Source organism: Pagrus major, chromosome 12, assembly GCF_040436345.1.
Source record: "Pagrus major chromosome 12, Pma_NU_1.0".
Taxonomy (NCBI): domain Eukaryota; kingdom Metazoa; phylum Chordata; class Actinopteri; order Spariformes; family Sparidae; genus Pagrus; species Pagrus major.
Window position 1 is genome coordinate 1017772 of NC_133226.1, and position 144179 is coordinate 1161950.

Consider the following 144179-nt stretch of genomic DNA (forward strand, 5'->3'; position numbering starts at 1 on the left):
TCCCAGCATGCAGGGCTTTGGTTTGGTTATGTTTGGTTAGATTTATTTGCTAAACTGCACTACACTTACACACCCATACACTTCAAACACCCTTGGTAATACTGACCTACATACTTTATTTTATTTTTGTATGTAGTTGTTCAATTAATACAATAAACTGTTTTGTTAAATAATCTCGGTGTGGTCTCCCATATTTTTCTGAACCCAGAGCTGGTTCATGACAATAGTCTTCATGGATGTGAGCGCTGTGTTGCAGCAGCACAAAAGGTTGAAGGAAGGGTCGTATTTAGAGCCCCAGTCAACAAAGAATTGGTGAAGCAATCAGCCAAGTTAGATACACTGACCATAAAAAAGACATCGCCTCTTGTTAGGGCATGTATTTTGTGTGTGACAGTTTCCTTGGACTTCATGCACCTAGTCTGTCTTGGAGCAATGAACAAGCCGATGGAAAGCAACAGAGCTACGCCAGTTCATGCTGTACACAGGGCCGGTGCTGCTGAAGGACGTGCTTCCTGATGAGCTGTACCAGCATTTTCTGTGTCTCACTGTTGCCATGACTATTCTTTTGGATGACTAAGATGTGAAGAGGCAGACCTACCTTGCATATGCGCACAACATCCTGGAACACTTTGTGATAATGCAGTGGATTTCTATGGACCCACTTTTCCTACAAGCAACATTCATTCACTGAAACACTTGCAAGATGATGCTGTAAACTACAGGTGCTCTTTAAACAACACCTTGTGCTTTCCACTTGAGAACCATTTGCAAGTTATAAGTGGAAGAGGAAAAGGACCTCTGGTGCAAGTCACAAAAAGACTTGCAGAAAAATGACCTGCTGAAACACCTGGCAGATCCCCACGAAGTACATACAAAATCAGTGGAAAAAAAGCCAAATAACTGTGTTCTTGAGGAGGACAATTCAGTAGGATTCATTCAGGAAAAAAGAAGGGAGGGAACTCTCTTGATTGATGTGGTTAATGAAAACCACTGCGAGGATCTGTTTGAAAAGCCCTGCAATTCCAAGCTCCTCAACATCATGTTAGTCAGCAGTGACTTGACAATGGCAAAACAAAGGCTAATACAAAGAGGGGCCATTTACAGAAAGGCCGTGTGTCTGTCTTACAGACAGGGATTTGCCATTTTCCCTCAGCTGCACAAACTGAAATGAGTAGAAATGCTAATGATTTCATATGTCATTTTGTTTGCATGTCCCCCACATAAACTTGAAATATGCTGGTGAAGGTGCTCCTAACTACAGCTTTTTTGACACCTGACCACTAAAGCTTTCAAAAACTCATTGCATGAAATGCACTAATCCCTTGCATGATTTGATTTCCTTTCCATCTTTGCTATTGCACAACATCTCAGCATGCACTACAACTGTACTTTGATAAATTAAAGATACATTCTGATGCCATATTAACACAAACCTTTTAATCTCTAAAATGTGTTCTCCTGTGAGATCCAGACCTGTGAGACAAAGTCCTCCATCTCCTGTGAGATCCAGACCTGCCCAAAGACGTCAGGCTCTTCAATTTTAATTTGAAGAAAATACATTTAACATTTTGGATTTTGTTTTTCAAGGATGCACTTTGTTGATTTTTATATGGAAATGTACTTGTAACAGTTAAAGATTTCATCATCCTATCATAGACCAACACAGACCCATTACAAATGATTTTCTACAACATTAATAGAGAAACTTCATTCACACCTGAAAGATCTGCACCAGCCATTAAAGGCAAGTGCTGATGTGTTCCAGATTTGGAAATCAAACATTTTATATATACAGTCCTACACTTTTATATACTTAGCATTGTAATGTTAAATTCCAATTTCAAATATTCCGTTAAGTTTATTTTGATGTTTCACATGTCCACACAGGTGATGTGAGACACAGCACTAATAATTGGCGACACAAAAGGAGCATCACCGACTCCTCACTGAGACCAAATGTGCACTCAAGAGGTAAGTCCTCATTGATTAATTAAACTACCAGTGCAAATAGTAGATTTTTGGGAGAGGGTGCAGGGGTCTCCAAGTAAAGTAAGTTATGAAGTGAAGGAGACGTTTTTTTGAAACAACTGATACTGAATTAGCCATCAGCTTTTGTTTGTACTAGGTTAGTTGTAGGACCCAAAAGTGGACACCAAGACAGGGAGTAGGTAAAAGCAATTTATTATAGATGCTCTGGTAGAAGGCAGTGAAAACGGCTCAGGCTTGGGCTCAGGCAGGTGGTTCAGCAGGTGGTTGGACAGGTGGCTCAGCTGGTGTGGTGGTGGAGACTCAGAGGTGCTGGAGGCTGGGTGACAGTGTGGCAATGGAGCTGGGACTTGAAGGTAGTGTTACGCTCGACCTAGGGAGCCAAGCCTAACATAAATAACCAACACCCAACACGGTGCAAGTTAAGTGACACAAAACAATTTATTTATAACACGAGTAATAAGTGCAATTATGTACAGTGAAATAGGTGCTCTATATACAAGTGGTGAAGCGTGGCTTCAGGGTGAGCTCAGGCCTAAAACAACAAACAAAACACAGATCTAAACTCCGGGGTCCGAATCTATCTAAGCCCTATAAAAAAGAAAAGAATTGCCGGCATTGCCGGCTCTTATAGTCCCCGCTTCCTGGAGCAGCCAATCCCTCGCTGCCACAGCAGGGATGCGGAACCAATGAGGTGCGGGAGCCACACAATCCTCTGGGGAGACAGGAGCTCTTACTCTGTGTACAAAAAGAAAATACACACACACACACACACACACACACACACACACACACTAACGAATAATGGCGCGAGCCGTAACAGTAGGTTGATCACTGGAAAGGTTGAGGAGAAACAAGGTTAGCAGGGTAGCAAACACAATGACTCAAGAAACGAGAATCACAGGAAGTAGAGCTAGCTTAGAGACCATGTACCACATCAGGGAGGCGAAATAATCTGGCACTGGAGTGGTAAAGTGACCTGGGTCATGTAGAGGTAGTTGAGGAGTCTGATGCTTAACAGGTGTGTCTCTCTGCTGCAGCAGGAACCAGTAAGCCACTCCCACAAGCACAGACACAGAGGCTGTGTCCAAATTCAGGGGCTGCAGCCTTCAAGGCCGCGGCCTTAGCGGTCCACGAAGGCCGCGGCCTTCGGAGAGACCTTGAAGGCTACATCCACCGTTGTTAAATGGGACGGTCTAGCCTTCGGAGTATTTCCTGGTTGCGTCACCAGGTGTTCATGCATTAAAGTCTGTTTTGGTTCAAATCTATCAAACGTGTACATTTATTTGTGTGTGTACAATGTGTCAAATCTGAATTGAATTATCAACATTACAAAATAAACATGAACCCATTGGTGAATAACAACTATGTTTACCATAGCATTACCAGCTTCACGTATTTTAACTGAAAGTTAAACTTTGGAGGTTTTATAGTCTCTTGAAGTTTAACATATCTGGCGTTGGATGTTCAAATGAGTAAAAACCGAGTATAAACCCATTACTTAAATTTAAATGTCATGTCTGCGCCACTTGATGTCGCCATTTTCTCTTGCTTCCTCTTCTGTTTCGGGACTGAGCAGCGGTGCGCAAAGGATCTTGGGATATATGAGGCCGCGAAGGATAGTAGCGGTGCGTCCTCCTAAACGAGGGTGGGGAAGGCTGCATTTGTGGGCTGCATGCATGGATCTAATAGATCCATGGCTGCATGTGGCGCAGCCTTCGAATTTGGACAGCCTTCGCGCAGCGTTGTGACGTAATTGGCCTTCAAATGCGCCCTTCCTGGGCTGCAGCCCCTGAATTTGGACACGGCCACACACAAGGAAGGAGCAAGTGTGGGAAAAGGAGGGGGAAACAGGTAGGGGGAAAATAACTGGAAAAACAAGAACAAAACAAGCTGCCACGGCCCACACTGTGACACGATATATGCTACTGCAAATTTGATTATCGCAGTGTATTGATTTGAAACCCCTAAGTATATGGGTGCACTATAAACACACAATCACCATGTTACTTTGTGAGCAGTTCACATGTGATAGGAGGAACGACAGAGACACAGTTGGATCAGTCAGCGGCAGTACTGCATGAAACCCTACATATCAAGTAAACATGAAACTGAACTTGTGAACAGTGAATAAATGTAAAAATACTTTCCACTAACATTTAATTGGCCATATCTGTGCAGTTGAAGTAACAAGCGCAAATGAGCAGCTTTCTGGAAGGGGAGTCCTTGACTCCTTCCGTCCAGTATCGGCAACAACATTTTCATGCCTACACTGGTTAAACCAGACAGTCCTGGCAAACAATGCAAGAACATTAAACAACACTTGTTGAGGCAATTGGCACAGAGTTATATTGGGCATCAAACGTCCAAATTACTGTACTAAATCAGAATCAGAATCAGAATTCCTTTATTTGTCCTGCAAATGGGGACATTTCTGTGTTACAGCAGTCAAGGTAAGGAATATTACAATAAACAGTAATAAAAGTAAAAAATAAACAATATAATAAAAAAATAAGAAATAGAATAGACTCGTATATACATAATATTTACAATATGAACAGTGTAATTATACACAGTGTGGGCAGTATTTTTATTTACAAATAATAAATATGGGTAATAAAAATTGTCCGGTTAGTGCAAACCAAAGTGAGAATGAGACTGGGATATGTGTAGAGTTTGAGTGCACATGTGAGGGCTACTGGAAGCAGTGCTGGTTGTACAGTCTAACAGCAGCAGGAAGGAAGGACCTGCAATACCTCTCCTCCACACACTTGGACCTGTGATACCTCTTCTTCACACACTTGGACCTGTGATACCTCTCTTTCACACACTTGGGGTGTATCAGTCTATTGCTGAAGGAGCTGCCCAGTGCTGTGATAGTGTCCTGCAGGGGGTGGGACTCCTTCACCAGCAGCGATGACAGCTTATCCATCATCCTGCTCTCTCCCACCACCTGCACTGGGTCAAGAGGGCATCCCAGGATGGAGCTGGCCTTCTTGATAAGTTTATCAAGTCTCTTCCTACCTGCTGCCGAGATTCTGCTGCTCAAGTAGACTACTCCATAGAAAATGGCTGATGCCACAGAGTCATAGAAAGTTGTCAGGAGTGCCCCCTGCACTCCAAAGGACCTGAGCTTTCTCAGCAGATGGAGTCTGCTCTGACCTTTTTTATACACCGCGTTCCAAATTATTATGCAAATGATATTTTTCTCTGATTTTCCTAAATAGTCGATGCAAATGACAGTCAGTATAATTTTCAAGTCATCAACCGTTAGGGTATAATTCAAATTTTATTGAACAAACCTCCCAATGATAACAGTATTTTTTTCAAAAATAAAAAACTCAAAATGCACTGTTCCAAATTATTATGCACAACAGTTTCAAAACATTTTATAGGTTGTAAAGAAATGAAAAAGGTCATTTTTTGAATTTGCAGCATTAGGAGGTCATATTTACTGAAATCATTACATATTAACATAGGACCCCTTCTTTGATATCACCTTCACAATTCTTGCATCCATTGAACTTGTGAGTTTTTGGAGAGTTTCTGCTTGAATTTCTTTGCAGGATGTCAGAATAGCCTCCCAGAGCTGCTGTTTTGATGCGAACTGCCTCCCCGATCATAGATCTTTTGCTTGAGGATGCTCCAGAGGTTCTCATAGGGTTGAGGTCAGGGGAGGATGGGGGCCACACCATGAGTTTCCCTCCTTTTATGCCCATAGCAGCCAATGACACAGAGGTATTCTTTGCAGCATGAGATGGTGCATTGGTCATGCATAAAGATGATTTTGCTATGGAAGGCACGGTTCTTCTTTTTGTACCATGGAAGAAAGTGGTCAGTCAGAAACTCTATATACTTTGCCGAGGTCATTTTCACACCTTCAGGGACCCTAAGGGGGCCTACCAGCTCTCTCCCCATGATTCTGGCCCAAAACATGACTCCGCCACCTCCTTGCTGACGTCGCAGCCTTGTTGGGACTTGGTGGCCATCCACCAACCATCCACTACTCCATCTTTCTGGACCATCCAGGGTTGCACGGCACTCATCAGTAAATAAGACTGTTTGAAAATTAGTCTTCATGTATTTCTGGGCCCACTGCAACTGTTTCTGTTTGTGAGCATTGGTTTGGGGTGGCTGAATAGTAGGTTTATGCACAACTGCAAGCCTCTGGAGGATCCTACACCTTGAGGTTCGCGGGACTCCAGAGGCACCAGCAGCTTCAAATACCTGTTTGCTGCTTTGTAGTGGCATTTTAGCAGCTGCTCTCTTAATCTGATGAATTTGTCTGGCAGAAACCTTCCTCATTATGCCTTTATCTGCACAAACCCATCTGTGCTCTGAATCAGCCACAAATCTCTTCACAGTACGAAGATCACGCTGAAGTTTTCGTGAAATATCTAATGTTTTCATACCTTGTCCAAGGCATTGCACTATTTGATGCTTTTTGGCAGCAGAGAGATCCTTTTTCTTTCCCATATTGCTTGAAACCTGTGGCCTGCTTAATAATGTGGAACGTCCTTCTTAAGTAGTTTTCCTTTAATTGGGCTCAACTGGCAAACTAATTATCACAGGTGTCTGAGATTGATTTCAGTGATCCAAAGAGCCCTGAGACACAATACCATCCATAAACCAAAAACAAAAAATGAAATGTTAATGACACTTAAATCCAATTTGCATAATAATTTGGAACGCGGTGTATGTTGCTGCAGTGTGATCAGTCCAGTCCAGTTTATTGTTCAGGTGAACTACTTGTAAGATGGCACCATCTCAATGTCCGTTCCCTGGACGTTCACCTGTGTGCAGGGTTGTCTGTGTCTGCGGAAATCCACCATCAGCTCTTTGGTCTTCCCCAGCGTTGAGCTGGAGGTGGTTCCACTGGCACCAGTCTACGAAGTCCTTAATAAGTTCTCTGTAGGCTCTGTCGTCCCCGTCCCTGATGAGACCGACGATAGCAGAGTCGTCAGAGAACTTTTGTAGATGGCGGTGGGGTGATTGGTGGGAGAAGTCTGCAGTGTACAGGGTGAACAAGAAAGGGGCCAGGACTGTTCCCTGTGGGGCCCCCGTACTGCAGACAACCGTGTCCGACACACAGTCCCAAGTCCTCACATACTGTGGCCGGTTGGTGAGGTAGTCGAGAATCCAGGACGTGAGGTGTTGGTCCACCCCCGTGAGGTCCAGCTTGTCCCCCAAAAGTGCAGGCTGTATGGTGTTAAAAGCACTGGAGAAATCATAGAACATGATCCTCACAGTGCATCCAGGCTTTTCCAGGTGAGACAGTGATCTGTCCAGGAGGAAGATGATGGCGTCGTCCACTCTGATGCCAGGCTGGTAGGCAAACTGGAGTGGGTCAATAAAAGGACCCACCAGAGGGCGGAGATGAACAAGGACCAGCTGCTCCAGGGTCTTCATCAGGTGTGAAATGAGAGCAACTGGTCTGTAGCTGGTGAAGTCCTTTGGGGGAGGGGCCTTTGGTACTGGTACCACGCAGGAGGTTTTCCACAGCAGTGGCACTTTTCCCAGCTTCAGGCTCATGTTGAAGAGGTACTCCACAATCCTGTACAGCTGGTCTGCACAGGACTTGAGGAGCCTGGAGCTGATCCCGTCTGGACCCGTAGCCAGAGGAGGATTAAGGTAGTCATGGGCCCCTAGGCTATTTTTTATGTGGGCCCCCCCTTATGCATCATGCTCTCCCAGAAAAAATTTAATTTTGCACCATGTGTAACAGTGCAGGAGAATATTTGGCAAACATGATCCACACACACTCCAGTTAGCACACAGGTAGGTCAAATCGAATCGATGAGCTTGATTAGATGAGGTGACCCGTGTCTGCCCAATCAGTGCTGTTTTGTTTGTTTATTACCCCATGGACCAATAGAGGTCAATGAATTTTTCCATTATTGTACAAGTACCATAATTATACAAGTGTATTTAAATTTCTAAAAAATAATCTTACCAATTCAAGGACCCCTCCACAGGGGTGGAGCAGCAATTTTAAATGTGGGGGGGTTCTGGGGTAGCACATGAGCACCACAACCACCTTTGGCCCCTGTTTCAGTCTCCAAAACTAATGCGATGCATTTCTAGATTTTCTTAACTAGGATATGCCAATAATATTGCATTCAAAATGTACATTATAGCACAACGCTCTTTAACCTAAGATATTATATATTCACAAGCAATCACATACCATGGTATTAAGAAATTAATGTATATGTCTTATTAAAGAACAAGTGTGAGTGAGTGAAACTGGCAAGAACACTGTGTTCCTCCCTCTTCTCTTGTGTTATCTCCCTCTCCTTCTCTCATGTTCTCCCCTTCTCCTTCTTTTGTGTTCTCCCTCTCTTCTCCTGTGTTCTCCCCCTCTTGTCTTCTCTCCAACTTCTCTCCTGTTCTCTCCCTCATCTTCTCCATGCTCTCCTTTGTCCTGACTCCTGAACTTCCCTTCCTCAGAAACATCCTACATAAAGAACTCAGTGTTAATATTCCTGAACATGGAAGTGTTGAAATATTTTATGTAAACTTAGAACAAACAGCCTTGATTTTGATTAGGAAACATTCAATTCTTTTGTTGTTCTTTTATCTGCTTTTTATTAATTATTTTACATATATTTTCTTGTTCTAATCTGTTTTAACTAATCTTTCATCCTAGCCTTTATTGTACTCTATATTATTTTATTCCTCTTATTATTTAAGATTTTAATAGTTTTATTGCATTTCATTGTCTTCATTTCTATTCTTTTCTAGTTTCTGAGAGCAGTAACAGGGATGAGTTGATGTAGGAGATTTTCTTCATTGAAAAGAAGGTTTTAAACTCCAACAAATAGCTTTAAGTTACGTAAATGAACACCTACATGGCATTAATGCAAGAATATGAATGTACTACCATAAAATTGAACTAGTGCATTTATGGATTGAAAGCTAGCTTTCTGTTTCCCTCCTGTCACATAACTCCAATTAAATGACAACTTGACTTGAAAAAGAAGTCAATCTTCTGCTGCCTCTTCCTGTTTGGCATTCCTAACAAAAAGAATAATGATAATGTTGAATAATATCAAAATCAGTGGATGTCTGTAGAAAACTATCTGTCAGTTACCATTAACTTTACCTGGCTTGCATTAACTTTGTTTGCCACCTGGCTTGCTTAATATTAGTGGACATGCCACAAAGCAAGACATAGTTTAGTTATTTACAGACAAAATTCTACATTATTAACTAGTTAAATAACCGTTTCATACCTCTGCTCTGTTCGCTGTCTGCGGCAGCGAGTGACGGCAGCTCCGTGTTACATGTAAGTGTTTACTTTCCCGGGGGGCTGGGACTAGTGGGTTTGGTCAAATGGCTGTGATTGGCTTGATGGCTGTCAATCAATCTAACTTGGCCAATGGGTTTTCATGTATGGGGGACTGAGGTGCGCTCCATTTTAGTACGCTGGTACACCGCGAGGGCGGGCAAGCGGTTTAATACCTTAGGAGAAAGTCGGGGGGATGAAATCACCTTGTTTTAAAAGTCCCCCACGGCTGTGACGCCACGGCCCCTCCACACGTGGGGCCCCTAGGCTGCAGCCTAGGGAAGCCTGTGCATTAATCCGCGTCTGCTTGCCTCCACTGTGCTCGGCTGTGAGACGTTTTTTCTCTCCTCCATGATATGTTCTACTGCCCTACTGACTGCATCTCTTTTAACAACAATAATAAAAGTGTGGTATATTTGGTTACATGATTTCACTCTTATATTTGTGGTTATATTTCACTCCAAGTTAACACAATTCAGTAGTTTAATCATCAATTCAATCAATAGGTGCATGTTCAATCAACTAGTGAGAGAGCAGAGCAAAACCATTCATTTATGATTCATTCACATTTTGATTAGATTCTCAGTACTTGTTACCAGTTGTCATTACCCACTAACTACTTACTTATGATTATATGGTTATATTACACTACAATACTTTAACAGAAGATGATGCACAGCAATAAAATATTTAAAAAGATTAGATATCCTTAATATTTATAATATGAATATTACATTAATATTTGATTAATATTATAGTATTTATTTACAAAACAGATGTCAGATCAGAAAGTCTAAAACAAAACAGCGTCATCGAGTTGCTATGGTACCAGGGTAAACAAAGTGCAGGTATGTCTCAGCTTTGGGCTCAGTTACCATGGTCACAAGTAAACAGGAAGCTCAGAGGCAGAGAAGAGAAGAGAAAATGTCAGCAAGGAGAAAAGAAAGAGCAGAGGGGGGAAACAAGGAGTTTTTCTCAGAGGAGGAGGGGAGGAGTATTGAGGAGGAAGACTTTGAGGAGGCAATGAGGGAGGCTGCCTCCTCTACTGCAACCAGAAGAAAACCTGGACCATCCAAACAACAAATCATCCTCATAATCCCAGAGGCAGTAGACGACTTCCTGAGGAACTTCCTCCGGAGAATTAGCCTGAGCCACACTCTGAACAGCTTTCAGGCAGAGTGGTACAGTTCAGCTCAGAAACTCCTGTCAGAGAGTCTGACAATGGCAGCAACAGGCATCTTCTTCATCCCTGACGCTCTCACACACAGGCAGCTCCTCCAGAATGAGCTCCAAACTGTCCACAGAGAGACAGAGCTGATCAGACCTGAGGTGCTGGTGACAGGGAACAGCTTGTTGAGGATGCAGAGGGAGAGGGATTTCCACCGGCTACAGTACAGACAAGTTGCTGAGGAGAAAAACAGGCTGATCGAGGACTTCAAACGACTGAAGATACACCTGCAGTCCTATGAGCCAGCGCTGAAGCAGCTGAAAGACGAATATCAAGCAGCTCTGAGGCAGAAAATGCTCATCAGTCTGAAAAAGGACAAAGTTAAAAACACCACAGAAGCTAGTCTGAATCAGGAAAAACCCCAACTCAAGAAAGAGAGAAGCATCAAAAGGAGCGACAGCACAGATAAATCATCAGAAAAAAGAACCACAACCAGACACCCAAAGGACACAGAGTTCTCCGTCTGCAGCAGACTGATGAACTCTCAACTGGCTCAGGTGAATTTTGAAAAATGGAAAAACCCCAATTCTTTAAGTTTGTCCTGCTCCATCAGGGCCCACAAGCTACCTATCAGTTGCATCGACCTCCATCCACGAAAACAGTTCCTCGCCTCCGCCAGTGACGACTGCAGCTGGAGGCTATGGGCACTGCCAGCCAATGAAGAAAAGGTAAGAGGAAGGTGTTCTTGTATGTGAATCCATGAGATGATATTAAATATGTGATGAAATTCTGTCTAAGTGGTTGAGATGACACAAGACAAACCAATGAATAAAAAGATGCAGTAGTTTTTGTTATAAGATGACATGATGTGTAATAAAATGGCCAGTGAAATGAGATATATGAGACAAAAGAATTTAATTTAAAGAAGATGAGATATTTTTAGTGGTGATACAAGACAAACTGAGAAGAGAAAAAATTGGATAGCTTACACATCACAGGCAAAATGAGATGAAATAAGACTGAGATGAAGCGGGACCACATATATGATACAACAAAAGAACGTTTAATGATTGAGGCCAGACACAACTCAATGTTAGAAAATGAGAAATAAACAGGCAAGTCATTAAAATAATATCATTTTTATTAAAGATGAGGTAAAGGAAAGACACACTCTGATTGGTTGATGTCATGTAATGTGTGTTGCCAGGTTAGTCAGATGATTCTGACAGGTGTGGGTCACTCTGATTGGCTGTCTGGCTGCAGTTTTCACCCTGATGGATCAAAACTGGCAACAACCAGTGGAGACACCATGGTAAGTTCATCCCATACTATAGAAAATGAGATGTATGTGTCTTTTTTATTCTAAAGCAGGTGCTTAGTGTCAAAACACTCAACCCATGGAGGTCCATCCTCATTTTCTTCCGGGTTTTTAAAATGGACATTCCAGCTGCTAGTAAAGGCAGTGACATAGGTTACAGCGCAGATGCCCTCCCCTCCCATTCCCACACACACACAAGTTCACTGACTGTGAAATCATGAAGAGTGACCAAAGGTAGCATTGCAGATATGAGCATGGTTATGCCTTTTTTAAAATTATCATTAAACCTTAAGTCGGAGGCAAACTGTTCAGAATTTGTGATTTGCCACTTGTTAAAACACTATTCAAAGTCAAAACTTTTCCCCAGCTCAAGGAGGGAGATTGCAAGAGACAGTGGTCGAGCGAGCAGTGGTAATACGAACAAATAAAAATAAAACTGTATTTTCTGATCGTGTCACAGTGGTTACATTCTTAAATCACAAAAAATATCCTGTGGGAAGCTGCTTTATTGCTGGATTTAGTGTGAATTTGGCCAAAGCATACACTTCATCATGTCTACTGTGGTTGGCGACTGACCATGCACCTAACTCTGTACATGCAGTTCAGCAACACCCCCACCATGTTCAAACAGACACAGACCTGCACCTCTCAGTAATGGAGGACAGGATTGTTATGGAGTGGTGTAGTGATGAGTACCCAGTGTCTCCCCTAGAAGGAAGTTGTAGCAGTGGAGGGGTCACACGCGTTTGCAGTGCGCTGTCTGGGGGTTTCTATGTGTCTTTTGGCAGTAAGTACATAAAATACATATGAGGTGTGATGAGCCAGTCTTTTAAACTCGTCTGAAAACTTCACAGGGGCGAAAATTAAATATCACCTTTGGAGGGGACAATTACATGAAATTTTCTCAAGAGCGACTTGAAGAGGACATCAAATGTAGTGGTCCAACTCAAACACTGCAACACCCTGCCAGATAAGAAAAACTACATTAATACTGCAAACACTGCTAGTCAGAGGAGGATTAAGGTAGTCATGGGCCCCTAGGCTATTTTTTATGTGGGCCCCCCCTTATGCATCATGCTCTCCCAGAAAAAATTTAATTTTGCACCATGTGTAACAGTGCAGGAGAATATTTGGCAAACATGATCCACACACACTCCAGTTAGCACACAGGTAGGTCAAATCGAATCGATGAGCTTGATTGGATGAGGTGACCCGTGTCTGCCCAATCAGTGCTGTTTTGTTTGTTTATTACCCCATGGACCAATAGAGGTCAATGAATTTTTCCATTATTGTACAAGTACCATAATTATACAAGTGTATTTAAATTTCTAAAAAATAATCTGACCAATTCAAGGACCCCTCCACAGGGGTGGAGCAGCAATTTTAAATGTGGGGGGGGTTCTGGGGTAGCACATGAGCACCACAACCACCTTTGGCCCCTGTTTCAGTCTCCAAAACTAATGCGATGCATTTCTAGATTTTCTTCACTAGGATATGCCAATAATATTGCATTCAAAATGTACATTATAGCACAACGCTCTTTAACCTAAGATATTATATATTCACAAGCAATCACATACCATGGTATTAAGAAATTAATGTATATGTCTTATTAAAGAACAAGTGTGAGTGAGTGAAATTGGCAAGAACACTGTGTTCCTCCCTCTTCTCTTGTGTTATCTCCCTCTCCTTCTCTCATGTTCTCCCCTTCTCCTTCTTTTGTGTTCTCCCCCTCTTGTCTTCTCTCCAACTTCTCTCCTGTTCTCTCCCTCATCTTCTCCATGCTCTCCTTTGTCCTGACTCCTGAACTTCCCTTCCTCAGAAACATCCTACATAAAGAACTCAGTGTTAATATTCCTGAACATGGAAGTGTTGAAATATTTTATGTAAACTTAGAACAAACAGCCTTGATTTTGATTAGGAAACATTCAATTCTTTTGTTGTTCTTTTATCTGCTTTTTATTAATTATTTTACATATATTTTCTTGTTCTAATCTGTTTTAACTAATCTTTCATCCTAGCCTTTATTGTACTCTATATTATTTTATTCCTCTTATTATTTAAGATTTTAATAGTTTTATTGCATTTCATTGTCTTCATTTCTATTCTTTTCTAGTTTCTGAGAGCAGTAACAGGGATGAGTTGATGTAGGAGATTTTCTTCATTGAAAAGAAGGTTTTAAACTCCAACAAATAGCTTTAAGTTACGTAAATGAACACCTACATGGCATTAATGCAAGAATATGAATGTACTACCATAAAATTGAACTAGTGCATTTATGGATTGAAAGCTAGCTTTCTGTTTCCCTCCTGTCACATAACTCCAATTAAATGACAACTTGACTTGAAAAAGAAGTCAATCTTCTGCTGCCTCTTCCTGTTTGGCATTCCTAACAAAAAGAATAATGATAATGTTGAATAATATCAAAATCAGTGGATGTCTGTAGAAAACTATCTGTCAGTTACCATTAACTTTACCTGGCTTGCATTAACTTTGTTTGCCACCTGGCTTGCTTAATATTAGCGGACATGCCACAAAGCAAGACATAGTTTAGTTATTTACAGACAAAATTCTACATGATTAACTAGTTAAATAACCGTTTCATACCTCTGCTCTGTTCGCTGTCTGCGGCAGCGAGTGACGGCAGCTCCGTGTTACATGTAAGTGTTTACTTTCCTGGGGGGCTGGGACTAGTGGGTTTGGTCAAATGGCTGTGATTGGCTTGATGGCTGTCAATCAATCTAACTTGGCCAATGGGTTTTCATGTATGGGGGACTGAGGTGCGCTCCATTTTAGTACGCTGGTACACCGCGAGGGCGGGCAAGCGGTTTAATACCTTAGGAGAAAGTCGGGGGGATGAAATCACCTTGTTTTAAAAGTCCCCCACGGCTGTGACGCCACGGCCCCTCCACACGTGGGGCCCCTAGGCTGCAGCCTAATTATGCTCCCAATTATGAATTCTTAACGCTCCTTTTTTCAAAAATGTATTTGCATCATCAAAGAGTGATAATTACTTACATTTACTGATATTTCAGTGATAAAATAACTTCAATTCATGGTTAACTTTTATGAATCCTGTCTAAATAATCGTTAATATCTCTGAGGGAATCTGTAGACTGTCTTTGATTGTGACGGTGGCCCTCGTGCACAGTAAGGCCTGGAGCCAGGATGAAGAAAACAGTCAGATCATGTGGAATACATACTGTAAGGAGGGCTGACCGCCGTGGTGACTTTTTCTCATTAAATTTGGTGATTTTTGTCTATAGAAGTTGCCAAAGACAGTAACTACAACAACACAATAGTGAAAGGTGTCGAAGGCAATGTTTTTTTGCGAGAAATCATGTCACACAATCATTGCTAGTCAACCGTGGGAGCTGCCTGGCTCTCGCTGCCGGAGACAGATGCTTTTTTCAGGTGGAAGTGTGACAAATACCCCTTTTCCACTGGTCAAAAATCCCACTCAAACCCACTAAGATCGGGCTTTTGTGTGCAATGGGAATGTGAAGACTCTGCATTTACACCTGGGTCAGTTGACTCTGCAGTAGACTCTGGTTTTTATCACCTAGGCTCAGCTTTGATCTAAACGTAAGTTTAAATAAAGAAGGAATGTGGGATGCAGGTCTATTAAGGATGTTTTATTACTGGACACAGTGTTGCAGGCAGAGCCCCGTTCATTCCTATGAAAGCTGCTCAGTGGTGTTTTAAAACCAAAAAAGCTCGACTTCCTGGCTATGAAAATACCGGGATCGCCGACTGAGCCAGCTAACTTCCGGTTTAGCGCCCAGCTAACTTCAAGGGGGATAAAATAATTTCATCATGCTGCTCTTCTAGACTTTCCAAATGTTATTGGACCAAATATTATAGAGTCATTTCAAGGGGGTTGTGACGCTCAAAAGAATTTATCCACTGCTTACAGACGCTTCTTTCACAATGGGTCCATTGTTGTTTTCTGTTCTGTTACAACTGTTTCCGGTACATTTGTGACATGACCATCAGTGACGTAGAACATAACGCTCCAGATGTTGATGAAGGTTCTCAGTCATCCAGGTTATGGTAAATCTAAGTGCTGTATCATAGGCAACTGGACTTGTTTCAGTTTCTTGAAGACGTTTCACCTCTCGTCCAAGAGGTTTCTTCAGTTCTAACTAACTGGAGGAGTTGCAGGCTTTTAAACTCTGTGTGGGAGTGTCCTTACAGAATCGTTAAGGACACGTGTGAGCTCTGAGTTTCAGTCGTTAGGGCCACTTGTGGGTCGTTGGTCAAACCGACCTTCATGTGAGTTGTTAGGGCTAGGTGAGCCCAGGTGTGAATGGTTGTTAGCTGTCTGGGGAGAGAACTCAGTATTACATTGTAGGTGGGTGATAAGAAATGTCTTAGACCACCTCCTCTGTTCAAAGACGGTCGTTCCACTTTGACATAGATGGATTCCTTTACTCCTCTTTCAAACCATCTGTCTTCTCTGGACAAGATGTTTACATTGTTGTCCTCAAAGGAATGATTTTTCTCCTTCAGATGTAAGTGGACAGCAGAGTCTTGACCTGAGGAGTTGGCCCTCCTGTGTTGTGCCATTCGTTTATGGAGAGGTGGTTTTGTCTCCCTAATGTGAAAATCTGTGAAGTCCTGGCTGCACTGAACAGCATAAACTACACTACATTACAATTCTGTTAATTCCTGGGTGTTTTGTCCTTAGGATGGACAAGTTTCTGCCTCAGTGTGTTGGAAAGTTCAAAGTGAACCGGGATATGATGTTTATTAAAGATCCTCCTGAGTTTCTCAGATGTTCCCGCGACATAGGGAATGACAATGTTGTTACGTTTCTCGTCTCCTCCTCTCTGTCTGCTCTGGATCTTTTAGAGGTTTTGATGAAGGTCCAGTTTGGGTAACCACAGGTTTAAAGTGCTCCCCTGATGTGCTTCTGTTTCTTCTCCTTCCCCTCTGACTTGACCCCCAGCTTGTACTCCAGAGGGTGATGAGAGTCAAACAGCAAATACTGATCTGTGTGTAGGTTTTCTGTACACCTCAATGTTGAGGCTTCTGTCTTCTTCAATGTGTACTGCGCAGTCCAAGAAGTGGTAGTCAGTTAAGTGCCTGAATTAAGGTCTGTGGTTGTCATGCTTAAGATATTTACACATTTTGTTCTATGACAGAAAATACATCATTAAAGGTCCCACAACTGAATTCTGAAGCGCTTACGTGCCTTAAAATCAGCAGTTGCAAAGAAGTGGCTTATTTAGACCACAGAGGTTGTCGGGGACATTAAATGTCATTATGCCAAACCTGAGATTCATCTACTCACTTTACAGACTGACTTTAGTTGCAAACTATTCCAACTATAACTTTACAATGTGTAGATTGATCAATTTATGAGAAACGCATATAGTAATTGTGTAGCGAGATGCTTAGTGGTGACGTTTTAAGTCATGCAATCACAATGTAGTCTGTTTATAGCCTAACACTAGCTGTTTACTTATAGCTATTTAATTTATACTCCAAAAACGACAAAAGTAGTGTTCATCTGCAAAGATTATCTTACTGATGTAACGTGTAAGGATCATAAACTTGTGTTTGTCACAGAGTTTATTTTTGGTGATAATCCAACATCCAATTCAAAAATCCTATAGGCTTTTTGATGAGGGAACCAGGACAATACTAACATCCAGGTTAGTTTACAAAAATCTGTCATCCCTACACCACTCTATAAAGCGGACTGTGGGGCTTATATATAGCAACGTCATCATCCAGAAACCTGTCATGTCACATGGAAAAGTTTTCAGAAGGGCTTAATAAAATAGCATTCTCTAGATGAAAATTAAATTTTTCAGATATAAAGACAAATACAACTGTGAAGCTACAGAATGATATAAAAACCACAAAAACACAAAAAAATAATGGACCCACCCTTAAAGAGACAGGCACTAAACCGGACAAGCAGACAGAAAAGCAAAAGAAAAAAGAGCTTTATGAGCATTAAAGCACGTAAAGATTTTATAGTAGACACCCAAAATAAAAGTATGAACCTAAAAATGTGCATAATATTGGACCTTTCAGGTAAACACAACATAAAGTGTGTTTGTGAGGGTTTCTGCTCTTCTGTCATCGTCCTGTGATTGACTCTTCGTCGTTCTTCCTGCAGGTGTGTCTCTGGGATTTCTCTCATGGCTGCTGCGTGTTGACTCTGTGTGGTCACAGCCAGCCCACCTGGGGCTGCTCCTTCCACTCCTCTGGCCACTTTCTGGCCTCCTGCTCTGCTGACACAACAGCCAAGCTGTGGGACCTGAACAGCCAGCGCTGCCATCTCACACTGCGTCGTCACACCGCCTCAGTCAACAGCATTTGTTTCCTGCCCTACACCAGCGTCCTCCTCACCTGCTCAGAGGATAAAGCCCTCGCCATGTGGGATGCGAGGCTCGGTGTCTGCACTGCTACCTTCCATGGACACCAGCACCCTTGCAACCACACTGCCTTCAGCCTGGCAGGCAACACCATGGCCTCATGTGACTCTTGGGGCATCATAAACCTGTGGGACATCAGGAAGCCCGCGTTGGCTATGGCCACAGTGGATGCCGGGCCACTGGCCGCCAACCAGATGTCATTTAGCCCATCAGGGAAGATGCTAGCTGTTGCCAGCAGTGATGGTCTGGTCAGAGTGGTGGAGGTGGACTCCTGCGTGGTCAGATGCCTGTCTGGACATAGTGATGTCGTGCAAAGTGTGACTTTTGACCACAAGGGGGAGACTGTGATGTCAGCAGGGACTGATGGAGTGATAAACATCTGGTCATGACAAAACGTGAATCTGACAATTGACGATTAGGTGACTGTGCGGTCAACAAAATGTTCTTATGAAAATGTATAAATGATACTTTCTGATGGCTTACTTAAGAAATAAACATTTTCTAAAAAAAAAATTCTCTGACCCAAAACGAGCAGCTTTATTGGAACAGCCTATAATTGCAAATAAGAAAAGGCGCTCAACTCACATATAGCTTCAGTACATGGTGTTGAATCCCTCTTATAGTGAATAAACAAAAGAAAAATAAAGGACAGCACTCCCATTAAACTGTTTATACTTGCCACATGGATGTTTCGGGGCAAGACGCCCTTCTTCAGGCAAATTCACCGTAAAACTACACAGGTATGCTAATTATAGGTTATCCAAAACTGCACAACAGATTTACCCCGACATTCTATAATTGTCATAACAATTTAAAATGAGGAACTTTAAAATGAAAGAAAAAATATGAATATATGAATCCTATTCTTGAAGCTTTCAGTAGGCCCTACTTGAGAGTTTTTGATTATTGGTGTGAAGTACAAATATTGATCGACATCTCAAAAGTATTAAGGATTGCAGCTGTAATGTTGACATTACAGGTTTTCAATCTAATTTTCTAATGACCACAGAAAACTGTTGGATCCCGACTTCAGAAGAAATAAAATGTAATTCACATCATATGAGATGGAGATGGGAAAGATTCATGTGTTTTACAACCTTTGAATGTTCACATAATAAACAAGTAATACTGTTAAACAATGAGGGTTAAAACACTGCACATTCAGCACTGTATCCATTAAATTTAGAATTATTGTCCTTGAACAACAGACTTCGGCTAAGTCCATGTTTCTTTTTCAGGCACTTCTGTATCGTTACGCTCCAAGTTGGACATATTTTAGGACATCTTATCACATGGTAACATGCTAGCTATTTCACATTAGCAAGCCAACACTATGTGGGGCTGGGTATCATTTGAAAACTGTGGACCTTGATCTCTGGCCACCAAATTTTAATCAGTGCAACGTTGAATTATCGTGGACATTTGCACCAAATTTGAATTATTCCCTCAACACGTTACTGAGATATTGTGCTCACAAGAACAAGGCGCCATGAGATCACAATGACCTGGACCACTGACCTTTGGCCACCAAAATCTAATCAGTTCATCCTTCAGTCATAGTGGATATTTGTGCCAAATTTTAATACATTTTCCTTTCTCTCTCTCCTTCTCTTACCCCCTTTGGCTTTCTCACTCTTTCAACAGGGCTAAAGGAAAATCACGTCATTATATTTACTGATAATTATCAAAGTCAAACTCCATGTAAACAGATCGGGCAGGCAGGAGACGTAGCAACACTGCCTGTGTGGACACACAAACGTGAGTGAGCCACAGCAGCTCAGCTGCCATGCACAACACCAGCAGCCGATGTAGACAAAGCGCAAGAGGGAGAACACCGACACTCCAGAAAAAAACTGCCCTTCACCTGTTGTGTGTATGCTCTTCATGTGCGCGACATATTCTACAGATAAAGACATTGAAACTGCAGTGAAACGCTGATGTATGATGATGCCGCACTAGTCGCGCCGCCAGTGTGGCTGCTCTAACCTGTTAACATGGATGCCAAAATGAAAAGCAAGATGTAAAGCCAAGCACAGGCGCTGCTCAAGCAGGCAATGTGACCAGCCTGTGACAGACTGTCACACTGACTCCAAGTTCCTCGCTCTGATTAACATGTATTTAGCTTCTGGAGGGTTCCTGCTGAGTCCTGAATGCTGAGTCCGTCAGCAGATGAAGAGGAGTAGCGTCCTTCATCTTTGTATTTCTCCTCCTCTTCCTCTCTGTGTTTCTTGCCGGGTTCATCCACCAGTAACTTCAGACGGCTCAGGTGATGCAGAGCTCTGAGAATGGAAATATTCATCAAAACTAACTTAACTCGCACTAAACCATTTGTGTGAATTAATGCAAACAGTTCTGTTACAAACATCTAAATTTCACAACATTGAAATGTGTCTAGTGCAGTTACCTCTGTAGTGATGGTCCACTAGGAAAACTTTCCAGCTCTGCTTCAGCTTCAGGCCTCTGCAACACAAAAACTCCATATAACCTGAGACCTGTTAACATTGCCTACATACAAAACATGTAACAATACAGAGTAAGGTTTGTTCCCAACAACTCATTTTAATGTTGACAGCAGAGTTCTGAGGTCTTTCCAGAAACTCTTTATGAATGATGAATGGATGAAATAAACCTGATTTAGTGTTTATTCAATCTCAAACACAAGTTATATTTTGTCCAGAAACAGATTCTCTTATTGAACACACTTCTGTTCTGGCTAATGACCTGCAGTTTGTCTGTTCATACCTGCTTCACGGGAGTCCCTGTCTGTAGCCTGTCAGTGATTGTTGGTGCTAATGATGTCTGTTGTTGTCGCTGAAGCTCTGCCTCCACCGCCTGCAGTCTGAACAACATCTGTTTCAGTGCCTCCACTGGACCAGGATGCATAAAGATACTGTTTCCATGGAGACCGCAGCGCCGAGCCTAGGAGATATAGTAAACTTAAGGGGGCTCTGCGATCCTGGATCTATCCGTTCTTTTGTTTTAATCAAAAACTCATATCTAAAAGGTAGAGAAAAATGTCAAGCTCTCCAAGAGGTGGTGACATATAGGCCGTTTCCACTGCAAGAACTCAACAAGTTGTAACCGAACACGTATCAAATTTGGGCACTGCTTAGGACCTGTTAGTAAATGAGAATAAACAATGGGCTGGTTTGACAGTCCAGAGCAGAGAGACTGGGACTTTATTTTGCGCATATCGTCAGCCCTGAAGTTGAATGAAAGTTTACAATGAAGGTACTGCGGTGGATTAGTCAAAGGTGAGCCGTGAAAAGGGACAAACTAACACCTACCTGAGCTCCTCTGTCAGTCAGAGCCTCTGTAACGCCCCCTGCTGCTGATGACTCCCTGCAGTCAACATACCATCTCATATCATGCTTTGTGTTTAGATCTGCATCACAAACACCGATAAATGGAGTGTAAAGTCTTACAGAGTGACTGGATGACAGTGTGAGGAAGGAAATAGCAGGAGCTCCTCTGTGTTCTGTGGACTGACAGCTTCACCTACACAATCAGGAGGAATGTCTACAACAACAAGTTATTCAATGAGAGCAAGATAGCACCATGTGGAGAAAATATGTCAATCTTTTGTGATGCAGTGATGGTTTCACTATTCCTGTCTCTCTGATTGTGGCAGGTGTGCTAAAATTATGACTCAGTTCCAGTTATGTTATAGTAAATGAGGACTTATACTTGTGCAGCAGAGTGAAGACCTGCTGTAAATGCTTCCAATGTAGTTCAACATCAGATACTTCAACGTCAGATTTAACCCGCAGATAGTACCAATGCTACACCACAGTTACTGTGTTTACATTATTTCATTCATGTTTGCATTGGACATGGCATTCCTATGGCGACTATATACTGCCAGAACTTGCCCAAGCAGAAAGCCGTCCTCGCAATAAGGATTTCTGCTCCTCAAGCGCACAGAATATTATCCGTGAGCGGAAACCATACTAGTGAGGGTGCATATCCGCGAGCAGCCGGTTGTGAGGAGTGTGGGGTTCTAATTCTCTCCTGCTGGCCTGAAGCGTCTCTCCTTGCTCGAGTGGTTGACTTTTGACAGTTGGAGGCAGGACAGTGACTGATTTTTTTTCTCCTTTTATTGGTCACTCTGAATGCTGACCATGAACTTTTGATTGGCAGTTTGGTTTGATCAGTGACACAGTGGAAGACACTGCCTAAGACAACAACCGTGTTTCATGGGTTCATCATGTCGGAATAAGTAAGTTTCACACAAATGTTACACTAAAATTGAATCTTTTTAATCATATGATTGGAATCATAATAACTTAAACTTTTATTAATTTTAATTGTGCCGCACCCCCCAGATAAGTCTGATTTACAGAATGTATACATTAATGTTACTCACATACTGATGTCATCTTTGTGTTAAGACATTGACATAAACATGCAAGTAAATATCAATGAATGCCAGCAAATGCTCAATTTAAGCAAAGAGAGAAGTTTGATCAATAGTGGAAAATAAACATGGAAAGCAACTGCAAAATAACATGTTATTATATACACAGGTGCATCTAAAAAAAATTCAAAAAGTTCTTTTTTTTCCTGTAATTTAATTCAAAAAGTGAAACTTTCATATATTCTAGATTCATAAAGTGAAATATTTCAAGCCTTTTTTTGTTTACATTTTGATGATTATGGCTTACAGCCCATGAAAATCAAAAATATTACATTAGACCAATCAAAAAAAAAGGACTTCAAAAACAGAAATGTCGACCTTCTGAGAAGTATGTTCATTTCACAGTCAGTACTTGGTCGGGGCTCCTTTTGCAGCAGCCTTCTGTATTACTGTGCTTGATTGGCCAGCCAACTCGGCTGACCTGACCTTCCTCTTGTCAAGAGGAAGATGAGAGACACCAAGCCCAACAATACAGACGAGCTGGAGGCTGCTATCAAAGCAACCTGGGTTTCCATAACACCTCAGCAGTGCCACAGGCTGATCGCCTCCATGCCACGTGCATTGATGCAGTAATTTGTGCAAAAGGAGCCCCGACTAAGTATTGAGTGCATAAATGAACATAATTTTCAGAAGGTCGACATTTCTTCATTATAACAACATAATGTTGTTTGGTCTTATAACGTTGCTTTAGTGGGTGGAAGAATGGGACATCCCTCTTTTATTTTGGACGTCTTTAATTTGAGCGATATCTCATGAAGAATCGGATTAGTTGTCAGACTGTGAACACCATCAGACCGTCACAACCCTGTCCTGTCCTGCCAGGTTACCTTACCCACAGACGTCGATTCGCCTATGTTGCAGCTCTGTTACTACCTCTGCTGGGGGATCAGAGGTGGAGCAATCTGTCCCCCCATTCCGCTTTTGTAACTTTTATACAGGCAACGCCACAATATTCCTGCCTTGAAAAGGGCTAATGTTGAGCACTAAGGTTGTATAGGTCCCCAGGAGGAAATTCACAAGCTACCCAGTAGTGTTTAAAGTAACATATAAAATATACATTAATTGATATCAGCTCCACTTTTACAAACTGCAATATCATAAAGTAATGTATACATGAATGCATCAATAATTACCAGTATAATCCATTCATATAGGCTAGTATATATTATTCCAATATGGGCCATTCGCCATAATGAGTATGATTACTTTTGTTAAGTATATTTTGGTGCTAATACTTCTGTCATTTTACTAAAATAACATTTTAAATGCAGGACTTTTACTCTCTAACAGAGAATTTCCACAGCAGCGTATTCTAAATACAAACTGAAAGAAAAGCATGACGTGTGTTCTCTCTCCTCTGAAACATATTTGTTTATTAAAACAAGATGTTTTCTTGTCGTATTTTAATCTTAAAACATTCCAATAGGCTTCGTTTGTGTATTCAAATCATTACAATTTTCTTCCGGGGAACAACACTCCTGGTTCCTCCTACCTGATTTTGGTTTCATGTCATGTCAGCGACTACCTATGTCACTATTACTCTGTCTGCTATATCAGTCAGCTAACATAGCAAGTGTATAAGGGAAAAGAAATGAGAAACCTTGAGTCTTGGGTTGAGCCCTGGACTCGTCTGCATCTGCAGGACTGTATGCTCTTCCAGAACTCTGAGACAGAGAGTTCAACACCTGATCTGCCTTCTGGATCAGAGACTCAATCCTGTTGTCTGACAGGAGGAAAGCACAAACAGCAAAAACATGAGTCCACAACAAACATCGAGTGTTACATCATCAGTTCGCATTTTTACCTCTGAAGAAAGTTTCCATGTCAGAGCTTTTTTTCTCGGCAGCCAGTAGAGAAATCTGTTCAGCAAACTGAAGCCTCAGATCTCTGAGAGTCAGCTGGCTGTCAACCTAATAACACACACAACTACATGAAAAAACACACAGTCAAATTATCACTAACATCTACTCAAAAGTCCACTTCCTAGCTTTTTCAAAGAGTTCCAATGATTTCTAGAACCCAAATTTTTATATGATGGAAAAATGTGACCAAATCTGCTGGTCACAAAATATACATGCAGCAACTTCAACAATCAATTTTGGTTAACTGGTTTAACTTCTTCTGAGTGATTCTGATTGATAACAGCTGGTGACTTTTCTGGGCCCATTTTAATAGGGCTTGTTTGATTCATCCATTAGACTCAGCCACAAACACTACAATGGGAAAGTCTAAGGAGCTCAGCATTGATCTGAAAGAGTGCATTATTGATTTGAACAAGTCAGGAAAGTCACTTGGAGCCATTTCAAAGCAGTTACAGGCCCAAAGATCAACTGTACAAAGAAGAGTATGTAGGTAGAAAGTCCATGGCACAGTTGTGTCACTGCCACCATCAGGAAGAAAACACAAACTATCACCTGCTGCTGAGAGAAAACTGGTCAGGATGGTCAAGAGTCAACCAAAAATGCAAAGCAAAAGCAAGTCTGCAATGAATTAGAAGCTGCTGTATGACAGGTGTCAGTGTCCACAGTCAAGTATGTTTTACATCAACATGGGCTGAGAAGCTGCTGTGCAAGAAAGAAGCCCTTGCTCCAGACGCAGCACCTTAAAGCTCAACTCAAGTTTCCTGCTGATCACATGGACAAAGAAAAACCTCCTGTAGGAAAAGTCTGCGGTCAGATGAAACAAAAACTGAGTTGTTTGGCCACAATGAGCAGCAATATGTTTGGAGGAGAGAAGGTGAGGCATTTAACCCCAACAACACCAGACCTACTGTCAAGCATGGTGCTGGTATTATGCCGTGGGGCTGATTTGCTGCCAGTGGATCTACTGCTTTAAAGAAAATAAATGGAATAATGAAGAAGGAGGATTATCTCCAAATTCTTCAGGAAAACCTAAAATCATCAGCAGAAGATTGGCTCTTGGTTGAGTTGGGTGTTCCAACAGGACAATGATCCCAAACACACATCAGAAGTGGTAAAGGAATGGATCAATCAGGCTAGAATTGAGGTTTTGGAGTGGCCTTCCCAAAGTCCTGGCTGAACCCCGTTGAGAACATGTGGACTGTGCTGAAGAAACAAGTCCGTGCTGGAAAGCCCAAAAATGTTGTTGAACTTCACCGATACTGTCAAGAGGAGTGGTTAAATATTAGAGTTAATGTATATATATTTTTTCAGATTTGGTCATATTTTCAGAAGACCTATAATAAATTAATTATTGAACCAAACTTCATGACTGTTTCATGACGACAAAGTAGTTTGTGTTCCACTCATTCCATCATTGAAAAATGGGAGTTGTAAATTGTTGTAAATCATTTAAAACTAAAGACTGCCATGATGCCACTGCTTTACATGTTCTTTACAAATTTATTTAACTTTTGACTACAACTGTACATCACATGATAACACCGGAGCCAGATCCATTGATCAAGACTGTGACATGCAGTTGGAGGCTCCATAACAGCTAGTAAGTGGACCTTAAGTGGTGAATATTTTTGTCAATTTTGCTAACTGATTAAACTGAAAGTTTCAAATGAGCTTGATTCACTTCTCTCACTTGTGAAGGTGTCTGATTAGGATCATCATCCTCCAGCTCTGCAACCCAGGATGGAGCTCCAGGTCTGGGAGCTTCAGGGGGAAGAACACCTGCAAGAGCAACATATGACCTCACCAAAAATAACATGATGTTGAAAATATTCCACATAAGACCTCATTTATACATATTATCACTGTAAAGTTATTATTATGGTTTATTTAGAAAACAAAATATATCACAGGCATTCTTCATGATGAGTCATAATAATATCTTGCTTTCAATGGATTGCATTTTCAAATACCTTTACCAAAGACATGACACAGTAATACTGCAGTGCTTTGTGGAGTCTGTTACAAGGTGAGACATGCAATATATATTATGAAAGGCCAGAACCGTGGAACTTACTAGTGTTGGTGCCGTGGTCTTCCCACAGCTCTGACTCTGTGGGTTGTGGCAGCTCCCTGAGGTCAAAGTGTTGGATCCAGGCTGGATACATCAGGTCCGGCATGCTGGTGATTCCAGAACAGTCCATGCCAGTCTTGTTGCTAGTGAGCCAGTGAGGGAGGTGGAGGGAGGAAGATGGCTCTGCCCATTCTGACCTTGCTGCCCTGTGTGCAGACTGATGGAGAAGGAAAGCATGAGGTTAACTATACTGTCCTTAAAAGGAAGAGTGCAACATTAACGAAGCAGTGAAGATTAGACAGGGTTTGCAGTTTTCAGGCTGGATGGCAAACTGTAATTGTGATGTTTTCAATTAAGGCCTTTTTGGTAGTAACTATTTTACCCATAAAAATTGCTGCCACAGAACACATACAACACCTAAAACGTGCAGATACTTCACTGTCTTTAGACAATATTCACAGGATGCTCAGAGAAACGGCAGTATCTACCAACAAAGTGTGTTCTTTCAGCTTTCTGATCCATTTTAACTAGTTTGTTGAAAATTAACTTTAGTTTAATCATTATTTACAGTCCTTTAGCTTATAGGAATCAAGTGTTTCTGCGTTTGGCCAAATTTCTATCTGTTAGAGTATTATAAATATCGAAGTTGAAATCTAATACACTTATTCAAATGTATTCAATTGTTAATACGCTCCTGAACAAAATCTTAATACCGGGGGAAAATTACAAGTATTCGCATTTCGCGGTGGTGGATCGTAACGAGGTTGTAAGTAGAGCTTCAAAATGCAAAAAGAAGAAACAGGAGCAAGAGACAAAAAATAGAGAGTAGGCAATTTATTGAAAACTGCATTTAAACTCAAACAGGCTGTTCATCAGCTGATCAAAAGTTTAAGACCATAAGCCCAAAAAACCTCAAAAACAGAACTAAAAGTGTTAAAACAGGACTCAGTAGTGAGTAGCCCCACCGTTCTTGTTGATCACTTCAAAAATTCGTTTAGGCATGCTTGATGCGAGAGTTTCCAGGAGGCTGGTGGGAACGTCGCTCCATGTGGTGAAGATGGCTTCACGAAGGGCATCCACGGTCTGGAACTGACGTCCGCTTTTGTAAACTTCCCTTACCATCTATCCCCAAACATTGTCAATGGGATTTAGATCAGGGGAACACGCAGGATGGTCCAAAAGAGCAACGTTATTCTCCTGGAAGAGGTCCTTCGTCAGGCAGGCATTGTGAACTGCAGCGTTGTCCTGTTGAAAGACCCAGCCATCACTGCACGGACGAGGGCCCTTAGTCAAGAGGGATGCCCGCTGGAACATCTCCACATAGCCAGCTGCTGTTTGACACCCCCTTGAAAACATCTCCAGTGGGAGCTCCTTGTCATGCCAGTAACGTTGGAAGCCATCAGGACCGTCCAGGTTAAAAACATGGGACATTGAAAGGTGGAAGATTCTCTGACGAGAATAAAACTTCCTTTCACCTATCAATGTCCCATGTTTGGTGCTCCCTTGCAAAGTCCAAACGGGCAAGTTTGTGGCATGGGAGGAGACGTGGTCTTTGAAGACGTTTTTTGTTCTTTAAGCCCTTCTCTCGCAGATGCCGTCTTATGGTTATTGGGCTGCAGTCAGCATCAGTAAGGGCCTTAATTTGTCATTTTTAACCATTAAACACATGGCTGCAACTCAGCACCGCCTGTTGGATGTGCCACGCCAGGCTCCTCCCTATGTGCCACTGCACCCTGATGCTATATCCTTTGCTGCCTCAGGCAATCTGGATAAGACCGGCAGCTCTGGCTGTGGCTCCTCTGGGCAGGTGGATGTTTATGATGAGGAAGATGAGATTGGCGCTGACTCTCAGGTGGGTAAGGACTGCCCTGCTTCTGGTTTTCTGTTGAGGCCCAGTTCTCTCGTGTGGCAGCACCACCACCCTCTCCAACAAGAGCATCTGCACTGGACCGGGATCCTAGGAGCCAGAGGCTTGGATTTTGTCACACATCTGCAAATGTCTTAGGCTCAACCTAGGGAGGCTACTGCACTCCCCACTCAGCATCCTGCATGATGCTGTAGAGCGCGGCCTGGATGGCATGACAAAGGTAGGCTCGACCTTTGCCCTGCTGGCTTGGGCACCACCCACAGGCAGCAGAGTTACCCGTCATCCAAATGAGAAGTGCCACACCACTGATGGGTTGGTGGTGAAGGCCTATCAGTCTGCAGCCATAGACTCTAGACTGGCGAACACTCTGCTGGTGTATTTGGGCAGTCTGATTAGTGACCTGGAATCCAAGAACCCTGACGACCTCCTACCAGAAAAGGTAAAGGTTGTGATTATGGTTATGGTTATGCAGCTGACCATAGCTCGGTGGCATATTTGGCTGAGCCAATCAGGATTAGTTTCACGTCAACAGTAAGGAAAATGCTTTTTGGGCTGCAGAGGAATTTTTAGCTGCAATCTCCCTCTTCAGATATAAAACTCAGTAAGATTGTTAATATGTCTAGCCAGGTCGCGGGTCAACAACAACACTGCATGTCACTTCTTTGTGAGACCCATGTGGCAGAAAAAGGACGGGCAATCCTTAGTTATGTATAACAACCCTCTAAATGGTGAATATGAGTTGGTACAGGATACCACTTTGCAGACTTCCTATGCCCAAGGTCCTTTATACCTTCTAGCATTGCTCTGTTAAACAAATCTTTGTGAACTGACGTGTGTGAGACTTGCATTTTGGTATATTTATATTCTTTATTGTTGATGATGATGTGAAGCACTTTGTTGTTAAATGTTTGTCTCTGATTGTAATTGTTGTAATGTTGTGGTTTGTATTTGTTTAACAGTTGCAACGGACATAAAAACAACTTCCGAAAGCATAATAAACAAAACTAACTAATAGAAGCATCTTTCTTAGGTAACAAAGTATGATTGTTAGTTGCAGGTGATTTTACATAAATGAATACATAACTATGAACATTATGTACCATTTCTGTCAATAGATCCCCTGAACCATACACACTGGAATTGAAATTCTCTTGAGTAAAAAAAAAATTGGATGGCAGTTCCTGAGATATGCTCAGCTTTAGCGGAGTTTAGCCTTTTTGTTTCCTTCTCCATCATGAAATGATTGAGCTGCTCTCTTATTCAATGATGTAGAAAGAAAAAAAAACTGTTGATATAGAAGAACAGATGTCAGAAAGTCAGATACACACTACTCAAAATTAGTAAGCGATATTGGGATATGGGTGCATATATGCATGTGCATGGATATGCAATATCAAATTAAAGTCGAACAAAATTGTGCATTATTTTAACACAAAATATAAATTCAGATATGTCACAGAATAAAAAACAAGTGAAACACGGAAATATCCCAATATCCCTAACTAATTTGGAGTAGTGTATGTTATAACTCTATTTTGACTGCAGACTGTATGTAGTAACTGCACTGTGCCTTTGTAGACTGCATAATCCTACTCAGAATCAGATCCAAAAGAGAGTGTCTAAGGCACTGAAGAAATAAATAAAACATGAATGAAAGTCACCCTGTAGAAGCTGACTGAGGAGATGTCATCTTCTGGTTTCAACATGGCTGCCCCTGGTCTTCCTCTGCACCTGGAGACAAGGAGAAAGTAATGAGTAATGACCTTCTACAGGACAGGACAGAGATCTTTCTGAAAGCATTGTAAAGTGCACACAGCATGAACCTGGAGCTGCTGGGGGTCCCGGCTGGATGAGGGTGGTGATGGTTCAGTCGGGGGGCAGCATGGCTGCTGCCGAGTTTGTCCCAGGTATTGTGTGATGGTCTGGAGGAGGAGAGACAGGGCTGGGAAGCTCCGGACTGGGACAAGAGCCCTGGATTATAGACAAGATGAGTCAGAGGAACTTAGACACGCAGACTGACACAAAGACTGCAACTACTCAATAATGTTATGATTGATTCATCCATCAATTGTTTATTCTATCAACCCATTCATCATCTAACTGGACAATGTCTGAAATACAGCAAAAATGCTCATACCAATGTGATGCGTTTGAAAATCTGGTATGAAGGTGGTGGTGGGAGTGATGTGTTTAAAGACCTTGAATAAAGGCAGAGGTGTGGGTGACAGGCATTGAGCCATCGTAAGGGATAGACAGCAGCTCGTCTGTCGTCATGGATAGTCTGTCACGATTGCAACTGTGATGAAGGGAGCTGACGGGTAGGTTCAGGAAGTCAAGCTCCCTGTCGGTCAAACGCTCCCTAAGAACTATCGGTAGAAAAAAAAAAACATCAGGAAACTACATAAAAACTTGCTCATTTAGAGCCACTAGGGTATAATAACACAGATCCTGCAGTGATTTAACAGGATCCTACCAAATCAGATATGAGAGAAAATCATTTGGACATGTGTGTGGCGACCTACCATCTTTGTTTCTGAGCATGCTCACTCTGGGTCTACTCAGCGTGAAGGGCGGACTCCGCGGCAGAACGAGGCTTCCTGTCAACAACATGCTGTTCTGACGACTGCTTTCAAAGTCGGCGATGTAGGCGTCCAATGCTGCTGAGGCTGAATCATAATTCTGCAATCAATCAATCAATCAATCAATCAATAAATGTGGGCGATTTATTTTTCACTTAAGCACTAAAATCATTCATAAATTAACAGAAGTTTTTAACACCACCATTTGTCTTACAATCAGACGCGGATTAATGCACAGGCTTCCCTAGGCTGCAGCCTAGGGGCCCCACGTGTGGAGGGGCCGTGGCGTCACAGCCGTGGGGGACTTTTAAAACAAGGTGATTTCATCCCCCCGACTTTCTCCTAAGGTATTAAATCGCTTGCCCGCTCTCGCGGTGTACCAGCGTACTAAAATGGAGCGCACCTCAGTCCCCCATACATGAAAACCCATTGGCCAAGTTAGATTGATTGACAGCCATCAAGCCAATCACAGCCATTTGACCAAACCCACTAGTCCCAGCCCCCCAGGAAAGTAAACACTTACATGTAACACGGAGCTGCCGTCACTCGCTGCCGCAGACAGCGAACAGAGCAGAGGTATGAAACGGTTATTTAACTAGTTAATAATGTAGAATTTTGTCTGTAAATAACTAAACTATGTCTTGCTTTGTGGCATGTCCGCTAATATTAAGCAAGCCAGGTGGCAAACAAAGTTAATGCAAGCCAGGTAAAGTTAATGGTAACTGACAGATAGTTTTCTACAGACATCCACTGATTTTGATATTATTCAACATTATCATTATTCTTTTTGTTAGGAATGCCAAACAGGAAGAGGCAGCAGAAGATTGACTTCTTTTTCAAGTCAAGTTGTCATTTAATTGGAGTTATGTGACAGGAGGGAAACAGAAAGCTAGCTTTCAATCCATAAATGCACTAGTTCAATTTTATGGTAGTACATTCATATTCTTGCATTAATGCCATGTAGGTGTTCATTTACGTAACTTAAAGCTATTTGTTGGAGTTTAAAACCTTCTTTTCAATGAAGAAAATCTCCTACATCAACTCATCCCTGTTACTGCTCTCAGAAACTAGAAAAGAATAGAAATGAAGACAATGAAATGCAATAAAACTATTAAAATCTTAAATAATAAGAGGAATAAAATAATATAGAGTACAATAAAGGCTAGGATGAAAGATTAGTTAAAACAGATTAGAACAAGAAAATATATGTAAAATAATTAATAAAAAGCAGATAAAAGAACAACAAAAGAATTGAATGTTTCCTAATCAAAATCAAGGCTGTTTGTTCTAAGTTTACATAAAATATTTCAACACTTCCATGTTCAGGAATATTAACACTGAGTTCTTTATGTAGGATGTTTCTGAGGAAGGGAAGTTCAGGAGTCAGGACAAAGGAGAGCATGGAGAAGATGAGGGAGAGAACAGGAGAGAAGTTGGAGAGAAGACAAGAGGGGGAGAACACAAAAGAAGGAGAAGGGGAGAACATGAGAGAAGGAGAGGGAGATAACACAAGAGAAGAGGGAGGAACACAGTGTTCTTGCCAATTTCACTCACTCACACTTGTTCTTTAATAAGACATATACATTAATTTCTTAATACCATGGTATGTGATTGCTTGTGAATATATAATATCTTAGGTTAAAGAGCGTTGTGCTATAATGTACATTTTGAATGCAATATTATTGGCATATCCTAGTGAAGAAAATCTAGAAATGCATCGCATTAGTTTTGGAGACTGAAACAGGGGCCAAAGGTGGTTGTGGTGCTCATGTGCTACCCCAGAACCCCCCCACATTTAAAATTGCTGCTCCACCCCTGTGGAGGGGTCCTTGAATTGGTCAGATTATTTTTTAGAAATTTAAATACACTTGTATAATTATGGTACTTGTACAATAATGGAAAAATTCATTGACCTCTATTGGTCCATGGGGTAATAAACAAACAAAACAGCACTGATTGGGCAGACACGGGTCACCTCATCCAATCAAGCTCATCGATTCGATTTGACCTACCTGTGTGCTAACTGGAGTGTGTGTGGATCATGTTTGCCAAATATTCTCCTGCACTGTTACACATGGTGCAAAATTAAATTTTTTCTGGGAGAGCATGATGCATAAGGGGGGGCCCACATAAAAAATAGCCTAGGGGCCCATGACTACCTTAATCCTCCTCTGCTTACAATGCTCATTCTCATTCATTCTACATCAAAACCCAATGCAGAACTTAAATTTAAAATTCTGTGGAGCTTTTCATATTAGTCTACAAAAAAGTGACATGATTGTTTGTCATGTGGGATTAATGGCTGCCAAAATTGACTCAGTTGTCACAATAGGACAGCAGATACAGACATGCAGGTTTCCTTCATAGTGCCCCATCACTGCAGTAAAAACAGATCTCTCAGTAGAAACAGTAAAAGTCGAGTGAACCTTGTTTCTGTATCTGAAGGTGGTGTTGTGTTCAGGAGCCAGTAGGCTGCTCCTCAGGTGACCTGAGCTTGACAGCAGGGAGGTCGCTGTTGACTCTGGAGACATAGAGTTGCCAACCAGGCCGCTGGAGTCCATGCTGATAAAACAACAACGACAATAAGCACAGTCTGAAGTTATAAATTATTAAATTACAAAGAATAAGCTGGTGTGATGGTGGAGAGGAGTGTAAAATATTCACTGTGGCAGAGCATGTGTTTCAAATCTAAATTCAAGTATGGTTGTGTATATCCTTTTCCCACAAGCAGCAGTTATAAATAGCTAAAACATAAGATAAACATAACTAAAAACCCAAGCAAAGACTGAGTTTTGTAGTGATCATATTTGTAGGTCTATGGGGTTACAATTAACGGGTAAAAGGTATCAAAGTTTGTGATCCTTCATCTGACATTCCTCATCAGGTCAGACAGTCTGATGGACGAGCATATGAGTGACAAGCTGTCAGATTTCTCCATCCATGTTTTGGATGTTAGGGTTGATACTAAGACACACACATTTAAACCCACCTCACCATGACTTGACAACCCTTCAAGAATACATGTGAGTGTGTTACATGCCATGGTCAGTTTGCTTTTCCTGTCTTTTAAGAAAAGCCATTCAATGACGAGCTCAAGTTGTTTTTACGGTAGAAAAACTGCTTGACGTCAGTTTGCTAATTTAGCCTAGCCAACAGCTAGCTAGCTAAAAAACAACCAAAACACAAGCAAACAATACCATGAAGGCTTCAGTCGGTAGACTTTTTACGAAACGGTTCTGTATAAGTTGTACAATGTTTATAGGTGTGTGTATATAAAACGTTTAACGTAACAGGACCGTTCACAACCGTTCTGACTTAACATATAAAATTTCAAAAGTTTGTTAACTCAGCAACGTTACTGACGTTAACATTCAACTTAGCAGCACAACCAGGCTAAAAACAGGAACTCGACTCCAAATGGTCCAACCCTAACCTGTCAGTCTGTAACAAACGACAACAACACACTTACACATTGACTCCAGAATGCCTCCTTTTCAATACATTTCGTGGCCAGCCTTCTGCATACACTGACTGCTGTTAAAACAAAAAAATTCGAGGCTCCCGGGTAAAGCTAACTCACATTTAGCTGGTCTGGAATCAGTTCAGCCCAGATGGCTTCCGCCAGAGACGTCACGACCAAACACCATGAAAAGTCTGGTAATAAAATCTATTCATGGTTTTCAGCGGAGGCATAAACGGCTCGCATAAGTTATTACGCTTAACGGACTTTTTGAATCGTGAGGGGTTTTTGCAGGGTCGGCTTTACGAACCTGCTGTCCATGCATGCAAGTGAGTTCATCAAGTGTCTGAAATAGGATAAAATGACTTTTATTAAAGGCTCGGTCCAGATGAACTACGCCTCGGCTGGTTAGGACGACACCAGGCGGCAGCAGCAGGGGGCGGACAATTTTCCGGCAGCATGCAGTCTGTACAGGAAGTCACACACACACACATCCTGTTAGAACTGAGTCCAACTGACGTATAAAGACACATTTATCAGTTTGTACACAGCCTTCAGTTGTTGTTAATTATGACAGCACAGCCTATTCAAACTCTACACAGGCCATCTGTGATGTCTGTTCATGGATCAACTTACATTTCACATAAAGTCTCACGTGAATCAGTTTCATAACAGTTTGCTGCTGGTTATAAATCATCTTTTGCAGGCCTGTCATTTTCAGACTACATTAATAAATGGAATACATTAAATGTCAAACACAAAGAAAAAAATACGATAGTTTTCATATTTATATTCGAGTCTTCACATCTTAATCCTCACATACCACTTACCGCAAGTTTTTGAGTTGTTAAATATTTTACAGTCCAATTGCTAATATAGACACCATTGATTTATTGTGTGCTGTTTATAATATGAATGTGGGCTATTTACTCTCCACACCGGCCACACAGCATGTATTCTGTTAACAGAATAGCCTAAACCTTCAAAGTCAGACAAATGAGATCAAAATGTCTCCAATTCAGCAAAAGTAAAAAGGTTCTATAAAACATCATATAGTTGAGTCAACATCTTAACCAATCAGCTGTAACATTTGGCAACAGCGAGGCGTTTGCAGTCAGTGGAAAACATACAGAAGACTCGTAGGGGAAGAAACGCCAATACAGTACAATACAAATGTAGGTGTAAATGAAAGGAAAGGGATCACATAAACAAAATAGAATACAAAAAGAACAAAAAAAGGGGGTATTAATTAAAAATCACAAGGCTAAGGCAAACAGGCGAGACAAGAAACAACATTTAGGAGCAGAATTCAAGGAGAAATTGATCAAAACAGCAATTGGCTCGATACATCACTATACATCTTTATTGTAATTTTGTTAGACTTTAATTTTTTTCAGTTAGGAGAAAAACAACTTAAAATCGTTTACAAACCATACAAAAGAGGCTTAAAATATCTCCACTTACTACAGTGGATATGATATTTACCCATGAGAACAACCATATTAACCAAGTCAGACGCAGGTGCATCTAAAGTATCCATATAAAGAGGATATGTGAGAAGTCAAAAGTCGGGATATCATCAATCTTGAGTGACAGGTATGTAAATTGGACCAGAAGCCTTTGGACACAGGGAAAGAGAAAAACGTGTCCAAAGTTTCATCAGCCACCTCACAATACACTGGGATCTACTTCAGATCTACTTTCAGATAGCCATGGAGATGGAGCCCTGTTCATTGCTACGAAAGCTGCTCAGTGGTGCATGAAGCCAAAATGGCTTATGGCTTATGCATCTCAATAAACTGTACAATGTTTTCCCTTAACGAAACGTGTACTGTTAAAGTAGCTGTATCCAATTCTCAGTCACCTTCGTTCTTTCCTGTTAATTCCCTGGCTTTGTACCACTCCTATGTTATTTTGAATTTAGTTAAGAGGTCACCCTTTTGTTGCATTATCCCAGTATTGTTGCTACTATTGATTTATTTTCCTCCACATTATGCTTCTCCCCTCTGATTTTGAAGTCTAACATCAGTTTCAACAATTGCTTTTTATAATTGTTTCTTTTGCCACGTGGTCTCTTTTTTTGTTTCCAAGGATACCTGAATGTGCTTGGACCCACATGAATGTGATATTTTCCCCTTGACTAGCTGTTCTTGAATTGGTGAACAAGAGTTTATAAAGCAGATCCTGATGATTACTGACTGTACCTGTCTGTGCTTGTGAGTGTGTATATAGAGCCATTACTATTTTGGTTGATGTCACCTGTTCAGCCCATACTAACCCATCAGCATTTATACAGTTCAACAGTAGGCTATATACATTAATATCTGATAATTATTTTCTAATTTCAACTTGGGAATCACAAGTGTTCATGCACTCCCATATCTTTTGTCTCATCCCCTGTCCAACCAAACCTTGTTATTTGTGTCTTTTCCCTCTCAGAACATGTCTGAAGGACTCTTTTTGACCATCTCCATGCCTCTTCAGATTTACAGCTGCTTCAGTCAAGCACATGTTTTGTATGAAAACAGTGGCATTTCTTCTGTGTTCAATTGAACACACTGGGGAATTTCTTGCTGCCTGAGCCTGTAATACTTCCCGCTCAGATACATATGAATACATACATTTCAGTGACGCAACATCAGCTCTCCACTCCTCTTTTGCAAGACACCTCATGACATAATTATCTGTTGACACTAAGGCCTATACACCACATAGGCTTTCTTAAAATCATGGATCTACTCCTGCTCACCACCTCTTCCTACTCACTCTCCCTCCTCACTACCCTACATTCTGCTGCTATTGTCTGCCTCCCTCCCTGCCATCCTTTCAGTGTTTATAAGTATAATCATATAAAATAATAATAATACAGCTGTATCAGAATGTCACTGGTTGATATCCTAACCCAATGTTCCCCACAATACTCTGGCCTATTCTGCAACTTAAGGCCTTATAAGGACAATAGCTATAGGGGCCAACATTGGAAGGGACCAAATCTAGCAGGGGGGTCTACCCCTTTTTATTACATTTGAAAGTAATGAAAGAAAGAGACAGTACAGGTGTGGACATTGCTTGTACCAAGGACATTATATTAAAATCTGGACACAGTGTTGGAGGCAGAGCCCCATTCATTCCTATGAAAGCTGCTCAGGTGCTTTAAAGCCAAAATGGCTCAACTTCTGGCTATAAAATTAACTGTATCTTCTGTGTTGTGGGGCCCATAGAGCAGGCGCAATAGACTTCCACTGACCAAGCCGGGTAACTTCCAGTTAAGCGCCCAGCTAACTTGAATGGGGATAAAATAATTTAAACTTGTGGCTCTTCTAGACTTTCCAAATTTTATTGGACCGAATAGCTTAACTTCGGATAGTCAAACTAGTCATTTCATGGGGGTTTTGGCGCTAAAAAGAAAAAAAAAAGACAAAATTATCCATGGTTTTACTGGTGCTTCTTTCACAATGAAAGCCTATAGGAAAAAGTATTTTTGGGCCACAGTGCATCATGTTACATTGTATTTACATGGGGTACAGCAACACCACTTGGACAAACCAAACACAAAACTGCAGTAGCTACACTGTAATACTAGAACTTGTAATAACAGTACTTTGTTAAGTTTAGTTATGGTTTTTATTACATTTGCTTATGATTATTTCAGATGGCAGTGCATGGTTGCCTGTTGTAGCATAGTCATTTTTACCTTAGCCAAAGAGGATATGTTTACACCAGTCTTTTGGTTGGTTGGTGTGTCTAGAGGATTACACAAAAACTATTGAACAGATTTCCACATAACGTGGATGGAGGATGGGTTTTGACCCAGAATACACCCCATTAATTTTTAGCGCAGATCCATACATTTTTTTCTCACTCTCACTTTATCATTGTGAGGGTGTTTTTATTTTCATTAATTTCTCAGTGATTTTGATTATAAAAATCAGGTGTATTTAGGTGGCTGGTATCTATTGGTGAGTACAATTTGATTGGATCCAAATAAAAATCCAAATCGAGCACATTTAGTTGGGTATATTTTGATATTGGATTAGGCTTCTGAGTTAAAGAGGACTTTGGGTTTTGGGCAGAGGTATGCACTCTAGAGAGTGCCATTGTAGTTGTATTTATATTTATGTCAATATATTGGGGAGTAGATTTAAATATTGTGTATAAGTCTATTATAAAGTTCAGGGTCTGCTATCAGTGCTCTTGGCTGCCGCAGGCCCCTTTAACCCAGAGCTGTGACGTCAGTGTTGGCATAGCGAGATGAGGGAAAAAAAGCAGAGTGATCACTCTGCCTCAGTGTCCAGGCACCAGAAATGCAAACAACTATCACAAGGGTTCCTCCAATCAGAGCAGTCTCACCATGAAAAGCAACCATACATGTGAACAAACGTTACATGTAGCATACATAATTTGGTACCAAACTACCTGGTTTGCTGAACTGAAAAGTCAAGATTATTGTATTTATTAGGCTACTATATGTTCCATTAATACATTAGCCTATGTACTTATTTTCATGCAAATTAATATTACATGTTATTGTTCCAATATTTTTTATGTAACTTTTTGTGTGACTAAATACATTACTGGCAAATTCCAGTAAGTCAGTTAAGACATGCAAGTTCTAAGTGTGAAGTAGATTTGAAAACAAGAATAAATTATCTTGTTTTCGCAAAATGAAGTATTCGGTTAATTTATATGCTATTTCTACTTTATTCAATTTATCTTTTTATTTTTACTTTTTACATTAGTGCTTACCTAATTTTGGGCAGATTTAAATCAGACAGGTCTCAAATGTGAGGTATTCATTTAAGTCCCTTTTTGGAAGATATTTGTTATAGCTGCTTTCATAATGCAGCGTCCAACAGGCCTACTCTTGATTCCGTATAAGGGTAGGTTTCTTTTAGACTACCTGAGTGGTTACTCCTCCATAGTAGACGATCTCTCTCTCTCCCTCTCTCTCTCTCTCTCTCTCTCTCTCTCTGTCTGTCTGTCCCTGTGTGTATGTGTGTGTGTGTGTGTGTGTGTGTGAGAGAGAGAGAGAGAGAGAGAGTGAGAGAGAGATGTACCGCAGACGTCACAGTTTACCGTTGGTCCAGTTCAGTTGGATCAGATGAGCCGTTAGTCCTCTCCGGAGGTAAACTGAACTTAATCCAGACTTGAGGGTAGTTCAACCCGGGTCATCCCACCTCACAGTCTGAACCGGGACACTTTTTTGTTCTTATTTAACCCGAAATATCCAGCATAAACAGCCGGGGCGGAGGGAGGGAGGGAGGAAGAGCCGCCGTTAACGTAACGTCCGTGACGTCAGTCCGCCTGGGCTGCTGCTCCGCTGGGTTTACTACCACACTGTTGTAAGGACGGTCCTCATCGGTGTTTACTGAGTGATCGATCGACTCGATCGCAGCCTGATAGCGGGATCGATAAGTGTGTGATGATGGAGAGGAAGAGGACGGACTGTCCCGCTCTGCCGCCCGGCTGGAAGAAAGAAGAAGTGATCAGGAAGTCCGGACTGAGCGCTGGAAAGAGCGACGTCTATTACTACAGGTACTCCGTCACACTCATCGATCAGTCACCGATCAGTCCGGTCCCACAGTAAACCGGTGATCGATCAGTCAATCTGTGGGAACAGCTCCTAACTGTGACTGTCATGATCAGGTCTGAACACGAGTGTCAGTTACTGTCAGGAGTTCTAATGTAGCGTACAGAATGTCATGTCTCTGTGTTGGTGCTGACAGTGTCCCTGTGGAGATCAACACGGTGTCACTGTAAAGTCCACATGTTATCATGTTTACTAACAACAACCCTATAATATTCCATACGTTTACATTCATCTTCTTGTCGGAGTTTACACACAGTCTCTCTACTTGTCAACAGGCTGTTTACTTACGCTGCCATTACTTCAGGGCCATAGCCGGGATAATAAGTAGTGAGGTCATGAGTGAAGAGCTCTACATTTCTTTACTGGACAAAAAGTGGCTGATTGTGTCAGCCGCACAGCCAAGTGTGCCCAGATGTGCCTGAGCCATCTAACTCTAAAGCTGGCACACCCAACACAATCATAACAAATATGAGTTACCAGCAAATTTAGAATACATCTTAATATTATTGCAATATTACACTCACACGATTGAAATTAATTGGAAAAATACTCCAATAGAGAGACTTCACATCACTTGTAATGAAATGAGTGCAGGGATCAGTTTGGCACATGCACTGCCTTCATGCTCTTTAATTGGTGGTCAGTAGTCCCTTCAACACCGCCCTTTGAAGGCGGGAATATTGCCGTTAATTTAATTCAGATGCGGCTGTCTGAGATCCTCCGCCCTCCAGCGTCTCTAAAACAAAACCAACCACTCCAGTCATAGCCCCAGAACACGATGCTACTGTACCCATTACAGATTTTCTGGCAATAGATGGGGGCAGGGCCATTATTAGCCCTTTTCACACAGAGTCACCGCATTATCGCTGCAGCCAATTCGCCAATTCTCTGCCATTGGTTGTTCACACAGAGCCAAGCAGCTCCGGCGTAAAAGACGAACCAGAGTGTAATTCACACAGCATGCCAGCGCTGCGGCTTCAAAAGAGGCGTGACGGTACACGTCATGGTGATGATGTGTGTGTTTTTTCAACGTGTTTCCCCCGGTGTTTACCTGTTAATCTAAACATGTACACACTGACTGTTTATAATCATATGGATGCTGTTATAATGTGTTGTGATTGAGATCCTGAACCACCAAACATCCTGGAAAGTGACAAAGTTAAGTTTTTCTCTAAATTACATAATTACATAATCGCCATCAGTAAACTGGACGCTGTCTGACTCTTTCACTCGCAGGGAGGGTGGCTGTTTTCTGGGGGAAATTTCACTGAAGTCTCACAGTTAGTGAGTTAAAGTTTTTTGCCGGGGACAGACACTGTTTTTCGGGCAGAAATGTGACGAAGAGTCGGTAGGACAGACAGGCTGAGAGACACTTCTCCACGTATAACTGCGGTATTTTTTTCCTCATATGTTGCCAAAGACACAACCAGTTACTATGTTACTGTTGTTTGGTCCTGTAACGTTGCTTTGTGGGACATTTCTCTATATTTTGTTGAGTGATGGACCTGTTTAGTTATCAGACAGTGAACACCATCAGATCGACACGCTCTCGCTGTTATGTCCGTTCAGGACAAATTAGTCTGTGTTCGTTTGGTAATGCCTCGCTGCATGTTTAGGATGCAGCTGTTTTTGTCTGAATTTGTTAGTTTCGTTTTGATCGAAAGTAAAGGGAGTTGCGTGCATAAACCTCTCGTCCAGCGTCCTTTTTATACACAACATTTGGCGACAAGGATGGCTGACAATGTGTGCTGGGAACGTTAACCGGCGACGGGACTAATACAGACTATGCAGGGACAGTGAAACTTTTAAAAGACCAGTTTGCTGCCCCACAGAGTGCTTTATTGAGACGGTTTGTGTTCAGGCAAAGACATCAACTCCCTGGTGAGTCCGTCCATCAGTACGTCTCCAACCTGAAAGGTTTAGCCAGCCATTGTAAATTCGGCGCATTGACAGAGGAGATGATACGTTATCAACTGATTGACCACACTACATCTCCTAAAATTAGGGAGACATTGCTACTTGAATCAGAGGATTTGACACTGGCTAAGGCTGTTGCCATTGCATTCCAAATTGAAAGTGCAGCTGAATGTGCAGCAAAATTAACACGGACAGAATCATCATTAAGCCAAGCAGTACGCCTAAGTGCACAGTCACATGAGCAGCAGCAGCAGCAGTTATCTAGTGCAGGTTTGGAGGGGCTGCCATCATGACTGTCGCTGCCGGACCGCATCAGAAGTGGGCATCACTGTTTGAAGGGCTAGGCTGTCTTTCTGCTTTCGCCCATCAACCCCTCATTGACTCCTCTGTGACTCCGGTTGTCCAGCCACTGCACCTTATTACACTGGCCCTGAGGGATGGAGTGTCCGTTGAGCTGCAGCGGCTGCTGGATGCCGGTATCATTGAGCCGGTTGATGCATCACTATGGATTTCAAATTTGGTTGTTGTCAGAAAGAAATCAGGGGCTCTGCGCGTCTGTGTGGACCTCCGCGCAGCAAACAAAGCAGTCATCCCAGACAGATACCCGCTACCCACGTCTGAGGAGCTCATTGCACAATTTCACGGCTCCACCGTCTTTTCAAAACTGGATCTCAGAGAGGGCTATCTCCAGGTGCCTCTCCACCCTGAATGCAGAAACCTGATGGCCTTTGTTACACAACTCGGTGTTTTCCGCTACACAAGGATGCCGTTTGGCCGTAGCTCTGCCCCGTCCTGCTTTCAAAAGGTCATGACCTCAGTGCTGGCAGGTATACCAGGTGTCGTTATTTACCTTGATGATGTGGTGGTACATGGTGCTACTACTGCTATCCATTACAGTCGCCTACAAAGTGTGTTTGAATCCTCAATGGCAGCAAATGTGTTTTTGCTGTGCCGGCCATTGAATATGTAGGCTTCCGACTTTCCACTGAGGGCATCTCTCCCCTTCAATCCAATGTGGAGGCCATCCTCTCCGTTCCCGAACCGACCTCGGCTGCCCAGCTCGCTTCATTCCTGGGCATGACGGGATACTACATGAAGTTCATGCCTCAATATTCAGCCATAACAGCCCCACTGCGCCAGCTGCTTCGGAGAGATGAGCCATGGGTCTGGTCTCCAGAATGCACCAAGGCAGTGCAAACTCTTAAAGCCCAACTTACCTCACCTCCTGTGTTGGCACATTTTGACATATCCAGTCACACCCTGGTTACCTGTGACGCCTCGGCCATGGCAATAGGGGCTGTGCTATCACAAATACAGAACGGCGTGGAGAGGCCTGTTGCATTCACCTCCCGGGCTCTGAACCAAACCGAACAACGATACTCAGTTGGGGAGTGGGAGGCACTCGCTTGTATGTGGGCCTGTGAGAGATGGCACATACCTACCTTTATGGCCACCAGTTTACACTGAGAACAGTCCACCAGGCCTTGACATCTCTGCTCTCCTCTACTGGCACCGGTCATAAGCCGCTGAGACTGCACCGTTGGTATGACCGCCTTCGCCAATACAACTACACTCTGCAGTTTACCCCTGGCCGGGATAATGTCATTGCAGACCATCTCTCTCGTTCAGTTCCTGCCCAGGCCCCGCCCACCAGCGTCAACCACATCGAAAGTGAGATTATTTACATGCTACACACTCCGCTCGAGTCCACGGTCACTCTACGGGACCTGAAGGAAGCCTCAGAGCAGGATCCAGTCATCTCCCAGCTCTGCACCTACATTCGTCAAGGATGGCCAAGGGAATTGCCAGAGGAGCTGTTAGCCTTTTCTCGTGTCAAGCAGGAGCTCTCTTGTTGGAATGACACATGTGTGGCATGGGGACTTTGCACTGTGATTCCAGGGGCCCTTCGCGCCCGTGTGCTGGCCATGGCACATGAGGGCCACCTGGGCATAGTGAAGCTTAAACAGAGATGCCGTGACCTGGTGTGGTGGCCAGGCTTAAACAAAGACATTGAGGCCCTTGTAAAAGAATGCCTAGCATGCCTTGTGAGTGGCAAAACCGGCCGCCAACACCCGCCACCCCTGCAACCTCTGGCCTGGCCCTCAAAGCCATGGGAGCATCTGCAACTAGGCATATGTGGCGAGATCCACGGTGCCCCCCACTATCAGTGATTCTTGATCGTAGTATATGATTTACACTCCAAATGGCCTGAACTGACCACCACTGGCTCCGTCACCTCTCAGGTCATTGTGGACTTTCTGGAGTCCCTCTTCTCCCGCTGGGACCTTCCACAGACCATTACCACCGACAATGGTCCACAGTTTATATCTGTGGTGTTCACTTTATAACTGGAGAACAGGGGGATTCGACACATCCGCACAGCCTTGTATCACCCACAGGCAAATGGCGGGGTGGAACGCTTCCATCAGTCCCTCAAAAATGGCATCAGAGCACATCAGGCCCAGGGCTGTTCATTTAAACAAGCCATACGTCTGACACTGTTACACTACCGTGCTACCCAACATTCGACCACAGAGGTCTCCCCAGCCTCACTCATGCTGGGCAGGGAGTTAAACCTACCACTGGACTGGCTCCGCCCCACCGCAGCCCAGAACTCACTCACACAAGTCAAAGCCTCAGTCACCCGCCGTCAGAAGCAGATGAAACATTGGTTTGACAAGAAAAAGAGGGTAAGGGTGCCAGATATCACTGTGACAGACTGGGTGAGAGCTCGCCGACCGCACAGGGAGAACAAGATGGCATCATTTTGGTCCACTCCACAACAAGTGGCCCGCCGACTGGGCCCAGCCACATACCTCCTTGATGATGGCACCCGCTGGCACGCTAGCTGCCTTCAGAAGGTGCCAGCATCTCCTGCAACGTCAACTCAGAGCAGCGGGGACATGATGCCACCCAGAGCGGAGCAGGAGGACTCCATACCTCGATCAGCCGCACAGTCTGAAGATACTCCCTCATCATCACACCCAGGGCCCCCATCACCATCGGCGCTGCCCCAGTCCCCAGCCCCCACACCACTGTTTGCCTCACCTGCAGCTGTGTGTTCTCCACAGCCAGTGTGTGCCAGGGCACGTCCTGATCACCTGAAGGACTTTGTGTCTACCTTTCATATTTGAAACCCCCCCCCACCCCCCGAGAGAGGGGAAAATGTTATGTCCGTTCAGGACGAATTAATCTATGTTCGTTTGGTAATGCCTCGCTGCGTGTTTAGGATGCAGCTGTTTTTGTCTGAATTTGTTAGTTTGATCGAAAGTAAGTAGGGGTTTGCGTGCATAAACCTCTCGTCCAGCGTCCTTTTTATACACAGCACTCGCTCCGCGCCACCGGCTTATCCGTTCACACTGGTTCGGTTCATCTGAGACTTTCACACAGAGGCGGATAATTGGCGCAGGATCCCCGCATGCAAATGGAATGGGGAGGACACTAGGTCAGTTGCCCCAGGCCCTGGGTCGTGGGAGGGCCCTCTAACCCTTGGCCCTGGACGAAAGTTCAAATGTTTAGTGAGTAGACCATTGCAGTACCACAATTCAGATTTGACATTGTTGCAACAGTTGTGTTATAATATTATTGGGGAGTTTATTGCAGCATTTAATTAAGAAATAAAGTTGTGGCTCACCGCCACCTTATTTCCTGAAACTATCACATGCTGCCAAGCAACAGTAAACAAAACCAGTACCTTGCTTTTGATGCAGGCAAATACTCTAAATAACGTTTTAAGAGATACTAGAATAAAGAGTAAAAACACTATTAAGGCTGATGTACATATCACGTTTTGCTTTGGTTCTTCTTACACAACTTAAAACCCACAGGCCCACCTAAATGGTACCTCTTGGTACATCACTGGATTTTGAACGACTCCTGTTTGAAAGTCATACCAGGTCTTCTGAATGGTTTTTCAAAGTTGTCTCTTGGTATGCTGCTGCAGATCTATTGGCATATGCCACCTCTAGACTGTGTGTTCTAAGATACCTACGCACCAGCATATATTGATGACATGCCATTCTTACCATGTGAATCACCTTTATTTGGGAGATGACATAATCTCATAAATCCATCTTGCCAGGCCCCAACCTATTAGCCCCCCCAGGAACAGTGCCAGGCCTTGAATTCCATTTTACATAGTAGCCAAACCATGGAGTTACAGTGTCACTTGATACACACCAACCCAAAAAGACTTTTTACCCTGAGCTTATATTTTGACACCCCCGCAAAATTAGTCATTTCACTATCAGAATTTGAGCCAACGAGTCCGATAACATTTGGAAAGTCTAGAAGAGCTACACCATTAAAATAGCTTTATTTCTAATCAAGTTAGTGGAGGGCTAAACCAGAGGTGAACCTCTCAGCTGGTGGGAGTCTCTAGTGCCCACACTCTATGGGCTCCACAATGCAGAAGATTTGGGTAATTTTACATTCAGGAAGTCATTTTTTTGTTTGGCTTCATGCTCCACTGAGCAGCTTGCGTAGGAATGAACTGAGCTCTGCTTCCGAAGCTGTATCCAGATTTTCCTTGTTAGATGCAGGAACTACTGGCAGCTACAGGCTAGCTTTAGGTGTGACAACCAGTATGAGAAGCTACTGTTCTGGCAGCTCCTCTACAGGTTAGCATAGCTGCTGCAAAAGTATCACTTATCATAACTGTATATTATTTCACTGAAGAAGAGCAAAGAACAGCACAAAATGATCAAAAAAATGTTTTCTCTATTTTCTTGACTCACTTCAGTACGAGTTTAATTTACCAACTGGTTCTTCTGGTGGTAGCACTGTCTTACTGTTGATCTGATTGGTTGAAGTTAGCCTGTGATAGACGGTGATAGCAAGATGATTCATCCAATCACCCGCCAAGTTTTTCTGAAAGTTCCTGCCCTTTTTCAAACTGTTTCCAAGGACAACTTTCCAGATACTACTTGGGTCTTAGTGTGTTGGGACTTGGTATGTATGTCCCCCGTGTGTCACTGCTATTTGATTGGCACATACTACTGTTCTCCAGCATGACACTTTAAACTGGCATATGCCACTGCTGTATTCCATACAAAATTGCATGTCACTCATATTTTACCCACAGATACAACTGTTTCATCAGCCATTAAACCAATAAACCATGACACTCAGGTACTCGGGTATAGCCTTGAAGAGAGGTGCCCTGCTGTACTGTAGATTTAATGGAAATGTCCATTGTTTAACTAATGGACTGAATGATAACATGAATGGCCAATCAAATCCACAAATTTGTCCTTTCATTAATTTTAGATTTCAGTTGTCAACATCCACGACTAAGTGCTGTTTTTTCCTACAGGAAACACTCGCTGAGCAGCTACTTTGTCACACAACAGATGAGCAACTGTTGTGCCTTTTTACTGTACAGCCACACAAATTTAAGATCAGTGTCACCATATAAATATAAATACATTTGATGGTTCCTGTAAATGCATGCAAATGATAGTATCATCACGTATAGCTGGAGTGTTTTATTAATTGTGTGTTTCTTTTTATTCTTTTTTGAATATATATACGTACTTTATTATGTTTACCGAGTTGCCAGGTTTTTAGGTATACCTAGCTTAAACAATCGCAGTCTAGTCCAACTGTCCTGCATTAAATCCTTCCTTTATAATGCTTAGAATGGTTCAGTTTTGTGTTGAGACGTTTTGAAAGAGGTGTTGATTCAACTGTATTGCATTTTGGAGGATGTAGTTTGTCGTGCAGTTGAACTGTAATGTGTTGGTGTTTCAATATTTTGTCCACCCCATATCAAAATTGTGTTTTTTTAAAACAAAATATATAAATACATGAATATTGTAAGATTGTTTTTTGCACTACAAGCAATCATACTTGTCACTTGTTATTACATTAAAAAGAAAACAATGTACTCATGCTATAGACTAAAATGTAGGATCTCTGCCTGTAGTGCTATAATTGGGACCTTTTTTTTTCAATCTCTCACAAGTCCCCAAAACTCTGTAAACATAATCACTGGAGTACTCCTTTATGATAGTAATAATAATAAAAAAATCAGTAATGAGTAAGTTGCAGCGTCAGTTCTTCATCATGTTTTTTGCACTTTTCCTCCACAATACATTTGTTTAATGAAACTTAGAATACATAAATTTTCCTGACTCTTCACTAACTAGTGCTGCATTAGATCATAGCAGAAATGATGTCACTCCTAGTGCAGGTCTGTGGTGAGGCTGTGACACTGCAGAGTTGTCAACTGTTTTCAAGGGCTGCGTTCACTTCCTGTTGATCAGCAGAGGAGGCACGGCTCAATCAGATTAACAGCCCAGAGTCAGAAACATCTGAGCCCCGTCACATCCTGAACCTGTAACATGAAGGAGATCAGCAGTTCAGAGCTGGCACTCGCCTTTACTTTCAGTCTGCTGTGTAATGTGACTCATCAGTTCCAGTAAGGACATCAGTCAGCAGGTTGACTTACTGGAAGAGCAGCAACACCCAGCTGTGGCCATCTTTACAAACTCATGTTGTTTATCAGTAACTTAATTACAGACATTTCATTTTTAGTCACGTGCATTTTTGCAGCTGAGCTACGTGTCAGACACAGCTGAATTTTTGTGGGAACAAATTACACTTTATTTGAAATAGAAGACATATTCATAAAGTGAGGACATTTGTCTGTTCCTCACCCCTTCAAAGGGCTATTTAAGGCCGAAGCTTAGTTTTTTTGGTTATGGTTAGAATTAAGCTTTGGGTTAGGTTAGGGGCAAGAGGATGTACTGTATCACTTTATGTTAATGTAGTTCTTCACAAGTATTGAATTACAAACGTGTGCATGTGTTAGTATGGAGCAGTGAATGAGGAAGTGTTGAACAGTTGCTGCTGGTTTCAGATGTGATACCATGACTGACTGACTGGGTTGTTCTCAATACAGAGTATAGATGTGGTTTGAACTTGCGTCCTTGAGTCTCTGATTGTTGTCTAGCAAGTGTAGAGAGCCAGAAATTTGCTGGCACATAATTGTTCCTTTATACACTTGGGTTTTTGTACATATTCAATGAATGAGAAATAAACAATTTAATTAGTGAGCTTTAGAGGTTCTGGTAGAGGAATTTAGTTGCCATTGGACCGATCCAGGCTAGCTGTTTCTCCCTGCTTCTAGTTTTTGTGCTAACCTAAGCTAACTGGCTTTTGGCTGTAGCCCTATATTTAATTTAAGTACGAAGGGGCGGGCATACCTTAGGCATACCTTACCTTAACGTTTTTCCAAAAATGTTGAACTAACCTTTACTTCACCTCCAGCCAAACCAATTGGTCAATAAAATGTGTGTTCCAAAGGGCATCATGTCTTCTGTTCAAAACTAGAGGTTTCCTGGGCTGATCCTAAGGGTCCGTATCAGGGTCATATTTTAAAGATACCCTGTGGAGTTCTTAATGAAGGTCTGTTTGTTTTAGTGTTTATCATAAAAGTATTGCGTGTATCCGCAAGGCCTAAAAAGCCCCATCTACTTCTGTCTCAAAGTCTAAATATTTCCACTGTAGATCTGACTAATCTCAATGTCCATTAAGAGAACTTAAATTTCTGATGTGTTTTGGACATCCAAAATTAAGATATTAATATCTTTAATTGCACTACCTTTATATGTCTGACTCCTATGCTTCTTTCCTTCAGTCCTTCAGGGAAGAAGTTCAGGAGTAAGCCTCAGTTGTCCCGTTACCTTGGAAACACAGTGGATTTGGGATGTTTCGACTTCCGAACGGGGAAGATGATGCCCGGGAAAATGCAGAAGAACAAACAGAGACTCCGACATGACCCGCTCAGCTTGGCCAAGGTAACACTGATGGATCACATCTGTGGGGGAGGGCTGTGGCTTTGTTGTGGTTGTGTTATATGTTATAAGATTATCAGATTAACACAGCTCTTCCTGCAAAAGGTTCACAGATCAGCAGGTCAGGACAAATATTCACTAAAGAGGAAGAGAGTGATGTGTACATGAAACCCTGCCCACCGACTGCTGAACTTTCTGTCCGTCTTCTTCTGCACTCATCATTCATGTGACAATATATACTGTGTACAGGGGAAATTCCTATTTTCTTGGACTTGTGTCTCATGTGTGTTGTCTCATTCTTAAGGGGCCTCCGACTCATCTTGACCTCCTGGCAGTTTGACTCTGAAATGTTTCATTCTTTCTGATGCTTTGACTCAGACTTGTCATGGTTTTGTGAACATTTTGACTCACAAATGTGTCAGTTTTGTGGTTGTTTTGACTTGAGTTGTTTCTGTAGTTTTGTCTCTGATTTGTTCCATTGGTGTTTTGAACCGAACGTGTCTCAGTGTCGTCAACATTTGACCGTGACTTGTTTTGTGGGTGTTTGGACTCAGACCTGTCTTAGTCTTGTCTTAGAAATGAATTCAGTTGTCTTGACTACAGCGCTGATAGTGTATTTGTATTTTTGAAAATTGTCCATAGTTCTCCAATCAGCAGCATCACATTTAGCATTTTTAGCTGCATTTTTCTACATCTTTGAACAAACATCACTATGAGCAGATGGGACTCATTAACATGCTCTGGAAATCATCCGATTAAATTTGAATGATCATCCAACCTCGATCAGCTGACACACACACTCTCCTCTCACTGATATAAGACCAAACCCAACTCAGTGAGGATGAATCCTCCTCCAGTACTAACTAATTCTAATGAAGCCTGAAAGCACCAGTTGCTTTTAGGCATCAGCTGTGCTCTGTTTACCAGGAATTTAATATACCTTGAGCTCTGATTTAAAAGTAGAATAATAGCTGCTGCTCAGCTGTTCAGTTGCTCCGAGCCATCCAGCTCTGAAGGAGAGAGTTGGGTGAAGAGCCAGACTTTCTGGAGGAAAAAACACCTGGAGACACATGGAATTCTCCTTTGATCTGGAGCTGTTTACTGACATGAGGAGAGCTCAGAGATTACTTTTTAGCTTTTTAGACAGGTTAGTCTGGTTAGTTCTGAGTTTAGTGAGAGGCTGAATTAAAAACAAAGACATACACACCCTTAGTTCGCTTGTTCGCTAGTTTATGGCTAATGTACAATAATCTGGCTGATTTGGGAATAAAAACTTAATAACAGAAATAAACAAATGATACAACAGTCAAACCTGCGTGAGTAAAGCAAGGTGAACGCACCATTAAACAATCACCATTGGTGATGAAAATTGGTTTGATGTGACTCTGATGTGGTCAAATGTTCATGGATGACGTAATGTTTCTAGTTTGTGTTTAGTCTCATTCACCGACTTCCTTCCTCACTCTCTGACTCTCTCCTGGAAGTAAGTACACATTTCAACAAGATATGTAACAAAGGTCGTCATTTTTAGATATTTAAGCGCAGAAATCATAGATATTATATCTTTAACAGATGCCTTATCAGAAGCCAGGATTTTCCATGGCTGTGGTTTAAGCTATGCTAACAGACGGACCAGTTTTACTGCAGTGCTCTTCCCACACAAATCATACTGTTGTGTGTGTGCATGTGCATGTGCATGTGCATGTGCATGTGAGGTCAAGTGTGTTTGCTGGCATGCCACTGCGCACATACCCCTGTCTGTGTGTGTTGTTTTGCGTCTGTGCTGCAGTCTTTTTTACCAAAGATAACAGCAGCATTGACTCCTCCCACACAGCAGCATGTAGAAAAAAGAAACTTCTCCATGTTGTTTTACTTTAATGAACACAATACACACAGTGACAAAAATCAGGAACAATTAAGGAAGAATGTAAGAAAATAAAGAGTGAATGGAGGAACAGAGGTAGTTATAGACCAAAAGTAACATTGTAAACAAGTGGAAAGTCCAGCTAGTGTACCCTGATGCAGTGTTCATTACAGCCGCAATATGAAAATGTTGGACAGAATAAAGGAAATGCTGATGATTTAGCTATTCCTAGTCTAAACCATTATTGGTTCTAAAAATGTACAGTTTGTTCTGAGGCTGGTGCTAAGAGAAAGGTCATGCGTCACTGAACCTAAAGAGTTTATCCTCTGGGTAACAGGTAGGTGATCAGAGCTTGTATATAACTCACATCTCATTATGGGAAAAAAAGCCAAAAAGTTTCAGAGTGATCATATTAGGAGTAATATGAAATTTTGTCACATGCGAAATTATGCCTATCTCTGTTGATATTTAGGAGAGCTCCACACTCTCCTGCTGAAAGATTATATATGGACTTATATTTTAGGCCATAGAGTTGTCTGTCAATGTTTATTCATCACCAATGCAAACTTAAAGCTGAAGCAAAGGTATGAAACTTGTGAAAGAAAAACATATTCTTGTAACAAATGAAAAGTTCTTCTTTGGATTTGTATTTGGCAAAAAAAGCTCAAAAAGCTCAAGTTAATTTTGGGTTGAAATCATAAGCAATATAATGCATCCCAAACCCCTTTAGCTTGAATGACAGCATGCCCTCGAGCTGGCATGGACTCCACAAGTTTGTGTAAAACCTGATGACTCATGTTATCAAAGCTTGATTTGACAGTGCCATTCTTTGTTTAGTAAAATCTGTATCTGTGATGAAGCTGCTTTTCTATCTCTCAGGGAGCAGAGGTCCATGCACTGCCTCTTAAGAAAGAAAGCTGAGAAAGCCCCTCTTTGCTAAGAATAACAATTTGACTTATAAACTCCCTGATTATTTCCAGTTTATGTGATAATATTAGAGGTTTTTTAATGTGGCCTCAGACTTTTGGACCTCACTGTACATATAAAATGATGAATACATGGACCATGTTACCTTAATAACAGTGCAGTTTTTGTATTTCCAGTGTTACCATCATTGATACTCCACACTGCAGTTGTCAAGAAAACTACACCATTATCTTAGATCATTTTTTTCAGCTTTTTCCCCACTGCAATGAAATGTTCATAGGGTTGTAACACACACTCAAACTGACTTGTGTCAAAGATGCCTATTAAATGTCTGTGACTTGCATACAGAGCAAGTCAGGGTGTGATCAGCCTAGCTTAGCATAAAGACTGAACGCAGGGGGAAATAGGTAGCCTGGTTCTGTCCAAAGTTTAAAAGTACAAGTGAGTGTTATAGTTTCAACACATAACTGCCCAACAAACTGTTTCTGTTTTTGCTTGTATTAGACAAACAAGATACAAGGGGTTAGTTAGTGAGCTTAAGAGGTGGACAGTCAGGCCAGTTGTTTCCCTCTGCTTCCTGTCTTTATGCTAAGCTAAACTAATCACCACACCAACTCCACCAGAGCAGGCAGTGTTATGCACGTTCACACTTCACAAGAGCTGGTTCAAATTTCAGTTCGCTCAGATTAAATGAACTAGTTCATGTTCGTAGTTCAGAAAATGAAGTCCCAAAAAGTCCCAAAAATGAACTAGTTCCCATTCATTTCTTCAGTTTTTTTTCTTTTAAATGAGCTGCTCCATGCTATTTTTTTTAAATTGGACCTGCTACCCATCCATCTCCAGACCAATAGTGTTGGAAGTAAAAAAAGTAACATGGTACTGTTATCTGTCACTTTTAGCAGTAAAAAAAAGTAATGCATTAAGCATTACTAAAAGGACTTCAGAGAAAATATTACATTCACTATGTCAAAACTGCATTAACACCCAACCGCATCCTCGACGATGTCATATACAACATCAAAATATGTTGTGTATGACATACTAAATATATCTGGAAAGCTGCATGTTACAGGTGTAGTTATTTTACCCATACTGTCATGCTAATGAGGCCCCGGGGGAGATTGTATCCCTTTCAGCAACTTTGTAATCCAGCCTTGAGCTGCAGTGTCTTTTTGGAGACTTTGTAACATAATGATAAAACAGATACCGATCCGTGTTGAAAACGGTTATTTTTATTGTTGCATGATTGTTAGCTGTCCACTAGCAGTCATATGATGCCTTGGGCTGCGTCTGTTGACCAATCAGAGGCTGTGCTTGGCATCACTGCCGTTGGATCTACAAAGATTTACAATAAACCTGAGCTTTGTTGCTTTGATTGCTCAATATGAAACATTACCCTCTTCCATTTAATAATGCCTAGTTGTACTTATGTCTAATGCATGTACGCAAACAGTTATGTTCAGTTCACCGTTCACCAAAACTCTGACTCTGTATCTGCCTCTCATCCAGGGAGGTAAACCGGACCTGAACACAGTTCTGCCAATCCGACAGACAGCATCCATCTTTAAACAGCCCGTTACTAAGGTTACAAGTCACCCCGGCAACAAGGTGAAGACAGACCCGCAGAGAGGGACCGAGCAGCCCAAACAGGTGAGAGGCTGATGCACAGGCACGCGCGCGCGCACACACACACACACACACACACACACACACACACACACACACACACACACACACACAGTGGTTTCATCATGGAAATGCCAAGGCCAGGCTATTAATTAAGAGAGATGGAAGAACCCAGGTTGTCATGGTGACTGTGGCCACTAGATGGGGCTGAGGCATCATGGAAAAAGCAGCATTACACACACACACACACACATACACATACACAAAGTGTCAGTGTTCTGCCGAGGGGATGAAAGATGGTGTGGTGACAGGCAGAGGAGAAAAAGGCAGAGTAGGAAGGATGAGGGTAGAATGATTGGAAGGAAAAATGAGGAGTGAGAAAGGAAGAGGGTTTGTGTGTCGTACAGAAGGATGAAACAAAGATCAAAGGGAAAAAAATTAAGAGAATCATACATGGTTATTGTTTTTCTCATTTTAATATACTTAATTGCCGTAATAAAGTGTTGTGTAGTGTTATAGTAGAATATTACCTTTTTTAAAGTAAAGGTGTTTTTTTTAGTAGTAAAAAAGTATCAGGTTTGATCAAATGAGAAAAAACACATAAATCATTCAAATGACATCAAATGTAGGCTAACTTACAGATCCACACAGCTAATAAGTGGATCTTTAAGTTGACATTCTTTCATAATATACAGATTTTCCATCCACTGATACTTACGGCAGAGAGCAGCATCCTGTTTGCTGCTATGTCTGGCGGTTACCTCTCCTGATTCATGTGGTGATGTAGATAGGAGTGAGGGGATTGCTAACTGCAAAATGGACAGGAAGTTTGCTAAAACAACAGCAATGCTTACAACAGCTTTCAGCTTGTAGTAAAACATTCTAAATTAGCCTGAATGTGTTTTTATTTTTGCAGTGATCTGAAAAATGTCAATCAAAGGCACATCAATAAACTTTAAATGATTGAAGTTGAATGAATTTGATGTGGATTGTTATATATAATAAGTTACCTGTCTCAATAAACTTTATCATGAAGACTTGTGAAGACTTATTCAATATGAGCTCTATAAATTCATAATCAATGAGCCTTTTGAAGTTTGATATGATAACTGAGTTATTGTGCTGCACAATCTGATATCACCTCGTTGGTGTTTCTCTTACAACATCATAATTAACGTTGCTCCAGGACCAGAGGAGGATTAAGGTAGTCATGGGCCCCTAGGCTATTTTTTATGTGGGCCCCCCCTTATGCATCATGCTCTCCCAGAAAAAATGTAATTTTGCACCATGTGTAACAGTGCAGGAGAATATTTGGCAAACATGATCCACACACACTCCAGTTAGCACACAGGTAGGTCAAATCGAATCGATGAGCTTGATTGGATGAGGTGACCCGTGTCTGCCCAATCAGTGCTGTTTTGTTTGTTTATTACCCCATGGACCAATAGAGGTCAATGATTTTTTCCATTATTGTACAAGTACCATAATTATACAAGTGTATTTAAATTTCTAAAAAATAATCTGACCAATTCAAGGACCCCTCCACAGGGGTCGAGCAGCAATTTTAAATGTGGGGGGGTTCTGGGGTAGCACATGAGCACCACAACCACCTTCGGCCCCTGTTTCAGTCTCCAAAACTAATGCGATGCATTTCTAGATTTTCTTCACTAGGATATGCCAATAATATTGCATTCAAAATGTACATTATAGCACAACGCTCTTTAACCTAAGATATTATATATTCACAAGCAATCACATACCATGGTATTAAGAAATTAATGTATATGTCTTATTAAAGAACAAGTGTGAGTGAGTGAAATTGGCAAGAACACTGTGTTCCTCCCTCTTCTCTTGTGTTATCTCCCTCTCCTTCTCTCATGTTCTCCCCTTCTCCTTCTTTTGTGTTCTCCCTCTCTTCTCCTGTGTTCTCCCCCTCTTGTCTTCTCTCCAACTTCTCTCCTGTTCTCTCCCTCATCTTCTCCATGCTCTCCTTTGTCCTGACTCCTGAACTTCCCTTCCTCAGAAACATCCTACATAAAGAACTCAATGTTAATATTCCTGAACATGGAAGTGTTGAAATATTTTATGTAAACTTAGAACAAACAGCCTTGATTTTGATTAGGAAACATTCAATTCTTTTGTTGTTCTTTTATCTGCTTTTTATTAATTATTTTACATATATTTTCTTGTTCTAATCTGTTTTAACTAATCTGTCATCCTAGCCTTTATTGTACTCTATATTATTTTATTCCTCTTATTATTTAAGATTTTAATAGTTTTATTGCATTTCATTGTCTTCATTTCTATTCTTTTCTAGTTTCTGAGAGCAGTAACAGGGATGAGTTGATGTAGGAGATTTTCTTCATTGAAAAGAAGGTTTTAAACTCCAACAAATAGCTTTAAGTTACGTAAATGAACACCTACATGGCATTAATGCAAGAATATGAATGTACTACCATAAAATTGAACTAGTGCATTTATGGATTGAAAGCTAGCTTTCTGTTTCCCTCCTGTCACATAACTCCAATTAAATGACAACTTGACTTGAAAAAGAAGTCAATCTTCTGCTGCCTCTTCCTGTTTGGCATTCCTAACAAAAAGAATAATGATAATGTTGAATAATATCAAAATCAGTGGATGTCTGTAGAAAACTATCTGTCAGTTACCATTAACTTTACCTGGCTTGCATTAACTTTTTTTGCCACCTGGCTTGCTTAATATTAGCGGACATGCCACAAAGCAAGACATAGTTTAGTTATTTACAGACAAAATTCTACATTATTAACTAGTTAAATAACCGTTTCATACCTCTGCTCTGTTCGCTGTCTGCGGCAGCGAGTGACGGCAGCTCCGTGTTACATGTAAGTGTTTACTTTCCCGGGGGGCTGGGACTAGTGGGTTTGGTCAAATGGCTGTGATTGGCTTGATGGCTGTCAATCAATCTAACTTGGCCAATGGGTTTTCATGTATGGGGGACTGAGGTGCGCTCCATTTTAGTACGCTGGTACACCGCGAGGGCGGGCAAACGGTTTAATACCTTAGGAGAAAGTCGGGGGGATGAAATCACCTTGTTTTAAAAGTCCCCCACGGCTGTGACGCCACGGCCCCTCCACACGTGGGGCCCCTAGGCTGCAGCCTAGGGAAGCCTGTGCATTAATCTGCGTCTGTCCAGGACCATCACTGCAACTGACCAATCATGTTTTTGTGATGTCACAACTTTTCACTTTTTAAGCAATTCAGGAAAAACGCATTTGGGAGAAGTTAGCCTTTCTAACACATGATTAACGTTGTGAAAGGGTCCATTTTAAACCAAGCCATCTTTTCCTCAACCTAACCAAGCATTCTTTTTGCCTTAACTTAACAAAACTGCAACAGAAAACTGAAAAAAAATTAATAATTAATCATTCAACCAGGTCTAAAAAAAAAAGAGTCAAGAATAAAACTACATTCCACACGGTACATGGGTCATCATCATCCATCACGACCTGCTCTCTATGTGGACATGTCTTTTTTTGGTCAGTTGCAATAATTGTCCCGTAGCAACATTAATTATGTTGCAGGGAAAACACCAACACAGCGATATCTTATAAATCTTAAACAGCCATAGCTATGTGTAATGGTATGTGTAATAACAGCTTTTCTGGTACTGCTGAAGGGCCTTGCTGATGCAACACAGTCAATGAAATTACACTTGGCCGTTATTTTCATGGACAGATCTAATGAGTTTTGGATCAGGCACAAGTATCAATATGCAAACAGATGTTTAAGGGCATTTCTATGTATATACATAGCTGCAGTACATACAGCGTAAGTCCTCAACACAGAAGTAAAATCAGCTTTAGAGTCGCTTTAGCATATCCTGTACAGCCTGCTTTGGCTGTATTTACTTGGTCATTTCAAGAAAGCAAATATGTTGTATGTTCCCACAGATTTTATATGAGTTCTTTATTGTTGGGATATGTCTATGACTTCAGCAGTGAAGGTGTTGTGGTTGTATTTAATTCCACTGTTCATCTCTACAGCACTGATCCACTGAAAAAATAAAGGGCATAAAATGTCCAGATCTAGATGTCAATTAATATTTATAACAAATGAGTTCATCACCTGGTTGTGAACCTTGGTGAATAAAGCTGCACTTGCTACAGTGCTTCTACTGGGTGCTGTTGGAAAGCTCTTAATGTAAAACAGCAAGGTATTTGCTTGGCATTAGCAGCATCATAACACAGCAGCAGACTCCAGCTCAGGCAAGGATAAAAGATCAGAAAACAAGGAGTAAAACTAAACCGAAACTAAGATCCTACAGTCCACAGCAGAAACTCAACACTCTGTCTTCTGTGTCCCTGCAGCTGTTTTGGGAGAGAAGGTTGAAAGGTCTGCGGTCATCAGACATTACAGAAGAAGTTCTGCGGACCATTGACCTGCCCAAGGGACTGCAGAGTGAGTCTCCATCAAGAACCTGATTACGCACAATACTCTAGTCCTGATGTCTGACCTCTGACCTCTCTCTCTGCAGGTGTCGGTCCAGATTCCAGTGATGAGACTCTGCTCTTGGCCATCGCCAGCGCTCTGCACATGAGCTCTGCTCCAATAACAGGACAGACATCTGTAGCTGCTGAGAAGAACCCGACCATCTGGCTGAACACTTCCCAGCCACTCTGTAAGGCCTTCACCGTCACTGACGAACATATCCGGTGAGTGACACAGTCTTCACACTCCGTGGTTTGTTCCATAGTCACTATTTCAATTGCGTTATTTGTACAGTAACTATTTCAACACTAAGTTCAGTAGGCAGTGGTGTGTACTCTGTGACTGCAATCATCATTTTACCATAAAAATATAAGGAATCTATCTTTGCTTCTAACATCAGGACTGAAGACCATGCTAATATTAGCATTTTGGGATAGTTTGGTGTTTGTGTTGTCACTGTTTATTTACTGCTCTAATAATCAGGAGGAGCTGTAGCATATAACAGCTGAAACTACCAGCCTTCAGCTCAGCCTTCAGAGTGGCAGGGAGATGTGAAGGGAGATACGTGAGGCAAGACAAAATACTGCGTGAGGTTACGAACGTGACAGCTGCATGTTGGTGTTTTGAAAACAAACGGAAGTCAATTATTGTCCACTCACAGCTCATAGAAGCAATTACTTAAAAACCTTAGTGTCTGAGCGTTGCAATTTGAGTCCAGTTCAGTTCAGTTCAGTTCAGTTCAATTTGAGTCAAAATTTGTATTTCAAGATTCAAGATGTTTATTGTCACGCCGGTTGAACAAGTAGTCTTGTGTGAAAATCTCATGCTTGGAGACTTCACTACAGAAATGGTGAAAAGTCATTAGTAAATAAAATGTATATAATGATGATGATAATAATAATAATAAACAAAAACAGAGCATGCAGACTAAAAATATGGACAGCGGGGATAAGGTGCATGTATGTGCATGAGACACACATAATACAGAATGTAAAGGCACTTCAACTGAGTGAGTGATAGGTAGAGTAACACACACATGATACACATACTGTACTCATGAATAAAGTTCCCCAAATCCACTTATCCCCTCCTTATATCTCCAGAAGTTGCTTGAGAATCATCAGGTTCTTAGGTCTTCTTCAGTATAAAAGTAATTCAGTGATAGCTGTCGTACATCCATGGATACATTGCAAACTGGAACTACTAATGGCATATTCTGCATACTTTAAATGTGCTCATTTGATGACAATGATGACACTCAGTGCTAACTAATTTGGCTAGAGTGCTGCTCCTTTGGTCAAAATTACAGGTAATAATTAGTTAACTAGAACTTGCGGTTGTGAATGCTCCCTGTTGAGAAGCTGAAGCCAAATGCGCAATGCTGGCGTTGAAAACTTTGAATAATGTCCAGAATATCTAAAAACTGTGAAATAATTTAGGGTTTGTTGAAAAGCTAAGGCCAAACTGAATTGGTGGCTTGAATTTATTTGAAGTCTCGTCTGAAGACAATGAAGCTTCCTAATAGTTGGGTGAGAATGAAGGATTAAAAATAGAATATAAGCTGTGAGCCAAACAGGAGTATGAAGAGATGTTACAGTGAGAATGAATCAAATACTCTGAATGGAACTGAAAAGTGAAATAAATGTCAATTTGTCAGTGATTGGGAACATTTAAATATTTAGATGGAGATTCTGGCTTGAATGAATGAAAAGATAATAGTTAAATATAGTTACAATGTTGGGAAATATACTCTGTATATCACTGTGTGTATTATACTGACTCATTGATAAATCTGTCTCTCTCTGTGTTGGCCCAATTGATCTCGGTTGCCACGGTGATGGTAACCAGGGTGGTCGCGGTAACGGACTGTGAGAGTTGATTTAATAGTGATTTTAGCTGAGGCTCACCTCACATTAACATGCTTCTCCATCCAAAACAGTAACTGCTATCACTCAAATAATGATATGGTCAAAACTGTGAGAGTCTTGTAAACATTTAGTGAAATTTTTGTGTGTGTGTGTGGTCAAAAATGTGTCTTGTGGAGCAGTTCAGAAAAGTGGATGTGTTTGCCTGCCTCCAGATATTTTTCCTTTCAGTTTCATGGGAGTTAATGCGGCAGTTGGTCGGTGTTTCTGTCAGTTAAACGCCCACCGAGCCAAAATTTTTTGTCCGATTGCCTCCAGAGAACCACTCTAGCGACCAGCACGAGTTTTCCTACAAGCTGATGTCATTTTTCTGCTGGAGTGAAAATTGTGGAAACAAGCGCGAGTTGAAGACGAGGTTTTCTGAATTTTTTTGAGCTGCTCCCCATTCTGTCAGTTGGCTCCTGCACTCTGGCTGTCAACATTCCACCCCATACACACCAATGCAAAGATCTGAAAGTGGCTGAAAAGTTACCAATGTTTGAACTGCGACTGTGCAAAAAGTATGAATGCTGTGAGAAAGATGAATACAGGCTTGAATGTAGACAAATTGTGGAATATTTCAGAGTTTGAATGGAGTTTCTATCTGGAAGTGTGAATGACTAGATGAGCTTTGAAAATGCTTGAAAAAATGTGAAATGTGGGTTTTTTTGAACATTCCGTCATCTGCTTGAATGGGAAAAAATGCCTCCTGCATTCACAACCAATTATTAAGGAGGGCTGTGGATCAGGGGTAGAGCCAGCGTCTTGTTATCGGAAGGTCACTGGGTCGATTCCCCTGGTCTGCATGTCGAAGTGTCCTTGGGCACAGGGGCGGTCCTGGCTAGATTTACGCCCTGGGCGAACCATCTCTTGACACCCCCCCCCCCCCCCAAAAAAGGAAAAAATATATTATTTGTATTATTTTATTATATATAATCTTAAATACAAAAAGGTAACAAGAACAGAGAAAAACACAAGATAAATAAATGAAATACAGTATATAAACACCAATGTAAATTGCACAAATCCTTCATCACAGGATCTAATAACCATGCTTGAAAAATCCCTGAAGAAAGCTAAAAAAAATATTGTATTGTCATTAGTAAACATGTTATTCACAGCATTTATAGCGTTTACAAAAGTAAAAAAATATGCAAAAACACACACAAACACCCCCCCACACACACTCATGCACACACACACACACACACACACACACACACACACACACACACACACCTGAGGAGACCTGCAAGGAACATTTCATGTGGCTGAGGAGGTAGATGGCTCCAGGACCATCCCTGAAGAGGCCTGTGTGGCTGCAGAGGTAGATGGCTCCTCATCAGACTCCAGGACCATGTCTGTGGCTGCTGTGGAAGTATCTGACTCCTCATTTTGGCCAGTGGGTGCTCCAGCTCCAAAATATTTCAGAAGTGCCCCTGAATTTACAATTAAGATACAATATGTAAGTTACATCACACTTACATCACACATGCATCAGTTACCCAATTAAAATGACCATAATGCACATTTTATTAACATTTGTTAACATCCTATTAACTAAGCATAACACACTACAAATTATTCAAAAAGCTATATCACATGTAGCTTACAAAATGCCATGTCAATGTATATTAGAAGTTATTTAAGTTAGCATATAGCGTATAGCATTACAAATTCCACAGTCAGGACGTCTGTGTGAATTTGCACTTGTTGTGTTGCAAACACAAACTAGCCTAGTTTGCCTATGGGTGAAATTAGTTGCATGGCATGATGCCTCAATTCTAATAGTTGCTAGTTCAGCAAAACTAAAAACCTTCTGTGGCTAAGTAGCAACATATTAGCAAGAGGCTAATAAATAGCCTATAGGCTACTGTCACTCACGTCACTCATAGAAATCTGCATACCTTTATCTTTTGCCCGTTTCTTCTCTTCTTCTTTTCTTCTTTTTCTGAACTGGGCACCTGATGGCTTCTTTGGTCTTTTACTTTGATCCATGATGAAGATGAAGACTCGACATCATTACCTTTTGCATTACCTTTTGCCAACACCGTCCGTTCGCCCGTCAAACAGTGTCACGTGTCATTCAAAAAGTCACGTGATGTAAACAAATTCACGTAGATGCATGCACAGATTTTTTTTTTTTTTTTACATTTTTCACATAACCCAATTAATCACATGTAGATATATGGGTCTATATTAATTTTAGGAATGAAATACAATTTATTTGGAAGCAGTTTGTGTTATGTGGCCTGGGATCATCAGTCTATCCCTCTCCCCCTCCCCCTTGCCTCTGCTGACACACACAACCTGTGTGACTGTCAGCAGCAAGTTGACGTGACAGTGAGGGCACCCCAGCGCCCATTCCACTAACTTGACGTGGAAATGAGCGGTAGTCTAGAAAACTGGCGAGTTTTGTTTTGTCTTTTTTTTTTTTTTTTTTTTTTGAGGGCGCTCGTGCGCCTCACATAGATTGCGCCCTGGGAGGTCGCCCACATTGCCCATAGCAAAAACCGGCCCTGCTTGGGCAAGATACTGAACCCCAAACTGCTCCTGATGTGCTGGTCGGCACCTTGCATGGCAGCCACCACCATCAGTGTATGAATGTATGAATTACTGTAGGTCGCTTTGGACAAAAGTGTCTGCCAAATGCCCTAAATGTAGTTAGTAATCTTTTTTTAAGCACTGCTGCTAATAATACAAGAAATCTATTAATTTTTTAAAATATTATTCAGCAGTGACAGTGACAGTGTTTCCTACTTGACACTCTTATTGTCAGCCTTGGACATTTGTATGATTAGGTCAAATCTCTGCTGGTACAGTTGCTTTCATAATCATGTTTCATCCCATGTCTTTGGAGCTCATAATTCCTAAATTTTTTTAACGTGTTAAAGTGTGACACAATGTTCTTACAAATGAAAAATTTAATTTCTAAGCAATGAACTGCACCTACATTCAATTCAATATACTCAGGGGATTTTCTGACTTTAAGACTCTTCTCTCTTTGTGCTACTGTTACAATATGTTACCACTTGTGGCCTCAGTTCAGCAAAATCACATTGTCTCCCAAGTCTCTTTAATGTGAAATAGTCCAAGTATGGGTTGACAGAGTCTTCCTAACACTGGATGGTACCTAGTTGAATACTCACACAACTGTGACAAAATATACTGTACAGTGCTTGAAAATATACAGCCCCATGAGTCTTTTGGCTCAAAGTATTTTAAAATCTCAATAAGACAGCAACAGTAAACGTAAAAAAACAAGCCCACATTTGAGCATCTGCGAGTAGTATTGGTCAGTCAACCAGTTGGTAAGGCAATTGGTGAGACCCAAAGTTTACAGTATGTGTATCCGCCTTAAAATTACTTTCGTTTTAGGTTAAAATCAGCATACAATACTGATCCAAAAAAAGTTAGGATGTTGCGTAAAACATAAATGAATCAAAATTTGTTATAAAAAATTTGGGATAGGGGCAACAAAAGACTAGGAAAGTTGTAGTTGTTCCATTCCACAGGTTAATTGGTAATATAGATTGGGTATGAATGGAGCTCAGTCGTTCATAAGCAATGATGTTTGCTCACCTGCTGTAACAGACTTGTGTAGCATCATGCTGTCAAAGGACAGGCACATTAGCTACAGATTACATTTATATCCACCATCCAATCACCTTTTAGATTGAGCCGTTGATTTTATTAAGTGTGACCTAATAGGATGAAAGGAAAAAACAGATTCCACAATAACATCAAGATGAAGTTGGTCAGGAACCTGGGACAGCAGGACTCCACTGATTTAAGGGGAGATCTGGTCTTTCTAGTTTTAGTTCAGTTCAGTTCAATTCAATTATATGTGAAAATCCTGAAATCCTTAAAACATGCTACAGATAATTAAATTTACTGTACCTATATAGCACTTTTCTAGTCTTAGCGACCACTCAAAGCGCTTTAAATACAAGTCAGCATTCATACACTACAATTCAAGACGCCACCTGCTCATCAGGAGCAATAACCACCTATTCATGTGCACTCACACACCAATGGAAGAGTCACCAGGAGCAATTTGGGGTGAGGTGTCTTGCCCAAGGATACTTTGACAGGTAGACTGCAGGGGCCAGGAATCGAACTTCTGACCTTCCTATTGCTGGACGGCCTCTACTGCGTGAGCCACAGCCGCTCCTATCTGTCGTAGTTGTGATTTTTCTATGTTTTTTCATACTTTTTCTTTGACAAGGTGAAGGTCATGTTGGTGTTTAGTGATGTATATTGTACATGACGATGTGGCCTCACACAAAACTAAATAATCCTTCGCCATCTTTACTACAAACTGAGACTTGACAAATATTATATGTGTTGTTCCTGGCACAGTTCAAATGGGATCAATAAAATAATGTGTCTGTCGTCATTTTTCTTTCTGAAAAAAAAAAAAATCTAATGAGGGAAGCCAGAAGGGGAGGGACTTAGCCTTGCTATACTGTATGTACATATCAACAAAAACACAGGACCAAAAGCCTGACACTGTTGTTTTTAGTGACAAAGGACCAGATAGAACTCTCCCAACAACATTTGACTCTATATTTGTTTCCACAAAGGACAAAGTAAAAGTGAAGTTTAACGGCTGATAGTCCCCGTCAACCACATAGACAGGTACTGCAACTTAAAAACAGGGGGCACTGTGGGGACACACACTGACTGAGTGTGTGTGTGTATGTGTGTGTGTGTGTGTGTGTGTTTGTGTCCAGTAGAAAACTGAGCAGAGAACAGCTGGCCGAAGCCATAACAACAGAAAATGGCTGGAATACATCACTACATCCTCCTCCTCCTTTCCTTTCCTGTCCTTCCCTTTCTACTTGCATCTCTGCTTTTTTACTCTCTCTCCTTTTCTTATCCCTCTATCCTTCCCTTTTCTTCTCTTCCATGATTTCTTCTCTCCCTCCTTACCTTTTACCTCTTTTTCACTCCCCCATCCATCCATATTCTGTTATTCCTTCCTTCCTTCCTTCCCTCCATCCTTCCTTTCCCCTTCTTTCTCATTATTTCCTTCCTTCCATCTCCCTCCTTTAACATATCTTCCTGTCCTCCTTGACCCTGTCCTTTCTTTCCTCAGTAATGTCTTTTTCCTTACACCCTGTTATTTTCTTTCCTCCTTTCCTTTCTTCCACCCATCTCTCCTTCCTTTAATATCTCCAGTCATCTTCCCTACATCCACCTCTCTTCCCCTTCCCTCTCTCATTGCTCCATTCTTCCTGGGTGCATTCTTGTCTTTCTCCTTCCTTTCTCTCTGATTCATTTCCCCCTCCTCCTTGTCCTCCTCTCTGTCTCCTCAACTCTTATATCTCCTCCCTACCTCCCTCCCTCCAGCCTTCCTCCCTCATCTCCTCCTCTACCTTCTTTTCTTATCTCTCCCCTCCATTAATTTCCAATTCTCTGTCTCCTCCCTCCTCTCTCTCTCTCCAGTTGAATGTGCTTGTCATCCTTAATCGCTCTCATTCCTCTCCTCTCCTCTCTGTCGTGTCCCACCCACCCACATCTTCTCTCCTTGTATTCCTCTGCCAGTCAATGTGCAGAAATGCTGTTTTGAGTCAATGAGATCAGCTTTCTTCTTTTTTCTCTGTTTATTGTTGGTTGATTACAGGTCAGTGATGTCAGTACCAACAGTTTCATTCAGAGCAAAATGCATCCATGGCCAAAATTATGTGGACACCCAACTAGGTTTATGTGATAGCTGAATATGTCATTCCTAAAATGTGTAACTTTTGAAAGTAGAAACTACAGATTTCTCTTGCGAATGATTCAAAAGCCCACATTTACTCTATTCCACAAGTTCACAAAGTGGGGTTTGGGACCCCCTGGGGGTCCTTGAGAGGGTTTTCACTAAAATTCCATCCATAAGTAACACTATGACATAATGTATAACTATTTTGGTCATGTGTTTCTTACACTGTCTGTAATAAATCATCTGAAAGAAAAGTTCTTTCAGGGGGAACCTGGGACAAAATCTTACAAAATGGGGGTCTGTGGTGGGTAATGTTGGCTAACGTTAGTAAATTTTACATGACCCTTCTCTACTTGTGCTACTTACCCTCACCCCTTTACTGTCACAAACAGGATTGGGGGTAACGGTTACAAAGTATCGTGTTACAGTACTCAAATTACTTTTTGTTATAAGAGCTGTGAAGGGGATATTGTGTCTGTCATTCATGTTACAGATTATGGGTCGTAGAATATTACATTTAAAGGAAGACACAAATCCTCTGGACAACATAAGCAGTAACATGCGCAGAGAAAGGGGTTTTAATTTTTTGGTAACACAGAAGTACTTGAATGAGTTATTTTTCTTAGCAGGTTGCACTGTAACGTACCAAGTTAGTTTAAAAAATAACACCCAACACTGATCTCAAGTACATGTTAAAGTGGTTTCAAAAAATTGAAGCCAGAATTACACTGTGCCAATTTGTTTAAAGTCTCACTCAAGTCAATAGTTTCCACTCACCTGGTTCCACCAAATGTTCAAACCTGGCTTCAGGGATTAACTCCCATTAAGCCACAAGAGCATTAGTGAGGTCCAACACTTGAGGGCGATAACATCTGGCTCAAGGTCGGTGTGCCACTCCCAAAGGTGTTCTTCTACACCACATTGGAAAAATAATTTCTTTATTGTGCTGGCTTTGTGCATGGGGCATTGTCATGTTGATACAGGAAAGAGTCAAACTCAGCACACTCTTGTCTAAAGTATCATTGTATGATATAGCAGTAGGATTTCCCTTTATTGGAACTACATGTATCTGAAAAACTAAAGGGTGGATCACCACAGAATTTCCTGTTTCCAATTCCTTCCTTTCAAGATGATGAACCCTTTGTGAAATTTGAATTACACCAACACCCCCCTCCTCTTATGACCTGAATGATAAATGGTAATGTTTACATTACATTTACATTTATATATTTAATATAATATTATATAAATATTTGGGCGAATAGTAAACTGTAGACTTTGGACTTATACATCCTCTCCCACCTCTGTGTTTGTGTGCAGGGAACAGGAGTTGAAAGTATACCAGGCCAGGAGGAGTCTGGAGGAGGCTCTGATGGCTGATGGTTTGGCGCGGGCCGCCGAAAACACTCGAGAGCTGCTGCAGGGGAAGACAGCCTGAAGACGGACAAGTGAGGCAGATAAACTGTGTTATCAATATGCGGTTTATTCTTTAACTGACCAGGTGTTCCACAAGATTTGCACTTTCCACTATGTTGAGTTTAATAACATTTCACATCAAATCACATCTAAATAATCACATTTTCTGAGTGTAAGAAATAAGGAGTAAACATAACAACCCCTTCTCAAATGTTCGTATGAGCTACAGGTAGGACTGGAGAGATGACAGCTCACATTAGCCCGTTTACAAAACTACAATACACAAGTATTGTAGTTTTGTTTCTTTTATTGTGACATAATCATCAAAATAACTAACAACACAACTGACAACATACCCCATACATAAACTCAGCCTCTACACATAGCAGCTTCATGCACAGACACATTCAGTCCCTGGATATTTGGAGGGACATTTGTTTTTTTTATGTGTGTGTAGCCCTTCAGTGCTGCATTATATGGACATAGTTACTTTATAGCTCATGTCTTCTGACAGGAGGTAATTTCAGGAACTGATATTGTTACCTTAAGGGCCCCGGTTTCTCCTTAGTTTTCTCCTCTGCCTCCTCACCAGTGCCATTTGCAGCTTTGTATCAGACATATTCTTGATTAGAAGTGGCTATATTAGTTAGAGTGGTGTGAGAACGCTGTTTGTATATCCACAGTCCTGAGTCTTTAGTTTCCCTTTTTGAATGACAAATACAGACTACCACTACCTGGTGCTATGGAGACTTATTTCCTCTCACAGGTACAGACTGTACGAGCTACTTGGCCATCAGCTGTAGTTATTGAGGTGTGTGTCGACCAATTACGACAAGATGAACTACTAAAGTACAGTATGGGCAAGAAAATGTCTTGTTCCGATTATCCTGGCCAAAATAGTTGCAATTCACAATATTATCCTTCAAATCATCAAAATATGCTTAAAACTCTTAACATGACACTAACACATACTGGATTAACTTTATCTTACATTTTGTCAAGAAATAAAAAATATTGCATGAACCCAGCATAAGGATAAAAATCTAGTAGGCCCCTCATCTCCCTGTCATTCTTTAGTTTGGAATCCTTAGCAATTCTACACATCTGATTTAACTTGTTTTTGTGGGGAATACAATTGGCAAGCTGAACCTTCAGCCATGCTGACAGGTTTAGGATTTTGGAGTGACTGGAAATATGTGGGTTTCCCCTTGTGGCAATTCAATATAAATCAGGAAATCAGTATAGGACTGTATGTTATCAAGCTAGACATCTAGACAAGTCACTCATGGGAGGATATCCATGAATATTTCAATTCAATAGAAATTCACCACAATCAACTTATCCGCAGTGTTTTTAATTGCAATCTGCAATAATTGTTTTATATCCTCCCATCCCTACTACAGAACTACTGACTTGATGAACTAGTAAACTAAAGTGCAGAAGTATTAAAGTACAGAACTACTGAAGCAGTAAAAGAACACACTACTGAAGTGCAGAACAACTGAACTAGTATAGTACCAAACTACTGACGTCAGGCCTGTGAACTACTAAAGTACGACTGACCTGATATGAATGACTCAATATCTGTGCTGCAGTTTAAACATGAGGAAAGTCTCAGATCACATCGCTTTAAATGTCTTAAACGATGCAGGAGCAGAACCAGAACCAATCTACTGCATCAGAAACAGTCAGTGTGTGTGTGTGTGTGTGTGTGTGTGTGTGTGTGTATTGAGACCTGTTGTGAATGCTGATGGGATTCTCAGCGTCTGATTGAAAGTCAGCCATGCAGCAGACTGTGTGTGTGTGTGTTTGTGTGTGTGTGATTGATGGACTGTGGGTTTGTTGTTAGAGCGTGTGTTAATAGTTAATTCGGTGTGTGTGTGTGTGTGTGTGTGTGTGTGTGTGTGTGTGTGTGTGTTATATTACAGTTTGTTTGGTTATTGGTTATATTTCACTCTGCTGAGCCTGTAAAGAAAACCAAATTAAAAAACATTTACTTTCAGAAGTTAACATATTCCTCCATCATTCCCCTATTTCCCAGCAGCTTATCCAGGTCAGGGTCGCTGTGGCAACTGGGCAGCACAACAGACCAGAGATGACTTTCAGTGTGAAAAGGTTTTGCTGCAGAGTCTGTAGGGGTTTTTTTTCCACAAAGGAGGCTCAGAGACAGTAGAAGAGTCTCATCTGATGGATTATTTCAAGCTGGCAGCCTGTTGCAGTAGGCAATGGAGTTTACCTCGAGAAACTGCCAGCAAGATTTTATTTCCAAAGTCATGACTGAATATTTAACTGATTTTGATCTGATCTATTGTAGGTGAGACAACAACTGCTAGAATGAGACTTGTTTTTCCTGTTACAAAAAGGTCTTTCTCTGTAATAATCATTTCCATTATATTACACAGAATAGCAACCTCAGCCTGTCATTAAGTAATGACACTTGGGTGTCATAATATCCCCGAATACATCTTTCATTCTGTCTGAAACTTAAAACAAACTTTACCACAAAAGATTTTCTTTTCTCACCTTCAAGGCATCACAATCCCAGTGATCTCTTCTTGTTACAGAAAAACATGCCAATATTTACAATTAGTTGGCACACAATTGGGTAACAGTTTATTCATATGAGGTAGATTTTCAATAACGGTTTCTGTCCAAGGACCTTCAGAATCCTTGTTATCATTTCCATCAAAGTAATTGTCAGACATTGTCTATGCTTGGCAGTCAAAGTCCACATGTAACAGTGAAACTGGCTTCATGGGCATGTTTATTTCCTTTGTGCTAAATCTGACTCGTCAAAGGGAAAGCTCTCCTGGAGGATTTGGAGCACTGGTATGGATGAGGCATGGTGGAGTCAATATAGGACATTAATTTGCCCAGTGACTGGAATCATCCCTATCTATTTTGGCAATGTATCTTTGAAAGGAACATCAGAGTGTGCTTTAGGTGTTATGGATATGCAAAATTGAAGACAGTATGTGCAGATGGCTCGATGATGTCTTGATGCCGATGACTTTCATGATGTCTGTAGCTCTCCTGAGGAAGGCCATTTTCCAGTCTTGATCAGTCCAATGAATGAATAGTCGGGTACAGGGTGTCAGGATTACACCATTCAAAAGGAAAAAAATATACCTCAAATTAAGATGAAAACCTCACCATATTGTGTAAAACATTACACATATACACTTCAATACCAAGCACATTTATTATCAACATTCCTTGACTTTTATTTAATAACCTTTCTTTACACGTTATATTGCTCAAATTGTTTTTCATTACTTTTGAATCTTTGTATTATGCATGCTCATAATGAGGAAATAATACTTTTGGTTTGGATATTCAGATCTCACAGTAAATATGTGAATTTTTTTTGTGCACACATATTGTGCTTATGAGATATCTGAATGAGTCTTTTCACAATGGTTGACAGCTAACCAGTTAGTTAGGGACCACCCAGCCAGTATTCAGCACATCAAGAATGATGTGGTGGGTATAATCATTACCACCTTACATACCACATAGCTTAGGTGACATTAAATATTGTGTAATAATAAGTGTCGAAAGTATCCATTTCAGTGGAGATATGTTTGGTTTGAATAATATGCAATTCCCTTCCGATTAAACATTAATTAGCCACGGGGATGTTTGCTAATTTGGATTGATCTTGAGGGAAGCAATCTTTCAAACTTTCAGTCAGTGGGACCTGCTTCCTTATGTACCCCTGTGACATCCAGTTGTAACTTGACAAAATCTGTTTTTTAATAGTGGATTGTATTTTCCCATTTCCCTTTCCATGGCAAATTCCACAATTTCAGAATTGTGGAGTCTTGGGTGGGTCTGCCTAGATTGCCTTTATCAGACCCTCCAGGATTCTGCGATTACAAGAATTTACCACAGAGATAAGGCCACCCCACAGGACAATGGTTCATACATGAAAATTGCAGAGGTCTTTGTTAAAAACAGAAATTTCTTGAACATACCTAAAGATGTTTGTATGGTGTTGATATTAGCACTGACTGGTCCTACAAATGCTGTTCATGATGGATTGTTAATTACAATTTTCAAACTAAAAACAAGCCAAATTGTGCCAGACACAAATAGTTGGTCAGGCACTTGCCTTTTAGGTTATTAATGTTTAGGCTGTTTGCCATGGCGTTTGCAGGAACCTGGAGGCCCTCATTAGGTTCACTGGGCAGAAATGTTGGCACCTAATCTGGTACAAACCTTGAATATTTCCGCTAAGAATTAAATTGCTATGATGATTTTGCTGAAATGAACACAATTCAAGTATTTAATGAGTTTTAAGAATAATAGTTTTTCTAAAATTAATTTTAAGACTTTAAGGACTAGGAAACATGCCTATGGTATAGGCAATATCATTTAATCAGTACCTGGTAGATCATCAGCGAGACCCTCTTCTCTTGCCTCCCGGTAGAGTTGGGTTAGTGGAGATTTCCCTCGATCCACATAAGGCACCTTTGGTACCATAAAGTTGAAGCCGTCATTGAATCACTGACACGCATTTCCCTTTGCTGGATGGATACTTTCACACATGAAAAATAGAGCTTTATTCAGTATTAGTGTTCATGCAGATTGATACTGAACTAATTGGTAGCTAGTTCATTAAAAGCATATGAAAGTTTGTAGCAGCCCAGCTAACTCAGCTTATTTAACAATTCATTTATTTCATTTAACACAGTAATATAACTAATAATACTTCAGTAATGTATTACTACAGTTATGTCATGTAATGCGTTACAATCCGCGTTACCGACCGAAGTGAAGCGTTTATTGTTTTTTTAAGAGTCCATCCCCACCCACATGACCAACATATAGGCTCTGTGTGTGTTTAATATAGCCGAGCCTATAAGTTCTTTGTTCAGTCTCTGTGTGATTGAAATGAGCCGTAGTTTGTAGGCCTACTGATGAAGCCTAATTAGATTAGATTAGATTAAACTTTATTGTCATTCTGCACAGTACAAGTAAGTCACATGTCCATGGATTCCTTGTTGTGTGGACTAAAATAAAAAGGCATAGAAAAAGAGATGTTTGTCTTGTCATGTCATTATAGGCTACAGGTAGAAGGTATAGGTCTGTTGTGTCTGCCTGCTCATCCCTGTGTCCAAGGCCATTCGTTCATTTAAAAAGATCTAGGCAATTTATTTGGGCATTTTGTTGAAAGTAACTAAAAAGTAGTGTAATAAGTAATATCTACGCAGACAGTAATATTGTAACGTGATATATTACTTTAAAATGAGGGTAACTAGTAATATGTAATATATTGCATTTTGAAAGTAACTTGCCCAACACTGCCCAAGGGTTGCTTTGCCATGGAAGATAAAAATTCAGTATTTGCTCCACCGTATAATCTAGATCAACAATTTAAGCAACCCACACCCCGCATATAACCTACATGAAGCCTAATGTTAAATTAACATTGCAACCACTATCACCCATTGAGCTTTCAGTGCAAAGCAAACAGCAACTTGATTTAATGTTTTATTAGTTTGCAGGGAAAGATGTTAACAAGCAACCTCATGTAGCTTTTCACAGTAGTTATTTGTGCCATTTTAGCTAGCTAGTGAGTGTATGTGTGTGTGTGCATATTTACCATTATGGGCTAGCGAACGCTCGCTAACGTTAGCTAGCGTGAGCAAACGTAGCCTAGCGGACGCTAATGATTTTGTGGCTGCTGAATTCACTGTAGCCTAACTTTAATACAGCTGACCTTAGTTAACTGTTTGCCTTTGAAATGTTTACAACTGTGCATTAGCTATTGCTCACTAACATTAGCTAGCACATGCTAACACTTGGTATTTCACCAGGGGTGGCACCTTACATCATGCCGCAAACAGTGTTTTGTGCCTAGTAGTTTTATTACCTAAATGTAGCCAAACTCCAACTGAAAATTGGAAATATTCTTTAAAATACCTGAAAGCAATTAATTCACATCTAATGGTAAGAACCTATACAACAAAACTGCACTCCCACACTGGACACGAACTCTGGGCCCCCACACAAAGATTGTTTGCACCAACCATTCAACAAGCACTTTTTTCTGATATTTAATTACTTGAGCATTTTTATACTAATGAACCTTTCCAAAAGGAAAAGGTTGTTGAATTTCGGCTCAGTTGACCATTCAGGAGAGATGAAGAAAACTCAGAGACACCGATGACTTATGTTGAAGTAGTTTATTTAACATGGCCATAGAGGAACAACATAACAGCACAACTGTATGCACAGTGTATTGTCAAATCAAATTCCTCCCGAACCTTCTCTAGTTTCAGGTTATATCCTCTCAGCTCAGGAACGTGGGAGACAGTCAGTCTGCTGCTACAGATAGGTCGAAGGCCATCCTAAGAATTTACATAAACAACAGCCTTGGTTTGTCAGAGATCCGTTTTGTACGCATATCTACGGCTGCTTTGACCTGCTAAGTTTGCAAAGACCATGAGAGATATAAACTCATAGATCACTGTACCCTCATCCATACATTATCGGGCCTGGTCTCCTAACCTTTATACAGGGTACATATGATATCTCATCCTATGGGGCCAGAGAGTCTGGGCCGTAGATTTTTCACCCACGGTTTCCAGAAGAAAACTTCTCATAAAACCAGCCAAATAGTCTTACAAGGCAGAATATCACCTTCCATGTACATAGATGAAGTTAAATACACAAATTGTTGGAAAGTCATGTGCACTAAGAGCATGTGTGCCGAGATGGTCACGGAGCTCGCTGAAGTGTGTGCTGCTACATCCTGCAAAACCACGCCAATCTGTCAGGCCGGGACTCAAATCAGGACTCAAAAGCTGAGGTGTCAGTGAGCAGATTTTATTTGAGTTACAAAAAGCTCTCGATAGAGTGATCCCAAACAAAAGGGCTGTGAAAGCTAATCTAAATGAATCTCCCAGAAGGGAGAACTTTGCTAAAACTAAAGTAAACCAAAATCACTCCTAAGGAGGAAAATCAAAAGGCTTCAAAACATTAACTTATCCACTACTATAAACAAAACTGTAAAGAAACAAAAGCTCTCCTAAAAGGTGGAGGCGTATCAACACTATACTCACTGTAACAAAGAACTGAAAATCTCTCCCAAGGGAGGCTGACAATAAATGGACAAAACTAATAACTATGAAACAAAAGGCTAGACTAAGAAAGTTAACAGAAAATCACTCTTTCGAGGCAGGCAAAAACTTACGAAACACACTGTGGCTTTGATCAAGACTTTGGAGCTGGCTTTGGTGGTCAGACATGAGACGAAACACTTTGGCACAGGACAAAGGGAGACGCAGACTATTAAACACATGAGGGTAATGGGGAACAGGTGGACACAATCAGGAATCAGGGATGACGGGCAGGTGACATAAGAGGAAGGGCAAGTGACCTGAAACAAGAGGAGAGTTAGATTTTCAAAATAAAACAGGAATTGACAAGACAATAACCCAAGACAAGACAACCTCACACCGTGAGGTTGTGACACAATCTGGGCGAAATACCGAGTTTTTAGGGATTCCCCTCAGCTGAAGCACCATGGAGATGCTTTGCACCTGCAGGCCAAAGGACAGGCGAGCTCTGAGCTGTTCAACACCCAATCATGGCTGGTTATACATGAAACATACACTGTTCCCTAATATTTTACCTTCACATATATAAAAACGGAACATATATGTACCTTTTACTGCTTGAGTACCTTTTTGGCCCCAGAAAGGTACATATAGTATATCTTGAGATCCAATATGGTGCATTAGTGTAGATTGTACCTTTGAGGACAGAAATGGACTCCTACTTATTTCTGACAGTGTGAGGACTTGTTTTAATAATGTAAAAATAAAAAAACAACAGAAGGGTTAGGGTAACCCTTACCCCAAAAAACATGAAATGGCTCCATACAGCTTGTCCAACATAATCCAAGTCTCCAGAAGCCTCTCCAGAGGCCTATACCTGGAAATTAGACTGTGATTAACTTGGATTTACGGATGGGTTAAAATAAAGATATTATTTCTTTTGTAATTATCATCATGACTCCTCATTATTTCACCTGCTGTCTGTGCTCTAGACAATAACCAATCCTGTGCTTTTAAGTTTAGATATCTTTAAAGGGGACGGTAAACAGTTTTTTTCAAAGGCTGATCTCTGCAGAAACTCTAATATCTGTGATCTGCATCTGCTTTGCTGTCAGGTTTTGTAAGTTCATTTCCTATTTCATTCTTGCACCTGCTCATGTCCTGATTATTAATTTTTGTGCAAACAAAGCTTCTGTTAATTTCTTCGGGATTGTTTTGTAAACCCACAACCCTAAAGTTCAAACTATGCCTCTCTCTGTTACCTGTTTAACAAACAGTATACAGTATATATATATACTGTGTACTGTGTCCTGCTCAGAGGCACAGAACCCATTTCTGCTTGGTATTATTTATTAATTATTTGCTTCTGTAATCAAGGATATTCTGGATGTGAAATAATCATTTGATAACCCAAAATGTGATTATAGTGTCTTTTGAACAGTGGAAAATATTTTTAAGCCAAATGTTTAACGGAAACTTTAAATGATGTTACATGTCAAACCCGACGCTCAGGAATGATCAGCCTCAGGTGTCTGAAACAGACCTTGAAAAGAAAAATGTTTTTAATAAGTGTAGAAAGTTGTTTGTGGTCCTTTTGTCCACTTACAATTAGGCTGACGCATTTGAACTCGATGGTGAATCAGAAAACAAACAAAATATTAAACTTGATGGTGATACACTTCAGTTTAATCAGTTATCTGTTGTCATTCCATTCAAACTCCAGTGATATTGTAATGTATCAGATCAGTCTGATCCACTGCAGCCTCCAATCAATAACTGATATCCACTATGTCAGTCGGTAAAAAGACTTCCGTGAATGCTGCTCTCCTGTGTCCTTGTTAATCGCTCTGTAGAGATTGCTCCTCGGAGCACAAATAAGAGCTTTGAGACGGCCTGCAAGATGGTAAACTGGAACAACTTCCGGTTCAAGCAAGGATCGAGGAGCCAGGAAACAACAAATAAAGGAGATGGGATGTACCCATTATCATTTAGTATGCAGGTGTTCCAGCCCTGTTCATCTCATAAAAGCGTACACCTTGAGTTTGGTGTGTCTATGCTGCTGTGTTGTTCAAACTGCCTTCTGCATTGAAGTCAGCAAAATCATTTTCACTATGATGCATTAGCTATGTTGAGCACATCTCAGGTCTTTGCAAATTGACTTAGAAACCATTGGGCCCATGGAACGTAGTGCTGGGCGGTATGACCAAAAATGTATATCACGGTATTTTTCAAAATACTAATATTCTTAATCCGTAATATTATATAAATAATAATATTCAAAACGGTTTCACGGTATATGACGGTATTTTTTTTTCATGCATAATCAGGTGTTCACAGCATTTTCTACTGGTTGAGAGAGGACTTACTGCAGTAGATTGACTTAGGATGGTCTATTTTACTGTCATGATGAGTGAATATTGTAAAATAATTCCACACTAGTAGTAAAACAGGTTTGCATGGCCCCAGAAAATGATGCTGTTTACAAAAAAGAGCCACTCATGATTCTAATGAAGTGAGGAATCAGAATGCAAAGACAATTGCAGTCAAAATATAGAACTTTTAATGACAAAGTTACGCTTTTCTCTTAATTACATAATTACATAATCGCCATCAGTAAACGGGGCACTGTCTGACTCTTTCACTCGCGGGGAGGGAGTTTATGGGGGAAAGTTCACTGAAGTCTCGGTCGGGAGGGCTGACCATCGTGGTGATTTTTTTCACCGTGACAGTTGGTGAGTTAAAGTTTTTTGCCGGGGACAGACGCTGTTTTTCAGGCAGAAATAGTTGGTCGGACAGACACTTCTCCACGGTAACTGCGGTATTTTTTTCCTCATATAAGTTGCCAAAGACACGACCAGTTACTACGTTACTGTTGTATGGTCATGTAACGTTGCTTTGTGGGACATTTATCTATATTTTGTTGAGTGAAGGATCTGTACAGTTATCAGACAGTGAACACCATTAGACCGACACACCCCCGCTCCGCGCTGCCGGCTTATCCGTTCACACTGTTTCGGTTCACCAATACTGCGCCTCTGATACTACCTCTGATACTACCTCTGGAGGCGCATCAGAGGCGCAGCGAAATTTCACCCCTCGCCGCATCTGAGACTTTCACACAAAGGAGGATGCGGAGAATTGGCGCAGGATCCCCGCATACAAATTGCAGTGTGAATCAGGCTAATGTCTATCCTATCCATCTTCACCTTAATGTAACACCAGAGCACTACTGTTTACCCTCACCACGCCTCGCAGTCGCACCATGCGTGTTTAGAGGCGCAACATTGAAAAGGGTCCGGTCTGAAACAGTGTCGCGCAGCGTAGCGTAGCGTAGCGTTCCGAACGTTGTGTAATCAAATACACCGGTATGGCGGTACATTAAAAATTCATATCATAACGAAAATATACACCGGTATTCGGTGTGAACCGGTATACCGCCCAGCACTAATGGAACGTTGGAAAAACTTTTTGAAAAATTACATTCATTAGACACTAGATTCATTTGCATGAATTGGGAAATGGTCAACAGTGTAAGGATGCACACAGGCTATACTGCAGGCTCATTGTGTAAATCCAGCAAAAACAGCCCCACTACTGTTGAAACTCTTAGAATAGCTTCATCATCAGCATTTGTTTAGTGAGTCCAACACTCATATTTCCTTTGTAAGTGTTGCTGTAGTGGTATATCTGCCATGATATATCTGTTGTTAAGAGAGGCTGCAATTGTGCATTTGTATGTGTTTGTTGTCAGATTGATTGTATGTGTGTCTCTGCCCTCTGATGTTTCCTCTAAAAGCTGACAGATAAGGAGACGCTTTTTAAAGCACATTTGTTTTCTGTGGAGGGAAAATCGGCCATTAATGCAGATTTATGCAGATTGACTGGATGAAAGTCGTTTGGGCGAAAAGAGTCGCTGAGAGTCGAGGAGTGATTACTAATAGGTTTTTAAAGCTGGACAAGAGAGAGGGGGCAGCAACCAACCAGTCTCTCTCTCTCTCTCTGTATGTGTGTGTGTGTGTTAGTGTGTGCGTGTCCGTGTGTGTCTCAAATCTTTGCAGAAACCTCAGATTGCTCAGTTTGTTTCCTGCTGCCGTCACTCTTGTTGCTGCTTACTGATGACTTGGTTTCTTCTATTCTCTTTCCCTTCTTCTGCTTTTTCTTGGAGACATGGTACAGAAGGTGGTAGTAACACATTGCTTCTGCACTGCAGAAATAAAACAAGAGAAGGAAACCGGTCCAACAACATCAATGTTTTGTTAAAATCTCTTTCCATCAGGTTTGATTTGTAGTAGGAAAAGTGTTGAGAGCCTTTACTGAAGTAACAGTTTTACTGAAAGTTTCAACAGTAGGACGGCCACTCATACACGTACCAATGTCAATATTTATGGAAAAAAAGGTCTGTTCTCAATGTATCCGTGATATTAGTACTTTTACATAAACACCTGACGTAAACATACATGTTTAATGAGGATCCATTCAATTTGATTAAAGAAACTGTTTAGATATGGAGTGAGTGGTACATTCTACAGTTTAAAAATAGGCTTTTTATGGCCTCTTTTTGGCGGACTACTAGTATGTAATTAAGACACTGCTTCTAAACATAACAGACATTTGCACACAGATATTTCCGATCAGCTGCTGGCCAACATATACACTAATGATATTATATATAGTATGTGAGAAGATAAAATCTGCTGCAGTGCCACTTCTTTTGTATGCCAAATCTTTATCTATTAAAGCATCCATATGTAACTTTTTTGTATGTAACTGTATGTATATATGTATATGTGTATATATATATATATATATCTATATCTATATATATAGATATATATATATGCACACACACACATATATACATACATATATATACATATATATGTATATATACATACATGTATACATATATACACACATATATATATACATACACGGTATGTAGCGCTGTGATTCTAACCTCTCACATATATATATATGTATATATATATATATATATATATATAGATGTGTGTGTGTGTGTGTGTGTCACCACATATTGGATGTTTTGTTGTGAACTTGAATGACATCTGCTGTGAAGAGTGCACACTGCAGTTACAAAAAAGAGTCACTAGATGGCAGCTACCCTCTGTGAATTCTCTTCTTTTGTTTACAGTTAGTTTCCAATTGACTGGTGAAACAAGTTATTGTTACATTTATAATGTTAATAAATTATTAAAATTTGACAATAAGGCTTTAGTGTGGTACATTGCAAATGAATAATGGAGATTACATCACTCATGACAACATGTAGACCATCTTTTGAAATAAGAATTTAAAAATGAAATGAGTTATCATGGCATAAAATCAAGATCCTAGTCGAAACTAGTCTAAAAATGGCAACGCCATCTGTGCTAAAACAAAAAAACATTAAAAAAAGATAGAGAATCAAATCAAATCAAATCGTGACCATAAGATCGAAAAATCAAATCGAATCGAGGATTTGGAGAATGGTGACACCCCTAGTAAGTGAAGGGTTTGTTTAACTTATTTATGTATGAATTAATGATGTATTTGTCAAAACAACACGAACACCAGCAAGAAAAGCTTGGTCAGAAATACCCCTTTGTGAAGACATCACTTATCAGTACTGGGTTTGCTGGATGGTGCTCACCATTACATTCTGTGGCTAAAAACGAATGAGAAATGAGAAGTGTTCAGTCCTATAACCTCCATTTTTCTCCAGCACTCTTTAGGTCTTAAATTTAGGCCGTGTCCAGAGATGAAACTGATATCAATGTTGTGATCTGACTCTGAGTAAGACAAGGAAGAAAAGGATTTTAGTAAATGTTGTACACTTCCTTTAAATATGCAGACTGATGTTCTTCTTATCTGATCGAGACTAAAGACTAACACTGCTGACTGAGAAAAGACTGTGACCGTTGATGGTACAGACACACAAACATGCCAGCTTTTGTGTGTGTGTATTTATTAGCTGTGTATCGTGCAATTTCCAGAGGAGCTGATTCTGACTCCTGCAGCATTTTTCAGCTGCTGGTAATTAGTGGATGTTGAGACACAGAGAATTATCTGCTTCAAAGTCATTCACAAGGCTGATAACTGCTGAGAGTGAGAGTGAGAGTGAGAGAGAGAGAGAGAGAGAGAGAGAGAGAGAGAGAGAGAGAGAGAGAGAGAGAGAGATGTCAGTCAGCTGAATTGCCCTGATTAAGCAGCAGATTATCAGGATTTTCTAATTATTAGGGAGTTATTAAGACTGAGCCGAGGATTATCAGACTGAAACACTGAAATGCTTAAAGACTGAAGGAAGAAGACATTCAGATACAGACACATTAATACGCTAAAACAGTGGAACAATTAAACTGTGAAAAAGTGAAACAAAGAGTTTATCAAAGTCTGTTTTGTGGATTTAGCAATACCTGCATTCTACTAGTGCAAGAGGGAGGGATTCAAACAATTTAATCAGACAGGGATCAAGGTACAAGGGATTTGAAAGTATTCAATAAAGTTTTGAAATTTAAAGGAAGGGATTCTTATTTTAAACAGAGAAGTTAAATGGTACAATATATTCAAAATGACACGAAAGGATTCAAAATGGAAAAAAAAGGCATTAAAAATGGATAGAACAGGGGTGCTGTTTAGCTCAGTTGGTAGAGCAGGCGTCCCATGTACAGAGGCCTTGTCCTTGCTGCAGCAGCCCTGGGTTCAAGTCCTGGCCTGGGGCTCTTTGCTGTGTGTCACTCCCCGTCTCTCTCTCATCCTGCTTCCTGTTGTATCTTGAGCTGTTCTATCAATAAAGGCCAAAAAATACTAAAAAAAAAAATGGAAAGAACAGAAAATCAAAATGACAAAATCAGGACTTACATTCAAGTGAAAAGAATGAGTAAAATGCAAATAATCTAAACAGATTTAAAATGGGGGAAAAGATCAAGATGGTGCAATATAGGCATTAAATGGGATCAGAATCAGAAATCCTTTATTTGTCCCGCAAATGGGGAAATTCCTTAGTCACAGCAGCCAAAGGACAGTATCACACTTAAACAATAATAAAAAGTAAAAAATAAACAATATAATAGAGATAAGAAATAGAATTAACTCGTATATACATAGTATTTACAATATGAACTTGGTATTTACAATATGACATAGTATGGGGTTTAAATGGCAGACTGAGGAGTTCACTATTGCACAACTAGTGGCTGAATATTAAAATGGAAAGATTGGTGCAAAATCCAAATGGGGAGAAGGGATTCTAAGTATTACAATGGAGGATTGCCAAATTGCAGATAAATAACTTAATTAGAAAGAAGGGATTCAAAATGGCCCAATGCAATTTTTAAAATTCATAGAAGGGATTCTAACTGTAAATACACAAAGGATTCAAAATGACAGAAGCAATAAAAAGTTTAAAAAGAGGGATTCAAAATGAAGAGAAAATCAAAATTACAAAATGAGGACATCAAGTTTAATGAAAAGAATGAGGCATTCAAAATGTAAATAAAGTTAAACAGATTTAAAATGGGGGAAAAGGAAGAATCAAAATGGTGTGATGAAGTATCTAAACAGAAATGCGAGTGGGGTTGAAAATGGCACATTGAAGAATAGAAATTGAAAAATAGATAGGAGGGATTCTAACTGTAAATTGGTGTTAAAATGGCACATTGTAGAATTAAAAAAAGAACAGAAACTCAAAATTACTCAAAAACTCAAAACTCAAAAAAAGGACTTAAAGATTTATGAAAAGAATGAGGGATTCAAAATGTAAATAAACTAAAAATTTAAAATGCCATGACGTAGGATTTAAATGCAAGCGAAAATGAAATGGCACATTGAGGACTGAAATTGCAAGGAGGAATTCAGAAACAAGAATGGATTAAGAATGGCACAATTAACTGTTCAAAAATGAAAAGAAGGGATTAACAATGGCACAATGAAAATGGAAAGACAAGTTTGTAACATCTCAGTGGACCACTAAAAAAACCTGGGATTTCTCAGCATGCTGCAGAAAACCTTGCCTGTTTGTTCTGTTGATTGTGACATTTTCACCATAATGGGATTTATGGGAGTCAGAAAGTTGTGTACAGCTGAAGGGAGAACAGGGAGGGGCAGAAGGAGGAGAACATGCTAATGTTTGATATCAGTCCTGCTCTCCTGCTGTGTAAACGCTTCACTCTGCTATTTTATGTATAATTAAAATGTTTTCTGTGCAGGTGAAAGGCCTCCATGAATGAGCATTTATAATTGTAGCCATGCCCCCCTCGTTAATGCCGCAGGAAGGAGGAGGTGTTGAGGGGTTAATGGAGAAGCTAATGATCAGCATGAGGCTTTTTCGCATTAATTGGATAGTTTTTTTTTTGTCCAGAGGCTGATGTTTATTGTTCTGCTGGAGCTGAAAGATGACAGTTTGTTCTGTAAAGTGTTTTATGAAGTGGGTTTTATTAAGACCAGTTTAGACAATTTGGGTTTATTAGAGCAAGGAGGCAGATCTTTGTTTAGTGGTCATTTAGACATTTAGCAGATGCTTTTGTCCAAAGGGACTTACAATAAGTACATTTGTCACAAGAAAGAAACCACAACATGTCACCGTCGATAAAGTAGAAAAGAAAAAAATGGAAACAATTTTCAAGCCCTCGTCTGAGCAAAGTAGCTGCTATCAAGTAAGTGGTGTCTGCAGGGAGCGTCACAATTATATTCATACTTTATCCGTTAATAGAAAACATCAGCATGGACTTCAGGGCTTATTAATACACACCATAGTAAATGTGACGCTAAATAGCAGAGACTGAAAACTTATACCAAGAGACTATACATAAAGCCCTAACCATCTGGATATAATGAATGAAAAATACACCTAAATACATAGAACAGTTACCACAAAATACAGAAAACAGCTTCTTTATAGACAGTGATGTCCACATCGAAAATCTTTAATATTGTTTTGTAAACCTTGAAATCATCAAGTTTGAGTTGAAGTTAAGTTTCAAGTTTGAGTGAAAGTGTCAGTGGTCAAATTCTTATTCTAAACAATGAGGGGCTTCCTAGCATCAAATCATGGCTAGACTAAAGCTTTCTAAGCAGGCAGTGCATGGAACCTTAAAACTCTTGACAGAAACTGGATCAATTTGCATCCAAAGCATGATCAGACAGAGCTAAAGTGACCAAACCATCAGAAGATCAATGCATCAATATTGATGTTCCCCAAGAACTAGATAATGTTGGTTAAGTATTGTAACCCACAGATTCTATGACTATAGGCGTAGCAGAATGCAAGACACTGATCAGCAAAAGTCCTCTCAAAAGAAGGCTGTCTTGCAGTGTCTCAGAAGCAGTTTCTGAACCACTTCTCAGGATGGAAACCAGGCCAGATGCTTGAGTGGTCTAAGAAATACCAGAATTTCATGTTGGATGGCTGATGAAGCTTATTTTTAATCCAGCGCAGATAAGAACTTCTAAAAGTGTTTTGGATGAAATCATAGTTACTGAACTTACATGTCCGCAAATCCATCCTAATGACAGAGCAAGCTCCATGGAATATGATTGAAAGAAAAAGCTAGTAAGTGGGTTGTCCAATTGCCCATGGGAAAGTAAAAGGCCACGTCGGGCTTGTAAATCGAGCAACTCTTGCCCTGTGGCAAGTGGTAAAAAGGAATTAAACACATTTTTCCTAAGCTGATGATGGAAGTACAGGAGTGAGCCATTCAAATAAAGATGAAACATGACAATTAACTTAAGTCATTGTTATTTGATAACCGCTAACAAATGTAGTTTGATTAAAAAAAACACAACAGAAACCTGCTCAGGCATTTAGTTGAGTGATAGAAAAATGGAGTGAATATCATGTTAAAAATGTGTCCTGTTTTTACTGTTGCAACAAACTAAATCTCAGCTAAACTTAACAACAAAAATATATCTTTGTCTCTCTCCCCAGAGTCCCTGTGTTCACCAGCCTCAGGTTTATAATCATCTTCATCTTAATCCAGACAACAAACCAAAAACAGACCACCAGGAGACTGAAGACTCAGTGGGTGATTGCTTCAACCTTCCTGTTGAGGAAACCATTTACAGGATGACATACTGGACACAACTATCAGCATTTGGAAACTAAACTGATTTTCCAAAGCAATGGCAGCATCATCATGAGTGACCACAGCAATAATGACAACAGTATGACAACAAACGGCGACAAAAAATGCAACAGGAACAGACCATTGGGAGCAACAGCAGCAATATGTCAACTATCTACCAGCTTAAAGCAACAACCAAAGCCTTTAAACCTTTCACAGATATTTCATCTGTACAAACTTTACAACAAGTGCTTATCTTGTCTCACTTCTTTTTAACTTAAAGGGGATAACATGAAAAATGTAAAAAAACTGAAGAGCAACGCCCTCATCGAAGCCAAAGTCAGGTTGCAAACTGCTGGACAGCTTTTGATAACTCTTACTAACTCTTGAGCTCTCTGATGATTTTGTTTGTGGTGATGGATTGTCATCGCTTTTAAAAAAGTCTTTAAGGGTTTTAATTAAATGATAAGACTTTACATGAATATGAAATAGAACAATTGCTTATTTAAGATTTTATACCTTGAGACCCCGCGTTTACATTTCTTGGACTGGAGTCAATAAATGATTATATTCACAATTGTTTGTTGGTGCTTTTTTCTTAGATGACGGTATCTGATTGTTGTCAATCAACATTCTACACACAGCTGACAGTTCAACCTTTAAATAATACAACACTAATGCACTAATTTGCGGTCTTTCTGAGAATGAGATAAGACTGATATCAGTTTCATGTAATCCGTGTATCATTCGTTCATTCGTTTTTCAAAATAAAACCAAAAATAAGAAAACGAAAAAACAATTCCTTTTCTCAGTATTCGTTTCCTAAACTAAAATGAAAAAACGGATAACGACTCGTTTTTTTCAGTTTTCGATTTTATGCTCAAATGAATAATGGAAAAAACGGATAACGAGCGTTTCCCGTTTCATGTTTTATCCCATTTTGATCTGAAAAAAGTTCAATGAGCCGGAAGCGGAAGTGACCGTCTCTGTACTGCGAGGGCGCGCAAAACAAAAATAATGGCAGGACTTGAGGATCATGCAGATATAATTGGACAGCTTTTTGAGGATGGTAAAACGCATGCCGAGATTTCTACCACGCTGCAGCAGTTCGGTGTTCAGAGGTGCTCGGAAATGTCGGTGAGAAGATTCTGTGCTCAACACCAACAGAGAATTGACTGGCTCTGCTAACGTTAGCTTTGCTCCAGGCCACTTCCGGGTGACGGTAATTTCCGGTGTAGGTACCAAATGCTTGCAACATGAAACGGGAAACGCTCGTTATCCGTTTTTTCCATTATTCATTTGAGCATAAAATCGAAAACTGAAAAAAACGAGTCGTTATCCGTTTTTTCATTTTAGTTTAGGAAACGAATACTGAGAAAAGGAATTGTTTTTTCGTTTTCTTATTTTTGGTTTTATTTTGAAAAACGAATGAACGAATGATACACGGATTTCATGTCTGTGGCTGTGTCGAAAATCACCAACTACCCACTATAGTGAAATAAATTTTCTATTTTCTAGTGCTGTCTATATGTATAGAGAGATTTATTACACTATATAGTTGACTCAAACTATCTGACAAAGTGGGTGAGTTCTTCCCCCATTTGTCCCAGATTCATCCGTTGTAAACCGATTAGTTTACCATGCTTTTGTTTAGCCATATTTCCACCATTTAATTTGCAGATGTAAAAATCCTAGGCTTATGTTCTGTATTTTATTTTGGTAACTATCACCTCATTTTGGTTTAAATAACACAAGTCTTGTAAAGTTTAATTAAGTTTATTTGTTCAGTGCATAATATAATTTAATCTGGTTTTGTACTTACCATACCTACCATGTGTTCCAGGGGCTAAAAGGGTGGAAAATGGTTCCTCTTCCTCCTTTTATACCAGCAGTGACATAATTGATGATGTCAGCGGGAGAAACCAAGTCCAGGGGGGTGGTATGGTGTTAGTTAATTTAATTGGGACAGCCTGTATGGACTCTGGCTGCCCAGAGTCTATAGATGTGTCCAAATTCAGGGGCTGCATCCTTCGAACGGCGCATTTGAAGGCCAATTATGTCACAACGCTGCGCGAAGACTGTCCAAATTCGAAGGCTCCTTCAAATGCAGCCCACAAATGCAGCCTTCTTTTCCCTCTTTTCGGAGGATGCACCGCTACTATCCTTTGCGGCCTCCCATATCCCAAGATCCTTTGCGCGCCGCTGCTCAGTCCCGAAAAAGAAGAGGGAAACCAAGAAAAATGGCGACATCAAGTGGCGCAGACTTGACATTTAAATGTAAGTATTGGGTTTATACTCAGTTTTTACTCATTTGAACATCCAACGCCAGATATATTAAACTTCTGGGGACTTGGAAAACCTCCAAATTTTAACTTTCAGTTAAAATACGTGACGCTGGTAATGTATTAGCATACGGCATAAATTAGCATTATGCCATTGGAAGTAAAGCCTTAAAAGCCTTCACTTTCAAAAGGTTAGACGTTCAGAAAACCATAAAATCCATTCAGTCAACCAGGGGCGTAGGAATGATAACATAACATTGGGGGGGACACATATCTGAAACCTGACAGATCCGTTAATGGTTTGAACAGAAATATGTCATAAATTAACTACACTGCAAAACATTCACAAATAACCTCACCCTTCATATAGCACCTACCTGCAACTCTGCAGTGCTGGCTCTCCCTGCATCACCCTCACCAGTGTTAGTTTCCACCTGAACTTCATCTGATCTCTAATATGAAAGCAGTGGAAATGAATAAGGTATAGAAAAATACTGATGGGAATGTCAAGAAAAAGCGAAAAACACACAGACAGACTCCTTTCTAGATGTGGGAGATGTGTAACAAGTTACATGGGTTAAGTTAATAGAAAAATCATGTTCTTTTACAACCATCTTAAATACTGTTTTTAGTGTCAAATTGCTTTTGTCCGTTACGTTACTTGAAAGTCCGCCATATTTTCGCCAGCCAACGTTGGCTAGTAATGTTAATAGTAACAACGTTTACGTAGCAAGAGTGTACTAGTTAGATGTTGAATCACAACATCAGCTTAACATCAACAAGTCTAACGTTAGACAGAAAATATAATTATCCTCCTGGACAAAATTATTACCAACTCACATTTCCTTTCTTTCTTTTCTTCCCCATGAGAAAGAAATCACTTAAACTGAGCTGCTGCTGTCTTTTCATCTTAACTTCTGACCTGTTGCCAGCTGCAGACTCTGCTTCCCAAACAGTCTGAGCCGTTGAGGGGGCAGGCCGGTGACAAGATGCTGTGTTGCGCTTTCAAAATAAAAGCAAGTGAGTTAAAGATTTCAAAATCAAATATTTTTCTCCTCCACAGTATAATTTTTGGGTGGGACAAATGCGCCTTTCTCCAATATTGGAGTCCCCCCGTCCCCCCGTCCCCCCCGGTTCCTACGCCCTTGCAGTCAACTCTCTTTCGCGGTCCTGGGCGGCAGAAATCGTGACGTAAGGGTAAGGGCGCGAAGGCTAGACCGTCCAATTTAACAACGGTTAAGACTGAATATCATATTCTATTTACAAATAAAGATTGATGAATGTGTGCAGTGTGTTATTGAGGAGAGAGTGGTGGGAAAATATGGCATAGGTTGGGTGTGCTTGTGTAACTATGGCAGGGGGTGATTATGTGGGATGGGGAACACTCAAAGATTTTTATTGAGCATTTTATCGATTAACTATTTATAACATTACCTGTAAATGATGGCTTTTCAACATTTGCAGGTGCTGGTTGAGCTGATGTGGAGGGCCGTTCTTCTGTAGGTGTGTCAGGTGGTGTGTATGCTATCAATTGTGAGCATTGTGCTGTCGGTCGTTTTACTGATGCCTGTGCCTGTACTTGATTGTAGAATCCAATGGTTTTCAATCTAGGATCCAGCAGTGTTGAAAGGGTCAGTGCCGTAGTGTCAAACTTCTTTTGCATCACTGACACCAAGTTCTGTCCCAGTAGTTTAGCTGTGTTGTGGCTTATTTTTCCCATTGTTTCATACAAGTATAACATTAACATTTTTGTCATTGGGATAACCTTTGACCCCGAGACTCTCTTCTCCTCGGACAGTTCTACTGTTGCCTGGTAAAAGGGGGCAAGCAATTGCAGGCATGCAGCAGCTGTTTCATAGTCCTCAGAGGACAGAGGTCTCACGTCTGTTCTCAGCGTCGCAAGAGCTGCCCCCACTGACCGTCTCTCTTCGAAAAGGCGTAGCATGAGGAAGGTACTGTTCTAGCGTGTGTCCACCTCCTGAATAAGCTTCTTCACTGGACGATTCATCTGCTACTGCACTTCTCTGAGCTTCTCTTTTGCTGTTGTGCTGGTTTTGAAGAATGTGACTACTTTTCGTGCCCTTGTGCGTAGGTCTTCTAGGCCAGGAGTTGCATCAAGAGACTTCTTCACCACTAAATTTATTGAAAGAGCAAAGTGCATGTCTTAGATTTAAACTTCTGGCAGAGGCAACCATATTAGCTCCTGCATCTGTCACAATCGAGGTCACTTTGCCTTCAATGCCCGATTCCTCCATGAGAGACCTCGTTGCAGCAGTGATGTTAGCAGCTGTATGAGCTTCAGGGAAAGGCAGCACTCCGCAGAGTCATCCACATAATGGCAGGTCACTGCTAGATATGCGTCCATATTAATGGAGGTCCACATGTCAGGCTCACAGCCTCTTCCCCTTTGCACAACAGCCTTGGTCTTTGTCTTCTCCTCCTCCTATCTCTGGACCACCATGTTCTTTAGAGCCCATCTGGATGGAAGAGTGTATGTGGGATCAAGCAATGCCACAAACTCCTTGAAGCCACAATCATCCACGATGGAAAAAGGCTGTGAGTCTTTCACCACCATATTCACAAGAGCCTCATCTAGCTCTCGCTTCTGGTCCACTTAGACAAATAAATAAAGACATAAAGAAATAAAAAGAAAATGAATAAAAGAAAATAAGGATTTATGTGAAATTGCATTTAAAATGAAGCAGGCCTATGAGTCATGGAATACAGTCATATCATATTGTGTTAATGTGTCTATGTAGCAGCTGGTTTTCTGCATTGTGTTATGTAGTTAGGAAGTGAGACGCACACTGGGGTTGAGCATCTATGGGAGTTTAATCTTCAGAATAAAGAAAAAAACAGGCGTCACACACACCGAGCCACATTGCAACTCTCCACCACTCAGCTCCGAGCACACACAGCTCTATCACTTTGTATATTACACAAAATATACAGCATAGCTCATACTGTATTAAAATTAATGTGGAGATACAGTGCACCATGTAAAACAAAATCCAACATTCGTAAAACCAGGGTTCAAAGTGCAATGAAAATGCATTAAATCTTTCCCACACGTCTTCCACAGTCTAAAAGAATTAAATTAATTCACCCACATTAGCTCATTTTTTATAGTGCAAAAATATCAAAAAATGAACTGAATTAGACAACTAGCATACCTTCAGAATAAAGAAAAAACAGGTGTCACACACACCGAGCCACACTGCAACTCTCCACCACTCTACAAGGAAAAAATGTAAATTAAAATTCACATAACCACAATAGAATGTCACATGACATATGAAATAATACAGTTATTACACAGCCATAGCATGCAGAGCACAACCTCATGACATCAGCATGAAAAAGAGAGAAACAGAGGAAAAAACGGTTCAGCTAGCATAAGGCTAAGTTAACTAACTCTGCATGAATAACTCAGTTTGAGATTCAATTTACAAGTTGTTAATCAATGGAGGCTTGACCAAAAGTTTCATTAGCATGTTACATTACAGCAGATATCAACATATTGTGGTTTTGAACGGGAAAAAGATATAATAAATAAGACAATGGAGAGAGCACCTCATAAAGTGACTCACCAGCTCCAAGCACACACAGCTCTATGACGCTAGGTGGTGCAACACCAAAACATCACCCCAGGGGAACAAAGGGCATACAATTGAAAATCACCGTAGGAACCTTTCTTTTTCTTCTTTTACAGGAGGAAAAAATCATTTTGGGGAAGTTCACAAAACAAAAGAAAGATTTTAGGGAAAATAAATAAACAAAACATAATAAGAAAATTTGACTTGGCTACATCTAGTTAATAATAATATCATACATATAGCCTACCTTGATTTGTGTTCACCTGGTTAACAGCAGCTCCATGCTTGGCAGTGAAGTGCCTAATCATGGAGGAAGTATTCCCATGATATTTTAGTTCAGTTGAACACACCAAGCACCGGACCTGTAGAGAAAGCCATTTGTAAATAAAAAAGCAATTTGAGTGTATAAAGCTATAGCCTAATGGCTACACTAATCATATACATCATTTTACTGTAATGCTACTTAATATAGACTTGAGATAGACCATAGCTATAGTACTGTACTGACAGTTACTGTTGTATTATGTAACTTTACTTTTCCTACGTTACATATTAAACAGCCAGCACACCTACCTTATCAGGAGCGATCAGACTGAAGCGTTCCCACATGTCAGAACGACCTCTCTTCCTGGCTGGCTCCATGATGGTCCAATACAAACGCAATACCAACAACTCAACAGCAACAACACACCTACTACGACAACCCACAAAATGTGCATTGTTTAGTGTGAGTGTCAAGGTGCTCAAATTCAAAACTGTCTCAACCTGTCACCTGTCAGAATCGAGACAAGGCAGTACCAGTGAAACACCTGATTGGACCGCGAACCAGTGAGGTGATTCATTCAGGCAATGAAGCAGTTGCTGCTTTGGACGTCATATGTCATGCGATTTTTTTCGCACCAAAGCAAGCTTTGAAGCAGTGGTTCAATGGAATTGTAGTTCAGGGTTTGAAGCACGTATCGAAGCTTCAGTGTCGCACTGCCATCATTACCATTTACACATGATTTGAGTTTGAGTTGGAATTATCATAAGTTGAGTTATGTTAAGTTTTGCTAATTTAAACATTTATTTAGTTTTTTGTAAATAGTTTGGATCTACACATGTAATATGGTAGCACTTATAAATAAAACCACCTTCTGATGCTGAAACAACATTGCCTGAGCCTACTTAAGCTACTCTGGTCCCACATCTTAACACTATCCCACAATGCATTCTGAAAAGTAGTGTACAACTGATGGTCACTAACCAAGCATTAGTTAGAAATGGTGCCTGCACAGGCCTGTGAGACCTGACCAATCAGAGCAGAGTGGGCTTATTGAGAGGTTGGCCTTAAAGAGACAGGCACTAACACAGAACGTTCAGGCGGATAAAGAATTTTACCAAAGCACAAAAAGGTGGTGCTTGGTTCCACCAGCAGGATGATTCTTGAGGTGGGTGCATCCCAGCGTTAGTGTCTCTGTCACTTGGGGACAGGGATACTCTCAAGCACCGGACCCAGCTCAGGAAACAAGTGTGTGTGGCATTTTCTGAGAGAGATGGAGACACTGACATGGTGAAACCACAGATGAACCCAGCACAGCACAGTTTTAACTTTTGGATTGTTGAAACTCTACATTATACATATTCTACAAAAATATTCTTCTGTTTCTGAATTGTATTCTAGTCATTGTTGCAATAAGTTGTCTTCTCTGTCTTGTCTGTCTCTCCCTCTCTTTTTTCCTCTTCTGACAAAGCACTTGGTTTTGAAATGACACATTGAAAAGTCACATTTGGCTGAATGCTCCCCAGAGGATGAACCATTGGATTTTAATTAGCCCATGATCTTTCCTTTTGCGCCACTGTCAGAACAAAAAAGACTCTGAGAATATCTAAATCCTCAGTATGCTGTTTGTTCTGTCAGCAACTTGGCACTAACAGTTCTCAGTCCAGATGTTGGACTCTGTATTTGTGACTGTATGCGTCTGTGTTCACTGTGTGTGTCTCTCTCTGTGTGTGTGTGTGTGTGTTGAAGACTGAGTGAGACAAACCAGTCTGCCAGCTCTGCCCTCATTTGCATCTGCTAATGGCTGTATGATGCCAGTTTCTGATCACTTCAGCTACACATTTAAGTTCCCCCCCCCACCCCCCCACCCCCACTCTCTCTCTCTCTCTCTCTCTCTCTCGCCCAGGGATTTCTGTTTTCATCCTGTAACAGCAGCTCTGATCGTGCTCTGCATCAGAAAACACCAGCTGAGGCCAAACAGGACACATGAAGCTGTGGCTGGTAATGGTGCTTTAGTTGGTCATGATAAGGCTTATAGATTTACACTTAAACATTATAGCCATGAACATTGCGTTCCAACACTATTGGGGATTAATCTGCTGCTATAACAGCCTCTACTCTACTTGTTTCAGGCTTTCCAACAGATTTTAGAACCTGGCAGCAAGGATTTGCTCCCATTCAGACACAAGAACACTAGAGTCAAAGAAACTCAAGGAAATTATAGTCATATAGTCGTATCTGGTTAAAGGCTCTTTAAGGGAGCTCTTAAAATCTGGGCATCAATGAGGGTCTTGCAAAAATACCAAGAACTTCAATAACCAAGGAGGAGACTGGGGTGGTCAAGGGAACTGCTGCACTATAGGGGCCTTCCCCAAACTCTATATACAGTGTATATACAGTGGAGTCCAGAAGTCTGAGTCCACTGTAAGATTATAATTGTTGCTCAAAATATTATTATTAGTATGGTGTTAATAAAGGTTATTATCTAGACTACTGTTGACCAGCGAGATGACCTCATAGCCAGTATAATGATCATTTATAAAATGAGCCCATGTGCACATGGATTCACGTCAAAAGGTGACGTGTGGACGAAACACAGAAAATGTTTTGGTGGACAGTGTGGACGTGACAAATGCAAAAACTTAGTTGAGCCACAACATGTGACGAACGCCATGAATTCTGCTGGCCCAAAATTATTTAAAAAAAAAAAAAAAGAAATTGTCAGGCAGAAAAGTGGATGCTAAAAGTACACAGCCAGCAAAATGAGGACACACAACCCACCCCCCTTGATGACAAACTGGCAGGACTTAGTGGCGAATCCCTCCTGAGTGGGGCAGGGGTGGAGTGGGACAACGTTGTGAAAGACGCACCATGACTCAGGTAGCCTAACTAGTATTCCCTTCTTTGAAATGGGAGTTAAGGATATGCATTCAAGTTGCGTTCAAATATTTTTTACACAAACAAATGGGACAGTTTCTTTTGTTTTTAGTTGCTGCGTGTTGGTGCTTCAGCCAGCTGTCCAGAATAAAAATAAGACTTCTTTTATATGACTTAAGCTGTACACTAAAAGATGATAAAATTAAAACTACCCTGATTGTAATTGACAGTGAATGGGCCATTATCCCAGTGACAGTTCTGTGCAACAGGTGATAAAAATATATGAATGATGAATTTGTATCTGCCAGCTGAGGCATCTAAAATAACACATTTTTTCCTATTCTGCATGTTATTACCCAGTGAGCATTTTTCCTATGAAAAGACATTTAAAAACCCCCTATCATCACCACGTTCACAACTGGTTTAAAACTTGAAAAGTTACAGTATCTCACTGACTATTTGAAGATGTTAATTAAATAAATTAGATTTGGACCATATTTCACTGGGATTTTCAGTACTTGATTTGAACTGAGAAAACTGCATGTGGATTCTTTTAATCAAGTTCTTGGATGACGAAATGCTCTTATTTGCAGATGATAAAAGTTGTTTTCAAATGGAAATAAAATTGACTAACATGGACAGGACACGAACCAGCAGCTTTACAGCAGTAAGCGCAATGTTTTGTTTTACATTAATGTACAAAAGCACTCCCATTATGATGTCCTGGAAGGGTTTTGTGAGCAGTACACAGATTATATAGTTATATATTTATTTTATACGAAAAAAAATAAATGCGTTGAAATATATCACATTTCACCTGCCAGTGCAATATGACTTTGGAGAAATACCTTCACATTAGTCCATGGGCGCAGGATGCATTTAAAATGTGGCTGGGCGGTTGTCCCCTTAAAATTTTTTCAATTATCTGACTATAGTAGCATGGGAAAAATGATTGATAGGTCTACATTTTGCAGTTGCCTAAGTGCCCAAGAACACATATTTGAATCTATTAAAAAGGTCATGTTAATTAATTCAATTACTAATTTATAATAGCTCTGTGGGACAGGCTCATGATGTACTTTTTAGGCTAAAAATACATATTTGGTAACATCTCAAATAGAAAGTAACTTACAAGCAAACACAAAGAACCAAATAAATCAAATGAGATATCTAACCTAATCTGACACAATTAATCACAATGACTTTTGCTGTTTTCAATTTTTTATAAATATCATTACCTCACACTTATAAAGTGCCCATTTGTGTCTTCTAATGTAATGTGTGTGTAGCAGCATGGATGTGTCATCCATGTTTGTGTTTGTGTTTGTCACCACTGGGGGGCAGTAATACAGTAGGCAGTATAAAAGTGGCCGGCCTTCGCCACCTCCTCCTTTTGCGCTCTCGTCACTGTGCGTCACTTCCGGGCCGAAGGTCATCTGGTCCGACAGGTATGGCTGCACGCTGCTTCACCACGCTGGTCGCTCGTTTCTCATTGTGTGCTGACGGCGTTTGTATTGTCTTGTAGGGCGACTGCTTGTGTGCTGCTCCGGGTTTCCCGTATGAGCTGTGGCATAGTTTTTGCTTGGTAAGTGTTCTCTCCTCTGGCAAGGTAGTAGATGCTGTCTGATGGCTAACGCTAGTGTGGTCGCAGGTGGACGCTGACGGCGGCCGGAGTCCTCCTCCCTCCCTCCTCGAGTGCATGTGTGTGTGTGTTCTCAGTTTGGTCGTAAACAGGTATGTGTGTTAGCTTAGCAAGCAACCGCAGCATTTCGTAGTATGTAGCAACACTAACAGCATTTTCTCATGATTAGGACTAACTGCAATCAGCTTATTGGGGTTGCTGCTGCTTTGTCTGCCGGTGTTTGTCTCCGCGCTGCTTCGCCTCGCTGCTGCTCTGCGCTGCTGCTGCGTGCTTCATCTGCTTTGCTCTGCGACTTGTGGTGTCCGCTGCTGCCGGTTTCTCCTGGCGTGGACTGTCTGAGCGTGCACTGTTTGAGTGGCTCTATCAGCCTGTGTGTTTTAATCGGGGCCTAGCCCCCCTGATGAGTGAGTGAATGTGTGTGTGAAAGTGTGATGAGCATTTGAGTAATTTTGTAATTGTTCAACATTTATAATTTTGTATTTTCAATCTATTGTTCATTTTTGTTTTGTTATTTGTTTGTTGATTTGTATATTTCTCTTTTCAGTTGCTGGAGACCGGTGGTGGCGTGCTGGTGTCCTGGTGGTGGTGTCCCCCCTTGTCTCGTCTGCTGTGCCCTGGGAGCGGGTTTCCTTCATTGTGTGTGTGTGTGCCACATGTTGGGTGATTTTGTTTGATTTCTTTATTTTGGTGGAACCCCCCGTGCACTAGTCATTGCTCACTCACTCGGCTCCAGCCCCTTTTTGTTTTTCTTTACTTTATTTAATTTTGTGTGAATGCTAAAACAAACTTGTTCTTAAACCAAAAGAGAGAATTATTTAATAAAAATTGTATTTTTCTATACCGGTAAAACCACGTCTCATGCCTGTTTGAGTGAACTTACCTGTGTGCCTTGCACTTAAAATCAATTCCCTGGGTGAAATTCCCAGGGTGGCGTTGTTGGTTTCTTTTTCCTTTATCTTATTTCTGGTTAGATTATTTAGTTTAACTTCTTTTAAATCGTCCTCGTTGCCACATGTGGTAGCACAGCAGTAACAGTTAAAAGATTTGAAGATAATGATAAAAAAATAAAAGCTTACTGCTAGAGCTCCTCCATGCCTTTAAATCCTTCATCCCTTTCTGTTTACTTCACTTATTCCTTCTTTGCCTCTTCATTTCATTTCTTTCTTTCTCTCCCTCTGTTTTAGTCTAATATGCTATCTTCCTTTCCTCTTTGCTGTCATGTTTCCCTTCTGCAAACCTCATATATTCTCTTTATTCAAGGCTTTTGGTGGTGACGTTGTCTGACCCACATTGAATCAGCTGCCTGGCACAAGCACTTCAATGACTAGTTAACATCTGTGTACAGATGCGAGCGGCTCATCCGGGTACTTTGCCCTTGTGTCATGCCCCCGCCTCCTTTTGGGTGAAAGCAGTCTCTCTTATTTGACTGGCGGTAAATGAATATTATTCTGCCAATTTAATAGCATAATATAAGAATACCACATGGTTTCTTAGCTATCAGGGGAGCCCGAATCTGATGGCCAGACAGCTAAGCAAACATGTTATGTTGGTTTTAGCTGAGCTACTGAAATGAAAGAAATAGTGGATGATGAGTGTCCTTTTAGTCCCAGTCTCGATCAAAGTGGACAAACCTGACATACAAAACAAGCTTATTGAATATCCTAGGGTCTCATTTATAAACATTTTGTACACACAAAATGGGACCTGAAAGAGGCGTACGCCACCTCCCATGTAAAATTTGTAATCTATAAAAACGAACTTGATGGGAGAATGTGTGCATCTGTAAGCAAACTCTGAACCATGCGTTCGAACATTTTGGAGGCAAGGGGAATTGGCAACACAGATGGCGGGGCGGTGAATTCAAGCCACATTGTAAAATGATGCCTGTCAAACATTTTATCCAACTTAATATCTTAATCTTAATTAATATGGCTGAGCCACATTTATATAGCCTCTGCTAATAATGTTTTCCTTTTTTCCCCTCCTTTTTTGATAGTTTCCTGCCAGAACAGAGATGATATCATGCTGTGGAAGGCAACTAGCGCCTCTGGTTGATTATGACCCTATTTAACCCTTTTCCAAAACGTGGGCATGCCTTATTATTTAACTGCCTCAGTTTATATTAATAACACGAGTGTATTGCTCACATCATGTGAAAATGAAACATCCTATCAATTGTTTATTTTTTACGGCAGATTTTGTAGGATATCTGACTTGATAATCATTTAAGTTGACTGCAGGGGGAGAGAGAGATCAACCGCTGGACGAGCTAGATTGACTTTTTGTCACAGTCCGTCTCCCTGTAACTCCTCTCCAGCCACATATGTTTCTCCGCGGCCCTTCACTACAATTCTCCCCTCATGCATCAGATGCTCTCAGACTTTCCTTCCTTTCTATACCATCTGACTACCCCACCAATCCACACACCTGTTGCCACTTCTCATCTTATCTGCAGTTAACTCCGACTCCCACTCCGCCCACTCTCACCTGTCTCCACTCTCCCTCATCAGTCCTGAAGATACTTCGCCAGCTCATTCCCACTAACATTCTGCCAGTTAATTCCTTGTAGCTTTATTGTACTTGTGTTTCTGTTATCCGGACCTTTTCTTGTGAACCTGCCAACCTGACAATTTATCAGTGTATTTCCCTGCCTTCCTGCCACCTGATCTCTACGTCAGCTTTCTTTAATAAATCAATAAAGCCATATTGCTGTCTCGCCTTTCTTCTGCATTTGGGTCCAACCCGTGTTGCTCAACATGCCAGCCCAAGAGAAAGCGCTGCACTTTGAGGTCAATAGTGTGTGCCTCATTAGAAACGGCTATGTTGCTGTTAATGCAACATAGAGACAATAAAGTCAGGCAGGAATCCTCAGCTCAATCCCGTCTTCCCTACATTGTTTGCTAACTTATTCTGGTCTAGAGAAAAGTGGTAAAAACATCTAAAAATTACATCATAAACGCTCTCAACGTTGCAAGAGTGTGAGACCCCTCAAAAAGGAGAAGTGGAAGATACGCAGGACTACATTCTGCAGAGTGGATGCAAGAGGGCGAGCAAGTGTGCAAGAGGGCAAATGTCAGAAAAGTGGAAAGTCTTGCACCGAGTCAAGTGGAATGTGGATTTTGGAAGCATAGTACTTCTTCTTGGGACATGTTTCATCCATTTTCAGTGGCAAACTGAGCAGAGCACAGGATTTGAGTGAACACAGGGATGAGTGACACATTTCAGGCACTGGCAAGGTCGATTGCGCACGTTCATCTCTACCTCTGGGTTGCGTTGCCAGATACCACAACGACAAATATCCCACACAGAAACTGAGAAACTCCCAATTTATTTGTATTACTATGAAGTAGTGGAAGAAATTAACAATTGAAGCACAGCGGGAGTATGGGTTAAAAATAGGGAGACTCCCTCGAGTGTTTGCAGGTATGTATATATGTATGTATGTATGTATACTGGTCATTTAGGGTGGGCCAATTGTACAAGTTGGTGGGCCCAGGCCCATCAGGCCTGTTGAGTCAATAACCACAACAACTGTTGTTCGAGTAAACACTCACTTTTACTTAAAGTTTTGTTCCCTACACGTCACAATGGCAGCCAACTTAACAATCTCCCCTTTCTCTTTAAAGAAGAACACTGTCCAAAAATTAGAAGAACATTTCAGTTTGACACTGTCCAAGAAACATTACATCAGCATTAGTTGTTTTTTTTTGAAAACTATAACAGATAATCAGGCTAAGTTCAGAGTTGCAGTTTTAATGACTAGATTTTGACAGTTGAATAGTCTTTTGTCAAAGTCATTTGGCCATTAAGATGCCATACACCTTCACTGAGGGCCCTCAGCAGAACAAGTGCAGACTTCCCCTTCTTTGTCAAGCAGTCAGCAAGCTGCTCCTTGATAGCTGACCACATGATCTGCTGAATAGTCCCAGAGTGTATGAGCTCCTTCATACTGCTGATGTCGAGGTGGAGTCTCTTTTCCGTGACAGATTTGGTCAGCTTGACAGCATCAAGAGGAGAATGACTGTCCATTAAACACACAATGGGCAAAGTGTTGTGTGTGCAATCACCAGAGGTAAGCTCTGTGTGTAGCTAGAAAAACTGCACTGTCAATCCCATCTGCAAGTGCCGAAGTCTCTCCTGCTAACATACTCCTTACAACTCTCTTGATGCATTTTGACCGCCAGCATATGGGTGAAAATTTTCCATCTTCTTCCATAAGCATGATAAAATGTCCACCCTGTGTGCCTCCGTCCGGAAGTTTTCCCACTGAGGAATCACTGAACACCACTAGTTTGATGGAACTCTTGTCTGCCAAGTACTGAAACCTCAAGGTCACCTCTTCTGATTTCAGTTTTCTGATTAGTTTGTTTGCACAGTGCAGAATCTGAATGTAGACATTTGGGGTTAACTCTTTACCTTGCAAAAAGGCTGCTTTAATGTCCATGGTGTTCAGCTGCCATTGATTTTGACATATAACAGCCATGATAAATTTTAGAGACTCTGAAGCACATGTAGGTGAGTCTTTAGGAAGCTCTTGAGTATTTATTTCTTCAAAGCCTCTTGAAACTAGTCTAGCTTTAGGTACACCCACTTCCTTGAGATGCATTTCTGACCTTCATCTTTCACCTCTTTAAATACATCATTTCCTTTCCAGGTGCTGAGTTCAGTGTGTTTGGCAGGTATGAAAGCATCGTCATTCACTATCAGTGTGTCTTGCTCATTGTAGTTGGTGCATAACTTGACATGCTCAGATGGAATAATTTGTAGATTGTCTGCTTGTTCTAGATCAACTGACCCCTGTTGTGCCAGTTTCCTCAGGCTCACTGTACTGCAAATTGTACCAGTTTTGTGTTGTCCAGTGGCCTTTCCATACTGGCTGAGGATTTTTCTAGTCCGGGTTTGGCAACTTTTATTGTCTGTGTATTTAACCACCTGTCCAGTTTTCAGCTTCAGGCTTTCACAAGTGTTTGACTGTGTCTGTGACGCTTCAGATTGAACAAGATTACTTCCTATAGGCTGTATTGATGTGTGAGGGGGCTCACTACTATATCAAACAGTTCATCTTTTGCAGGTGTCACTTTTTCAGTTTCATTTTCAGTGTCATAGTTCTGCTCATAGTTCTGCTGGTGTCATTGTAAGATTGTCATTTTTTTGTATCTGACTTTCCTTGTCATTTTCGTCCAGCTTTGCTTGTGGGTCATCCACTTTTCTGAGCCTAGACTGATGCACCCGAACGTAGGCTCCCCCATGCCTGACAAATATCACCACCCCATCTTGGCTGATAACCACACCTGGACCTTTCCACTCATTACAATCTACTCGCTTATAGTAGACTTTGTCCCCCGTTTCATATCTGTCATCAATGGGCCACAGTTGTTTACGAAGGGCTCTTAGGATCTTCTCAGAGCATTCGGCTTCTGTAAAGGCTCTCCTCATAGCATGTAATGTTGCGATGTGCTGAGCTATCCAAGTACTCACACTAGTTTCCAGAGCTGGAGGCCTATCAGTGAAGACTGAAGGTAGATTTGGGTTCTGCCCAAACACTAGCTGTTATGGACTGTAACCATGTACATTGTGCATAGAGTTCTTCAGTCCAGGGCTGTTTTTCAGTCACATTGGTTGTCTCTCTTTACCTTCATCAAAATTTCAGTTTTTGAGGGTTTGATTACGCCTTTCCAGAAGGCTGTTACTCCATGGGCTGTATGCTGCAGTGGTTTTAACTTCAGTATTCAAAGTTTTTCAGCCATGTCCCTCATTTCTTTGTTGTTAAATTCACTTCGATTGTCACTGAATAATCTGTGCAAAGGACCATGAATACTTATCCAGCAGTGAATGAAGTGCTTTACTATGTCCCTGGGTTTCTTCGTGGTGAAAAAACTCCCTGCACTGAAGCATGTACAGTGATCAATAGCATGCAGATACCACACTCCCAGCTCAAGCTCATGTGTGTCTATAGCTACAGTTTCATTATAAGTTGAAGCCATGGGCAAACCCACCACCGGCTTGTGTTTTGGTTTGGTGTACCTGATGCATGTTTCACAGTTTTTTACAATGTTCTTGAGAACTGTGTTGCTTTAATCATCAGTGTTACCTAAGGAGGCCAGTAGTTTTTGCTGTATTTCAATGGAGGCATGTCCAAATTGTCTGTGTAGCTTCAACAGGACTGTCTTTTTTTCCTTTGTTGTCATGTTTTCTGTCACAGCGAGAATTTCATCATCATCATTTTGTGTCTCACTTTTATCTGGGTCACTATCATCTCTCAAGTTCACACAATAATGTCCTGATTTCACAGGTTGCTTAAACATTGTTGCTTTGTCGTGTGCAATGTCCAAAACTGCACTTGCTCTTTTCAATGAAGTCTTGCTTATAATCACTGGTACATCTGCTTGGACAACTTCTGTTTCTATTTTGCATCTAGTCTGTGCTTTCTTGGCTGGAATAATCACTTGTGGAGTGAACAGCTTTACCATCACCAAATCTGAAGGGTGTTGCACTTTTTTGTCATTCATTTTTCAGTAACTCAGTTCAGGCAGTTCACTTATGTAATTATTGAGTATTACACACAGTTCTTGTACAGGCTATGTCAATCACAGCTGATCCTAAAGCTTCCACCATGAAGATTTCCGTGTCAGACAAAAATTCATTCGAAAACAAAGTAATGTTCAACAACTTCAACATCATTTTTTAGTCCTTCATCTGTTGTTAGTTTTACATGGTCCTTTTTGTTGGGACAATCCTTTGCCCAGTGATATGTGCTTCGGCATACTGCACATGTCGTTCTCCTCCCATAATTGTCAAGGGGATTTGTACCCTGAACCACTGTTTGAGATTGTTGCAAGTTTGAGCTACTTTCACGCTTGTCTGTTTATCTTGTGTAGTCGACAGCATCACTTGTATCACCACTAATTTGCAGCGCACTACCGCCCTGTTGTGGGGAAGTAATGTTATCGCCAAAAATTATTTCAAGACTGATGTCATGTCAACAAAAGAGACGCTGGGGCAAGGGCATTAAGTCCCGCACTATCTAGTAGCTTGAAGGCCAACACTGCATCTGGAAGTTTCATTTTGAACTTACGTTTTGAACTTACGTATCCTGTTGTAAATTTCAATAATCTAGTCCACCATAGAAACACCTTTCCCTATCGATGCGGTCAAACTCCGTGTAGGCCTCCTATTGCCGATCCTTCTCTTCCTTCAAAAACACGGGAGTCCAAGTTTGTCATTGGCTCTCCCCGTTAGCGACAAGGTAACTGCCAAGGCTTTCTTCTTTTTATCCAGGTCGGTGACAAGTCTCCAAATTTCGATCTAATTTTTCCAACTTTCGTTAGACGTCTTCTCGTTAAACGGTGGCAGAACTTTGTAATTCCCAGCAGCGGCCATACTCTGCTACCAACGTTGAGTCAAAAACCACAGTGACTGTTGCTTAAGTAAACACTTTTACTTAATGTTGTGTCCCCTATACATCACAATGGCAGCCTCCATCATCCCGTGATACAAAACAAAACCTGCCTTCCGTATACACCACCAGGGGCAAAACAGAACAAGTACTCTTCACACATGCGCAGTAGATAACATGCAACTTAACAAGGCCAACCCACAACGCCATGCCTGCTTTTCACCCAAACCACATTAACTGATGAAATTATCATCATCAGTTCTTACAAATTCAAGATAACATCAAATAGCATTAAAGAACTGATTTTACTTTATTAATATCTTCTAATACTGGATATACCACTAAGTACGATTTTAGTTTCCATATAGTTTTTGTGTGTAAGATCACTGCGGTAACATGACTGCTGTCAGGTGCCCTGAGTGCACCGGAGACGCAGTGGCTGCCACACACGCACACACACTGCCTTCTCCGTTGAGCTCGCCCGGCACATCTCCACCACCAGCACATATGGATTGTATAAATCATCAAAGCCTGGAAATAATCGTTACACTTCAAATTCTTACTGTGAGACCTAATCATAATGCAGGCAGAGTTCACCATAACAAAACTTCAATAAATAAATTGTGTTCACGCATCAAACTTCCATTTGGAAATGATATCCTAGAGTGGGTTTACCACTGATTGTTGTGGTCATTTTTGCCAGTGTGAAGCAGTCAGTCTGATCGCTGTAAACATATAAATGCTGCTGCATAATGGTGCATGATTGACGCACAGACTTTCAGCATCTGCACACTGCTGGAAGACTATGTGAATGATCTGTGAACAATCTCTGCCTCATCAACAAACACCTTGTTTTCTGTCCAAGAAAACAAGGTCTTCGTTCTCCTCTCGGTTGTGGCCATGATTCACTCTAAAGAATCGTCAATCAGCAGGCTCATTTTCATGCATTAACATTCATAAGGCGCTTTGCATTGACCATTTATAGTTGAATGTGGGTGTGGAGAGGGTGGGATATGAGGCTGATCCATGTGCACACGTTTCCAAATTGATTTGGAATTTATAAGGAAGCTGCACACTGTTGGGCGCATGCCAGGTTTTATAAATCAGAATATTTACATAGTACATTTCGTCATTTGTATGTACGCAAACATTTTGTGTGGATTCAAGTTTAGTGAGATCCCTGGTAATTTTTCTGTCTATCATCTTTTCTGTCATTAAGACTATTTTTGTCATGGTTCTGTGTCTGTTTGTTTCTGTTTCCTGTTTTACTTTGAAGTTTTACCCTTGTGTCGCATCCTGCTCTTCAGTTCCTCCTGTGTGTTTTCCCTCCCAGTGCTTTTCCACTCATTTCCTCACCTGTTCCTCTTCCCTCCTCACTCCACCTGTTCCTGATCCCCTCGTTAGTTAGTCTGTGTATATAGTCTTTGTTCTCCCTCATGTGTTTGTCAGTTCGTTTTTTCAATCATTCCTCTGTGATGTTCCCTGTCGTCTCCTGTACTCCGTGTTCTGTGTTTCTCCGTCGTTCCTCCAGTGTCTCCTCCTGTCTTCCCCATTTGGTATGTGTGGATTTTGGTTCCTTGTTTTTTCATTTGATTTGAACTTTGCTTTTCTGTTGCACTTTGTTTAAGCTTTTAGTTGCTACTTTGTTTTTGGTCCTTGTGATCCTTTTTGGTTTCTCTAGTTTCCTTGGCCCTCATTTATCAATCTTGCGTGAAAACGGGTGCAGATCTGAGCGCAGAATTGGTCTTACGACAGGACACGTGTGATTTATGAAACATTCGTATCTGACCAATCCCAGCGTACGGATGATCGGGTCTTGATAAATGCGGCGGCTGAATTCGATCGTCATTAACATGTTACGCCCTTAAATATTCCTGGTTCGGAGGCCTCGCCCACTGAGGTCAAACATGGAGAGAAGAAACACTGGCAAGAAGAGAAACTTTTCCGAGATGGAGATCGGCATCCTGACATCCGAGGTGGAGCAAAACAAAGATGTGCTTTTTGGCAGTCTGAAGAATGGAATTAAAGGAGCTCATAAAAATGCTGTGTGGAAGAGGATAACGGAGGCAGTCAACAGCGTTGCCGTAGATCAGGGCTATTCAACTTCAATAGCAAGTGGGCCGAATATGAAAATCACTGGGGGTTCGTGGGCCACACAGAATATTTGTCAACTAATGGCTAAAAAATAACTCTTGATGATAATAGATATTATATTAGTATGAACGAATGACACATATCCATTTTCTTTAACTTTAATACTTTCACATAAGGAGCTTTTTAACCAAGGTCCATATTTATATTTTGCTACATTCAAGATGAACAAAACAAAGCCATCAGACCAAAATTAAAGGGAGCGTTCACAACAGAACAGGTCCATACCGACAGTCAAATGTATTAGAGCTGAACAGTAAAACAGACAAACAAAATAATTAACATAAAACATAACTGTTGTCACAGAGACAGCATCACATGCGATGTAAAAGTAGCATACATCACACTGCTGTCATTTTGAGCCTGTTCAAGTTAATGGGAAAAATTACACTGCCTTGACTTTGCTATTTCAACATAGTTTGGCTCATAGGTAGTAAGGGCAATCCTAAGACACTCATGCAACTTCTCATTGGTCACGGAGCAACGTGCCTTTGTTTTGATGGCATTCATATGAGAAAAGCTAGACTCACACGTATAAGTGGACCCAAACATTGTCAGTATTAGCAAGACCACTTTCCTTGTTGTGGGGTCCTGATATTGGCTAACATGGTTAGACCAAAAGTTCTCTGCACCCTCAGACTGCAAGTGCTGTTTTAAAGCAAAGGAGGATTGCATATCAACCATTTCCATCTGAAAGATGCTCTCATCAATTGAAGACATTACCTCTTTTGCTTTTGCACAGAAGTCTGCTTCAGGTTTGATAGAAAAGGGGTCACGAGCAAAGTGCAATACTTCAATGGGAATGTTAAACCCTTGGAATCTCTCCGTAAGGTTCTCAGTCAGTTTTGTCATGAAATCTGACATGACGGGTGTTATCCGTGCCTCGGGTGCTGTATTCATGAATGCACGCAGTCGTGGAAAGTGCAGCAATCCTGTTGCAGTTAGGTCTGTTGTGAAAATTGTTAGCTTTGTCTTGAAAGCACAAAGCTTCTCAACCAAATCAGCAATAGACTTTTCTCGTTCTTGCAGTTCAAGATTCAGAGTGTTCAAGTGTCTAAAAATGTCACACAGAAAGTACACGTCTGCCATGAACTGTTCATCCAGCATGCGCTCCAGGAGGTTTGCTGCCCGTTTGTGTTTACACACACGAAGGAAAGACACAATCTCCTGGTGGAGCTCACAGAAACGGTCCAGAACATTTCCCTTGCTTAGCCACCTGACATCGTTATGAACAAGCAAGTCCGTGTGTTCCGCAAACATGTCGGCAAGCATCATACGGAAAAGGCGGTGTTGTAGGCTGGAGGTTGAGCGGATGAAATTCACAATGTTCATGACGGTGTCCATGGTGTTTTTCAGATCACCGCTCAGCTTTGCACACAACACAGACTGATGAATGATGCAGTGTAAAAACTGCATATGTGGGGCTATGGTTGATAGCCTCGCCACCAGCCCTTGTAATCTACTGATCATGGCTGGAGCGCCATCGGTAACCAAAAGGCAAACCTTCTGTAAATCCAGCTCACGCTCGTTAAAAAATGCGACAATCTTTTGAAACATCACCTCACCTGTGGTGTGTCCCTCCAACGGAATAAGCCCCAAAAGTTCTTCTCTACAGCGCACTCCGTCGTGCAATCTGACATAGATGCATAGCTGAGCCATGTCAGTACAGTCGGTTGATTCATCCACAGCGATAGACATAACATCAGCTTTTTTGAGGTTTTCCAAAAGCTTACTTGAGAAATCCTTTGCAAGTAATTCCACTCTGCGAAGAGTTGATGTGTCCGAGAGAGGCACTTTTTTATTGGATGAGGTGACGCTTTCCTTTATTTTTTCATCAACAACCACTTCATCAATGACAGCAAGCATACAGTCTTTAACCGTCTCCGCCTCGGTAAAAGGCCTCTTCTGTCTGGTGAGTGTCCAGGCTACACGAAGGGATGCTATCATAGCCCTCTCTTGTTCCGTGCTAGTAGACGCTGTACTTTGCCTCTCCGTTCCTCCGAGCCCTCTGGAAAACTGGCAGAAAACGAGCCGTGATTTGACTTGTAGTGCCTCTTCACGTTGTATTCTTTCATGACAGATATGCATTCGTTGCACAGTAAACAGACCAGTTTATTACTTGTCGCGGCAGGCAAAACAAATAAATATTTGTCCGTCCATTCGCTCTTGAACTGGTGGTTTTCCAAATCAATTTTTCGTTTTTTGGGTTTTGAGAGCGACATGTTGCAAAGCTGTGTTAGCTTAGCTTAGCTGACTCTGACCTCTTCACCTCTCACCTGCGAGCTGAGTGCAAGTGCAGAGCGAGTGTAGCAACCAATCACAGCGCATGCCTGTCCGGCACGTAGGTGCGTAGTATTACGTGACATAGATATTTTCGAGTCAGATCGGAACCGTTGTTGAAGTAGCTCAGAGCTACCGGTATACCATAATTTTATTATATCACACGAATCACACACTGTGATTTACTGGCAGTCTTGCGGGCCATAAAAAAATTCAAAAGGGCCGTATCCGGCCCGCGGGCCGCTAGTCGAATAGGTCTGCCGTAGAGGAACGGACTCTGGCTGAGGTTTGAATACAATTCTCAATAACTTAACCTATGCCTAACGATTTAAATGTATCTTTTATTCATCTGCAGCCTAAAAGCTTATGCCTGCTAATTGATCAAGACAATTCTTTACATTTAGGTCAAGAAAAAGTGGTCGGATTTAAAGCTGGCCACCAAAAAGCGTGTTGCTGCACTTAGGCGCAGCATCAGGCAGACTGGAGGAGGCCAACCAGACTCCAGCCTGATCCTGACGGGGACAGAGGAAAAAATTGCCTCATTGATTGGGTCCGAGTTGATCTCTGGCATAAGTGGTGGAGGAGACACAGACGCACTCGCGTCAGAGCCAGACCAGAATGGTAACTAACAACCCCCTTTTGCTTGCATTGTAAAATCTATCAAACTCTGACTGTACACCATCTCTTACAAATAATTAGGCTTGCACATGTTACATGGGTATACATTTTTATTGTATTTTTAAATGTTTCAGAGCCAGGCACCAGCATCATGTCGGCCAGGTCTCCTCCCCAGAGTGGTCCCACTGCTGCCAAGAGTGAGCGTGTGTCCTCTGCCCCCCGTGCTGCGCCAAGGCCAAACATCATCACGGCAGAGGTCCTGGAGAGACAATTAGAAATATGCAGTTTATTGGCCTCAGTTGTCGGCGCACTTGAGGCAATAAATAACACATTAAAAGAAATTAATGAAACTCTAAAAAAGCCTTAATAAAATGTTTAAATGACTAAATGTTGTCCATTGTCTGTGTTAAGTATGCCTTTAGCCAATTTCACCTAGAATACGTCACATTACTGATTAAATACTGCAGAGCATTTGCAAAAGTTTAAGGTATACTTTACGTTCTAAAAGCGATGAATGAGGTCCTGTCTCCTCCGTTTAGCCCCAAGTGGAGGCTGTGCTGGCCATGGTTCCATGGGCATTGGCTCATCTGGCTGCGCCGGCACATCAAAAGGCACTCCATTCACTAATGCAATGTTGTGCAAAACTGAACAGGCCAAAATAATATCGCACACTTTCTCTGGGGTATACAGCAGCGTTCCCCCTGCTGGTCCGAGACAGAGCCACCTGCCCTTCAGCAACCCGAAGCAGCGCTCCACTGTGACCCGTGTGCATGTGTGCGCACTATTGAATCTGTGTTCCTGCTCTGTAGCAGGGTTTGCCAGCGGGGTTATTAGGTATTCCGTTAGAGGATAACCCTTGTCACCTAGAAGAACCATACCAAAATGTTAATCATCTGATACCTTGTTTAGTTTAATGCAATTTATCTAGGGTAGCTACTTACCGAGGAGATGACTTTGGCTCTGCAATGCGCCCTCCTGCAGCCGGGTGCCAACACAGCTGTTTTGTAATATAAAAGAATCGTGTTTCCCCCCCCCCGGCCACCTGGCCACCACGTTTAAAAGTGATAGCTTGGCATCACAAATCACCTGTACATTTATCGAGTGGTAGTTTTTGCGATTGATGAATGCGTAATCATTCATGGATGGTGCCTTCAGACGCACATGAGTGCAATCAATTGCTCCAACCACTTTTGGAAACCCAGCAATCTCATAAAATTGCCTTTTAATCACAGATTGCTGGGCATTATTGTATGGGAACCGAATGTACTTTCGGGAGAGGGACTTTATTGCAGCCAACACTGCTGGCATCGTCCTGCTGATGGTTGGCTGGGAGACCCCAGCCCTGTCCCCGATCTCCCGCTGAAAGGTCCCGGTGGCCAAAAACCCCAGCGTGGCAAGCACCTGCACTGGTACAGGTAAGGCATTTGACCGCCTGGTTTCCCTCTTCAAACGAGCATCTAAATTGTTGCATAAATCAATAAGAACATGCCTTGGGAGCCGAAAGCGACTAATCAGCCAAGCGTCACTCTCCATGAGGAGATCCCTGCAGTCTCTGAAAACGCGCTCACGTCTGACACGCGCGTATTGTTCCTCCAAAACAAGTAAATCTGCCATCGTCAAGATTTGATAACTGTTAAAGCATCTGTTTAAATAGGGGAATGACTAAACATCTGACCAACCACAGTGCAACAATGATTATCTCACCAGATGCTTTTAATTGTTGTTCCAGTTGTGTCACACCCATCGCAAAAAACAAAAACAATTACACAATTTTGCCATGAGTTAATTTGCAAACACACATTTCTGCTTGTATTTATTATTATTTCAAATTTTAATGTGCAATAATTAGTTGTCATGTTAGGCTATTTAGCCTATCATATTGTTTTACAGTCATGGAAAAAATTATTAGACCACCCTTGTTTTCTTCAATTTCTTGTTCATTTTAATACCTGGTACCACTAAAGGTATAATACAATGAACACGACAAAAAATGCAGCTGATCACATAATACTTTATGTCCTATTTGACATTCTTAAGCTTAATTGTATTCCCAGGGTATATAAGAGGCCATGTCATGTCATAAGCAGCACTGCACATGCAAAGGCTTAGAGTGGTTTCCTGCTTACATTCAAGCCATAGCACAACTCAGAAGTTGTCAGCTCTCACATAATGCCTAAAACAAAAGAATTATGTGAAGCCACAAAGGCAGCCATCTTGGCACTGCTGGAAATTGGCATGAGTGAGAGACAGGTAGCAAAAAAACTAAAGATCTCCAAGACAGCTGTTCATTACAACAAGAAAAAACAAGCCGAACACGGCACTACCAAATTGCTACCTGGCCGCGGCAGGAAACGTCTCTCTACCCCACGAGATGACCGTGCACTCGTCCGTTCCTATGTCAGGAATCGTCGTCAGACCTCCAGGGACCTTAAAAATGAGTGGGCACTGTCGAGAAATGTGACTTGTTCAGCAAGGACAGTTCGAAACCGACTTGTTGAAGCTGGTCTGAAGTCACACAGAGCACGGAAGAAGCCCTTCATCAACGAAAGGCACAGGAAGGCCCGGTTACTCTTTGCTAGGGATCACAAGGATTGGACTGTTGATGATTGGGCTAAGGTTCTCTTCAGTGATGAATCCTATTTTGAGTTGATGCCCACTCCAGCTAACTTACTGGTTAGGAGGAGGCCTGGAGAAGCCTACAAACCAGACTGTCTTGCCCCTACAGTAAAACATGGGGGTGGATCAGTGATGATCTGGGGTTGTTTCAGTATGAGTGGAACAGGGCAAATGCAATTGTGTGAAGGGCGAATGAACCAGGTCATGTACAGGGCTACTCTTGAAAACAGTCTTCTTCCATCAGCTGGAAAACTCTTTCCTGCCTCGAATGACTGGATTTTCCAACAAGACAATGCCCCTTGCCACACAGAAAGGTCAGTTAAAGCCTGGATGGAGAACCACAACATTCGCACCATGCCTTGGCCTGCTCAATCACCAGATCTGAATCCAGTTGAAAACCTATGGAAAATCATCAAACTCAAAATGGAGAACCACAAGCCCAAAAACAAAGCAAATTTGTTTGAATTTGTGCAACAGGAATGGGCTGCTGTGACAGCAGAACAATGTCAGAAGCTGGTGGAGAGCATGCCAAGACGCATGGCTTCAGTCATCAAAAACAATGGTTACGCAATCAAGTACTAACTCCTGTGTGTATCATGTGTTTAAAGCAAACAGAAAAGAAAACATGGAATGCTTAAAAGCAGTGTTTTTGGCAGTACAGTGCCATAGCTATTGATGTAAGAACTTAAGTGATTTTGGTTACTATCAAGAAAACCATGGAAAATGGCTAGATATCAGCTCTTAAATTAAACTCTTACGAGCTATTTTTGTTGTTATCATTATATTTGTCCAAACAAATGTACCTTTAGTTGAACCAGGCATTAAAATGAACAAGAAATTGAAGAAAACAAGGGTGGTCTAATAATTTTTTCCATGACTGTATTTTACAAAAAAGTGGTATCAGTAAAAACGTGGGCTTTTTTTAAAATTAAATTTTTTTTATTTTGTTTTATTCATTTTAAGAATCCGTTTTGATCTGTTCTAAATATGTGACTGCTTACGCTTAATGACAGCTGAGGTTTGTTTAATAATTATTTTCAGACTCAGCCAGATTTTGCTGTGCTGCACCGCAAATCCACAGACTCAGATTTGCGTACACAAGCTCAGACCTGATGTGACAGCTGATCGTAGCTTACGTCCAAATTGATAAATGCCGAAGCTTGCACGGAAAGGGTCGTACGCACGGTTTTCTGCCGTACGTTCGTTTGATAAATGAGGGCCCTTGTGTTTTTGTACTTTTAGCTTTATTTAAATTAAGCTCACTTTTCGCCTGCCCTTGCTCCTCCATCGGCGGCCCGGCCGGCTCCTGACCCTGCTCCTCCGTCGGCAGCCTGGCCGACTCCCATCCCTGACCCTCGGTCGGAGGTCCGGCCGAGTCCAGGTCGAGGGGCAGGATGAGGAACTGGACACGCCTTCGCCGCCGGCTTCCAGTGGGTCCCAGCCTTCGCAGCCGCCGTCGGCTTCCAGAGGGTCCCAGCCTTTGCCTTTGCCACCGGCTTCCAGTGGGGCCCAGCCATCGTCTACAGCCCCCTGGGGGCTTCCGCCATCACCACTGGCTTCCAGAGGGTTCCAGCCTTTGCCTTTGCCGTCGGCCTCCAGTGGGTTCCAGCCTTTGCCTTCGCTGCCGACGGCCTCCAGAGGGTTCTCGCCTTTGACGTCGCCGCCGGCCTCCAGAGGGTTCCAGCCTTCACCTACGGCCCCCAGAAGGTTTCTGCCTTCGCCGCAGGCCTCCTGATCGGCCACTGCCCCTTACCCCAACCTACTGGTCTCCCCCAACTCTGACTGCCTCCTGTGTGTGTGTGTGTGTGTTCCTGTGTGTCTGCGCTTGGGTCCTCCATTTTGTATTACCTTTAGCCCTGATAATTTGTTTTGCCATTTTATAATCTGTCCAATGTGACTTTATAGTAAACTAATTACTTTGCTGTGGTGAAGCAGAACCGCTGTCTCTTTTTGACAGTCGTTTGTGCTTAATTGTGCAACCCTTTAGTACGAGCTGAGAGGAGGTCAAAACAGGTCGGTTTTAGCTCCACTTCCAATGTTACTTTATGCTGTTTACAAGATTTATTGTTGAAAGGTAAGTCAACTAAGTTTATATTTATTATTAACATTAACATACCCTGTCTATATATCTTGCCTTTCTGTCAGGGCCGGCCCTGGGCATAGGCAGTATAGGCGAATGCTAAGGGCGCTGTCATCCATGGAATGAATCTCATTGTATTTTCATTATTAGTCTATATTAGTCTTATATATAGCACACACCAAGCATCTGTTTTTTTATTAAAATGTAAAATCCAGTGGTCACATATACTTCTCTTCTCTCTTCAGATGCACTTTTAGAATATTTCACCACCACCCCCAGTGACACAGCATCAGGTGCTCCTGTCCCCTCTACCTCAGCACAGCAGAGTAACAATATTCTTTAATATGTTTGTGCAATGCCTTATTTATATTGTATTTTTAATTTATCACTTGTTTCTTAAGTTTTTATTTGGTGTGATATTTTTGACTTAAAAGAAATAAAATCTTGAATACATACATGCAGTTTCTGTGTGAATGTATGAAAATTGATTGTGAAATTGACTGCGATGCGAGGGGGCGCCAGCTAAAATCTTGCCTAGGGCACCAAATTGGTCAGGGCTGGCACTGCTTTCTGTATTTGATACAGTTAGTCCAACTACTTAACAGACAAAGGGCTAAATACTATAGACAACAGTAGTGGCTCAACAAAAATAAAGTCCAAATATATACATTTCCTAAGCCACAAAATTATTCAGTTACCTCAGTAACTACAGCAAAGTGCATTACGTCTGTGGAAATGTACTGTGCATTTATGAACAAAATAATGCAAATCATACAGTAAAAATAGAGTCCAAAACAGAGTTTGTCAGAAAATAATAAACTCACTTTCACTCCAGTGTGTAGCCTGCACGCAAAGAAACACACACCTGAAACTCAACACGGCAAATCTCCCCTCTAAATTAGGCAAAAGTATACAAAATAAACACATTTCAATGAAACAGTTAGCATACTGCACCATATACTTGGATTTTCACCCACAAGTGTGGTGTCTCCACTTATGCTGCCCCGCTGTTCAGTCTTTCCCTCCGCATGGTGGAGAGATAACACATTTTAACTACCTACAGATATCAGCAAGAATACAAAATCATCACTCATTAACCTTGCTCAGCAAACTTAAACATCACCTCATCTGCTGATGCTTTTGACTATTTTTGTATTTCCCTAATGTTTACCGGGATATTTTCTTCTACATAGACAAAGATAAACACCTCTGTGTTCCAACATTTTGCAGTTGTTACTTTCACTTTCGCGTGTCTACAGTCTCATGGGAACTCCGTGCACTGCTCTTAAAGTGAGTGTCACCTAAGCAAGAAAAGCAACTTTTACAGTAATAATGCCTCAAGCTTATCATATTATGAACTTAAAAAAATCTGTTAACAGACTGTAGTTAACCTGGCTACATTTTCCCCTGCTGCAAGTCAACGTCCTCAGTGACTTCTTATTCATCTATCAATCCTTTAAGGTTTAAGGACCATCCCTGCTAATATCTGAGAGAATATGTCTGGGCTAAGGGTCCAAGCATTGCACACTGACCTAGGTAGGTTGAATGGGTTCTTGTGTTCCCCTGCTGCCTCTCTCTGACTTTTGCGTTGAGGGGGAATAGGTGCATCTACCCTGACCTTTCTCTCTTTTCTCTTCCTTGGAGCAGGTACAGATCCCAACTCCAGTTCCTCTCCTGCTGACGCTCTCTGATGTGGGATGAGGGCAGGGCAATGGTTCCGCCTATGTCACTTATCTGGATGGCTTCCTGGCTCATCGGGCCTGAGGTCCAAATGATCAGGCTCCAGACTCGCCGTCTGTTAAGCTTGGGGGGTACCTGATTTCCTCCCCCAAGACAAAATCTGGATCCACAACCTCAGTCTCTGACTCCAGACCCAAGGTAACTTCACTAACAGGAGAGGCTGCACGGGGAGGTCCCCTCGGCACTGGTACAGGCCCCACACATGGCCGGAGCTTGTACTATGTACCAGTTTTGTCGACTGTCCCTACAGGGGCTCCATGGTCCCTTGGACATCAACAACCTTGTACACAGTAGCTGCCCATGCATCCTGGATCTTATTCCTTCCTTGTACACCAGCTATCCCACCTCGACAGGCGGACACACTCTTTCTGCAGCCTCAGCACACTCCCTTGCTCTTGCATGTGCATCTTGGAGCCTCTCTTGGTGTGTGATCAACTAGTCAGGCTAATCATCCCTCACTTGCTCATGACCTAACTAGGGCATCAACTGGGAGGTTTGGACGGACTCCAAACAGCAGGTTGTAGGACGAGTCGCCCGTGGTCGAGTATGGTGTGACATTATATGCATACACAAGTTCTGACAGGTGTTCAGGTCAATGTTGTTCTATTCAGGGGGAAAAGAAGACACTGTGGGTTCCCCTGGGGTGATGGGGTGTAATTCCAGTTTTCTTCACCACATACAACTTGCATAACTGTGTGAACATCCTGAATCACTCGGTACAAGAGTCCATTTTTTTTCTCTGAGTCGTGGCCACTGTTTCAACAAGGAGCACACTGATTTGGACAGGCCTACTCTCTCCTGATAGGTAAAACCTACCTATGCAGGTTCCAAAGCTCTCTCAGCACTCCAAGATTTGCCTAAAATGACTTTGAAGTTAGCCCACCAGCTTGTTAGCTATTCAGTGCTAGATTGGCCTGTTCAACTGACCTACTAACATGTAGACCGATTTGATTATTAAGAATGTGTAAATTAAATTAATTGCTTTGTTTGGATTATGGGGATGTTTGTATGCATTTATGATGCAAGTATATTCCTTTATTTCAGTTTTTTTTGGCCTTTTCATGGCTTTATTGATAGGACAGCTTCAGAGAGATGACAGGAAACAGGGTGAGAGAGGGGGGGTTGACATGCAGCAAAGGGCCCAGGCTGGACTCGAACCTGGGGCTTCTGCAGCGACGGCAGAGCCTCCGCACATAGATGCTGCTCTACCAACTGAGCTAATGGGCACCATCCCTTATTTCAGTTTTGACTGTCCGTTGACCATCGGCAACCAAGAGCAATAGTAAAGTTCATGTAGGAGAACTACTTCCATGTATTGTCGATAGCAGAGTTAGCTATCTTCATAGCTGCCAGGGAAGCTGCGAGGGCAGAATAGACTTTCCAATATTTCAATATATTCAAAACAGTCAGTTTAAAAGTCGACATTAGACAACCTTTTTTTTTTAATTTTTTGGAAAATGAGGACATTTTATCTGGTTCTCACTTCTTCAAAGACTGTGTGAAGGATTAGACTTAAAGGGGACATATTATGCAAAACTCACTTTTTCCTTGCTTTAGTATGTATATTTGCGTATCCGGAGTGCCTCCCCAACCCTTAAGCATGATTTTTCGACAACTAAATCAATGAGTCAGGGATTGGGTCTCTAAACGAGCCGTTTGGATTTCGACCTGATTGTGACGTCACAATCCGGTCTTTTGCATACTCCAGCCCTGGCGCTGGCTATCTCCTCCCACACTTCGCCAGCTACCTGAACGAGGATCCGCCATTTTCTCGTTCTCGCTTAACTTGTACGCGACAGCCTGACCACTACCATGTACAACATGACAGCCGAGCACTGCTGCTCTGTCGTTGGATGCACGGATCCTCCTGTTTCGCTACATCGCCTCCCTACCAAAGAGGATATCAGAGCGAAGCTACTACATTTTATTTATCAGGTCCCAGCTTCAGTGAGCAAAAGCGTTATGGTCTGTGCCAGTCACTTCACGCCGGACTGCTTCAGCAACCAGGGTCAGGACTGGACGCTGGACTGGCAACGAGATTGTCTCTTAAAAGATGGATCCATACCCACTGTCAACGATGGAACTGTAAGTATTTAAAAAACAGTGTAGTTTGTGTTACTTTGGCCGTTTAGCACATGAGCTAACGCTAACGCTAACGCTAACGCTAACCGTCGATGTAAATATGAGGCTGAACTAACGTGAAGTTATCAACGTTGGGCTTACTGGCCGTAGTATTCACGATAATGTTAATGTTACCAAACGTTAATTTGTCATATCAGCACTCTTTTAAAACATGACAGTGAATTGAGAAAATGAATTAGGATATTGAGATTTTATCGCTTCTAACCGGCCGGTGAATCACTGCTCGGCCGTGAACAAGCAGTGGAGAGGGGTGAAATGTCTCGGTTGTTAGCGGACGGTGAGCAACTGTTCCGCCGTGAACAAGCAGAGGAGATTGTATGAAATCATCTCAGTTGTTCGCGGACGGTGAGCTGCTGTTCCGCCGTGAACACGCAGAGGAGACGGGGTGAAATGTCTCGGTTGTTAGCGGACGGTGAGCTACTGTTCCGCCGTGAACACGCAGAGGAGACGGGGTGAAATGTCTCGGTTGTTAGCGGACGGTGAGCTACTGTTCCGCCGTGAACACGCAGAGGAGACGGGGTGAAATGTCTCGGTTGTTCGCGGATGGTGAGCTACGTTAATTCATTAGCATGTTGTGCTAAAGGACAGTGACCTGCATGTTACCTGCAGTAAAGCAATCACTACTTTGTTTTGGAGCGGGAGACAGGGGTTAACTGCTACATGTCTGCTGTGCTACTATCGGTTATATGCAGGCATGGACACAGAAAAGTTGCTTCGCAAATGTGTATAGCTCGTTGCCATGGTCACGCGATGCTGTCCTCACGTCTTCCGCCCGGCAGGAAGAGGTGGGCGGCGCACACAGTAGCTCATTAGCTTTAAAGGGAAAGGCACTCAAACCGGCTGCTTAGAGCAGGGCTGTGAAACTGGCGTGTAAACACCCCTGCTGTGCTCAATCCTTCGGTTTTTTCGACCAAAGCATGTTACTATCATTCCATTTAGACATCAAGGAACCATGTCAACAAGCAGAAATGAGCATAATATGTCACCTTTAAAAGTTTGCACCTGGAAGTAAGAAAGTGTGTGTGTGTGTGTGTATGTGCATGTGTGTGTTTTCAAATGCTGATTGACAAAGTGATATCGATGTTTACTCAATCAAACTTGATTTCAATCCCACTTTGATGAGCTTATTTTTAATCAGGTATTTTTGTCACACTGCTCGTTCTCCTGAGTGTTGAGTGGCATCAACACTCTACACAAAGTTAGAAAAGAACACAAGCTACCTGACACTGCTGGTTCCATTCTGAGACATTTTATCATACAGAGCTGTAATCACACTCATAATGGAGTTCCTGAACTCCATTTACTACACTAAGTTTCTCCATTGTCTCCCTGCACTGTTTTTCAGACTATTCTTCATCAAAACGCCCTCACTCGTGCTCCTCTCGTTCTGTTTCATCTCAAACCTGAAACACAGTCAGAGAATGCAATTAATCAACGGCCCGAGCGAAGGCAGTCGGATCAATTAAGCTGCACAAAGAGTGGAGAGATGAGAATGGATCTGTCTGAGTCGGAGAGAGAGAGCCTGAGAAGATGTTGAAAAACAGTGTAAACAATGATGGACAATGGACAACAATGGTGTGCAGGCATAGATTACTGTAGTAATGCAGAGGCCCATGGGCACAAAATCTTGGAGCCTCCCTCCCCCGGCTCACCACACACACACACACACACACACACATACGGGTTTATATGGTTTAGATAGACATTTTCTCGAAACCCGTCCGGTGGTGCTTTAGCTGGACTACCCTTTCCCGAGGTCCTAGAGGCTTGGGAGTTAAACTAAAGCACTGCAAAAAATCTGAAAAAAATTCACTTCAGAGTTCAGATACAACCTACACAACTCCATACACACCACCCTGATAGTATTGTGGTTTATGCAGACAACACAAATATGTGGCTTATAAGGTCATAATAAACATTATTAGGTCTTTAAAGGGCAATGATGTCACAATTTAAATGACTCCTCATTAACATAAATACACAAACCTGACAGCACACAACATTAACAGAACAGTCATTTTATTATCAATAAACTGCTCTTACATGGTAATACTGACCATGTATTTAATTTAACATATCAAATAGTGAAATAAACATCACTATAAAGTGTCAGAGAACTTAATCTAGAGCATAAACACAATAGAAATACAATAAAACAAACAAAAACAAACCTCACCCATAGTCAGTCACTTCGTCAACAAAAATCCAACCCACAGGCAACCAGCAGCCTGTCACACAAGAGCCATAACTCCCCCCCACCCACCCCCCCAAAAATAAAAAATAAATAAACTGAACTGAACTGAACTGAGCTATACTGCAAGAATATTTATATTTATTCTGACTTATAACGACCCATGTTGAACAGGTGGCATTATTGAATATATTAGGGCATCAACATAACCAAAACATCACTGAACCCTGTGGAACCCTATAGCTTCTCTTTCTGTGACTGTCTCTTTGTAGCTATTCCTCTGTTTCTGACAAAGTCCCTTATATTTTGCACTGTTCTTTGTGCTAATGCAGGGCCTTCTACCAGTTTGCAATGACTGCATTCATTTTTGGTGGCCAGTTTTCCTTTGCAAATGTGACCTCTGAAATGCCGCATTACTGCAGCAACCTCAGCCTTAGACCACACTTTCTTTGGCACTCTTCTGGACTCATGGTCTTGACCAGCATCTTGTCCTAGAAGATATACAAAGTAAAAGAAAAAACATTACACATACAAAACAATGTCTTGGCTGGTTGGATCAATCAAAAACAAAGTTCAACTAATGAACAGATTCCTGTTTACTTGTTTCTGTGATGAGCATTCTTGAATACTCAATTTTCAGTTGAGACCTGATTTAATATCACGAACAAAATTTGTCCAACTTTGATGAATCTTAATATTTGCCAAACGCCTCAAAACAGTTTCATCTGTGCTCAAAATCAAACAATGTTTTCAGATCAAACACACACCAGTCAAAATTGCAACACTACTGAGCATTAATTAAACACTATATCAGAAAATGGAAAACAGTGTTCAGGACATGTAGCTCCAAAAAAAGGTTTGTGTTTTCCAATATTTTCAACATTCATAACTCAATAACATGGTTTAGATATTTAAATTTGGATATTGCATACTGCAAGAATTACAGTCAGGGTTTTCCCTGCCATTATACGGCTTAGGCGCAGCGCCCAAGAATTTTTGCCTCCCGCCTAAGAGAAAAAATAGAGCAGGTGAGCAAAATTAATAAGAGCTGCACTGCGTCCCATTGATCTTTACACATTGCCGGGTATTTCCAAAAACGGACATTTCATCTTCTCTGTTTAAAAAAAACATGTTTACACCTATCTGTTTTCAGAAAAGTTTTCGTTCACCCGGCGTGTGTCTGGGTCTGTGTCTGTGTGTGTGACGTGCGTGCGTGTAACGGTGTTGGTGGGAAGGGTGGGGGGGATGGAGGGAGGCGAGTGCCGGTGCGAGCCACAACAACACAGACTGAAAAGCATTTAACGGTGTACCAAAAAACGTCTGTCATCAGAATACAACCAAGGAAGTCCTGGTGAGTAACAGCTAGGCAAATAATCGAAAATATATCGAAACCATCGGTTATGGTTACTTTCCCGTGCCATCTGCGTCTCTGACAGCGGCAGCTCCTCCACTGAGGAGAGGAACAGGCTGCTAACGTCGGTCAGCTACTGGTTGGTCCTTTCTATGGGGCACTACTTGCTTTATTCCGCTTTACTGTTAGTTATAAAACATGTAAATGCAATGTGAAATGTTAAAATATAAAAAGGTGTTGCTGGGTTAGTAAGTTTCTATAGTAGCCTATGCTGTTACTTCAGCTAGCATAGCTGCGGTCAAGTGAGGTGGGGAGCTAATGAAATGAGGGAGCGTGACAGAAAGCATAGATGTGCCCACACACCTCCACCCAACTCTATAACTCCACATTAGACCTCTCAATCTGAAACAGTGATGTTTAAAACACAGCAGCAATATTATGATCTGGTGATATGTCACAGAGAAGCAGGCAGAAACTTGAGGTGACCTGACAGCTACACAGGTTATGTTACTGTAAAGGGCAATACAAATATACCAAGTGAAAATGAATGATTATTTGAATTGGAATAATAATTGAATTTTAATTCATTTAAATGTAAACTTTTTTCTTTTTCCTGGTCAAAAGGAATTAGCAGTTTGAAAATGGTTTATTTACTTTTCATATTTAAAATAATAAAATAATTTAAGAAAAATAGAAGAGTCAAAATACACAAGTTAGAACTAGAACACACGGGGAGGCGGCATTCAGTTATTATGGCCCCCGATTGTGGAACAGCCTCCCGGAGAACCTCAGGGCTGCAGAGAATGTTGATGTTTTTAAAAAGAGGCTCAAGACCCATCTTTTTAATCAGGCTTTTAACTGACTCATTTAACTCTTTATAATTTTTTTTATTATTATTCTATTTTATATTAATTTTTAGTTTAGTTTATCCTGTTTTATTATTTTATTGTTTTACTTCAATGTTTTATTTCAGTGTTTTAGTCATTACTTATGGTCTATTTTACACATTCTATTGTTTTGTTTCCTCAGTTTTAGCTTCTATACCTTTTATCTTATTTTACTATTTTAGCCCCTCGATTTTCCAGTGTTTCCTCCTGGGGGCCTACCACGCTGGGAGTTGATTCTGGTCCACCGACAGGGGTGCTGTCCCGTGGAAGGCCCTGGCCCGGGTGGCTAGAGAGCTCTACACCTTGGTGTGGAGCCTCCTGTCTGCCTGGGCTGGGGGGGTCCCTGTGTCAGCGCCCCTGCAGTCATGGACCATGATTCCTCTCGGTGTGTGTGGCCCCCAAAGGTAGCTTCTTCCTCACCTCGGAGTTCGCTGCCCAGCCATGTCTCCTTTGCGACAGATAGTGTATGTGTGTGGGTACGTATGTTTGTCCATATGTCTAGGTATGTGCGTGTGTGTGTATGTATCCTCTGTGAGGCACTTTGTGTTACTGCAACGTATGAAAAGTGCCATATAAATAAAGTTGATTTGATTTGATTTGATATAGTGCATGGAAAATGTGTTCTTTCTTCAGTCAAAAACTCTGGAAGAGGCCATGAAGTCGGTGGTTCTACAGAAGCAATTCAGCCAGAAGAATTACGCTAAATGATCAAAAGGGGGCTGTGAATTGTGCAATTAAAGTGTAAATTACAACTGCTGCCCTCATTAACTTTATGCACATTTCATAAACTGTCCTCCTCTGTTGCTCACCCTGAGGTTTCTCCGATTTTTCCCTGTTAAAAGGGTTTTCTATGGAGTTTTTCCTCAGTCGATGTGAGGGTCTAAGGACAGAGGATGTTGTTATGATGTCATGTGAAGCCCTTTGAGACAAACTGTTTGTGAAAAACGGGCTATACAAATAAAATTGCCTTGCCTTGCCTAAAGCATAACTCACAGCTGACAGTTATAAAGCCCCATCACGGCACCTAATCATAACTTCCCAAACACTTAAATTTAGCAAACAGCATTTTATGAGATTGTACATGTTTCTTCAGTGATCTGTGCTGGATATAAGTTGAAAATGCAATTACATCGACTGTGTTCTGTCAAATAGCCTATTGTAAAGAAATATGTCCACCAAATATATGTAGTTTAATATATTTTCAGCAATAAATATTTAATATTTCAATTCGATTTCGAATTGTGTGGCCCTTCACTCACTTTATCCGAGTCAGTGTGGCCCTCTGGAAAAAATAATTGCCCACCCCTGGCCTATAATAATATCTGATAGCGTAAAGACGCCTGAGGTTTTTTCTAAGCGGAGGGAGAAACAATTATGCACAGCCTACAGAAGTTTCAACGTTCCTACAAGTAATGATTCTTATCAGTTCCACAATTCAGAGAGGATTTTTACTCATTTTTACTTTTAGAACTTTGCAAAACAATTGTGAACTGAAAACTGTGAACTAAGTGAGTGACAGAGAGGAGAGAGAGAGAACTGTTTTTTTCTGTCCCAAGCTGAACTGCTGTGTAAAGTAGGCTACTGTAGGGGGCAGGGCGGTCAGAGATCAATGGAGGTGCTAATGTTGCTCATTACTTTGAATAGAACAACCATTGGGCAAAATGTGGTTACTGTTCGACAGCGGATGCATTTTCCTCCGGCGATGCTCTGCTCCTCTACATTAAAAGCTTTACTGCATTGCCAAAGTATCGGATCGGGACTCGGGTTCGGCAGATACTCAAAATCAAATGACTCGGAGGCAAAAAAATCTGATCGGGACATCCCTAATTAATGTATTGAAAAGGAGCGAATGTCTGTCAAATATCCAACTTAAAACTAACTTCACTGCGGTCAACACAAACACATCTAGGAAGAGTCATGGGCTGAGAGACCGAGGCCTGTACTGTGAAGCCAGTTTAGTGGGTTAGCGAGGTATGTTGAGTCTAAAGCCAGGCTCTCCTGTACTACAAAGGTGGCTCTCTTTTAACCCGGCTAGATCTCCATGGTAACTTATGCTTGTTCAGAGTTTAATCATAAAACTGGCTATAACAGCGCCACTGTTTCACTATTTTAACTCATTTACAGCTGCGTCAGCTTTACTTTGAAAGTCCAGTGGATCTGGATCAGAACAGAGAGTTTGACCGGAGGGAGAGATCAGCTGATCCGCTGCTGTTGACTTTCTCTCTGAGCGTCTCTGCCTACAGATGTTCTCCTCACCCGTTGAGCCGAGTGTCAGGTTGTCATTATATATTAGACTATAGCACAGTACAGTATATATTTTATTTTATATACAGTCGTCAGCAGGATTTCCTCTACATGTAATTGATCGTGGCGCACTGCCACGGCAAAATAAAAGCTGCCACACGCGGCTCCTGCACAACATAGACCAAACGCCGAAACGATCGATGCAGGGCGCGAGGCGGCCGCGGAGGATTGGACACCGAAATGAAAATGCCCCCGCTTACAGCATGAACCAACCCCCCCCCCGTCGATCACACCACCCTCGCCGCCACTCTTTAAAAAAATCCTGGAGGAAACACTGGTCAGTCACAGTGTGGAAGTTTGTTACTATGGATGCTGTGTTGCTGTGTGGAGATTGTGAAATGCCGCTCCCCTCATCCTGCAACACTCCTGCCCCCCTCCTTCTCCCCCCTCTCAGCTCTCGGCATCTAGAGGACTCAAGATGGCATTTTTTTCTCGCAAGAGCTAAATTGGGTACTCCAATAGGGCTAAATAGAAGTGAATATTGCATATTATTTCTCAAAAATGTGGTTTTAAGACCCCTTCAACATCTGAAACAGATATAAATACCAGATGATGGATACTTAAACATAGTTTGTCTTTTTGTATTGCCTTTTTTGGATTTTATAGCTTGTTTCAATGTCTTTTTATATGTGTAAAGATGCGTTAATCAAACTTACTTTCAGGGAGAGGGGCAGTCTCATTCACTGCGGAGGTCACTGATGACACTGCTTCTGCAATACACATAAAAGTTTTTTTATGGAAAAAATATTTGATCAAAAACAACTGTAGAAGTAACTGAAGAAGTAACTTACCCAAATCTTCAGCATCATGGACCTGCTCCGTAGCTGTAGAGTCTGTTGCAGCATCCACAGCCTCACTAGTGTCACACTCTGTGAATGCTGTGCCATTGTCATCGGATTCATTGTCACTGTCCTTGGCCTCAGTGTCGCTTACTGCGATTTCACCTAGGGGATGGTGTTAGTAAAAGTCTTATGAATAGCACAAAACTAATTAAACTACAAACAAAGCAAAACTGGACTTAATGACATTCAAAATGTTTTAAAAGATATATATATATATATATAGAAGTATCATTCAATGCCACAGTTCTGTGACTGGCACCATGGTGTAACATGCCAACTTTGTGGCCATTGTTAACCTGACAATCTTGATTGATCGGTATCATGTGTTGACAAGACTTACTTAGCAACTTAGTGAAAAAACACTCAGAAAATATCAATAAGTGCTAATTTCTGCCCAAACCTTCAATTTCAATGTCATCCAAGGATTTCCCCTGCATGCTGGAAAGATGTCCTTTCTCCATTGATAAAAGCAGTTTAGAAATCTTGGCCAGCTGTGTTGTGGGAACTGGTAATCTGTAGAAGTCCCGGTGAACACGGATGTCATGTCCCAAGAAATGTGCGACCTGATCAAGTTCATTGTTTTTCAAATTAAGGACCTGAGAGAGTGTTGCAACATGTTTCCTAAGTTGCGTCGACCTGAGATGCTCAGGGTGCTTTGCTCCACACTGGCTTGCATGAACACGCAAACAGTCCTGCCCTCTGTAATGGGTCATTGATTTAGGTCTTGCAAACAGGAAGATATTTGTGGCACAAACACAACACTCAGTCCTTTGACTGGTCAGTAGTGAGAGAGAATCCACCATCCTTGGTGTGAGCAGAACTGCAACCTTTCTGCCCCTTTTCCCCATGATTTCGATTCGGCTGAAATAGTTGCAGAGCTTCTGTTCAGTCTTTGACAAACCCATGGCAACATCTTCATGGAGCTTTGTGTTGTCTCTTTCATGGAAACTTTTCAGGCGCATTTTTGAAACTTCCCCAGCTCGTCTTCGATTGAACACAATGATTTGTGCAAGTGTAACTTTTGCCAGTTGAGCATAGTTCTGAGTCGTGGCATTCTCCTTCAAGTTGCAAAAGGCACTTTCTGCAGATTTCTCAAGGTACTGGTGAAGAATGCGAACATCTTCAGTGAAGGGTAAAGTTGATGGCTTGTTGTACTTTGCATCACTGAGTGTGTTCAAGGCACTGTGAGACACCATCTCAGACCACTTGGAGGAGTACAACTTCTTAAATGTGTCAGTGGACTTGCTCAGTTCTTCGTTTTCTGCCATGAGGGCCCTACAATGGATAATGTCACAAATTTTGTGCAATGTATGCCCCAATTTCAATGCAAGGCTTGGTGTTCCATATAGGTGTTTTTCTTCATCAAAACCGGAAACTTTCTTTACAGCTTGCACAACCCTTTGGAAGTTAGCAGGTTTAACAGCCTCCTCCAGGTTATGTACTGAGAAGTCTGTGCGCAAACATAACAACAAACGCCCCACTTCATGAAGCTTCTGTCGCATGTATTCGTACTTCGTAGGGTCTTGTCCATGTCTGTTGAAGAGTGACTGGGCAAACTGAATAATAGACAGGTCATTTCTCACATCTGAGGCAACCTCATCCTGCTTCATTGCATTAAGGAGCTTCCAAACTCCAGCTGAGATCTGGTGACAAGATGCAGACTCTTGAGCAACAGCCAAACCCAGTACTTTGGTCCTCCCAGGTTCTTTTTCCAAATCTTCATCTTCATCTTCTGGCTTGCAGGGGCATCTCCGGACATGTCTCCAGAGCTCTTTCCGGAGGTACATCCCTTGACAGTACATACAGTGAACAAACTTTCCTGCCACTGCTTTAGCCTTTGGTTTTCTCTTTACTTTCAGTTGGCCTGTTCCACCTTGTAAAACAGCAGTGTTATGTCTAAAATTTCCCTTATTTCTCATTTTTTCTAACAATATTTTACGCTCCTTTGAGTGCTCAGGGAGGGAAAAAACATGTACAACTTCTGCATGTGTAGTGTGTGTCTTCAAGTGGCGAGAAATTTTGCTTTGTGGTTGACCACATATGTAACAGTAATTTTTAGTGCTCATAGTCAAATGTGTTGATTCTTGATTGTGAGGCTCTGCTTGCTCCTCTAGCCTTTTCTTCTTTTTCTTTGGTGAGGTTTTTAGAGAATTTGCTGAACCTGATGTTTCTTCAAGGGGCCGTAGACCTTTTGATGTACTGGTCACAACTGGGATGTCTGTGTCTGACCCATACGATGTCCCAGCATCAGGTGTGACTGGTTTTACTTGAATGCGTTCATCGTTAGACCGAATAGGTATGCAAGCTATACTTGTGTCTGAATCTTCATCATCATCATCTTGAAACTCTGAGTCTGGTATGTAATCCTCATCAGACTGGTCCTGATCATCATCATCAGGTATTGGATCCACATTGGAATGTGGTATGCTATCCTCATCTGACAGCAGTTCATCCTTAGAACCTTTAGAAAGCTGTTGCTCCTGAAATGGTGAGACAACACATTTTAGTTATGGACACTTTACATTTACTTAAAAATTCAAGACAACCTAAGTCGATACTTGCCTGTGATGGGTGGAGGAGGTTATCATTTGGAATTCGTCTGAAACAGGTTTTATGCCAGACACCTGAACAAACTGTAACACATTTTTAAAGTATTAATGTCTGTTGCTCGTCTGTTTACATTGTTCCTCTCCAAAAGTAATGATTTGAAACACACATAAACTGCAAAAATGTTTCATCCCAAGCATGACACTCTCACAGATTTTGTCAGTGCCAGTGAAGCAAAACGAACTGTGTAACAAGGATGAGTGGTTAATTATACAGTACATTAGAATACACAATAGAATACACAACATATACTAGGTACATGGTTAGGTACATCTAAATAAAACAAAAAGAAGTAGCATTAATTCAACTTTCTGATCATTTGATCATTGTTGTTATACAGAGAAGCGTTTCTAGTATTTATCCCACCCTTAATGTTAGAAAGGGAGAAGACAAAAAATTAGAAACATCTCTTACTGTACTATGACAAAACACAGCTCAGCAGCACCATAAACTTCAGCTTCCAAAATAATCAGAAAGTTCAATCAAAACCTCCTACAAGAGTTTCAGCAAAAATATCACAACTATAATCCATTGCAGGACTGTTGTACTACACTGCATTAGTTTCAGATATACCCAATACCCTGCAAACTGAGTCTGTTTTCACCTACTGTCACTGGCCATACAATGGAATAATATATCTCACCTTTGCACTTATAGCCAAGCCACTTTAAGGAGGCTACAGGTCCCACACACTGAAGGCATTTCTCCAAGGAGGATACTGTTGCACACACAAGTCGGTGATTTTGACACTGTTGGCGGAAAATATTTCACATTTTGACATCTTTAAAGTCCTAAAAGAGCAATTCCATTTCAATGCAATATAAATGTGACAGACAATTTCCCTTTCCCCTATTGAGAACTGAATCCATTTGACTTCAACAAGTGAAATGATTTTTACTTATTTTTATTGGTCCCAAATGCAGGGAACAAAAGAACATGAGCTCAAAATTACAACAGTGTTGAATGTAAATTTGCCTTATTCGTTAAGATCAGAAAAAAAGAAATTGCTAGCTTTGGCTTGCCAACGTTTTCAGTTATACTAAGACTGACTCAGATCTGGGGATTTAGACATAAAGATGTATTGCATGTATTGCTGTACAGATCAAATGCAGGTTGTCCAAGTATTTTTGAAAATCAAAATGATGTCACGGGAGAAAGGACCTTGTTAACTGTATGGACCTCCTAAGTCATATTAGAGTAGATCACTGCTATATACACACACACAGAGAATCAAACATTATACTGACAGGGTTTTTTCTGCATTATAAATTTTGAGGCGGCCGCCGTGCTGGAATCTTGATTGAAACTCAATGTACGGTAGTTCGATGGAAGCTCAGTGGCGCTGCTTTCAACTCGGTTCAACTCGACCACAGCAGGAGGAGTGCGTTTGATTTCAACTCCGGGCCGGGCCGCAAGATGACGTTGATGCGTGGCTTGAATATAATACATCCATGGGCTTGTCCCATGCTGCTCGTGTGCCCGCGGGGGCGGGGCTCAGTGGAGCTACGCTCCGTTCAAACGTGGTGCTGAGTGTAAACGCACCCCACCGGCGCAGAGCGTCAAGAGAGAGAGAGAAGAAGACAGAGGGGTGTAGCTACTGTGAAGCGAGTTTAGTGGGTTAGCGAGGTATGTTGAGTCTAAAGCCAGGCTCTCCTGTCCTATAAAGGTGGCTCTTTTAACCCGGCTAGATCTCCATGGTAATTTATGCTTAGGTTATGTTCAGAGTTTCATCCTATAATCGGCTGTAAAAGCGCAGCTGTTTCACTATTTAACTCATTTACAGCTGCGTCAGCTTTACTTTGAAAGTCCAGTGGATCTGGATCAGAACGGAGCGTTTGACCGGAGGGAGAGATCAGCTGAGCCGCTGCTGTCGACTTTCTCTCTGAGCGTCTCCGCCTACAGATGTTCAGCTGAGGGGATACGCTGCTCAGCTGTTGATCCGACTCGCGTCAGGAGCTAGTTTTACTTTTATACAGTCACCGCTGAAAGAAGTTGTCCGCTCGCAGCAGCACAGATAATCAGATGGATAATTGGTAAAGTTAATAATTTTACTTAATGGCCATGAATACATTAGTTCCAATGTTCTGATCGCCTGTTCAGTGTTGCCCAAACGCAATAGGTCTCTGTTTTCACATTTACAGCACCAAATGCACTGAAACCTATTTTCATATGCACACCAGCCTCACTTTAAACGCGCACAGAGAGCCGGACTTAACAAACCAAGCTTCGTAGTACAGAGGGGAGGGGTTAACACGTATCCCCCCCGCGCCCACCTCAGCCCAAATTTTGGCCAGAAAAAACCCTGACTGACCTACACTTTCAGTGCATGGCCCTTACATACCATTGTATAAATCATATCACAGTCAGGTGACTGCACACACACACACACACGACGAACTGTATTTACCTTTCCATGCCCGCTGAGTGGACCAGGACCTGGACTTGCCTGAATCTGGTCTTCACATATCTGGATCCGACTGCTCTCAGCCATTAGCTATAGCAGATAAAGCATATGGGAAAAGAGGCATTAAAAACACAGGCACTGAGACTGTACCACTCAGGAAGATATGTGAGGTCTGAATAAAGAATGAGAGGGAAGCTTTGGTTTTCTATATTCTAAGACAGAATGAAAGGTATCAATGACAATCTATTCTTAATGAAGATATACCTCTTCAAAATCTTCAGTTGGGGATGTCAAAATTGTAGTCTCAGAATTTTCCTGAGGTATTTCCTCATCAGGTTCCTACAAAATGAAGAAAATATTGCATAAATACCTTGAAGACAGATTTGCAGATGTGTAAAATAATGTAAAGGAGACATAACTGTGTCTCATTAGTGTTTTGTGAGAATTCTTCTAAATCCTAAATTTTTATCAGTGAGTTTTGAATAAGATCCTGTTTTACTTCCCATTTATTACCAACAACACAGTTTCCATCGATCAGATGTAACCAACTTAACATTCTCATTAAAGTAACAAACAGATCAAATGCAGGTTGTCCAAGTATTTTTGAAAATCAAAATGATGTCACGGGAGAAAGGACCTTGTTAACTGTATGGACCTCCTAAGTCATATTACAGTAGATCACTGCTTTATACACACACACACAGAATCAAACATTATACTGACCTACACTTTCAGTGCATGGCCCTTACATACCATTGTCCATATAAATCATATCACAGTCAGGTGACTGCACACACACACACACACGACGAACTGTATTTACCTTTCCATGCCCGCTGAGTGGACCAGGACCTGGACTTGTCTGAATCTGGTCTTCACATATCTGGATCCGACTGCTCTCAGCCATTAGCTATAGCAGATAAAGCATATGGGAAAAGAGGCATTAAAAACACAGGCACTGAGACTGTACCACTCAGGAAGATATGTGAGGTCTGAATAAAGAATGAGAGGGAAGCTTTGGTTTTCTATATTCTAAGACAGAATGAAAGGTATCAATGACAATCTATTCTTAATGAAGATATACCTCTTCAAAATCTTCAGTTGGGGATGTCAAAATTGTAGTCTCAGAATTTTCCTGAGGTATTTCCTCATCAGGTTCCTACAAAATGAAGAAAATATTGCATAAATACCTTGAAGACAGATTTGCAGATGTGTAAAATAATGTAAAGGAGACATAACTGTGTCTCATTAGTGTTTTGTGAGAATTCTTCTAAATCCTAAATTTTTATCAGTGAGTTTTGAATAAGATCCTGTTTTACTTCCCATTTATTACCAACAACACAGTTCCCATCGATCAGATGTAACCAACTTAACATTCTCATTAAAGTAACAAACAGATCAAATGCAGGTTGTCCAAGTATTTTTGAAAATCAAAATGTCGTCACGGGAGAAAGGACCTTGTTAACTGTATGGACCTCCTAAGTCATATTACAGTAGATCACTGCTTTATACACACACACACAGAATCAAACATTATACTGACCTACACTTTCAGTGCATGGCCCTTACATACCATTGTCCATATAAATCATATCACAGTCAGGTGACTGCACACACACAAACACACGACGAACTGTATTTACCGTTCATTTAAGACAGGGGTCTCAAACTCAAATTACCTGGGGGCCACTGGAGGGGGAGCCTGACTGAGGTTGGGCCACAAGTACTCAAGTATTTCTTAAAAAGGGTGTTTAGTATTAAAAAAAAAAAAAAAACGGTTCCAATTTTCTCAATATTTATTAACAGTTCATCAACAGTTCTACAACATTCTCAAAGTGCATAAACAGAACATAAATAAATTCCTCTGAAAAAAAAAAAATATATTTTTTTTAATTTAACCTTTTAGAAAACAACTGTTCCAACCTTCACAGTATTTATTATTACATAACAGTTCCTCAACAGACATTTATTATTATTATTAAATTTGTATTGCACTGTCAACAATCTCAAAGTGCATGAACAGTAATTATAAACATAAATTCCTCTGAAAAAAAAATTAATTTTAATTTTACCTTTTTTACCCAGGGAAGTAAGAACAAGTCTCTTTTTTAAAGTGAACAATGAACAGTTCTTCAGAACATAGGACTCTCTTGTCTACTTTTTGCAGCCAGAGACCTGACAGCGCTTCCTCTCACACAGCTGAGCCACATTTGGCTTGAGGGAAGAGGCGGTTGAAACTCTCAGTATGGCTTGGAGATGTGCATCTGTAAGTCTGCTCCTGTGCTTGGACTTGTTGAAGTTCATGGTGGAGAAGAGCTTTTCACATAGATATGTGCTCCCAAAAAGGCACATGGTCCTCTTGAACATCCTGGACAGCTCAGGGAAGGTGGCGGGCAATTCTCTCATAAACTGTCCAAGCTTCTCTTCATTCCCATTCACATCCCTGAACTTTGCTTTGAGATCAGAACTGCACTGTAGGTCAATGAGCTCCATTTGAAGCACAGGGGGAGCATCTTCCACATCAAAGGAAAAGGGGTTGGCAAAAATCTGAAAGATGGACTTGTGTGTTTTAAAGTCTGCAAACCTGTGATTAAACTCCTCCTGTAGCTTCACAATGGCTTCAACATACTCCTCACAACTGAATGGTGTACCTTTGTCTGCAAGTGCCTTGCATGCTGGGAAGTGGCAGAGGTTTTTCTGAGAGACCTGGGTTTTCCATAAGACCAGTTTTGTGGAGAAGGCTTTCACATTATCATAGGCAGCGCTGACCAGCTGGCCTGGGCCCTGTAGCTTCTTGTTGAGCACATTCAGCTCATGTGTGATATCGACCAGAAAAGCGAAGTCCATGAGCCACTTTGGGTCACTTAGCTCAGGAACCTCCATCCCATCCTGCTCCATGAAGGCTTTCACTTCATTCCTTAACTCAAAGAACCGCTTTAGCATGTTCCCTCTGCTGAGCCAGCGTACCTGAAATCAAATTAAATTAAATTAAATTAATTGTCTTCATACACTAACAGGTAAGAAAGAGAAGGAAAAGAAAAAGAAAGAATAACAGTAACCTAACAGAAAAAGAACACTTAACAAAAAATCAGCTAAAAAGAGACGAGAAGTGTGTGTGTGTGTGTGTGTGTGAGAGTGTGTGTGTGTGTGTGTGTGTGTGTGTGTGTGTGTGTGTGTGAGAGAGAGAGAGTGAGGAGCAGAGGAAGGAGCAGAGGAAGAAGTGAGAGCTGTCAGATAAGTTTGTGTTATGTTTTAGTTACGTCGGGTCTGACGCTACAATATCAATAACAACGTGTGTTTAACATCGACTTCGGACGTGAAATAGCCGCGGAGCGGAGCCAGTTTCCTTTCGGCCCCGTTAACCGATTGTGCCAGATGAGCCAGAGCGCGCACCTCTGCGCCAGGCTCGCGGTGCGCGATTTGTGTTTATTCATCTTCACAGAGCGCAAGAGAGATTAACACACACATTGACACAGGCTACACACACACATTCGGGCTACACATAGCCACAGACACACAGCTGAGGGTCCGAGGCGCTTGCTGACCGGGCGGCAAGGAGAAATGCGCATCTGGTGGTGCCCCCCCCTGTGTGTGTGTGTGTGTGTGTGTGCGTGAGTGAGTGCGTGTGTGTGTGTGTGTGTGTGTGTGTGAGTCTGAGACAGACAGAGGGGGGACAGAGAGGGGTGGGGCAGAGAATATAAGAAATATTAACAGACCGAGAGAAGGTAGAGATGTAAACAAGGAATATTTACCTCTGTGAAGTACAGAACATCTTCGTACGCTGACTCGATCTCCTCCAGAAAAGCCCGGAACTGACGGTGCTTTAAGCCCTTAGATCTGAGTCGATTTATGACCTTCACCACAACAGACATCACGTGTTTAAACTTGAGGCATTTGCAGGCTAGGGCCTGCTGGTGGATGATGCAGTGCAGAGCGATTGCCTCCTCCACACCCTCCTCTTCCAATTTTTTTTGCACAAGTGCAACAAGTCCATTCTTCCTCCCTGTCATTGAAGGCGCTCCGTCTGTAGTTATCCCAGCCAACCTTTTCCATGACAGACCAGCATCCGAGAGGGCATCACACAGCTGGCGGAATATCTCCTGCGCAGTGGTTTGGCCACACATAGGGATAACCCTGAGTAATTCCTCCGTTACATGAAACTTATCATCTACACCACGGACGTATATTGCCAGTTGGGCAGTGTCAGTGGTGTCTGTGCTCTCATCCAGGGCCACTGAGTAAGCACGGAAGTCTTTGACTTTGTCACGGAGCTGACCATAAATGTTACCTGACAGCTCGGTAACACGCTCTGCCACTGTGTTAGGTGACAGGCTGATGCTGGCAAACTGAGCTCTCTTTTCGGGGCAGACAATACTCGCAGCCTGCAACATACACTCCTTAATAAACTCGCCTTCTGTAAAAGGCTTTCCTGCCCTAGCGATCATCTCGCTCAGTGTGTAGCTGGCCTTGACTGCTTTATCAGCCTCGTCGGTTGTTTTCCTAAAGAGAGTTTGTTGCCAGGTGAAACATTTCTTTAGGTCTGTGACTCGCTTCTCCCTCTCATCTCCCCGGTATTTCGCATACTCCTCGGCATGCCTCGTTAAGTAGTGGCGTCTGATGTTGTATTCTTTGACAACGGCAACTTTTTCAGCACATACAAGGCAGGTAGGGGTTCCCCTGTGCTCAACAAAAAAATATTCTAACACCTTTCATGAAATTGTCTGTGGTCATCGTCGACCTTTCTTTTCCCAGTGGGTTTTGAGAGGGACATGATGTGATGAATGAGGACCGCTACGCTTCCACTTGGTGTCACTCCGTTGCTTGCTGCGTTTCCTAGCAACCTGGCTGGCTGCCTGCTATGGTAGCCCATGCGGGCCAAAGCGCGTTTGGTAAAGACACGCGGGCCACATTAACATTACATACTGATGTCCACTCGGGGGCCACAAAATGTCGGCCGGCGGGCCACAAGTGGCCCGCGGGCCTTGACTTTGAGACCTCTGATTTAAGATATGTGAGGTCTGAAAAAATGGCAGGATCAAACATTTCATAAAAAGAATGTGACGAAAGCTAATGAAGATATACCTCTTCAAAATCTTCAGTCGGGGATGTCAAAATTGTAGTCTCAGAATTTTCCTTAGGTATTTCCTCATCAGGATCCTACAAAATGAAGAAAATATGGCATCATAAATACCTTGAAGAAGAGCAAGAGGATGTCCTTTATGAGAACTATGACTTCCACAAAGTATAATTTGGACCACCTTGCATCTCCATGGCCAGTCTGATTCACCATAATTATAGGTGATATCCTCTCCTGGACTTATGTCACGTGTTGCAAACAAACACAGATGGGGCTTTCCTTCCACTGTCAAATACTTCATCTTGGCATTGGGATTTATATGGTCATCATTTACTAGCCTTCCAAGTGACCTATCCTCTTTTGCTGCATCAACACTACAAAAGCAAAGGCAACACATGAGTACAAATCGTTTATAATTTGGCAATATAAATGTGCCTGACTTAGGACAACAATATAAATCAACAATCAACAATATTCTGGAAAGTAGTGTAGGAGCCAAAGTTAACGCCAAGAGAGCTAAATCTTCGTTATAGTTGAGATACATTTTTTGGTTAGATTTGTGTTGTGTGTGCTTAAGCCAGCGGAAGTTCCTAGAGCACCTGAAGTAGCGCTGCGCATGCGCACAGTAATCCAGGAACACATTTACATTGAATTAGCAGAGGTGCTAGTTGACTGCGTAAAAAAGGTTTTTTTGACCGTCATTCTTACTCTAGACGTTACTGACGGATGTGCTATTGGAAGCTTGTTCGACCGTTGTGACCCAAATAAGATGGAATGTATAACGGAACGTCAAAATAAAACTCATACAGAAGGACGACCAGCCTCCGGTGTTTGTGAGTGGAAGTAAGGTGCACGCATGAAGACAATTGAGTTAGCCTTCTGCTAAAACGGCTAAAGTGGCTTATGAATAAGTTAAAGTGAGGAGTTTGCCACTACATCAAGTCAAAAAACCTTTTGACTGAACATCGACCTGGATCACGTCGCGGACATGACTCATCCAGGAATTAGACGGCGCCCAAAAGGATTACGTTGCGGCGGGCGAAGTGGACAGCGCTGTGGGAATGTACAAAGGTTCCGTACGGACAGCTGAAAGAAGGTAACCCGGATAAGCCTGGTAACCATTCCCGTGATAAAACTGAGTGACTATCCTGTTGTTTCTGGCTGGATCTCATTACCCTGTTATTTGGAACTGTATAAAAAACGGTAATGTAGGAGCCGCAGATTGACGACGAGGGACGCGCAGTACCCGACGATGGCCACAAGAGGGCGGTCATACTAACAGAAAAAGGTACTGAGGAGAAACTGCATCAGTATATAACTGCAAGAAGGTCCAAATTAAGGCAGTTAACTGCAAAATCAAACCAAATAGAACGTCTTATGGAAGATGATAATAACATGATGCATATTGAACTAAAGTAAATGAAAAGTTACTACAAGTTGTATGAGGAGTTCATCGACCAGAACCAGAAAGTGAAGTTTTATTTAAAAGAAGAAGAATTAGAGACTGATCAATCCTTTTTGTTTAAACCCAAAGCATCCAACTGCCATGACTTCATGAAAAGAGCAGAGAAGTGGATCGAGGAAGTAAAACTTGATGCAGACTTGGTAGATACAAGTGGAAAAAACATAACTCCTATGGACAGTGTTTCAAATGTGGATACAAAACGAAGAAATAGCAAGTCATCTTAGCATGGCAGTCACACAAGTTCAACAGCATCTTCAGGTACTTCTGTACTCCTGAAAGAGGCGGCGAAAAGAGCGGAACTCGTTGCAAAAGCAGTTGCATTAAAGGAAAAGCAAGCGCTGGAACTGAAAGAAGCCCAGTTAAAGATGGACAAAGAACAATTGGAGTTAGCCACAGAGCTGGCAGCGTCTACAGCACGACTCAAGGTATACGAAGATTACGAATCACCTCAGCAACAGCGCGGCGCTGCTACAGCATCACATTCAGCTCAGCAGGACTACACTGATGGACAAAGCAGGAAGGATGCATCACCACATAGGCAACACAGAGTCTGGCCTGTGATGTCAACAAATCCACCAGCAACAGGGCCAAAGGTACGTGCTCACCAGAGTTTAAGCCCTACACGTGCAGCCGACCCACGACAACAGAATGACGACATAGCTGATCTGTACAGAGTGATGAAACGTCAAACTGATAATACTGAGTTGCTTGTAAAAAACCAACAGATGTCATGCTTACCTCAAAGAGACATTCCTTTGTTCCACGGAGATCCACTTGACTTTCGATCCTTCATAAAAGCATTTGGCCATGCTATCGACTCCAAAACAGACAATGATGCAGACAAGCTGTATTTTTTGGAGCAATACACACGGGGCGAACCACGAGACTTGGTAAAGAGCTGTCAGCATATGCCAGCAAGTCGTGGATATGGTGAAGCGCTGAGACTCCTGCGCGAACATTATGGAAATGAGGTAAAAATCGCTTCTGCTTTAATGGAAAAGGCGTTCAAGTGGCCCAAAATCAAGTCAGAAGACGGCAAAGCACTAAGAGCCTTCTCATTGTTTCTCCTGAGCTGTCGTAATACAATGGATGATGTTGAATACATGGATGAGCTAGACAATCCAAGTAACATGAGGGTTGTGGCGTCAAAATTACCATACAAGCTCATGGAGAAATGGCGGGCTCAGGCATATGACATACAGGAGCACTACGGGAGAAGAGCCAAGTTTGCTGATCTTGTAAAGTTTGTGGACAAGCAAGCTAAAGTAACCACGGATCCACTGTTTGGCAACCTGCTGGAGGGAACGGCAGATGAAAAGAAAGACAAAGGAAAGTCTGACCTCAAGCGACGCATTAAACCAGAAGGAAAAAGAGGAAGTAGCTTCGTTACAAATGCTACTCCAGTTAAAAGCGAGGATTTTGCTACGCAAAGGACAAAGGCAGAAATGACACGCCCCAACAGCGCCTTCAGTAAACCATGTTTGTTCTGTGAAGGTCATCACACACTGGAGGAGTGCAAAAGGATAAAGAGTTGTCAGCATAAGGAAAAAATTGACTACCTCAGGAAAGCAGGACTATGTTTTGGATGCTTAACCAAAGGACATGTAAGCAAAGACTGCAAAAAAAGAATGACGTGTGTTGTTTGTGCTTTGAAACATCCTGGTATTCTGCATTTTGAAAGACAAGAGAGCTCCACCAACCCACAGGTAGCAGAAGCAAAAGTGCAGGAGGACGCTGCCACAATCTCAACCGCTTCAGGCATGTTGCTGGCCGCCAGTGTCGAAACAAGTGCATGCACCGGGGCTGGAGACAACTGCATTCTATCAATAGTACCAGTCCAGGTGAAGGCAAAGAAAGGCAGCAAAGTTGTGGAGACCTATGCCTTTATTGACCCAGGAAGCTCTGCAACATTTTGCACCAACACACTCGCCAGACAGCTGAACCTACAAGGCAGACGCACGGAACTGGAGCTGAAAACTATGAGCCCTAAGCATCGAGTGGAAAGCTATCTGCTCACAAATCTGGAAGTCAGTGGGATTGGGAGCAACAACTTCATTGACCTGCCTAAAGTTTATACACAAAAAAGCATCCCAGTGTCAAGAGGAAACATTCCAACATGGGAAGACATAGGAAAATGGCCCTATCTCAACGAGGTCAGGATACCCAGCATTAATGCAGATGTTGGACTTCTCATCGGGAATAATGTGCACAAAGCATTAGAACCATGGCAAGTGATCAACAGTAGGGGCAACGGGCCATATGCCGTCAGAACTATTCTCGGCTGGACGGTCAACGGTCCACTGAGAGATCACACAAACGCTGACACAGAAGGTGATGGACATTCACAGGCTGCAGTAAACCGCATATCAGTGGAAAGCATAGGCCAGCTTGTGCTACAGCAGTAACATCAGGATTTTCCAGAACGTCTGTGTGATGAAAAGGTGGAAATGTCACAGGAAGATCAACAGTTTATGAACCGTGTGACAGACTCTACACACCATGCTGATGGACATTATGTTATTGGTCTACCTAAGAAGAAGGCTGACCTTACAATGCCCAACAATCACAGCGTTGCTGTACAAAGAGCCCTTACACTGAAAAGGAAATTCAAAAGGAATCCTATCTTCTATCAAGAGTACAGTGACTTCATGAAGGACATGATTGAAAAGGGCTACGCCGTCAGAGTTCCAGAGAACCAGCTAAGCCGCCAGGATGGTAAATTATGGTACGTCCCGCACCATGGCGTCTACCATCCTCAAAAGAGAAAATTACGTGTGGTCTTTGACTGTGCGGCCGGCTTCCACGGCACTTCACTTAACAATGAGCTTCTGCAGGGCCCAGATCTTGCAAACTCGCTGGTTGGTGTGCTAACACGTTTCAGGAAGGAGGAAGTCGCTATAATGGCAGATATTGAGTCAATGTATTACCAGGTAAAAGTCCCTGAAGATGACACAGACCTCATGCGCTTCCTGTGGTGACCTGCAGGGGATGTTGAGCAGCCTATGGTGGAACATAAAATGACTGTGCATTTATTTGGTGCCACATCCTCCCCTTCATGCGCAAATTACGCCCTAAAAAGAACAGCACAGGACAACAGCATCAAAGCATCAGCAGAGGCTGTGGAAACTATCCTCAACAACTTCTACATTGATGATTGCCTAAAATCTGTCAAAGATGTAACTCAAGCCAAGTCATTGTATAATAATCTCAAACCACACTGCAAAAAAGGGGGGTCTAAAAACAAGATAAAAACACTAAATCTGAGGGAAAATGTACTCAAAACAAGTGAAATTATCTGTCCATGCAGCAAGATAATTTCACTTGACAAGATTTCTTAAATTAAGATTGTTAAATCTAGAAATAAGCATGTCTACAGAGGTGTTTGGAAGGCTTAAAATAAGCCAAACATGCTGGTTTTAAGATGAGATTACTTAAAAAGTAACTTTTTACAGCCTCTAAACAAGTGAAATATACTAAATTTAAGCATAAAATGCTGGTTTTAAGATGAGATTACTTAAAAAGTAACTTTTACAGCCTCAAAACAAGTGAAATATAAGCATAAAATGCTGGTTTTAAAATGAGATTACTTAAAAAGTAACTTTTTACAGCCTCAAAACAAGTGAAATATACTAAATATGAGCATAAAATGCTTGTTTTTAAGATTAGATTACTTAAAAAGTAACTTTTTACAGCCTAGAAATAAGTGAAACATACTAAATTTAAGCATAAAATGCTGGTTTTAAAATGAGATTACTTAAAAAAGTAACTTTTTACAGCCTAAAAATAAGTGAAATATACTAAATATAAGCAATTACAAACAAAATCTTTCTTACTTTTAGCAAATTTAGCTGAAGATTAGTTAAGAAAAATATTAAATTTAGAGAAAAATACTATACTATTAGTGAAGAATGACTAAGCTCTGTCTTAATCCAAGCAGGTTTATTTTGAAAATTAATTAAACTAAGATAGATTTGCAAATTCAAATAACAACCAAGCAGTTCAATCAATTAATAAATCAAATGACACAAAAGATTTACACAACTTACATTTTTAATTCAAATTAAACAGATTTGCTAGTTCAGACAACTCAACTGAAACAGGGGTGCGGCCGCGACCGTAGCGTCTTTTTTTCTTTCACTTAACTTGAAATTTTAAGGCAGCCCTTTCGCTCATATTTTTAAGTTGAAACCATTAGTTACATTTTACAGTGCAGGCCTCGATGAGGTAAAACAATTCAAGCAAATAATTAAGTGACACTGTAATAAACTTGTGGAATACACAAAACCATTGTAAGGCATGGGTAACAATAACAAGAACAACTGACATGACAAAATACTGCTTGACATTCAGCTACTTGTCAATGAATGACAAGACAAAATACTGCTTGACATTCAGCTACTTGTCAATGAATGATTTCCAATCAGCCATTGCTTTCTTATATGCACTAGTGGCATCTTGATCGTGGATTGTGTCACCAATGACCTCTGTTTGAATAACAGAGAGGAGCGTTGCAACACATTTAGGGTATGTTAAATGCAACGTGTAGTAGTATGCCAATAGCACCAACATCCCTTCTGAGAAATCTTCCTGTGGAAGGGTGGTCACAGGTACATTACCAACAGCCACGATGGTGGTTGATCCATCAAAAAGCAGAACTGGGGAGGAGAGAGGACGCTTCTCCAGATACAGGGTGGGGTCTTCGCCTGACTGGAACAGAAAAAAAAGAACAATGCGTAGAGAGTGAGAAGACATAAAAATGTATTGAAAGTGTATGATCATTTTTAAAATGAAACTATCAGGTTGCAACCAATGACTTGAGCACTCTTAAATTTAAATTCACGTTTAAAAACTCACACTCATTATTATCAGATGAATTGCTTTACAATAGTGTAGGGGGGAACATGTTAAACTGATGTAGGAATTTAGGATTGATTAATACCTGATACAAGCTGATGCAAGGTGCTAATGTTTCATCAGTGAATGAATGAATGAATGAATGAAATAATTAAAGGTTTTGCAAAACATTTTTTGTTATTTCCTTCTGTCAACACCATTTGAGGGACACTAGAGGCACTTCTGTTTTCCCCTTTTGACATAAATTAGGTCATATCTATAACTGTGAACTTAGGTGTATTGTTACTAAATGTGAACAAGCACAATAATGTGAGAAAATAAAGGCACTTCAAAGAGGACAGTAAGGAATCAACACAAACATTTCTCACCTTCAGGATATGAAGAAGTGCCTCACAGCTATTCCCAAGCTTCTTTGGTGGTGAAGTTGGTGAGGGGAAGAGGGATGGGAGTGCATTGAAGAGGGCGAGTGTGAAATCCACTAAAGAATATAAGAATGAACAGAATGGTCTGAATGTTGTACAAATATCAATACATATACATATTGTATGGAACAGCAACTTACCACTGCGGACATCCAAAGGGAAAGGGGGTTTCAGGACTTTCTTCCACACACCGTAGAACTGCACCTTGGCACAGAATTCTGCCCATCTTCCTTTTACTTCCTCAATGTATCTGCTGTTGGTGCCACCTACTATGCGCCGCAGCTCATCCATTGCCTAAAACAGCATTGTGCACAGTTCAACAGTTAACAATGCATTGAAATTCAGTACACAGATGGATACACAGTAACTGAAGTACAACAAACCAACATACATTTCGAACATCTTTGAAGCATGGATATGCCTCAAAGATTTTTGCAGGTCGGTCCTCTTCCTTTGTAATATCTGCATCAATGAAAGCCCGTCTGGCCTCAAACTCAAGGTCCAAAATTTGAGCAACATCATTTTGATTGGGTTTTGCATTGGGCTTATTGTACATGTTGCTCAATGTTCTGTAGTGCCGAGCCTGCATCTTCAGACTGTCCTGGCCCACTGAAATGACAAAAAACCAAGCCGAGACATTTCAATGTTAACACTTTAACAACAACACAGGGGAAATAAAGCGTGGTTAAAATACAATGCACTATTTTTTGGGAAACTTTAATCCAATTTCATGGATGACAGGCTGAGAGGTGTGCTGAGGTGGGCTTACCAAAAACATCCTTTGCAGACGTGGCTGGTGACGCAGACGTGGCTGGTGAAGCAGACGTGGTTGGTGAAGCAGACGTGGTTGGTGAAGCAGACGTGGTTGGTGAAGCAATCACAGTCGTGGGTGCGGAGCATGAGGCTGACTCGGATGGCAGCAGTGATGTTTTGGTGCCACTCTTTGGCTTCTTTCGCACAGAGGGGAGTGGTAGTGGGGATGCTTTTTTTTTTTAGAAATAATGAAAAAATTCTCAATACAATTATATGACAGGGCAAAATAGGCATATATAAACACAGTGCATGTCATGAACTCTGGTTCAACAAATGTGGACAACTATAGTTTCATTACATGATTAAACATTTTTAGTCATAAACAAATTTGTATGACAGCCACCCTTTCATTTTTTCCCCACAATTTGCATACCTGCAGAGTTGTCCTCGCTGATGTCATCATTGCTCTCAAGAAGTATGGTATTATTACTCGAGTAGCTTGTGTCTGTCCAATCTGTCTCCATGTCCTGGTTGTCTGCGCTGAAGAGAGCTGTCTTGGCCGCTCCTCTTTGTGGTACGGAGCCCTGCCTCTTCCTTGGAGATCTCATATTCTGGAGTAGCTTGTACATTTTGGTGTAGATGGTCAGCTGTGGTGAAAGAATGTTAGATAAATTGTTTGTCTTGTTGCTGACCTGTCCACAGTTTTGGTTGAGAAAAATGAAAAATATTACTTACATATGGCATATTTGTGTCAGCATCACGTAACATAGGGAAATAGTCGACAATCTTCTGTGACATGGCTCTCATTTCCAGTTTGGAGGGGTATCTTGCTTGTTTACCCATGGGACTAGCACGCAGGATTGCAACCATGCTAGTGATTGTGTTCCTTACAAGTCTGCAACATAGCTCCTTTGACATCTTGTAGTTCTTTTCCTTTCCATTGCAGAGCAATGCAAAGTACTGACTACGCACCATGTCCAACTCGGAATCTGTGTACACCACATACTCTGGAGGGTCTGGCATTTTCATTGTTTTCTCAGCAGATATGGGGGCGGAGGCTTGCGGCTGGCATGGTGGCATGGAGCTAGTTGAGGGCATAATCCCGCTTCCACTGCAAGTGCTGGCATCTTGGTCCGTGGTATTTTCACACTATTAGGATTATGTAGGATGAAAACAAAATGCATTAGGACCATTAAAATATGGTACAATTTAATTTTAATAACTATTATTTATTCCAATTTGTGTTTACATTTTGATTGATGAACTCCCAAAGTTTCTTTCTTCTGAGAAAATTTCCAGGACCAGGAAAAAGATCCTTCAGGTCATCCCGGCTAAGGCCTTTCAAAGCCTCCTCATCAACACCGGCAGCTGTAATATGACAAATAAATATCTTAAGATGAAGCAATGCCAAGCTACAGTACCAAGCAACATAAAGAGGTGCCATTTATCTCTCCCTCTGAGCTCCAACACATTTGTAAACTGTTTAACTAGTTGTCTGTGCTATGAAGCCTCCTTAAAGTCAGCAAAAATAATCATAAGCCTATCTCACAAAGATGCCAGCCCCAAATAAAATCAAGGGTAAAAATGTTAAAGTCTGGACTTTAAACATTGGGCTACCTTTATGCCATAAGTTCAGTGTTGGTCATATTTTTTTATTTATTTACATTAACTAATTTAATTAATTCATTTAAATTATTAATCAGCACATTTGAGCTGCAACTGTGGCTATTACTCAAAAAATCAGATAATGAATAGCAAATTTACTAATTTGGTTTTCTTTAGCTATCAGCTTTTATTATTATTCCTACAAACTATATGCCAAAAGCACCTATACATCAAATATAAACTTTATTTAGTGTGAATGCTTCAAAGCATTCACACTATTGTTCTTCTGGGATTTATTAGTGTGAATGCTTCAAAGCAAGCATCTTTCAGCCTTGTACTTTTCAGCTTTTTAGCTTTTCAACTTGTTCAAATATTCAGCTTTTTCAAAAAAAAAATTAATATGGAAGCAAATGGGAAAATCTTCAAATCCTCTTCAAAACTCATCCACTTTCAACCTCTTCTGGTCCCTCATACTTTGAGCTAGAGACACCATTCCAACTTTAAAATATTCACAAGACCTTGAACTATTGGTCATGTATTTCACTTTTTGAAAATCTTTTACGGTTTTTTTACGGTTTTGAAATAATCACAGTTTTAGTTTTAAGGATTTTTAACTGGTCTTCTGGTTTTATAATGGGTGTGTATTGCGTGAGCTAGAGTGCGTGACATCATCGCTAGAGTGGAGAGCAGCTGCAAAAACTTTAGAAAAAACTGTCTTCAGCTTGATTTGGGTCCCACATCTTTTACTTCACATAGACAATATATACATAGAAATGTAGGAAATCTTGTTGGCTTTCAGATGATGGTCTTATTTCAGATGTAGGACTTAAACTTTTGGCTGTAGAGGCCCTCGAGCAACAAGCACTCCAGCAACTCCCCCATAAGCCGCAGTGTTAACTTTGAGCCTAAATTTCTGGAGTGGAGCAGACGGTATCGGTTTTGTCTCTTGCTCTCGTGCCCTCATTTTTCACTCTACAGAAAT

At 41.4% G+C, this 144179-nt stretch overlaps 3 protein-coding genes and 1 long non-coding RNA gene across 12 annotated transcripts; 2 read left to right on the forward strand and 2 right to left on the reverse strand.

The window, feature by feature from the left end:
* The first annotated feature begins 10198 nt into the window (after positions 1-10198).
* spag16 (sperm associated antigen 16) lies at positions 10199-18541 on the forward strand. Its single transcript, XM_073478338.1, has 3 exons — positions 10199-11170; positions 11650-11754; positions 17894-18541. Exons 1-3 carry the CDS (start codon positions 10199-10201, stop codon positions 18539-18541), a joined length of 1725 nt encoding a protein of 574 aa, XP_073334439.1.
* A 124-nt stretch (positions 18542-18665) lies between these two features.
* Positions 18666-39576, reverse strand: c12h18orf54 (chromosome 12 C18orf54 homolog). Of its 9 annotated transcripts, none has more exons than XM_073477337.1 (15): positions 39485-39576; positions 33375-33510; positions 30892-31048; positions 30568-30735; positions 30193-30340; positions 30031-30100; positions 26506-26719; positions 26113-26210; positions 24374-24479; positions 24170-24292; positions 21578-21671; positions 21440-21494; positions 20895-21071; positions 20557-20612; positions 18666-20431 (listed from the first exon to the last, which is right to left on the reverse strand). In XM_073477337.1, exons 2-15 carry the CDS (start codon positions 33507-33509, stop codon positions 20260-20262), a joined length of 1773 nt encoding a protein of 590 aa, XP_073333438.1. In that variant the 5' UTR covers position 33510; positions 39485-39576; the 3' UTR covers positions 18666-20259. The 9 variants fall into 9 exon arrangements, with proteins under 9 accessions (XP_073333438.1, XP_073333436.1, XP_073333435.1 ...); XM_073477335.1 differs by lacking the exon at positions 39485-39576 and adding an exon at positions 34719-34808 and having other exon boundaries at positions 26122-26210; XM_073477334.1 differs by lacking the exon at positions 39485-39576 and adding an exon at positions 34719-34808.
* Positions 39577-39682: 106 nt separating this feature from the next.
* mbd2 (methyl-CpG binding domain protein 2) lies at positions 39683-85330 on the forward strand. Its single transcript, XM_073477344.1, has 7 exons — positions 39683-39943; positions 49558-49717; positions 54015-54155; positions 58478-58568; positions 58645-58822; positions 67533-67660; positions 84618-85330. Exons 1-6 carry the CDS (start codon positions 39831-39833, stop codon positions 67648-67650), a joined length of 801 nt encoding a protein of 266 aa, XP_073333445.1. The 5' UTR covers positions 39683-39830; the 3' UTR covers positions 67651-67660; positions 84618-85330.
* A 33448-nt stretch (positions 85331-118778) lies between these two features.
* Positions 118779-124166, reverse strand: LOC141006504 (uncharacterized). Its single transcript, XR_012179923.1, has 3 exons — positions 123960-124166; positions 123825-123878; positions 118779-119117 (listed from the first exon to the last, which is right to left on the reverse strand). It is a non-coding gene; the product is annotated as an uncharacterized lncRNA (long non-coding RNA).
* Positions 124167-144179: the final 20013 nt, after the last annotated feature.

Excerpts from the sequence above, each read along its gene's own strand:
- spag16 (XM_073478338.1), top strand. The coding sequence starts at position 10,199 with ATGTCAGCAAGGAGAAAAGAAAGAGCAGAGGGGGGAAACAAGGAGTTT. Across the intron at positions 11,171-11,649 it reads TGCCAGCCAATGAAGAAAAG|GTTAGTCAGATGATTCTGAC; the intron begins GTAAGAGGAAGG and ends GTGTGTTGCCAG. Across the intron at positions 11,755-17,893 it reads CAACCAGTGGAGACACCATG|GTGTGTCTCTGGGATTTCTC; the intron begins GTAAGTTCATCC and ends TTCTTCCTGCAG.
- c12h18orf54 (XM_073477334.1), bottom strand. The coding sequence starts at position 34,747 with ATGAACTCACTTGCATGCATGGACAGCAG. Across the intron at positions 33,511-34,718 it reads CTTGCATGCATGGACAGCAG|CATGGACTCCAGCGGCCTGG; the intron begins GTTCGTAAAGCC and ends TTGTTTTATCAG. Across the intron at positions 24,480-26,112 it reads CACCTTCACAAGTGAGAGAA|GTTGACAGCCAGCTGACTCT; the intron begins GTGAATCAAGCT and ends GTGTGTTATTAG.
- mbd2 (XM_073477344.1), top strand. The coding sequence starts at position 39,831 with ATGATGGAGAGGAAGAGGACGGACTGTCCCGCTCTGCCGCCCGGCTGG. Across the intron at positions 49,718-54,014 it reads ACCCGCTCAGCTTGGCCAAG|GGAGGTAAACCGGACCTGAA; the intron begins GTAACACTGATG and ends CCTCTCATCCAG. Across the intron at positions 58,823-67,532 it reads GTCACTGACGAACATATCCG|GGAACAGGAGTTGAAAGTAT; the intron begins GTGAGTGACACA and ends GTTTGTGTGCAG.